Below are 142,600 nucleotides of genomic sequence, written 5' to 3' on the forward strand. Positions count from 1 at the left end.
ACCTGCGGAGTGTAACAGGTGAAATAAGAGTTGAGATGGAGTTAGTTGGTCAGTGTTTGAACACAGAGTGGTTGTCACTGTGTAGCTCCACTTACTGATGACTGAAGGCAGCTTCTCCTGCCTGAATGAGCCTGTGGAGGAGGCCGAGACGAGCCGCCGCTCTCCCGCTGTCTGACGCACTAAACGCGGCTGCAGAGCAGCTGTTGGTGTCGGTGAATAATCTGTGGTTGTATTTACAGTCCAGGACTGATGAGGAGGCAGTAAGAGGACATCCAGGAGTCTGAAGCTTTATTTCATTAATACAAATAGAACTTCATCACTGAGCAGCAGTCAGCAGGAACACGTCGGCTCTCAGTGTTAGTACTTAAAGTAGGCCCGTTACGTCACTCGAGTATTTCTGCTCCTGATCACTTCTCAGAGGAAGAGATTCTAATTTTTACTTTGCAGATAAATGTTTTAAATAAACAACAGATGACCAGATTGACTCTTTTAGATTAAAAGATATCAGAGAAACGTGTGTTGACTCCGCCACAGCGTCATGACGTCATCTAGTGGACTGATCCAAGTCCAGCAGCTGATGTTCTGACAGGAGACGTGACGTCAGTGAGAGACGTCATAGCCTCTACAGACAAAACCCACCTGAACACACCTGAGACTTTCATATTTTACAATAACACAACAGGTTATTAGAACAATTTCTGCCTCTTGGTTAAATCAACTTGTCAGTATTTGTTTTTAATCAGTTATTTAACACTCCAAGCTGCACAGAAAGTCTCCACAGTCATGAACAGAAGGACAGTGACTGTTTTTATACCCTTTAAAATGTCATAATGTTTATATAGAAATGACATCAATAAAATTCAAAGTAAATATTCTAAAATACATAAGAGAGATCGTGACAAAAGTATTTTATTTTGAAGTCAAACTCAGACTGATGACATCACTGTCCTTCCTGCAGGTCAGTGAAGACAGGTCCTGGATCAGTCCACTGTCTCTTTTCTGTCACAAGACATTTTCACATTTGTCTCCAGATTTCACGTCACTGCTGTGAGCGACTTTATTAGTAGAGAACAGTAAAAAACAGAATACAAATGATTTAATGACATGATTTAGTTTTGGTTTGATGTCCTGCAGCAGCCATTTAGTGAAATATGTATTAATAGAGTCAGTGAGTTGTGGAATAATGTGCTCTGAGTTTAAATGTTAGAAGAGGAAGTCGACTTTCAGACATTTTGTCCTTCAAGAGTGTTTCTGAGCCAAAGGCTGATTTCAGTTGATGTGCAGATGAATGATTTGTGTTTCCTCTCCAGATGAAAGTGTGTGTGAGATGAGCAGCATGAATCAGTGTGAGGACAGAGAGGAGGGAGGCCCTCCCTCTAAAACCACTGGACCTGGACCTGGACCTGGACCTGGACCAGGACCAGGACCTGGACCTGGACCTGGACCAGGACCAGGACCAGGACCAGGACCTGGACCAGGACCAGGACCAGGACCAGGACCAGGACCTGGACCAGGACCTGGACCTGAGCCCAGCTGTGTGTCCTTCAAGAGTGACCGGTCAAATGATCATTTCATTAATTTTAAAGGACAACCAGCTCCTGCTGTAAAGAGGTGAGCTGTTAATAACATTAATATGTGACTGATTCATGTTTTAACTGTTATTTATTCAGATAAATTAGTTTAAACTTGTAATTCTTTTCATACACACACTACCAGTCAAAAGCTTGGACACACCCTCTCATTCAGTGTTTTTTCTTTATTTGTATTATTTTCTATATTGTAGATGAATACTGAAGACATCCGAACTATGAATGAACACATATGGAATTATGTAGTAAACAAAAGTGTTGCACAAACCAGAATATGTTTTGTGTTGTATATTCTTCACAGCAGCCTCCTTCTGCTCTGATGACAGCTTTGTACACTCTGGATATTCTCTCAGTCAGATTCATGAGTCCAGCAGTCTGTCGTTAAAGACACTAAATCTGCTCAGACATCCAACAACTTTCCTTCACATGATCACACATGGAGGGCAACACCTGTGTGGTAAGATGCGACCTGCTTGACATTTCGTAGTGTGGTTCATGTTTGCTAATTAAATGCCTAAAACCAGGGTTTTCCACCAGTGAATAAGGTTGTCTGATGCTATAAATACTTCTGTAGTTCTGGTTATTGCTTTAGTGTGAGTTGAATTTTGTGGATGTTCAGCTCTAACTGAGGAAGGAACAGTCGGCTGTGTTAGTGCTGTTGTTTTCTCAGCTAAGTCTACTTCTTTATGATGACTGCAAAGATTGTGATGTCATTTTGATCGATTTCCGACTTGACACCCCGAGTCAGGACAGATAGAAGAATTAAGTCAGACTGATTTCTCTTGTTAAATCCATGAATTTCATCAGCACAATAACCGAGAGATAGTTTGGTTGATATCATCACAGTCCCACAATGATATTGTGGTATTTTTTATCCATCATCCAGAAATTTGTTATCTGTAGTGAAATTCCTGATCAATAAAAGGCAGGATATCCATGCAAAGGTGAGAATACAGGTGGACTGTGTTGGTGCTGATGCACCTGACAGTTTGTTTTCTATCACTAACAGAAAAATCTGCTCAGAAGTTAATTTTATCCTGGTTTGGTCTATTTTATTAGAAGTGATGATCCACAGGCTGAAATCATTCAGCTTCATGTTTATTGAACTCTGTTGATCCTTTTCTTGTTGACAGCTGCTAGTTTCACCAACAGCTTCTGTGTCTAATGAATAAAATGTTAATTTCTGTCCCTTGTGGTCTTATCCTCTAACAGGAGACCAGCCTCTGCTGGACCTGAAGCTGAACCTGAGCCCAGCTGTGTTTCCTTCAGGAGCAACCGGTCAAAGGATTCACCTGTTAATTTTAAACGACAGCGTTTAGCTGACAGAAGGTAAGTTCTTGTGAGCATTAAAACATTTTGGACAGTCTGATATAAAATGTTCATATTTGCTCCTCATGATGTCGCTGCAGATTCTGGTTGGCATAATAATCTGATAATGTTAATGTTGTCATAGAGTGATGATGGAGGTTAGAACAGGATCAGTATTAAAGGACAGGTTCACATTATTTCTAGTCTGTCCCCAAACAACACTGCCGACCATATGTTCACTGAAACAATCACTGGTCCCTCCTGTGCACACGTGTCCTGAAACATCTCTTCTTATGTGTTATCAGTGGAAGTGATGGAGGAAAAAGTCCACAGTCTGTGTCCACTGTGTGAAAGTACACTGTGAAGTTCAGTGGACAGTTTAGCTCAACAGATGCAGAAGCAATTTGCTGGCAAAGGGAGTCAGAGCCACTGTAAATGCATGACTGCAAAAAGAAACACAGCAGCTGGAGAAACACAGGAGCGTTTTCACTGCAAGGCCTCCAGAACCAGTGTCCCTGGACGCCACTGGAACATAGCTGTACTACTACCACAGGGATTACATTCAAGAAACGCAGGAATCATCAATATAAGGAGGCTTTCTGCTGACACACAGCAAAACTGCAACCAGTGGAGTAAATGCTGCCACTTTATTTCTTTCAAATGTGCTCTGACATCTGGTTCTGCTTCTTGCTGTAACTGTTTTAACTGATTTTCATTTGTTCGTTCTCATTTTGTTCTCCTTTTTTGTCTTTCTGTTGTTTTTGAAACGTCTTTGAAACTGGAGATCATAAAAACAAGAGCAACCTCAATGGTTCTTTCAAGTTTTAATAAAGGTCACCCAAAGTGTATTCAGTAGTCTGGTCTGAGACTTATTCAACTAACTTTCTCCAGAACCTCTTAACACTCCAGTGTGGTGCTTTAATGTTAGAGGAAACATCTGATTCAATGATGTCATCAACACTTGAACTCAAAGGACCTTCAGCTTGTGTTTGTCTCTGAGTGGACAGACACAATGTGACTGATTCTTCATGATTCCTCCACAGAGTCGACCAGGAGAGCTCAGAGGTTCCCAGAGGTCCGTCTGTCCAGCAGCGTCAGACACACCTGGACTCCATATTTATGGTCTGTACATGAACAACAACTACTTTTACATCCAGTCTGTTCACAATAATCTCCATGCTGCACTTTACAGACCAGTGGTGAATCTGTCCAACATGGATCTGATGTTAAATGTTGTCATTCCCATAATATTCTGTTTCAGCTGCTGGAGGAGAACATTGTCACTTTTGTGAAGAACGAGCTGAAGAAGGTCCAGAAGGTTCTGAGTTCAGATTACCCAGAATGCTCAGAGAGTCAGAGTGAGGATGAGGAGGTGTTGGACGGTGAGGATGAAGAGAAGAGGAGGAGCAGCAGAGAGGCATTTCTGAAGATCACACTTCACTTCCTGAGGAGAATGAAGCAGGAGGAGCTGGCTGACTGTCTGCAGAGCAGTAAGAGGATTTCTCTAAACATTTAACATGATGGATCAATGAGACGTTTACTGAAGTCTGATGATGATGAATCTGTTTATATATACAATCTTTAGAGGAAGGAAATTGTGTTATTGTCTTTATAAATAACTTAGTGATCTTTTTTGTTGTGTGTTTATTTAGAAAGTCATTCTGCAGTTTGTCAGCATGAACTTAAATCTAACCTTCAGAAGAAGTTCCAGTGTGTGTTTGAGGGGATCGCTAAAGCAGGAAACCCAACCCTTTTGAATCAGATCTACACAGAGCTCTACATCACAGAGGGAGGGACTGCAGAGGTCAATGATGAACATGAGGTCAGACAGATTGAAACAGCATCCAGGAAACCACACAGACCAGAAACAACAGTCAGACAAGAAGACATCTTTAAAGCCTCACCTGGAAGAGACGAACCAATCAGAACATTGATGACAAAGGGAGTGGCTGGCATCGGGAAAACAGTCTTAACACAGAAGTTCACTCTGGACTGGGCTGAAGACAAAGACAACCAGGACATACAGTTCACATTTCCATTCACTTTCAGAGAGCTGAATGTGCTGAAAGAGAAACAGTTCAGCTTGGTGGAACTTGTTCATCACTTCTTCACTGAAACCAAAGAAATCTGCAGCTTTGAAGAGTTCCAGGTTGTTTTCATCTTTGACGGTCTGGATGAGTGTCGACTTCCTCTGGACTTCCACAACACTAAAATCCTCTCTGATGCCACAAAATCAGCCTCCATGAATGTGCTGCTGACAAACCTCATCAGGGGAAACCTGCTTCCCTCTGCTCGCCTCTGGATAACCACACGACCTGCAGCAGCCAATCAGATCCCTCCTGGGTGTGTTGACATGGTGACAGAGGTCAGAGGGTTCACTGACCCACAGAAGGAGGAGTACTTCAGGAAGAGATTCAGAGACGAGGAGCAGGCCAGCAGAATCATCTCCCACATCAAGACATCACGAAGCCTCCACATCATGTGCCACATCCCAGTCTTCTGCTGGATCACTGCTACAGTTCTGGAGGATGTGTTGAAGACCAGAGAGGGAGGAGAGCTGCCCAAGACCCTGACTGAGATGTACATCCACTTCCTGGTGGTTCAGGCCAAAGTGAAGAACGTCAAGTATGATGGAGGAGCTGAGACAGATCCACACTGGACTCCAGAGAGCAGGAAGATGATTGAGTCTCTGGGAAAACTGGCTTTTGATCAGCTGCAGAAAGGAAACCTGATCTTCTATGAATCAGACCTGACAGAGTGTGGCATCGATATCACAGCAGCCTCAGTGTACTCAGGAGTGTTCACACAGATCTTTAAAGAGGAGAGAGGACTGTACCAGGACAAGGTGTTCTGCTTCATCCATCTGAGTGTTCAGGAGTTTCTGGCTGCTCTTCATGTCCATCTGACATTCATCAACTTTGGAGTCAATCTGCTGGTAGAAGACAAGACAATCTACCATGAATCAGCGTTGACACAATACCTCCAGAGTGCTGTGGACGAGGCCTTAAAGAGTCATAATGGACACCTGGACTTGTTCCTCCGCTTCCTCCTGGGTCTTTCACTGAAGACCAATCACACACTTCTACGAGGTCTACCGACAGAGATGGGTAGCAGCTCAAAAACTAACAATTCGATAATTCAGTACATCAAGGAGAAGATCAGTGAGACTCTGTCTCCAGAGAGAAGCATCAATCTGTTCCACTGTCTGAATGAACTGAACGATCGTTCTCTAGTGGACGAGATCCAACAGTACCTGAGTTCAGGATGTCTCTCCACAGATAAACTGTCTCCTGCTCAGTGGTCAGCTCTGGTCTTCATCTTATTGTCATCAGAAAAAGATCTGGACGTGTTTGACCTGAAGAAATACTCTGCTTCAGAGGAGGCTCTTCTGAGGCTGCTGCCAGTGGTCAAAGCTTCCAAGAAAGTTCTGTACGTGTGGACGAGTTTTTTTCAGAATGCAGTAAATGTGCTGTTATTGACCCAAATAGAATTATTATTTTCTTGTTCTGTTCATTATTCTTTATCCAGACTGAGTGGCTGTAACCTCTCAGAGAGAAGCTGTGAAGCTCTGTCCTCAGTTCTCAGCTCCCAGTCCTCTAGTCTGAGAGAGCTGGACCTGAGTAACAACAACCTGCAGGATTCAGGAGTGAAGCGACTGTCTGCTGAACTGAAGAGTCCACACTGTGTCCTTGAAACTCTCAGGTCAGGATTCATCATGTATTTCATTATTTCATCTTATAAGTGCTCATCTACAATTGGAGCTGGTCTTGACCAGACATGGTAAATAAATAGACCACCAAAATAATTACATCTTTTCCTGATGGAAGCATTAACGCATTTTATATAAAATGTGGGTCTGGATTGTCATGAGGTTTGGTTCAGTCATTCATGCTCCCCTCGGGATGAACTGTAAATACTTTGATGATCCTCTGACTTTTCTTCTCGCTCCATCATCAGGTCATCATTTTAATCTGTACAATATGTTGGTTCATGACCAAATATTTACTTAACGAATGACATTTCCATCAGCTTCAGTTATACTCTGTGTTTAGTGCATTGATTAGTACATTTGTGAAAACTAAGATGATGACTATAATAAACGTTAAACCCTTAAACACAGATGTGCACTGAGTCATCAGGACCCTCAGCTGATGTGTGTTGTTTTGTGTGTCTGCAGGCTGTCAGGCTGTCTGATCACAGAGGAGGGCTGTACTTCTCTGGTCTCAGCTCTGGACTCCAACCCCTCCCATCTGAGAGAGCTGGACCTGAGCTACAATCATCCAGGAGACTCAGGAGTGAAGCAGCTGTCTGCTCGACTAGAGGATCCAGGCTGGAGACTGGACACTCTCAGGTAAGAAGAGTCCTGCTGCAGCCACAGACAGTCAATGTGAGACTGTATCTGGATTGTAGATGGTTCAGTGTGAGGAGGTCTGCTTTGTTTACTCCACCTTGTTAGATCCTGAGTTTGCCCCAGATGTTCTGTAAAGTTCAGTAGAAAAGGCAGCATAGCTTGAAGCCAAGAGATACAAGTGAAGAGAGGAAGATGAGAACAGGAGATGAAGATCAGCGACCAGGAGTCTGGGCACAAACACTAATGTTACACCTCTTTTTTCAGACTAGTTTAGTGCCTGTTCAAAATGTGCCTGTCTGATTTCTTGGCCTCTGGTTTTGCCTCTTGATGAACCGCTCATCCTTGGTCTCATCTGTCCATAGGATGTTCTTCCAGAACTGTAATGGCTGTTTTAGGTGTTTGGCAAATTCTAATCTGGTCTTCTTGTTTTTGAGGCTCACCAATGATTTACATCTTGTGGTGAACCCTCTGTATTCACTCTGGTGAAGTCTTGTTGACTTTGAAACACATACCTACCTCCTGGAGAGTGTTGTTGATCTGGCCAGCTGTTGTGAAGGGGTTTTTTCTTCTGTCGTCCACCACAGTCGTTTTCCGTGATCTTCCAGGTCTTTTGGTGTTGTTGAGCTCACCAGTGTATTCTTTCTTTTTAGGAATGTTCCGAACAGTTGTTTTGGCCACACCTTATGTTGCTATTTCTCCAATGGGGTTGTTTTGATTTTTCAGCCTAATGATGGCTTGCATCACTGACAGTGACAGCTCCTTGGATCTCATATTGGGGATAACATATTCCAAATGCAAATGGCACACCTGGAATCAACTCCAGACCTTTTACCTCCTTAATTGATGATGACATAATGAGGAAATAGCCCACACCTGTCCATGAAATAACTTTTGAGTCAATTGTCCCAATACTTTTGGTCCCTTAAAAAGTGGGAAGCACATATAGAAACACAGAAAATGTAATTCCTACACGGTTCACCTGATTTGGATGTAAATACCCTCAAATTAAAGCTGAAAGTCTGCAGTTAAAGCACACCTTTTTGAAGAGAGAGGAGAATTGTTTTCATGTCCCAACATTTATGGACCTGACTGTAGATCACTGAGGATGACGAACACTGAGATGCTTCGAGAATCTACTGTACTAGTCTTTATACTACAGTGTTCTTCTTCTTTTCTTGCTTTGGCCACATGTTTGTGTGACATCATGCCAATAAATACATTTTTAAATTTGGATTTGTAAGTAAATAAAATGATAAATGTACGTTGTGACTGCAGCCTGAGCTATGCAGTGAGAATAAACAGGACATGTAATATATATTTTAACAGAACAGATGTGCTCAAGTTTCCATGTGAAGAAATAAAGACTTCACTTCAGACGATCTCTGACTACTACATGAAATATCCTAAAACCTCCTCTGATGTCCTCCAGTGTCTCTGACCGTACTTCAGCTAATTACCCACCAGGGGGCGACACTGATCCATCACAGACCTGAGAGCACAGACGGAAGCTGTTTCTGTCTTAAACGTTGGTTGTTAAATTGAAACCTGTAATGTAGCCGGGCCCTAATCTTGTGTTTGCAGGAACATCAGGTTTACTAATGGATGAAGAGACATTTTCTGTCATTGTTTCTGCTTTAATGGCATCAAACATGACATGAAGTTCTCCTCACAGTAACTATTACTGCTGTAATATACATCAGATATCAATTCAGCACCAAACTATAGTCACATGAACATGTCAACACATGAAACCATGAAACTGTTTCTATCACAAACAGCTTCAGTGACACTTGTGAGGTTCTGGAGGGAAACAGTCTGGGAGTCTCTGTCACTTGGTTTTGTGGCAGAGGTCGGGAACCAACGTCCAATGTTTTCTGATTGATTTATTACGTATAAATTGTATTTGTGTCTTTGCACAGTAAAACAAAGCAGCAGAAACACAGCAAGAACAAAAAGCTGACTGTGCAGCTGAGATTCAGAAAAGCCCTCCAAGCTTCAAACAGGAATCGGACCTCAAAAGTTCTGACGTCCAAATCCAAAAGTCCTATAACATAGAAACATGAGCGCAAGTTGACATTGGATCAAACAGCAAGCGTCAGGTCGCCCACAGGAAACAGCAACAACATCCAATAAAATAAAGAGGAAGTGATAAATCCAACAAGAGGTTTGTGTGTGTTCTCAGATGTTGTCGTCCTCGTTCACACACACCAACATCCTGTGGCTCACTCTCAGTGTGTGAGGAGAGTGGCAGAGGTGAAGAGGTTCAGGGAGAACAGGGAGAAGCAGCCTGATGGACAGATTGTGTTTCTGTGTATGAGAGTCATGTCATGTCCATGTTTGCATGCTGAAAGAGGATGTGCTGCTCTGACCCCCCTCCTCCTTTCAGGGTGGAGCCTGCTGGAGTCCGATGGTTGACACCAGGTCTGAGGAAGTGTGAGTGTCTTTTTACTGTCATTCATCAGAACACTGTGACATCACTCATTCACATCTGTGATGTCATCATCACACTGATGACACATTAATAACTGCAGCTGTGTTGTGTCTTTTTCTCTCCATCAGATTCCTGTGAGCTCACAGTCGACACAAACACAGTCAGCAGAAACATCAAACTGTCTGACAACAACAGGAAGATGACACGTCTGAAGGAGGATCAGTCATATCCTGATCATCCAGAGAGGTTTGACCCCTATATTCAGCTGCTGTGTAGAACTGGTCTGACTGGTCGCTGTTACTGGGAGGTCAAGTGGAGAGGAAGAGTTTCTATATCAGTGAGTTACAGAAGAATCAGAAGGAGAGGAGACAGACAAGACTGTGTGTTTGGACGGAATGATCAGTCCTGGAGTCTGAGGTGCTCTGATGATGGTCGTTACTATGTCTGTCACAGTAACAGAGAAACAGTCCTCTCCTCCTCATCCTCCTTCTCCTCCTCCTCTGGTAGAGTAGCAGTGTATGTGGACTGTCCTGCTGGCACTCTGTCCTTCTACAGAGTCTCCTCTGACTCACTGATCCTCCTCCACACCTTCAACACCACATTCACTGAACCTCTTTATCCTGGATTTGGGCTCATCTGGTCCAGTTCTGGTTCCTCCTCAGTGAGTCTGTGTGGTGTTTAGTGTGCAGAGTCTCCTCCTGTCACAGAAACATTGTCAGTGCTGAACAGTTGAGTCTGTACAGGATCACAGTCACATCAATCTTTCAGCTTCTTGTAATAAATTCATCAACTTTGTACAAAATGATTCAGACTGATTGAAAAGATTCTTCATTTACATTTGAAACTTCTTCCATTAAATTGTGGAAATTGAAGTTCTGAGGTTGTGGGTTCAAGCCTGGAGTCAGAACCAGTAAGAAAGGAAGGACGAGTATCTGATGACGTCGCTTCCACTGTTAAAGTTGTGAGTTCAAATCCTCGAGGTTTTCAGACAATTATTTAGTGGTCAAAAGAAGAGAAACGCTCAAAGAAAGTGATTCATTTAAGACTGATTCATCAGCTCAGGATGGTGAAGTGATGCTGTTAAGTCTGAAGGTTGTGGGTTCAATTCCTGGGTAGTTCAGGTGATTTTAAACCTGATGTCCACAGAAATAAAACAGGGATCAGGTCATCATCTGTTTGTTAAGAATAAAGAGTGGTAGTAAATCCACAATCCTTTGCTGCAGTAAATAAAGAGCTGCCACACAGTTAAAGTGTCAGTACAACAGCACAACTACAGCAAACCTGTTTCTTCAACACGTCTGAATGTATTGATTTGTTATTGGATCAGCACACATGAGATCAGATCAGATGAGATGATTGAAACATGACAGATGTGTCAGGAGAGATGAAGAACCACAGACCTCCCCTCCATCACACACACACACACACACACACACACACACACTCAAACTAATAATAATAATAATGATAATAATAATAATAAATAATAATAACCATAATAAACTTTATTCATACAGCAGTATTCACAGTTAAAAAGGGCTTTACGAGGTTGAAACGTGATTAAAACATGTCAGAGTTGAGGCCGATAACAGCAGACATATATAAATAATACTATAAATAAAAAGCAATGTGGATGATAATAAAACAGACGAGACATGTTGAAATAAATCAGCGTGGTGGCAGCATTAATAAAAGACTTCCTGCTGATTTAAAAGATGTCAGTGATTGTGCCGCCTCAGAACAACACTGAACATTTCCCTCATTTGATTCCAGGACGACAAACAGTGAAATGTGACAGACTGAGATATATACAGACTGAACAGTGTGATATGAGCTCATTGGATACACAACAGCTGTGGTTTCTTTTCACCAGCAGAGGGCGGCAACGTCCTCCAGCTCCAGCAGAATAATGCTGAGTAAAGAGCCAGAAAACTCAGACAGTGCTGAGAAATACTTCAAGCTGAGGCTTCACACTAATATAGGATTTTTACTATAATAAACTTTATTTAAACACAGAGTTTACAAAGTGCTCTGACAGTCAAGCAAAATCAAGAATGTTACAGAATAAACGCTGAACAGTCAAAGCAAAAACGTTCAGCATGAGTCATTACAAAAGGAATAACAGAGATTAAAAAAAAGGCAAAATCACAGAAAAAGAAAGAAAAACGTGATGCAAATAAAGAGATAAATAAAAGAATAGGACCGATAAAAGACAATAAGAAGACGACATCACATCACAGGAATCAAGAGCAGATTTATGTATATAGAGTATATATTTCAAATATAAAATAAAATGAACGATCTCTTTGTTTTTACTTGTTTTTGGCAGTAAAAGTTAAATATCCCCACTGATCCATATTGACCGACCACCCCCCTGTATCTGCATGAAATGGTTTGGTCCTGCCTTAGCTCACTTATCAGTGACGTGTTTAGTTGCAGTCAGCACACGCGCCAAAACTACAGTGATCACAATGTTGCTTAAATCAAAATGTGGTTTTCTAAAAAGGAAAGAGAGGAAAGAGAGAGAGGAAAGACAAAGGAAAGGGTTTTCAATCTGTAACCCAGTTTTTCACCAAGAAAGGTGAGTAGCCTTCAGTGTGTGAGTGGTATTAACCTGTCGGCTTCATGTCCACAGTGAAATAAGACAACTACAGACTAGTGTTGGCCTCCATTTCATCAACGTTTAATCAGTGCAGGGAAACGTTTAGCAACATATTCATATGAAATCATTGTGCCAGTTAGCATCACTGCAGGGAGTCTGTGGGGATTTCTCTGACTCTCTTGCTCTTTTTACCAGCACAAAAAAGGAAATTAAACATTTATTAATGACAGAAATTCAAACACAAATATATTTTCTCACATAATGATCAATATGAAATAAATAAAAATTAAAAAAACAAAACAAAAAAAAAAACAACCTGCTGTCTGTACTGGATGCTGGACAGTTGGAAACAGTGAGTAGCACCTCAGCCTGCATGTAAGTTACAGACAATATTAAAATAATCCAGTTTGATGCATCATTTAGATTGAATTATGGAATCTACAAGAAGGAGGACAGTTGCAAGCCTTTAATTAGTTATATAAAGCTTTTGATGGGACAGTTAGGTCCTAGAGATGTGGAGACAACAGCTGTGCAGAGGGGCCCAACTGGATTTTTTGTCACGGGGCCCAAAATCAGCAGCCAAACCTGCCTGATGGAGCACATTTGAAGTCCTTCTAAATAAGTCTGACTAGCACTTAATCAGCATTGTAATCCACACAAACACTGTTGGACACTCCAGAAATGACTCTATCATTGTAGGTGCCACTCTCTGCATCTCACCCTAACAAACTGACATCACTGACTTTCCTGTTCTCACTAACCCAGAGATTAACTGACAATCAGGTATTTAGTGAAGTCAGTGTCATAATTATAGTGTTTATCTGGATTTTCTTTTTCTTTGTGTAACTTCTGATCTTGATGTTCTGTTCACGATTCTTGCTGAGCCAAGATAGAGACTGAGCCGATGCCCAGCTGGTTACTGAACCGCCCAGATGTTACCAACATTAATGAACTGACTCATGAACTCATTAAAACTCTGGATTGTACAAGTAGATTTGTGCTCTCAGGATCACATGTGAAGCAGCATCCTGAGACCTTCAGGGGGGATTTGAGGGTTTCAAAAATGTGACTGACCAGGTGGTCAAAACTCCTCTGTGGTCTCTCTTCTCCACCTCGTTCCCTCGGAGGCGTCTGCCGTCAAGTTTTTCTTCTCCGGGATTCTTTTGAGCCCGACAGCTGCTGAGAGCTGCCAGATGTATTTCCAGCAGGCCCAGAGAACTTCTCCTCACAGCAGCGATGCAAGATCCTGCTAGTATTCCAGATCAGTCAGCGCCGGAGCTGCGACGCAGAGCTGACCAGCTAACTACACAATCCAAAGAACAAGTTAGCACCGAGCTGCTGTCCCTGCAAAGGAAAGGACGGCCAGTTTCCTCCACCTGCTGTTTTTCATCAGACTGCTGCTTTATCTTCACTGTTTCACTTCAGTTTCAGCACAAATGAACAATAAATGATAAATATTATATATATGACTCGTTGTTTCCCAAATGATGAATCAAAACAGTCATGAAAGGATTAGAAGTGTTTCTCAGTAACTTCACATGTTGACACTGCAGTTATATAAATCAGAAACACATTGAATGGACTCATTTTGTTCATTCTGTTATTGAGCAACACAAACATTTTCTTAAAACAAATGAAAACACGTAGAAGCCGTGAGATTCTGACCAGTTTAGTGTAAAATCACTTGTTTTAAAAATCTCCTCAGAATGAGTTTTTATCCTGAAAAGATGCAGGACGCTGTTTTAAATAAGAAAACAAATAAAGGCTCAATATTATTGATTCATTTGAAGATTTGTGATGAAAATAAAACTTTAGCTTGTTGACGGAATGAAACAGTTTTGGATTCATGTATCAGTGTTGGGATCAGAACATATCAGGATGTGAGAGGAGATCCTCTTCACCTGAGGTGTTAACAGGAAGGCAGAGAGGACGACAGGACCACTGGAGGACACCATCACCACAAACATCAGAGGATCATTGTTTTGGGGAAGGCTTGTGAACAACTGTCATAAAGTATGTAACCAGTGTTGTGTTGTATAGAAGTCCAGACACTCTGTGGTTCTTGTCTCTGTGCTGCAGGTCTGAAAGAGTTCTGATTCATCACAGCCGGTCTGAAACTCTCCAGAGAATCAGCAGCTCTCAAACTTCATCGAGGACAATTTCCCTCACAGACTGTTATTGATGGAGGGGGAGGAAGCACAGGGTTGAGCACTAGGACCCAGCAGGCATCAGGGCGTGTACACAGAGTGTGAGAGCTCACCTGGGCTCCGCCTCCTGTGATGAAGCTCACCTGAGAGACCATCAGCAGCTGAGGACGGACTGTGTTTCCTCTCACCTGCTGCTGTCAGTCCTTTAAAGGTAAGATATGATTTAACTTTACAATAACATTCAGCTAACCAGCTAACATTCAGCTAACCAGCTAACATTGTGAGCAGAGTGAAGGATCAACAGTGTTGACGTCCTGTCAAAGACGTCTCTGTGTGTCCGTCCTGTCTCCTAACAGCACTCTGTAGCTCAGAGGTGACAGTCTGACAGCCTGCAGCTTCAGCTGGAGATGGAAAAGCAGCCAGTTCACTACTGAGGCTAATAAGTCAACAACATAAACTCACTAAACATTCAAACTGGACCTGAAGTGAATCACAGTCACAAACACTAACATGTAACTTCACTGTGTGTTTGACGAGGAGCTCATGTGGATCAACAGCTCCATGTGTTGTTAGTTGATGAACACTGTTTACATGTGAAACACTGTAACTTCATAAGACTGGATGTAAAATGACAGATGAGCTGTTTGGACATGTTGTTAATGTGGTTTAAAGGGTCAAGTGAAGGTAAATCTGCACTCACACACAGATGTTGGACTAATTATTAAAGTTTAATGTAACAGAGCAGCCGTTCAAGTTGTGAAGTTCAACAGGATTTATGAACCTTTTTACATGTTTTCTATAAATCAGACATTCAAATTCTCTGTCCAACTTGTTTCATTTTCTCTTCAGAGGAGCTGAGCAACACTGACACCAGTTTGAATGTCTGTTCCCTCGACCGTCACTGTGAAAACAACAGAAGTCAGAACTGAAGTCGTGCCAACAAACTAAGTCGACCTGTTTGTTAACTTGTCATCAGACATGGAGGTCAGAGAACATGAAATTATTCCAGCTTCTCTCTTTTGTTTAAACACTTCCTGAAACTATCACTCAAACACAAAGTGAGAACAGGTCTCTCCAGATGAAAGTGTGTGTGAGATGAGCAGCATGAATCAGTGTGAGGACAGAGAGGAGGGAGGCCCTCCCTCTAAAACCACTGGACCTGGACCTGGACCTGAGCCCAGCTGTGTGTCCATCAAGAGTGACCAATCAAATGATCGTTTCATTGATTTTAAAGAACAACCAGCTCCTGCTGTAAAGAGGTGAGCTGTTTATAACATTAATATGTGACTGATTCATGTTTTAACTGTGGAGAAAGATGTTTTCTGAAACCTGATGTTTATTTTCAGCTTCGTTCTTCTTCACTTAAAGTTATCTTCTCACTTTAGAAAGCTGCCCAATAGAACCAGTCTTCAACTCTTCATTTCACTTTATTGAATTAGTTTGGTCCAATATTCTCTGAAGGTTTATTCCTGATGTTTTCCACTATTTTATGGACAGAAGCTTCTGTGTCTGAAGACTAGAAAGTGAATTAACATCTCTGGTGGTCTTCTTCTCTGTCCAACAGGAGACCAGCCTCTACTGGACCTGGACCTGGACCTGGACCTGGACCTGGACCTGGACCTGGACCTGGACCTGAGCCCAGCTGTGTGTCCTTCAAGAGTGACTGGTCAAAGGGCATTATTACTGATTTCAAACAAGAACCTTCCTCAGACAGCCAGTAAGTTGTTGTCCTGTTGCTCTCTGGTGATGTTTGTCCTCATTAAATCCAGTCTGACCAGTTGTCCTGATGGTCTTCATGTTCTCAGAGTGATGATGGAGGTCAGAGCAGGATTAGTATTAAAGGACCAGTTCACATTTCTTCATGTCCGTCCCTCAACAACTCTGACAGGACAGAGTTCCTCCTGTGGACAAACAGCAGTGACTCACATCCTGCTGAAATCCTGCTGAAATCCGGACCTCATGGGGCCGGTACTGAAACCCATATGAAGAGTAAAAAAACTCAGTCAATTAGATATAAAAACTATAAAAACAAATAACTTATCTTCTGATCTCTAAATATAACTCAAACACTTGAGACAAAGATATGAACTGAAGGCAGAATATTGCAATATATGCAACAAAGAATACATTTTCACAAATACATCTAAAGTTACGTGGAGCACTTTGAAACTCAGACGCTAAGTATTTTTTCTTACTACAGCTCATGTCTACATGAATATAGCTTGTATTTACAAATGATGAATTCATTATTATCTTTATATTTAGGCCATTGTGTCGTTAATCACACAAAAGCAACACATTAAAAAGTCAAATTAGATATCAAAATCAACTGTGTAGGAAACACAAACCAATAACTTAGTTTTTAGGTGTCAGATTCAGATATATTGTGCATTACTATAGATAAAAAACCAAACGACATAATGAATCATTTTTTCATTCTCCAATGTTGGAATCTCTATTGAATACAAGTTTATTGAGACTCTTCGCCAGTTTGCACTGGACAGTTAGCATCCAGCTAGCTTGTGTTAGCATCCAGCTAGCTTGTGTTAGCTGTGTGTTGCTGTCCACAGTATTAAACGGGTCAATAAGAGCTGGAGGGACTAAACCAGACAAGCTGCTGAACCAACCCAGTAAACTGATTGACTGTTGATTCACAGTGGGATCAGCAGTACGACCAACACTGTGATGTCAGAGGAAACATCTGATTCAATGATGTCATCAACACTTGAACTCAAAGGACCTTCAGCTTGTGTTTGTCTCTGAGTGGACAGACACAATGTGACTGATTCTTCATGATTCCTCCACAGAGTCGACCAGGAGAGCTCAGAGGTTCCCAGAGGTCCGTCTGTCCAGCAGCATCAGACACACCTGGACTCCATATTTATGGTCTGTACATGAACAACAACTACTTTTACATCCAGTCTGTTCACAATAATCTCCATGCTGCACTTTACAGACCAGTGGTGAATCTGTCCAACATGGATCTGATGTTAAATGTTGTCATTCACATAATATTCTGTTTCAGCTGCTGGAGGAGAACATTGTGACTTTTGTGAAGAACGAGCTGAAGAAGGTCCAGAAGGTTCTGAGTTCAGATTACCCAGAATGCTCAGAGAGTCAGAGGGAGGATGAGGAGGTGTTGGACGGTGAGGATGAAGAGCAGAGGAGGAGCAGCAGAGAGGCATTTCTGAAGATCACACTTCACTTCCTGAGGAGAATGAAGCAGGAGGAGCTGGCTGACTGTCTGCAGAGCAGTAAGAGGATTTCTCTAAAGATTTAACATGATGGATCAACGAGACGTTTACTGAAGTCTGATGATGATGAATCTGTTTATATATGCAATCTTGAGCGGAAATTGTCATATTTTCTTTTTGAATAACTTAATGATCTTGTTTGTTGTGTGTTTATTTAGAACATCTTGCTGCAGTTTGTCAGCGTGAACTTAAATCTAACCTTCAGAAGAAGTTCCAGTGTGTGTTTGAGGGGATCGCTAAAGCAGGAAACCCAACCCTTCTGAATCAGATCTACACAGAGCTCTACATCACAGAGGGAGGGACTGCAGAGGTCAATGATGAACATGAGGTCAGACAGATTGAAACAGCATCCAGGAAACCACACAGACCAGAAACAACAGTCAGACAAGAAGACATCTTTAGAGCCTCACCTGGACGAGATGAACCAATCAGAACAGTGATGACAAAGGGAGTGGCTGGCATCGGGAAAACAGTCTTAACACAGAAGTTCACTCTGGACTGGGCTGAAGACAAAGCCAACCAGGACATACAGTTCACATTTCCATTCACTTTCAGAGAGCTGAATGTGCTGAAAGAGAAAAAGTTCAGCTTGGTGGAACTTGTTCATCACTTCTTCACTGAAACCAAAGAAATCTGCAGGTTTGAAGAGTTCCAGGTTGTGTTAATCTTTGACGGTCTGGATGAGTGTCGACTTCCTCTGGACTTCCACAACACTGAGATCCTGACTGATGTTAGAGAGTCCACCTCAGTGGATGTGCTGCTGACAAACCTCATCAGGGGAAACCTGCTTCCCTCTGCTCGCCTCTGGATAACCACACGACCTGCAGTAGCCAATCAGATCCCTCCTGAGTGTGTTGACATGGTGACAGAGGTCAGAGGGTTCACTGACCCACAGAAGGAGGAGTACTTCAGGAAGAGATTCAGAGATGAGGAGCAGGCCAGCAGAATCATCTCCCACATCAAGACATCACGAAGCCTCCACATCATGTGCCACATCCCAGTCTCCTGCTGGATCACTGCTACAGTTCTGGAGGATGTGTTGAAGACCAGAGAGGGAGGAGAGCTGCCCAAGACCCTGACTGAGATGTACATCCACTTCCTGGTGGTTCAGGCCAAAGTCAAGAAGGTCAAGTATGATGGAGGAGCTGAGACAGATCCACACTGGACTCCAGAGAGCAGGAAGATGATTGAGTCTCTGGGAAAACTGGCTTTTGATCAGCTGCAGAAAGGAAACCTGATCTTCTATGAATCAGACCTGACAGAGTGTGGCATCGATATCACAGCAGCCTCAGTGTACTCAGGAGTGTTCACACAGATCTTTAAAGAGGAGAGAGGACTGTACCAGGACAAGGTGTTCTGCTTCATCCATCTGAGTGTTCAAGAGTTTCTGGCTGCTCTTCATGTCCATCTGACGTTCATCAACTCTAGAGTCAATCTGCTGGCAACAAACAAACAAACAAAAGACCGTCGATCTGCAGAGAAACGTCTCTACCAGCGTGCTGTGGACGAGGCCTTACGGAGTCCAAATGGACACCTGGACTTGTTCCTCCGCTTCCTCCTGGGTCTTTCACTGCAGACCAATCAGACTCTCCTTAAAGGTCTGCTGACACGGACAGGAAGTATCTCACAGACAAATCAGAAAACAGTCGAGTACATGAAGAAGAAGATCAGTGAGAATCTGTCTCCAGAGAGAAGCATCAATCTGTTCCACTGTCTGAATGAACTGAACGATCGTTCTCTAGTGGAGGAGATCCAACAGTACCTGAGATCAGGACGTCTCTCCATAGATAAACTGTCTCCTGCTCAGTGGTCAGCTCTGGTCTTCATCTTACTGTCATCAGAAAAAGATCTGGACGTGTTTGACCTGAAGAAATACTCTGCTTCAGAGGAGGCTCTTCTGAGGCTGCTGCCAGTGGTCAAAGCCTCCAACAAAGTTCTGTAAGTGTGGAGAAGTTTCTACAGGATGCAGGAAATGTGCTGTTATTGACCGAAGAAGAAATTAATTTCTTGTTCTGCCGATTATTCTTTATCCAGGCTGAGTGGCTGTAACCTCTCAGAGAGAAGCTGTGAAGCTCTGTCCTCAGTTCTCAGCTCCCAGTCCTCTAGTCTGAGAGAGCTGGACCTGAGTAACAACAACCTGCAGGATTCAGGAGTGAAGCGGCTTTCTGCTGAACTGAAGAGTCCACACTGTGTCCTTGAAACTCTCAGGTCAGGATTCATTATTTTATTTCATCATTTCATATGACTGTACAATTGGAGCAGACCTAGACCAGGCATAGTAAAACACACATTAAAAAAATATATATATCATATGTCAGAGGATCACCAAAATAATTGCATTTCATCCTGATGGAAGCATGAATGCATTTTATATAAAATGTGGGTCCGTCAGTCTATTCTGCACTCTGGTCCTGATTTACTAATCTCAACAACCACTGGATGGATTATTATGAGTTTTGGTTCAGACATTCATGCTCCCCTCAGGATGAACTGTACATACTTTGGTGATCCTCTGACTTTTCTTCTAGCTCCATCATCAGGTCATCATTTTAATCTGTACAATATGTTGGTTTATGAACAAATATTTGCAAAACGAATGGCATTTACACCAGCTTCAGTTATACTCTGTTTTTAGCGCTGATTAATTAATTAGTGAAAAAGAAGAAGATGAATATAAAAAACGTTAAACCCTTTAACACAGATGTGCACTGAGTCATCAGGACCCTCAGCTGATGTGTGTTGTTTTGTGTGTCTGCAGGCTGTCAGGCTGTCTGATCACAGAGGAAGGCTGTACTTCTCTGGCCTCAGCTCTGGACTCCAACCCCTCCCATCTGAGAGAGCTGGACCTGAGTAACAACAACCTGCAGGATTCAGGAGTGAAGCAGCTTTCTGCTGAACTGAAGAGTCCACACTGTGTCCTTGAAACTCTCAGGTCAGGATTCATTACTTTATTTCATTATTTCATCTAACTGTACAATTGGAGCAGGTCTAAACCAGACAGGGTAAAAAGAAATAGTGAAAAAACTGATTTTATTTGTCAGAAGATCACCAAAATAATCACATCTCATCCTGATGGAAGCATGAATGCATTTTATAGAAAATGTGGGTCCGTCGGTCTATTCTGCACTTTGGTCCCGATTTACTAATCTCAACAACCACTGGATGGATTGTCATGAGGTTTGGTTCAGACATTCATGCTCCCCTCAGGATGAACTGTCATTACTTTGGTGATCCTCTGACTTTTCTTCTAGCTCCATCATCAGGTCATCATTTTAATCTGTACAATATGTCAGTTCATGAACAAATATCTGTAAAACTAATGGCATTTCCATCAGCTTCAGTTATATTCTGTGTTTAGTGCTGATTAATTAATTAGTGAAAAATAAGATGTTGACTAAAGTAAATGTTAAACCCTTAAACACAGATGTGCACTGAGTCATCAGGACCCTCAGCTGATGTGTGTTGTTTTGTGTGTCTGCAGGCTGTCAGGCTGTCTGATCACAGAGGAAGGCTGTACTTCTCTGGCCTCAGCTCTGGACTCCAACCCCTCCCATCTGAGAGAGCTGGACCTGAGTAACAACAACCTGCAGGATTCAGGAGTGAAGCGACTGTCTGCTGAACTGAAGAGTCCACACTGTGTCCTTGAAACTCTCAGGTCAGGATTCATTATTTTAATTCGTTATTTCTTGTACCTGTACAATTGGAGCAGGTCTAAACCAGACAGGGTAAAAAAATTAATGAAAAAATAAATTTCATATGTCAGAAGATCACCAAAATAATTACATCTCCACCTGATGGAAGCATGAATGCATTTTATATAAAATATGGATCCATCAGTCTATTCTGCACTTTGGTTCCGTGTTACTAATCTCAACAACCACTGGATGGATTGTCATGAGGTTTGGTTCAGACATTCATGCTCCCCTCAGGATGAACTGTCATTACTTTGGTGATCCTCTGACTTTTCTTCTTGCTCCATCATCAGATCATCATTTTAATCTGTACAATATGTTGGTTCATGACCAAATATTTGCAAAACTAATGACATTTCAATCAGCTTCAGTTATACTCTGTATTTCGTGCTAATTAATATAGTAGTGAAAACTAAGACGATGAATATAATAAACGTTAAACACAGATGTGCACTGAATGATTGAAAAGATGCAGCTTTTATTTTGTGGATTGCTGCAGTCTGATTATTGGAAGGACTTTCTGAATAAAAGGGGAATTTAAATGATGAAAAGTAGGTGACAGACACAATATTATATAATATCAGTTTTCATAGTAGCACAATTCACACAAAGCTCAGTGAACTCAGTACACACCTTGTTGTTTTAGTTCATATCTGCTGATGTAAAGAGCAAATACAGATCAGGCCTGTACAATAAAACACAACAACAACAGAGCAGCACTTCCTCACAACATGTGAAAAGTAGAAACATATCAGAGAAACACATGTTCAACATGTAATAGATTACATGTTCAACATGTAATAGATTACATGTTAAACATGTAATAGATTACATGTTCAACATGTAATAGATTGCACGTTAAACATGTAATAGATTACATGTTAAACATGTAATAGATTACAGAGGGTTTGTTGAGCCAGTAGATGGAGAAACATGAACAGTCCTACTAGTGGAGAACCCAAAGAGCTGTGATCCAGCAGCAGTCTATGTTCTGCTGCCACAAACTGAGGGACAGTGAGTGACAGTCAGCTGACAGTTGTTCATGTTATATGTGATGACACTTATTATTTAGTGTTGTGCTGTTATTGTCAGCTTTGGTTCAGCTTCTAGCTCCATCATCAGGTCATCATTTTAATCTGTACAATATGTTGATTCATGGCCAAATATTTGCAAAACAAATGGAGTTTCCATTTTCGGTTATACTCTGTGTTTAGATGTGCACTGAGTCATCAGGGCCCTCAGCTGATCTGTGATGTGTGTTGTTTTGTGTGTCTGCAGGCTGTCAGGCTGTCTGATCACAGAGGAAGGCTGTACTTCTCTGGCCTCAGCTCTGGACTCCAACCCCTCCCATCTGAGAGAGCTGGACCTGAGCTACAATCATCCAGGAGACTCAGGAGTGAAGCGGCTGTCTGCTCGACTGGAGGATCCAGGCTGGAGACTGGACACTCTCAGGTATGATGAGTTTTGCTGCAGCCACAGACAGTCAGTGTGAGACACTGTATCTTGATTGTAGATGGTTCAGTGTCCGGAGGTCTGTTGCATTTACTCCACCTCCGATTGTTCAGTTCAGTTCAGAAGAAAAGGCAGCATAGCTTGAAGCCAAGTGAGAAGAAGAGATGAAGCTCAGCGACCAGGAGGGTTTTAGCACAAACACTGAAGTTACACCTCTTTTTTCAGACTCGTTTAGTGCCTGTTCAAAATGTGCCTGTCTGAATTGTTGGCCTCTGGTTTCGCTGCTTGATGAACCGCTCATCCAAACTACTTAACACTCCACACTGATTGCAGAGAGTTATCAAAACATTAATATTAAATCTAATTTCCACCACGTCACCACTGTGTTAGGATATCAATAATAACAATAGAACCTCTGTTTAAGATGTCTGATCAGAAAATACTGAACCTCAAATTCAAAAGTTTTCTGTGACACAAATGAATTTTATCACTGAATGTCATAGAAACTCTTCCCCTGAACTGGAGAATCAGTGTTTTTGCCAAAGTGCTTGACTTTGAGCATGAAATGGTTCTGACATGGATCTTTATCTACACTGGAGTAATTACATTCTAAATCATCACTGACAGTGTGTTTGTGCCTCAGTGTGAAACGATTTACAGACTGTCTGTGGCATCAATTTAAAGTGAACAGAAAGTATAAAACAGTCCAATAACAACGTTAGATGACACAAGGTGGAACATTCCCATCATATCACCATAACAGCAGCAGTGCATAAATTAATTTAAGATGGTCTCAGTGTTGACCATTAACCAGTGTTGGTTACACTTATATCTATGTTGTGTTTTCATCTACTGTACTAGTCTTTACACTACAGTGTTCTTCTTCTTTTCTTGCTTTGGCCACATGTTTGTGTGACATCGTGCCAATAAAGACATTTTGAATTTAGAAATGTAAATAAAAAGATAAATGTACATTGTGAATGCAGCCTGAGCCATGCAGTGAGAATAAACAGGACATGTAATATATGTTTTAACAGAACAGATGTGCTCAAGTTTCTATGTGAAGAAATAAAGACTTCACTTCAGACGATCTCTGACTACGACATGAAATATTCTAAAACCTCCTCTGATGTCCTCCAGTGTCTCTGACCGTACTTCAGCTAATTACCCACCAGGGGGCGACACTGATCCATCACAGACCTGAGAGCACAGACGGAAGCTGTTTCTGTCTTAAACGTTGGTTGTTAAATTGAAACCTGTAATGGAGCCGGGCCCTAATCTTGTGTTTGCAGGAACATCAGGTTTACTAATGGATGAAGAGACATTTTCTGTCTTTGTTTCTGCTTTAATGGCATCAAACATGACATGAAGTTCTCCTCACAGTAACTATTACTGCTGTAATATACATCAGATGTGAATCCAGCACCAAACTATAGTCACATGAACATGTCAGCACATGAAACCATGAAACTGTTTCTATCACAAACAGCTTCAGTGACACTTGTGAGGTTCAGGAGGGAAACAGTCATTTGTGTCTTTGCACAGTAAAACAAAGCAGCAGAAACACAGCAAGAACAAAAAACAGACTGTGCAGCTGAGATTCAGAAAAGCCCTCCAAGCTTCAAACAGGAATCGGACCTCAAAAGTTCTGACATCCAAATCCAAAAGTCCTATAATATAGAAACATGAGCACAAGTTGACATTGGATCAAACAGCAAGCGTCAGGTCGCCCACAGGAAACAGCAACAACATCCAATAAAATAAAGAGGAAGTGATAAATCCAACGAGAGGTTTGTGTGTGTTCTCAGATGTTGTCGTCCTCTTTCACACACACCAACATCCTGTGGCTCACTCTCAGTGTGTGAGGAGAGTGGCAGAGGTGAAGAGGTTCAGGGAGAACAGGGAGAAGCAGCCTGATGGACAGATTGTGTTTCTGTGTATGAGAGTCATGTCATGTCCATGTTTGCATGCTGAAAGAGGATGTGCTGCTCTGACCCCCCTCCTCCTTTCAGGGTGGAGCCTGCTGGAGTCCGATGGTTGACACCAGGTCTGAGGAAGTGTGAGTGTCTTTTTACTGTCATTCATCAAAACACTGTGACATCACTCATTCACATCTGTGATGTCATCATCACACTGATGACACATTAATAACTGCAGCTGTGTTGTGTCTTTTTCTCTCCATCAGATTCCTGTGAGCTCACAGTCGACACAAACACAGTCAGCAAATACATCAAACTGTCTGACAACAACAGGAAGATGACACGTGTGAAGGAGGATCAGTCATATCCTGATCATCCAGAGAGGTTTGAGTCCTCTTACCCTCAGCTGCTGTGTAGAACTGGTCTGACTGGTCGCTGTTACTGGGAGGTCGAGTGGAGAGGAAGAGTTTCTATATCAGTGAGTTACAGAAGAATCAGAAGGAAAGGAGACAGTGAAGACTGTTTGTTTGGATGTAATGATCACTCCTGGAGTCTGTGGTGCTTTGCTGATGATTGTTACTCTGTCTGGCACAATAACAGAAGGACACTCCTCTCCTCCTCCTCCTCCTCCTCCTCCTCCTCCTCCTCCTCCTCCTCCTCCTCTGGTAGAGTAGCAGTGTATGTGAACTGTCCTGCTGGCACTCTGTCCTTCTACAGAGTCTCCTCTGACTCACTGATCCACCTCCACACCTTCAACACCACATTCACTCAACCTCTTTATCCTGGATTTGGACTCTACTGGTCCAGTTCTGGTTCCTCAGTGAGTCTGTGTGGTGTTTAGTGTGCAGAGTCTCCTCCTGTCACAGAAACATTGTCAGTGCTGAACACTTGAGTCTGTACAGGATCACAGTCACATCAATCTTTCAGCTTCTTGTAATAAATTCATCATCAACTTTGTACAAAATGATTCAAACTGATTGAAAAGATTCTTCATTTACATTTGAAACTTCTTCCATTAAATTGTGGGAATTGCGTTGACTTGTACTTTCTGTCATGTGTTGTTTTGAATTCTGGCTCTTGTTCCAATAAAATCCACAACTATCAGTGAAATGTAAGAAACAGAAAACATTGTTGAAGTCCGGCTGTATTTTCAGGATGTTTGTTGGATTTGAATCTCTTCTGTGAAAATAAACGGCTGTGAGAAAAGTCTGAGGTCATGGTTTTGAGTTTTGATTGAGTTTTGTGTTTGATTCTTATGAAACTTCCAGTTCTCGGGGGTTTGGTAGTGCGGTGTGTCTGTTCTTGGCTTGTAGCTCAGGTTACAGGTTCAACCTCTCCCTCCTCCAGAAGGACCTAGGATGGAAGCAGGGGATTATGGGATAGTGAGACCATCAGCAACTAAACTTCCATTGAAGTGTGAGGATCTGACAAAGTTTTAAATCAACTTTTAAGTGCTTAAGTGCATCAGAAGTGACAGTCGACCATAACGATCATTAAATAGAGACCCAGTGGACCAACAGCCCAACATATGTGATCCACAAGCCAACAGCAGCTCCCAGAATGTGTCCAAACCTAAAGTAGCATCACGTCCACCAACACCAAGTCATGACATCACTCACCTGAGCAGGTACGCACACCAGACTGAGGGATCAATAAGCAGTAATTATTAATGAAGCAGATTGGTTCAGCAGATTGAGCAGCACCTGGTGACAGAGGAGAGTAAAAACAACAGGCTGGAGTTGAAAAGAGCCTGAATCTTTATAAAGTTACTGTTAAGAAGGAATGAAAACCTCTGAGAGACTCTTTGGTTGTTGCGTCCTGTTAGCTCAGCAGGTGAAACCAGGGCTGGAAGTTTTGAGGTTGTGGGTTCAAGTCTTGATTGATCTTTTTTGAGTGTTGAGGTTCAAAAGAGTTAAATCTGACAGAAACAAAGAGCAGCAGTCAGATCTGTTAGCTCAGGCTGATAGAGGCCTGGTCAGTAGTCCTGAGGTTGTGGGTTTGAGTCTTGTTTGGGTTCAATTATTATAATCGTAAGACTGAAAAGCTGAAACTCAAAAACGTCCAGAGAAAAGGTTCCAACATGAAATACACTTTGTAGTATGGTGGGTTAAGTCACTGTCTGGCAGCAGGATAAATTAGGCTTTGAAGTTCTGGGTTCAATTCTTGATATTCAAAAGGTTGAAATGTGAGAGAAACAAAAGTCATCAGTCAGATCCAGTAATTCAGGCTTTGGGTCAGTCTGAGTTTTGAAAACCGCCCTTCAAATAAAAGAGTCTAAAGCTCCTGATTCTTTAAAATGTTGCTGCTCAGAAGAACGAGTGAAAACCTCTGAGAGACTCTGAAGTCTACAGCTAAACAGAGAATATGAAGGAGAAGGTTTCCACCTTTTAGAAACAGGTGAGCATCATCAAAGATTGTATAGTCTTGGGGTCTTAAGGAATCAGATTTGTGCCAAAAGAAACAAACACAACTTCTTAAATGTCAAACAAACAAAAGGAATTTAAGAGAACATACAACTAATTTTAAAAATAAAATGTATAGCTTGCAATCAAATATTTAGTCAGACAGTGTAAAGTATTGTTCTCCGACTCTTCTAATAAAGCATTATTTAGTTTAGGTTCCCTCTGCTTCTCTCTCTGCAGCTCTGTCTCATTTCCACTTTCTGACTTCGTGTTTGCCGTTTTGGGCGGGGCTTTATCAGCAGAGCGTTCTCATTGGCGGATTGGATTTTGACTGACACAGCTCAGTACCTATGCGCAGGCAGCAGGCGCGCTGAACGACTCTGGCTTTAAAACGGAGAGAAGAAGAAGAAGAAGACGACAATGAAGAACAACATATGTGTGTAAACTTACATTTCATTAGTTTTTGTGGTTCTTCATTGTCGTCATCATCTTTTTCTGCTTGTTCGTCGTTCAGTGCGCCAGCTGCCTGCACATAGGTACTGAGCTGTGTCAGTCAAAAACTAATCAGCCAATGGGGACGCTCTGCTGATAAAGCCTGCCCAAAACGGCAAACACGAAGTCAGAGACCGGAAACTAGGGCGGGTAAAATCGGTTCTTTTACGGATTCGAATCACTGTGAGTCACTCACTAAACTGAACCGGGTTGTGTGAGTCACTTGAGTCAGTGCTGCCTAATCACCATGGAAACGCAGTCCGAGCCCATCGTCTCTTTACCACTAACGTAGTAAAGAACACCATGCAATAAAACACTGTACAATCTTTGATGATGCTCACCTGTATCTAAAAGTTGGAAACCTTTTAGATACAGGTGATTTAAAACTTTGTCACATTGTCACACTTTAGTAACAGTTTAGTGGCTGATGGTTCATTGTCCCATAATGCCCTGCTTCCATCTGTGAGAAACCCTGGGAGGGGACTCGACCCCCTCCCACCCTGGTTTCACCTGCTGAGCTCACAGGAAGCAACAACCAAAGTTGGAGTTTTCATTTATAAGTGTTGGACTTCAGAAGTCAGTGAGTGTCATGAGATCAAACTGTGAGCTGTAGAGTGTCCACCTGAGCTGCTGATCAGACAGGTGGACACCTTCAACACTGACTGTGTGTTTATTGTGTTTGTGTTGTTGATCCCGGAGAAACATGATCTCATTTGTGTTGTACTACTTTTGTTGGTACAACTAATGACAATAAAGCTTTGATTTCTTGATTGATTGATTAATTGGTTGATTGATTGATTGAAGCAGTGTCCAGAATGAGGCGCTAGATTATAAGGAGCAAATCACCCACCTCCCCTCCCCCCCCATCATCTTGAATTCCCCCCCATCACCACCGATTCCCACTACCCCCCCACATGAATGGTTCATTCTGGGGGATGTGCAGCCAATCAAGCCACCTGGAGGCTATAAAGGTGAGCTGCTGCCATGCTATCAGTCTTTCATTCCTCAGTCTGGTGTGCGCACCTTCTCAGGTAAGTCGTGTCGTGACTTGGTGTTGGTTGACGTGATGCTACTTTAGGTTATTTTAAACATTTTGGGATTTGCTGTTGGTTTGTGGATCACATGTGTTGCTTTATTTAATTATAATTATGATGCTGCTAAAGAGAAACATTGGTTAAATCAAAGTATAATTTACATCATGCATTTCCTTTGTAAAGTCACCAGTCTGTTACTAATTATCTTGGTTTGTTTCTTTTATAGGAAACCACAACTAATGAACAGTTTCCAAATCATCATGCTCAATCTTCAATAAAAGAACTGAACAGAATCTGAAATCCTGAACTTTTCATTCTAACAGATCATCTATGGTGGTTAGTTTATCTGCACAGACAAGTTTTTCAGGAGCGCTGAAGTCAGCCGATCCTCCTCTACAAGATTTCTCAAAAGAATCTTTTTTTAATAAAGCAGTTTCCTGACTGTCTGACCTTACATCAAATCAATTCCTTCACAGGTGAGCTACTTGTCGACTTTGCATCTTCCTGATGCCTAACTCACCTCCAGATTATATATTCATCATGATTCTTTTGATACCAGACCATGTGAGACTGCAGGTGACCTTTATTTCAAACTAATCCATGCCTCACAGGCGACAGACAATGCAGTCTTATTTAAATGTATTTTTAATGTTAACACAACTTCCATGTTACAACTTATGAATGATGAAAAGGTCAGAAGGATTAAACTACAGATGGCTGGCAGCAGTCCAGGGACAGTTCCAATATAAATATAGAAGGTGACAATAGTTTTGTTCTGGAGTCGCTCCTCTTTGTTCACAGAACCTCAGATGAGTTTATTTCTTGTCCTGTGTGCTGGTGAACTTCTGGTCCAGCAGCTTCTTGCTGTAGATCTGCCAGAAGTGCACCTGCACAGCGTTAACTATCAGCAGGCACATGACCGAAACAGCCGAGAAGCCGCAGATAAGCAGTGTGACGCAGACGAGCCAGCTCCAAGAAGCAGAAGACTGTCGGGATGATGCTGCCACCTTGTGGGACACCAGGCTCAGCAGGCTTACTGTCACCTGAGAATGAAAAGACGAGTAAAATGTTTAAGATCTGTGTCACTTTCTAAAGCCTGTAATGTCTAATTCTGTCTGCATTTTGTTTCAGACGTTCAGCAGAAACGCAGCCCTGCACGATGAGAAGAGGGTCAGACCCCGGGACCAGCAACTTTAAAAACAGCGGCCGTCCAGCTGACGAGGCCTGAAGGACTCATGCTAATTTGTGTTGCTAACAGTGAACTATAACTTTGTTTCTTCTTCTTCCAGGTGCATCAGATCCAGAGAGGGAATTCACCGTTATGCCTTTTACACAAATAACTTCCATACACATTAAGCAAAAATAACATTTAAACATGCTTAAAATGTAGAATATGTCTAGAAGATAACGCAGCAGCTTTTCACAATAAAATGTAGTTCAGCTGTTTGAACCCCTCGTCTTCTACAGGAACTGAGATGACTACAAATCTGAAAAAAGCCTGTTTTTTTTTTTTTCTTAGAATAATTTTTAAAATAACTTTCAATATGTCAACTATGAATGCATTTCCAAGTTTAATATACTTGGAAATGCATTCATAGTCGACAGCTGAACTACATTTTATTGTGAAAAGCTGCTGCGTTATCTTCTAGACATATTCTACATTTTAAGCATGTTCAAATGTTAATTTTGTTTAATGGGTATGGAAGTTTTTTGGTACTTATAACATATTTCACTACTTTGATTTACTTATGCTGTGTTTGAAATTATATTCATGAGATTTCACTACAATAAACTTTTTGACTTTGAAGTGCTTTGTAACCTTTTTTGTCATACATACCTCACCATAAGGAGTTTTTACTCCATTCTTCAATAAAAACTGAATCAATATCATGGTTTATATTTCATGGATATAAAACAGCAAGCAATGAATGCTGAATAAAAGCTAAGGACACACTATTCATCTGCATTTCACTTTCATTAAACATTTCTACAAAGGTAGCAACAACTAGTTGACAAGAAAACGAGAAGTTTTTCCTCAGGATACAAAATTAGCAGTGTGAAAATAAAGCGTTAGTTGCTGTGGGATGAGACTGGAACAGCAAAAAGAACGGACCTCATCTGGTCGGGTGAAGCGACCCGGTGCTGGAAGTCGCTGCCGGCTGTGCCCGTCGCTCTCGGACCCGCTCCAGAAGCCATAGAGGGAATCTGAAAGAAAAAACACGACAAGGTTAACACAAATGTTACATGTTCAGTCATAAAGCAGTAGCTCAGACTGATAGAAGCCTGGTCAGCAGCCCTGAGGTTGCAGGTTCAATCCCTGGGTAGTTCAGAAGAGCAAAAAAGAGACAAACTTTTTCAGGCCCACATCTGTTTGTTGAGAATAAACAGATAGAAATACCCACAATCCTTTGCTGCAGCAATTAAAGAGCTGCCACACCAGGTGTGAATGTGTTGATTTCTTATTGGATCAGCACACATGAGATCAGATGAGTGAAATGTTTCTCCTCTGCTAACGTAGCTGAATATAAAATTCTACTTGTAAAAGTAACTGAGTACTTTTACTACAATTAGTCATCAAATGAATTTCTGCACTTGTAAAAATATTCTAATATGTGTCCAGGTGAAATTGCAAACAGTTAATATTGTTTTCATGCTGTATTAAAAGGAACCAGAACACGTGAACTGACATGTAGTGTGTTGATTTGACATGTGGACCTCCAGAACCTCGTTAGATTGTCCCCACACATTTTAGATGCTTCCTGTGGTCGTTAACGATCATTTACAACAATCAGAGAAGGTTTTTTTTACGACAGCAGAGGACAAACACGAACACCAACATATTGCAAGTCACATCAACAGCCAGGAGGCGGAGAGAGAGAGACAACTCCCAGACTCCCTTATGAAATCTCTCCATTTAGCGAGTTTTTGAGTTAGGAGACACTTTATAAACTCTGTGAAACGCTGTTTGTGACTGATTCTTCATTATTTGGGCCTTCTTATAAATTCGGCATGTGTTAGCTGGTTGTGGGTCGTGCTGCAGCGCCCTCAGTCTAACAGGAAGACTCCCAGTCTGAACTCGCCTTTCTGGCTGATTCCTCCTCACAGTTTAGTTTCACTTTCTCTTACAGGTGTGTCGCAGATAGTTTTCTCCGTCTGAACCTCCAGCTGAAGGTAATGTAATGAATCTGACATGTTGGACTCGCTAACACAAGCTCAACTTTTCACTGTTACACCGGAAACAGAACAAAAAGTGAAGCTCGGTTGTTTATTTCTCGACGAACTCGTTTAAGTTTAAACTCGAGACGACGGAGGAGAAACAACTGCTGTTAAGAATATCCGCCATTTACAGTCCAGGACTGATGAGGAGGCAGTAAGAGGACATCCAGGAGTCTGAAGCTTTATTTCATTAATACAAATAGAACTTCATCACTGAGCAGCAGTCAGCAGGAACACGTCGGCTCTCAGTGTTAGTACTTAAAGTAGGCCCGTTACGTCACTTGAGTATTTCTGCTCCTGATCACTTCTCAGAGGAAGAGATTCTAATTTTTACTTTGCAGATAAATGTTTTAAATAAACAACAGATGACTTTAGATTAAAAGATATCAGAGAAACCACAGCGTCATGACGTCATCTAGTGGACTGATCCAAGTCCAGCAGCTGATGTTCTGACCGGAGACGTGACGTCAGTGAGAGACGTCATAGCCTCTACAGACAAAACCCACCTGAACACACCTGAGACTTTCATATTTTATAATAACACAACAGGTTATTAGAACAATTTCTGCCTCTTGGTTTAATCAACTTGTCAGTATTTGTTTTTAATCAGTTATTTAACACTCCAAGCTGCACAGAAAGTCTCCACAGTCATGAACAGAAGGACAGTGACTGTTTTTATACCCTTTAAAATGTCATAATGTTTATAAAAAAATGACATCAATAAAATTCAATGTCAATATTCTAGAATATATAATGAGAGATTGTGACAAAAGTCTTTTATTTTGAAATGAAACATGATGACATCACTGTCCTTCCTGCAGATCAGTGAAGACAGGTCCTGGATCAGTCCACTGTCTCTTTTCTGTCACAAGACATTTTCACATTTGTCTCCAGATTTCACGTCACTGCTGTGAGCGACTTTATTAGTAGAGAACAGTAAAAAACAGAATACAAATGATTTAATGACATGATTTAGTTTTGGCTTGATGTCCTGCAGCAGCCATTTAGTGAAATATGCATTAATAGAGTCAGTGAGTTGTGGAATAATGTGCTCTGAGTTTAAATGTTAGAAGAGGAAGTCGACTTTCAGACATTTTGTCCTTCAAGAGTGTTTCTGAGCCAAAGGCTGATTTCAGTTGATGTGCAGATGAATGATTTGTGTTTCCTCTCCAGATGAAAGTGTGTGTGAGATGAGCAGCATGAATCAGTGTGAGGACAGAGAGGAGGGAGGCCCTCCCTCTAAAACCACTGGACCTGGACCTGGACCAGGACCTGGACCTGGACCTGAACCAGGACCAGGACCTGGACCTGAGCCCAGCTGTGTGTCCTTCAAGAGTGACTGGTCAAAGAATGAGATCCTTAACTTCAAACCAGAACCTTCCTCAGACAGCCAGTAAGTTGTTGTCCTGTTGCTCTCTGGTGATGTCTGTCCTCATTAAATCCAGTCTGACCAGTTGTCCTGATGGTCTTCATGTTCTCAGAGTGATGATGGAGGTCAGAGCAGGATTAGTATTAAAGGACAGGTTCACATTTCTTCATGTCCGTCCCTCAACAACTCTGACAGGACAGAGTTCCTCCTATGGACAAACAGCAGTGACTCACCTCCTGCTGAACTCTGACCTGCTGCTGAGGAGAGGAAGGGCTGTGTGTTATATCTGATGTTACAAGGGCCCGACCCAACTGGACTGAGACAAAGATAGGAACTGAAGGCAGAACATTTTACTGTTTTACAATATTTTTTATAAATGCAACAAATAATAAAGTGTTACAAATACGTCTAAAATTACGTGGAGCATTTTGAAACTCAGACTTTAAGTATTTTTTTTTACTGCAATTCGTGTCTACATGAGCTACATAGCTTATATTTACAAATGATTAATCCATTGTTATCTTTATGTTTAGGCCGTTGTGTCATTAATCACCCAAAAGCAACACACAAAAAAGTTAATAAATCACTTTTAGGTCACAAATCAGACTAGTTAAATATCAAAATCAAGTTTGTGCCAAAAGCAAACCTGTATTTTAGTTTTTTGGTATCAGATTAAAATTAATTGCAGAAACAATATAAACAAAACAAAAAGACACAATGAATCATTTTTTCATTCTCCAATGTTGGAATCTCAATTGAACACAAGTTTAATCAGACTCTTGACCAGTTTGCACTGGCATCCAGCTAGCTTGTGTTAGCATCCAGCTAGCTTGTGTTAGCATCCAGCTAGCTTGTGTTAGCTGTGTGTTGCTGTCCACAGTATTAAACGGGTCAATAAGAGCTGGAGGGACTAAACCAGACAAGCTGCTGAACCAACCCAGTAAACTGACTGACTGTTGATTAACAGTGGAATCAGCAGTACGACCAACACTGTGATGTCAGAGGAAACATCTGATTCAATGATGTCATCAACACTTGAACTCAAAGACCTTCAGCTTGTGTTTGTCTCTGAGTGGACAGACACAATGTGACTGATTCTTCATGATTCCTCCACAGAGTCGACCAGGAGAGCTCAGAGGTTCCCAGAGGTCCGTCTGTCCAGCAGCATCAGACACACCTGGACTCCATATTTATGGTCTGTACATGAACAACAACTACTTTTACATCCAGCCTGTTCACAATAATCTCCATGCTGCACTTTACAGACCAGTGGTGAATCTGTCCAACATGGATCGGATGTTAAATGTTGTCATTCACATAATATTCTGTTTCAGCTGCTGGAGGAGAACATTGTCACTTTTGTGAAGAACGAGCTGAAGAAGATCCAGAAGGTTCTGAGTTCAGATTACCCAGAATGCTCAGAGAGTCAGAGGGAGGATGAGGAGGTGTTGGACGGTGAGGATGAAGAGCAGAGGAGGAGCAGCAGAGAGGCATTTCTGAAGATCACACTTCACTTCCTGAGGAGAATGAAGCAGGAGGAGCTGGCTGACTGTCTGCAGAGCAGTAAGAGGATTTCTCTAAAGATTTAACATGATGGATCAATGAGACGATCACTGAAGTATGATGATGATAAACCTGTTTAAATATACAATCTTTAGGGGAAGGAAATTGTGTTATTGGCTTTATAAACAACTTCATGAACTTGTTTGTTGTGTGTTTATTCAGGGAGTTATTCGGGAGTTTGTCAGCGTGAACTTAAATCTAACCTTCAGAAGAAGTTCCAGTGTGTGTTTGAGGGGATCGCTAAAGCAGGAAACCCAACCTTTCTGAATCAGATCTACACAGAGCTCTACATCACAGAGGGAGGGACTGCAGAGGTCAATGATGAACATGAGGTCAGACAGATTGAAACAGCATCCAGGAAACCACACAGACCAGAAACAACAGTCAGACAAGAAGACATCTTTAAAGCCTCACCTGGAAGAGACGAACCAATCAGAACAGTGATGACAAAGGGAGTGGCTGGCATCGGGAAAACAGTCTTAACACAGAAGTTCACTCTGGACTGGGCTGAAGACAAAGACAACCAGGACATACAGTTCACATTTCCATTCACTTTCAGAGAGCTGAATGTGCTGAAAGAGAAAAAGTTCAGCTTGGTGGAACTTGTTCATCACTTCTTCACTGAAACCAAAGAAATCTGCAGGTTTGAAGAGTTCCAGGTTGTGTTCATCTTTGACGGTCTGGACGAGTGTCGACTTCCTCTGGACTTCCACAACACTGAGATCCTGACTGATGTTAGAGAGTCCACCTCAGTGGATGTGGTGCTGACAAACCTCATCAGGGGAAACCTGCTTCCCTCTGCTCGCCTCTGGATAACCACACGACCTGCAGCAGCCAATCAGATCCCTCCTGGGTGTGTTGACATGGTGACAGAGGTCAGAGGGTTCACTGACCCACAGAAGGAGGAGTACTTCAGGAAGAGATTCAGAGACGAGGAGCAGGCCAGCAGAATCATCTCCCACATCAAGACATCACGAAGCCTCCACATCATGTGCCACATCCCAGTCTTCTGCTGGATCACTGCTACAGTTCTGGAGGATGTGTTGAAGACCAGAGAGGGAGGAGAGCTGCCCAAGACCCTGACTGAGATGTACATCCACTTCCTGGTGGTTCAGGCCAAAGTGAAGAAGGTCAAGTATGATGGAGGAGCTGAGACAGATCCACACTGGACTCCAGAGAGCAGGAAGATGATTGAGTCTCTGGGAAAACTGGCTTTTGATCAGCTGCAGAAAGGAAACCTGATCTTCTATGAATCAGACCTGACAGAGTGTGGCATCGATATCAGAGCAGCCTCAGTGTACTCAGGAGTGTTCACACAGATCTTTAAAGAGGAGAGAGGACTGTACCAGGATAAGGTGTTCTGCTTCGTCCATCTGAGTGTTCAGGAGTTTCTGGCTGCTCTTCATGTCCACCTGACATTCATCAACTCTGGAGTCAGTCTGCTGGCAGAGGAACAAAAAGCAGACCGTCAATCTGAAGAGACATGTCTCTACCAGAATGCTGTGGACGAGGCCTTACAGAGTGCAAATGGACACCTGGACTTGTTCCTCCGCTTCCTTCTGGGTCTTTCACTGCAGACCAGTCAGACTCTCCTGCGAGGTCTGCAGACACAGACAGGAAGTAGCTCACAGACCAATCAGGAATCAGTCTGTTACATCAAGACTAAGTTTGAAGAGAATCTGTCTCCAGAGAGAAGCATCAATCTTTTCCACTGTCTGAATGAAATGAACGATCATTCTCTAGTGGAAGAGATCCAACAGTACCTGAGATCAGGACGTCTCTCCACAGATAAACTGTCTCCTGCTCAGTGGTCAGCTCTGGTCTTCATCTTACTGTCATCAGAAAAAGATCTGGACGTGTTTGACCTGAAGAAATACTCTGCTTCAGAGGAGGCTCTTCTGAGGCTGCTGCCAGTGGTCAAAGCCTCCAACAAAGCTCTGTAAGTGTGGAGAAGTTTCTTCAGCATCAGAATCAGAATCAAAAATCCTTTAATGTCCCGCAGACGGGGAAATTTGTTTGTCACAGCAACGACACAATATTACAAAAACAGAAACATATTACAAGAACAGGAACAATTTTAGAAATAAGCAATACAATTAGAAAGGGAAGAAATAGACATATATACGTATTTACATGAATGCAGTTAATGTGCTATTATTGACCCAAATAGAAATAATTGTCTCTTTCTGCTCATTATTCTTTATCCAGACTGAGTGGCTGTGACCTTTCAGAGAGAAGCTGTGAAGCTCTGTCCTCAATTCTCAGCTCCCAGTCCAGTAGTCTGAGAGAGCTGGACCTGAGTAACAACAACCTGCAGGATTCAGGAGTGAAGCTGCTGCTACCTGGACTGCTGAGTCCACACTGCAATCTGGGAAGTTTAAGGTCAGATGACTGTTTATTGTAAATCATTTATACATTTCTATAAACTCAGTCATCCATATGCTTTAATCAGCTTCTCTGAGTTCATGAATTCCAGGGGGGGTTTTTTGCTATCAAACTTGTTTTCTTTCAGTGTACCTTTCATTAATTCTGCTCCTGCACAATATAAACAATGAGTAAGGAGAACCCCAGGGTTCCCCCCAGTGTATTACAAGCCTGGCAGCCGGCCAGGCTTAAATTTCCCACCGCAAGGCTAAGCATTGTTTATTTTATTTCGTTATTTATTCAAAATACGTTTGTATACATCAGTTATAAAGTTGAGCCCTCTGGTTCACCTCTTGACCAGGTGTGCAGCGGCGTGACGTTGGCCACGGCTCGATTAGTCAGCTAGCATGGATTTAGCATGGATGTTTGTCCGTCGTCTGCTGCAGTGGCAGAGCAGCCTTCTCCATGCCAGCGGATTTAATCAAAATTAGTTAGTACAGCGGATAGCTGTACCTGACCAATTATGGTAAGTTTTGTGTTGCTTGTTTTGCAATATGTGAAAATATTAACAATATGCGCGCTAATTTCACAGTGGTTTAGTAGTAAAATGCTGCTGTTAAATTCAGTGTTAGATAAGCTCTGGCATAGCTATTTTGATAAAGTCAAAGGTTAAGTTTTAGGAATGTTATGACATGTCTGTTGCAGCCAGCGGGCAATGCAGGGATCCTCGGCCAGAGCTTTTCTTCTTCTTCTTCTTCTTCTGGGTTTTATGGCAGCCAGCATCCAAAAGTTGCATTACTGCCATCTATGGGACTAGCACCTTAGTCCACTATATCCTTCTATATAGACCAGTGTCTTTTAAGAATTTGAAAAAACACAGCTTTCCCCTTCTGCTTGACCCTACTTCTAAAATACTTTTCAGAGATACTTCTTCCAAGCCAATTTCTTGCAATTCTCTGAGTAGATCATGTCTTTGGAGGTCAAGAAATCAAAGCATGTTGCACTATCTGAGGTTCCTGACATGAACACAAGCCATAGAGCTTTTATTGAATCCCCTTGCACTACTTATAGCCACGATGTACTAAACGCTCATGTTGGGTCCACCATCACACCAGCATCAATATGGCAAGCAGAAGCAAATGTAAACAATTCCACATTGTTTCAAATGTAAATATATGTCACTGATTCTCATGAAATACAGTAGTTGGGTTGCACTGTTTTCATGTTTTAGGCTTGTTAATCGCTGCAGCATTCCAGCCAGTGATTAATATGGAGCATGAAGCCATAAATGCCTTCACTGGCCCCTAAAGCACATAATTGCCAACCAGTTAACTTTTAACACTGATTTAATGCAAGACAGTATGGAACCACTCTAAATTCATCATGAATCTGTTACCTATAGGGCACTGCCATCAGTCAGTTGCTGGCCTGTGTCAGGCCCCTGTCACCAAAAAAATGATTCACATGTTTCGCCGCTGGTAGGCCACCCTCCCAACCTACCACCGGGCTTAGCAAGTTTTTTTGGGGAAATCCTGCATCCCCATTTCCTGTCATATCTGTCAGCTGCCTTTTATGAAAAAATCCTCATACAATAAAGCAATGAAAAGGCAAACAAATACTAACAACTAACTAAACTAACTACTTTTTTAAATGGGTCCCCAGAAGAGAAGTTTGGGATACCCTTATACTGCATCACCACAATTCAACATTTTAAAATGCCATTTGTCTTTTATTTTTCTCTAGTATGATTAGCTGTGAACTGTCAAAGACAAGCTGTGAAGCTCTGTCCTCAGTTCTCAGCTCCCAGTCCTCAAGCCTGAGAGACCTGGACCTGAGTAACAACAAACTGCAGGATTCAGGAGTGAAGCATCTGTCTGTTGGACTGGAGAGTCCACAATGTCGACTTGAAACTCTCAGGTCAGATAGTTCACAGTTTGTCTCAAATTATTTCTGTTATTTCGTCAATGTTTGAATTCAGCCAGCTCTCTCTCTCTCTCTCTCTCTCTCTCTCTCTCTCTCTCTCTCTTTCTCATGTCAGAAACCATGCTAATTATTGTTGTTTAATGTCTGTTTAGTCCAGATATTAGTTTTGCCTTTTCATATCTCCCACACATTAGAGTAAAATAGAAAGTAAGTTCACATGTTCTACAATGATATTATAAATACGGTGTCACCTAATGTTTTTTTTTAATTGTGCACGCTCCAGACTTGGTGTCTGTAACATCTCAGAGAGGAGCTGTGAAGCTCTGTCTTCAGTTCTCAGCTCCCAGTCCTCTAGTCTGAGAGAACTGGACCTGAGTAACAACAACCTGCAGGATTCGGGAGTGGACCATCTGTCTGTTGGTCTGGAGAGTCCACAATGTCGACTTAAAACTCTCAGGTCAGATAGTTCATAGTTTGTATAAAAATATCTTTGTTACATCTTAAACATTTGAATTAAATTCTCTCTCTCATGTCAGAACACTTATGTTTTGAAACCCTACTACTTATTATTGTTTCATGTCTTTTTATTCCAGATTTAGTGGTGTTGATTTCTTATATCTCAGACATATCTGAATGAAACAGAAAGCAAGTGCTACAATGATGTTATAAATACTGTATCACCGCATGTCGTTTTTCACTGTTCACGCTCCAGGTTGAGTGTCTGTGACCTCTCAGAGAGAAGCTGTGACACTCTGTCCACAGTTCTCAGCTCCCAGTCCTTTAGTTTGACAGAGCTGGACCTGAGTAACAACAACCTGCAGGATTCAGGAGTGAAGCAACTTTCTGCTCAACTGAAGAGTCCACACTGTGTCCTTGAAACTCTCAGGTCAGGAATCATTATTTTATTTCGTTGTTACATGTAACTTTACAGTAGGAGCAGGTCTTGATCATGGTCCTAATATAGTTAAATTTTTTTAAGAGACCCAACATTTTAATTTGTACAAGATGTTGTATCAAACTAAATATTTGCAAAACTAATGGCACTTCCATCAGCATCAGTTAAACTCCATGTTTAGTGCTGATTAGTGAACTGGTGAAAACTACGAAGATGAATTTAATAAACGTTAAACCCTTAGATGTGCACTTAATATCAGGACCCTCAGCTGATCTGTGATGTGTGTTGTTTTGTGCGTCTGCAGGCTGTCAGGCTGTCTGATCACAGAGGAAGGCTGTACTTCTCTGGCATCAGCTCTGGACTCCAACCTCTCCCATCTGAGAGAGCTGGACCTGAGCTACAATTACCCAGGAGACTCAGGAGTGAAGCAGCTGTCTGCTCGACTGGAGGATCTAGGCTGGAGACTGGACACTCTCAGGTATGAAGAGTCCTGCTGCTTTGTTTACTTCACCTCCAGTTGTACAGTTCAGTTCAGGAGAAAAAGCTTCATAGCTTGAAGCCAAGAGTTACAAGTGAAGAGAGGAAGATGAGAAGAAGAGAAGAGAAAGAGAAGAAGAGAAAAGTGTCGCTGTTCGATTTCTTGGCCTCTGGTTTTGCTGCTTGATGAACCGCTCATCCAAACTACTTCACACTCCACACTGATTGCAGAGGGTTATCAAAACATTAACATTAAATCTAATTTCCACCACGGCACTGCAGTGTTATGATGTTAATTATAACAAAAGACACCCTGTTTCATATGTCTGACCAGAAAACACTAAACCACAAATTCAGCTACAACCTCAAAGATTTCTGTGACACATAAATTGATTTAATCACTGAATTTCATAGTTAATCTTTCTCTGAACTGTAGAATCAGTGTTTTTGTCAAAGTGTTTGACTTAAAATGGTTCTGACATGATCTTTATCAGCACTGGAGTAATTACATTCTAGATCATCATGTCATGTCATTATCCGTAACCGCTTATCCCTCTCCATGGGGTCACGGGGTGTTGCTGCTGGAGCCAATCCCAGCCTTGTCTCAGGGCGAGGGCAGGGTACTCCCTGGACAAGTCGCCAGCTCATCGCAGGGCCCTCACTGACGAGCAATGTGGGGTTCAATATCTTGCTCAAAGACACTTCGACATGCAGCCCAGCCTTGCCCTGAGCTGGGATTTGAACTAGCGACCTTTCGATCACTAGTCGACCTGCTCTACCCGCTGAGCTACATATTTTTCAAATATTCATTTGCTTGCCATTATAGATGCCGATACCGATAGTCTGGAAATTGCCTGATATTGGCCGATAATATTGGCTCACAACGTAGTCACCATATTGACCTGTTTCTTTGTGAAGCGAGAGACACAATGTTATATAATCAGTTTGCATAGTAGCACAATTCACATGAAGCTCGAACGAGCCCCGACATGAAATATTCTAAAACCTCCTCTGATGTCCTCCAGTGTCTCTGACCGTACTTCAGCTAATTACCCACCAGGTGGCGACACTGATCCATCACAGACCTGAGAGCACAGACGGAAGCTGTTTCTGTCTTAAATGTTGGTTGTTAAATTGAAACCTGTAAAGTAGCCGGGCCCTATCTTGTGTTTGCAGGAACATCAGGTTTACTAATGGATGAAGTGGATCAAGCACAAAAGTTCATCCTGTCCAAACTTTTGTCAGTCAGCCTGTCCAACAAACAAATCCTGCTGCTCATTAACACACTGAACAATAAGTGACTAAAGGGACAGACACTACGGATCAGTGGAGACAGGTTCTGGGTTTGAAACCTTCACTAAGTCACCGTGCCGAGTCTCCTTCACCCGTAGTGGCTCCGACCTGCTTTCTCTTCAGGTCTCAGTAATGTGGTGCTACCGGGCCATGTGAGATCAGCTCTGCACATCTTGGAGCTGTTTTCTTTCAACACTTTAATATGAAGTTTTGCCAAGGAAAAGTGCTCACTAACACAGATTTAGACAGATTTGTGAACAGTATTTGAGAGAAATGGTTGTGTATATAGAAAATGTTTTCGATCTTTGAGTTCAGCTTGTGAAAAATGGCAGCAAAAAGTAAAGTGTTGCATTTAGTTTATATCTTTGTTCAGTGTATATAGAAACATGAGCACAAGTTGACATTGGATCAAACAGCAAGCGTCAGGTCGCCCACAGGAAACAGCAACAACATCCAATAAAATAAAGAGGAAGTGATAAATCCAACAAGAGGCTTGTGTGTGTTCTCAGATGTTGTCGTCCTCTTTCACACACACCAACATCCTGTGGCTCACTCTCAGTGTGTGAGGAGAGTGGCAGAGGTGAAGAGGTTCAGGGAGAACAGGGAGAAGCAGCTTGATGGACAGATTGTGTTTCTGTGTATGAGAGTCATGTCATGTCCATGTTTGCATGCTGAAAGAGGATGTGCTGCTCTGACCCCCCTCCTCCTTTCAGGGTGGAGCCTGCTGGAGTCCGATGGTTGACACCAGGTCTGAGGAAGTGTGAGTGTCTTTTTACTGTCATTCATCAAAACACTGTGACATCACTCATTCACATCTGTGATGTCATTGTCACACTGATGACACATTAATAACTGTAGCTGTGTTGTGTCTTTTTCTCTCCGTCAGATTCCTGTGAGCTCACAGTCGACACAAACACAGTCAGCAGATACATCAAACTGTCTGACAACAACAGGAAGATGACATATGTGGAGGAGGATCACTCATATCCTGATCATCCAGAGAGGTTTGAGTCCAGGTGTCCTCAGCTGCTGTGTAGAACTGGTCTGACTGGTCGCTGTTACTGGGAGGTCGAGTGGAGAGGAAGTGTTTCTCTATCAGTGAGTTACGGAAGAATCAGAAGGAAAGGAGACAGTAAAGACTGTGTGTTTGGATGGAATGATCAGTCCTGGAGTCTGGAGTGCAATGAAGATAATGGTCGTTACTATGTCTGGCACAGTAAGAGAAAAACAGTCATCTCCTCCTCCTCCTCCTCCTCCTCCTCCTCCTCTGGTAGAGTAGCAGTGTATGTGGACTGTCATGCTGGCACTCTGTCCTTCTACAGAGTCTCCTCTGACTCACTGATCCACCTCCACACCTTCAACACCACATTCACTGAACCTCTTTATCCTGGATTTGGGTTCTTCGGGTCCAGTTGTGGTTCCTCAGTGAGTCTGTGTGGTGTTTAGTGTGCAGAGTCTCCTCCTGTCACAGAAACATTGTCAGTGCTGAACACTTGAGTCTGTACAGGATCACAGTCACATCAATCTTTCAGCTTCTTGTAATAAATTCATCATCAACTTTGTACAAAATGCTTCAAACTGATTGAAAAGATTTTTCATTTACATTTGAAACTTCTTCCATTAAATTGTGGAAATTGTGTTGACTTGTACTTTCTGTCATGTGTTGTTTTGAATTCTGGCTCTTGTTCCAGTAAAATCCACAACTATCAGTGAAATGTAAGAAACAGAAAACATCGACTCGTCTGCAGCTTTAATTGTAAAGAATCATTGTGAACAAAGTTGTAAATGGACAGTAAAATCTGATCAAATGTACTCGACACTCCACCTGAAACACTCTGACTTGTTTCATGTGTTTCTAATGATGAAACTAAAAGTTTGATGGTGTTGGTTAACACATGTAATTATGTCCGTAGTGACAGAGTCATAAACTGCACAACATCTCTTCATTTCTGTCTGATTATTATATGAGAAGAAAACACATTTGAATGACAATCATTGTGTTTCTCTCAGTGTTTTGTGGCTGTTGAAGTCCGGCTGTATTTTCAGGACATTTGTTGGATTTGAATCTGGTCCGTCAAACTAAACAGCTGTGAGAAAAGTCTTTCTCTGTCTGAGCCGGTTGGCTGAAGATGTTTGGAAGTCTGAGAGCCGGATGAAATACTGAAACACTTTCAGAGATCGCAAACTAAACTGTCCTGATGAAGTTTTTAAACAAGCGCTGAAGAGATTTGAGCTCATGTTTGATGCTTCTGAATGTTGATGTTCAGAGCAAAGAGTCCAAAACTTGTACAAATTGTTCCTTTTTGTTTAAATGTGACTTTGTTTGTGAAACGATCAGCTGACGAGTTTATAATCAGACTGAAAGATGTCGCACAGCGTCACTGAAATGTTTCTCCTCTGCTGAAGTAGCTGAATATAAAAGTCTACTTGTGTCCTCATCATGTTGTCTGTCAGTGTGGAAACTGTAAATAATTCATATTGTTTTCATGCTATATTAAAGGAACCAGAACACATGAAGTGACATGTAGTGTGTTGATTTGACATGTGGACCTCCAGAACCTCGTCAGATTGTCCCGACACATTTTAGATGCTTCCTGTGGTCGTTAACAATCATTTACAACAGTCTGACGACGTGTTGCAGAGACAGTGAGGTTTATACTGAACCAGTCTGTAAGAGGATGATGTCATTATTCTACAGACGCCACACTGTGACATCACTGTGACACCAGGACTTACTGCACAATGAGAAGTTAAAGTCCTCAGTGTTTCTGTTGTAAAATGAATGTGAACTTTTGAACACTCAGACAAAACACGACATCTGAAGACCAACAAGTAATCGATTACTTTAGAAAGTAACTGTGAGTGAATGTAAACTTCTTCAACAGGAATTCACAGGAAGCAGCTCGACTGACAAACACAGAAGATCAGCTGAAGATTTCATTCAGCGTGTTACTGATCTGACTTCTGTCACCAGACTCCCTTTAAAAAACACTAGATTTAGTGAGTTTTTGAGGTAAAACAATCTTTTAAACATTATGAAACTCTTTTGCTGACAGATTCTGATTCATTGTGTCCTTGTTGTAAATTCAGCATCAAATCAGAAGCTGAAGTTGTTTGTCTCCTTGTAAAAAGTGTCAGTTTGTGGCAGCATGTCTGTACCAGCCTGTCTGCTTCTGTGTCTAAAGTGCTAAAGTCTTACCTGCCAACATTGATCAGATGTTTGAACACACTGTTTACACTGATTTCACCATTTACACTCCATTTATGAAAGAAGAAACATGTCATTGATCTAAACATGTCACATGTTACAAAGACGCTAAACAGGAAAAATATAGGCGACTTCTCTGTCACCAGACTCCCTTAACAAATGTGTCAGTTTAGTACAGTGTCGCCAGGTGATCGATAATTATCTTATTTGTACGATAATTTTGCCCTCTGTACGATGTACGATCAATAATCCCAAAAAAGGCCAAATATCCGATAATTTGACCATTCCGTGAATGTGTGGTTGTCTGTCGGAGTTTTTTTGTGAACCCTGAAGGCATCTGTTTCCATGTGACAAGTTTCCAGCCAATCGTGCTTTTCTAAATGTGAGCTACGAGTGACGTGCATGCGTTTGCCTCAGAACAACGGTCATGATTGGCTGAATAGTCCGCTATGCCCGCCCCCCATGAGCGAGGGAAAGAAGAAAAACAAAGAAGAGAAGAAGAAGCAGAGCCGGTCTGGAAGAAGCGCGGAAAAGAAACTGAGAGAACCTGGAGAAGGAGGAGGAGGAGGAGAGGCTGAGAAGACGGCGGGGCAGAGTCGAAGTGAGCAGCATCGCCTACAAACTATAGAAAAGAGCGGGAGAGCCAGTTCGCCGGCTGGTTGAGACCTGCTGCAGGCTCGGAAAGCAAAGCTGTCTGCCGGTGCTGAAGACAGAGCTGGTGGCCCAATGAACTGTATTAAATAACACAGAGAGTGTGAAGATGGCAGGTGGATATGCCGGTTTGAAGCCAACAACCACAATGCTGCGGTCCATGACAACATGAGATGTAAACAGTAAGAGGACTGCCCCCACCCAGCAGGGTGCAGCAGACTCAGACAGGGACTCACAGCTGGAGACTGAACCTGAAGGTGAGCAGCATTCATTATTTAATGAGCCAGCTGATGGCCTGAACTGTTTCATGCACATGATGAACAGGGTTCTAGTCATCTGCCATGTAATGTAATATGTCATTAATCTAAACAGTAGTCTGCTCTCCGCTCTTCTTCATTTGATTCAGAAAACTGCCAAAGGCGGAGACGTGACGTGACGCAGCCCGGACAGCTGATGGAGACCGAGGCGATCAGGGCTACACACCACTTAGTGTTTGTCCACATTAGATGTTGGACTTTTGCTTCACTCGGAACAAACACCTGTAGCCCTTGGCCTGTTGTCTGCTGTGCTTCCCTCTTTTCCAGGTTATTATACAGCAGGTTATATATGCACTTTATTTGAAGTTATAAGCTGTTAAATGCTGTTTTTGTTGATTTTATGAGTTGTTGTCATTTTTGAGGACAGAGACATGTTGTAGCTCTGAAAATAAAATGTAATATGTGAAGCCAGATCTTTATTTTCTTGTCAGTTATCATGAATACTGTTTCTCTTTGTCTCTCTGCCTGTTAGACGCTATTCAACACTAGAGTGACTATAGCGCATCAATAAACTTGTTATTTTGGTTATGACGGCTGTCCGATCATTTCCCTCCAAATACGATCATTTGATGTCTGTGGTATGATAATCCTACATTTCCCAGCTGGCAACGCGGGTTCAGTGAGTTGTTGAGTTGGAGCCACTTTATAAACTGTGTGAAACTCTGTCTCTGACTCATTCTGCATTATTTGGCCCTTGTTGATAATTCAGCAGCTGTTCTACATGAAGAATGTTTTCCTGTGTGTCCGAGTGATGTTGGTGTTCAGCAGGAGGTGACAGATGTTGACACCGGGTCTGAGCCTCCTCTCGCTCCTTTCATTACAAACCAAGCCGCCATTTCTACTAATTCTCCACTTTGATTGACATCTTCATTTAATTCAACTCAATACTGATATTCAATACTTCACTTTCTCACAAGATCCCAGAAAAACACACCAACATTTTTCTCCTTGATGCAGTTTTTAAAAATCTTTTTTATATGTCTGTCACTCAGCGCCTGTTCTGTCTGAATGTCTGTACTTTTTGCAAATGTTAAATAAAAACTTTAATTGAAAAAAAACAAAACACATTCCAGTGTGTCCTCCTCCTCCTCCAGCTTCTTCTTCGTTGGTTTGGGCAGCTCCTCCTGCTCCATGCTGTCTCTCTGCAGAGCACCAACAGACCCAACACATATCTGCAGGGGCAGAGCGCCCTCTGGTGGCTGCACACACACACTGCACTCTTTGCTCTCGTCCTCCTGTGAGCTCAGCAGGTGAAACCAGGGCTGCAGGTTTTCAGGTCGTGGGTGGAAACAGTGAAATGTGACAGAAACAAAGAGCGTCAGTCAGATCTGTTAGCTCAGTGTGATAGAAGCCTGGTTAGTAGTCCGGAGGTTGCGGGTTCGAGTCTTCTTTGGTTTCAATTATTATAATAGTCCGATTAAAAAGCTGAAAGTCACCAGCGTCCAGAGAAGAGGACTCTGTAGTACGGTGGGTTCAGTATCTGACTGGCAATCGGAGACATTAGGATGTTGGATTTGTTCTATTTGACTCTGTGAAGAGACGCAGACGTGGAAAATTCAACCTTTGGTCTGACAGACAGGAGGAGCCATGCCGGGACTCGAACCCGCAGCCTCTGTACATGAGCCGCCTGCTCTACCAACTGAGCTAAACGGCACACCGCTCTGAAAAGCCTTGAAAACAAAGTCTAGACCTCTAAGAGTTCATCCCACTGAGTTGTATTGGGGCTCTGCTGGAGAAGCTCTGAACTTGTGCAGGTCACAGTGTTCACATCTCAGTCATCTGAAGAATGAATGAAGGTGCATTTATTCACTTTTTCTATTGTTGGTCTGTGTTCCAACAAGCCTCTGTGTGATTGGCTGCAGGTGTGTTTGAGGGACTTCAGGTTGTCCAGGGAGCTGATTGGAAGTCAGAGTTTCAGGGCGGCTCCTCCCAGTTCCTGTAGTCGTCCCTGACCGCAAAGCTGTCGGGCGTTTTCAACACTTTGCCACTTTATTATTGAGCCTTTGTTATTTTTGCTGGTAATCCTGAGATTCCTGGTCTTCCTGCTGAGTTGTTGTCAGTAGTTTTAACGGGGGGTTTGTTACGACCCTCATACATGTTTCTGTTTCAGTGACCCTCTGTGTGATTGGCTGCAGGTGTGTTTCCTGAGTCCAGGTTGTCCAGGGAGCTGATCCTGTTCCAGACTGCCAGCATGTTTGCTCGTGTTGCAACGTGTGTTTTTGAATAAAACCATTTCAGGATAAATTATGAAGCCTTACGACATTCACATGTATAAAATGTTTGTAGCGTGCGGTCCAGGGTCACAGCATTGTTCAGGTGGCAGGAGACTCGACCCCCTCCAGCCCTGGTTTCACCTGCTGAGCTCACAGGAAGCAACAAGCAAAGAGTCTCTCAGAGGTTTCCACTCCTTCTTCTGAGCAGCAGCTTCAGAAAGAGTCCGGCTCTTCACACACTTTTACTGGACACGTCTCTTCTCTGAGCGCTTTCAAGGTTTCATTTCTAAGCGCTGGACTTCAAAAGCCAGCGAGCGTCCTGAGATCAAACTGTGAGCTGTAGAGTGTCCACCTGAGCTGCTGATCAGACAGGTGGACAGCAGCATTCAGCTCTGACTGTGTGTTTGTGTTTGTCTTGTTGATCCTGGAGAAACTGCATGACAATAAAGCTTTGACTGACTGATTGTTTGAATCAGTGAATTGAGGCGTTGGAACTCGACTTGTTCAAAGAGAATCAGACTCCCCCACAGAAATGGAACGTTCCGGGGGCCGGCCGCTGCAGCAGCCAATCAAGCCGCCTGCAGCCTATAAAGCTGAGCTGCTGCCACACAGTCAGTCTTTGGTTCCTCAGTGTGGCGTGCCTACCTGCTCAGGTGAGTGATGTCATGACTTGGTGTTGGTGGACGTGATGCTACTTTAGGTTTGGACACATTCTGGGAGCTGCTGTTGGCTTGTGGATCACATCTGTTGGGCTGTTGGTCCACTGGGTCTCTATTTAATGATCATTATGGTCGACTGTCATGTCTGATGCACTTCCAGTGTTGCTAAAGAGCACGTTGGTTAAATCAAACTAGAATTTACAGTCATGAATTTCCTTTGTAAAGTCACCAGTCTGAGTTAGTTACTAATTATTTCTGTTCTTTTACAGGAAACCTAATGAACCGTTTCCAAATCATCACGCTCAATCTTCAATAAAATAACTGAACAGAACCTGAAATCCTGAACTTTTGACTCTAACAGATCATCTATGGTGGGTTAGTTTATCTGCACATTCAACAGTTTGCTCCACATTATATATTCATGAGTTGCTGTTCACAGCAGACGTCACCTGGACAGTCGACTCTAGTTGTAAACCACGTTTGACTGCACATGAGCTTTATTCCACAATAATACTGCCTCACCGTATAGGGAGAGTTTTTACTCCACAACAGGAGTTGCTCCTCTTTGTCCTCACAGAAGCTGAGATGAGCTGATTTCTTCTTCTGGTCCTGTGTGCAGGTGAATCTCTGGTCCAGCAGCTTCTTGCTGTAGTAGATCTGCCAGGCGAGCAGCTGCACAGCGATAACCATCAGCAGGTACGTGGGACACCAGGCTCAGCTGGCTCGTGTCACTTTCTACAGCCTGTAGTGTTTCTGTCTGATTCTGTCTGCATTTGATTTGTTTCAGACGTTCAGAGGAAACGCAGCCCTGCACCATGAGAAGAGGGGCCGACCCCGGGACCAGGAACTTTAAAACCAGCTGCCGTCCAGCTGACGAGGCCTGAAGGACTCGCTGGTGAAAAGGTAGCAGTTGTGAAAAAAGGTGAAAAAACTTTGTTATCTGTCAGATTCTTGTTGCTAACAGTCGACTTTAACTTTGTTTCTTCTTCTTCCAGGTGCGTCAGATCCTGAGAGGGAACTCACCGTTATGTCTTTTACACCAAATAACTTCTATAAACATTAAACACATTAACAATTACACATGCTTAAAATGTAGAATGTGTAGAAGATAACACAGCAGCCTTTCACAATAAAAAGTAGTTCAGCTGTTTGAACTCCTCGTCTTCTACAGGAACTGAGACCAAGATGGAAAAAGTCTGTTTTCTTTGTTCACTTTCAATATGTCGACTATTAATGCATTTCCAAGTATAACAGTGTTGTACTTGGAAATGCATTAATGGTTGACATATTGAAAGTTACTTTAAAATCATTCTAACAAAGAAAACAGACTTTTTCCATCTTGGTCTCAGTTCCTGTAGAAGACGAGGAGTTCAAACAGCTGAACTACATTTTATTGTGAAAGGCTGCTGTTTTATCTTCTACACATATTCTACATTTTTCAAGCATGTTTAATGTGTATGGAAGTTATTTGGTACTTGTAACATATTTCAATAAATTCACTAAAAGTCTGAATTTGTTTCCTGTGTTTGTCTCCAATTCTGTATTCATGAGTTGTTTTCACTGCAGACGACAGTAAACTTCATTTGACTGCATGTTCTTTGTCAGCTGTGACCTTTATTTCACTTTGTCATTAAACAATTAACACATCAACTCTTAAATGCTACAATATTTTGGATCAAATAAAAAGCTAATTTGTCACATTTCCATGAAATGCATCAGACAAAAGGATCAAACTGCACATTTCAACATTGTGGCTCAATAAAAACAACTGAATCAAATATGGTGTTTTTTTATTTCATGATATCAGACAGGTACTAGCACTGGATGCTAAAGCTAAGCACAAAACACTTCACTTCTAAAAAGTCGCCAAAATGAGCATCTCCATACAAACTGACAGTGACTAAAAGTGTTGGCTGCAGGTGGATCTGATGTTTCTCACAGTCTCACTTCCCTCTGAGGGATGAGACTGGAACAGCAAAAAGAACGGACCTCATCTGGTCGGGTGAAGCGACCCGGTGCTGGAAGTCGCTGCCGGCTGTGCCCGTCGCTCTCGGACCCGCTCCAGAAGCCATAGAGGGAATCTGAAAGAAAAAACACGACAAATTTAACACAAATGTTACATGTTCAGTCATAAAGCAGCAGGAAAACTAGTACAGACAAAAGGCTGGTTGACTCAACTGTTTCAATAATAAACTTTCAGTCCAACTCTTGCCTACCTATGTGTGTTTAAATCAAATGTACAAGCAGAGTGGAACTATAAAGTAGCAGAATATGGTACCTGAGGAACTCAAACCTGGTTAATTTCGTCGCTGACTGTTTGAGATTTAGACACAAACGAGTTTAATTTGTACCTGATTAAATGCAGACTTGCTGCACAGCTGCACTCAGTTACTTTCAATCAACGCTCATTAGCTAGCGTTGCTAAGCTAACATGGAAAACGCTCATCAGATACCTTCATTTGAAGCGTTCTTGACCCTCAATTTAACATTATGTGAGTCCAAATGTGCAGTAAAGGCTTCATTTCACTCCGAGTGCCATCATTCTTCACTGAAACGGTTTGTTCACGCCACAACACAGCGGAGCTAACAAGCTAATGGCAGCTAGCTGTTAGTTAGCTACACGGACAGCAGTGTTAGCTCGGTTACTGTCGCTGGAGCGACATGCAAAGTATCCAGACAGCCGGTGAAAACATGGAACAGATGAATGAAACACTTACTTTAGTTATCTGCTGCTCACACGAAGCGTCCGACCGTCAGCATGTCGGTGGACAAACAGAGAGCTGCTGGCTGACTGGGGCCATAGGAGACAGACCGGAAGTGTGACGTCTCAACCTCTGATTGGGCAAACGGCCTCAACTCGATTCAAACTAGCTTTATTGACAAAACGGCCATTGACACACAAGCAGCGTGTTGTTAAAATGCAGCAGAGCAGGTTGTTTTCACACAAAGCGTTTTAATCTGAGGAAAGTCTCAGTAACTGCAGGTTTATAAAGATTCAGGAACTTTTCACTCTTTGATTTGAACGTTTCAAAACTCAACAACAATCAAGGGTCGAACTCTGAATCTCAGAACTCCACAACATCCCTCCAACCCGCTGAGCTACCTGGACATCTACCATTGGACTCTTCCGGAGCTTTTATTGGACACATCTCTTCTCTGAGCGCTGTCAAGTTTTCATTTATCAGTGCTGGACCTCAAAAGTCAGTGAGTGTCCTGAGATCAAACAATCAGAGACCAGCCTTCAACACTCAGGCAGGGTTTGAACCCACAACCTGCAGACTTCACTGCATCACTTTATCCTCCTGAGCTAATGAGCTGGAGATAAACTTCTGATTCTGACATGATTTCACTCTTTGTTCTGGACATCAGGTTTAAAAATCACCTCACCTACTCGGGGATTGAACCCACAACCTGCAGACTTCACTGCAACACTTTATCCTCCTGAGCTAATCAGCTGGACATACAATTCTGATTCTGACACGATTTCACTCTTTGTTCTGGACATCAGGTTTAAAAATCACCTCACCTGCCCAGGGATTGAACCCACAACCTGCAGACTTCTCTGCATCACTTTATCCTCCTGAGCTAATGAGCTGGAGATAAACTTCTGATTCTGACATAATTTCACTCTTTGTTCTGGACATCAGGTTTAAAAATCACCTCACCTGCCCAGGGATTGAACCCACAACCTCAGACCTGCTGACCAGACCTCTATCAGCCTGAGCTCCTGGATCTGACTGACGCGCTTTGTTTCTGTCACATTTCACTCTTTTGAACGTCGACCCTCAAATTTCAATCAAGAATCGAACCCACGACCTCAAAATTTCCAGCCCTGGTTTCTCCTGCTGAGCCAACAGGAGGACGAGAGCAAAGCTTCAAACTGAAACCATCAATATCGGATCATTGTCACACAACTACACACAAAACAATGACAGTCCGTTCAACATCAATCCTGTCGTCCATTATTGATCTCTATCATATGATCAGACACTTCTACATATTCCTGCATGGATCGGCTTTAACATAGTGTTCAAATCATCATGTTTGGTTTGACCTCATCTCTACTTCACAGTCTGACTGTGTTTCTATGAGCTGCAGTGATTGGTCAGGATTTTCTATCCGTTCAGTTCATATTTCACCTTCTGGACTTTGCTGCCATCTGGTGGAGATTTGCAGGAACTGCAGCCTGAACTCTGTCAGACTGAGATAAACACTCTTTATGTCACAAAGTGATATTAATGAGCATCAGACACACGTTTGTTTCCTTGAAAAGATGTGATTTTAGCAGGTTAACACTTTAAACAGGACGTCAACAACTGGTCACATCAGTTTGGGATATCGGGGCTTCCACGGCCTCGGACAGAACCGCTGCGGTCACATGTTCAGGAGGAGATCCAGAAACGTTTGGTGGGCTGCCGACACTTCACCTGACTGGATCTGACTTCTGGGTGAACTGTTCCTTTAATGTGGCGGGTGTCGTACTTCAGATACTCTGAGTCAGTGTGGCTGACAGCTGAAACACTGAGCACTTTATTCTAATGTCCACTTGTGGCTGCAGGGAGTTAAAGGTGCACAGTGTCACCTGCCAACATGTGGTTCTGTTAAACTTGATGGATCCATGAAGCGGACGAGTGGATTCTGTTGGATCAGCTGATGATTCACGTGTTTTCTTCACAACATGTGGAACTTCACACTCTCCCTTTACATTGTCACAATAAAAAGAAACTATGAGAATTGAGGAAGTCTCTCTGTTCTGCCTGCAGCACAGAACCACAGATCAGGGATCAGCTGACTGACTGATCCTCTCTGCCTGCTAGAAAAACCAGCACAGACCAGCATGATTTCCAGGAGACACGCTGCAATATGTGTCTCCTTTACAATATATGTTTATATTGCCACTGCAAGCAGAGCTGCAAAACTCAAAGTACTGACAGTCCAGAATACAGAAGTAAAGAAGACCTCTGCATGTGTGTGTTGGTTAACACACTCGTGTTTCTGTCGTTGGTGTGTGTTTGTACCATCTAACACTGTGATTGTTTCTGTGTGGGACTTTTTTAACCCTGTGATATAATCATGCACCTCAGCACAGCTGTCATCACAATAATTAATACCTGTTGTAATTGGATTGTATTGTTATTAGGCCATACTTACTATTTTGTACCAGACAGACAAAGATCAGATGTATTTCATGGCGACACCACAAGGAAAACAGATGATGAGCATTTACAGTCAGAAACATTCAGTCTGTTCATGGACTCTGATGAAGCAGTTGGAACATTAATGTGCGTCTGTGAGACCGTTTGAAGGAAAACAATTAGAAAATATCCACATTGGAAGTTGTTACTGTGACACAGCTGTCACATTCTGTGGTCTCTGAATATGAACTGTCCATATGCACGAGTCAGAGAGACGCACATCACTGATCCTGCAGCAGGAAGGTTTCCTATTGGATCAGGCAGGCCGACCCTTAAACGGTCAAACTCACAGTATAGAAATATAGATATTAAAACATCAGCTGACTGAGTGCTGATCTCTGGTGAGGACTGCAGGCTGGATTACATGTGAAGAGTTCAGATGAAGCTGCAGCTGCAGAAGTAAGATGAGAATCAAACAATATTTCCTGAATTTCACTCACATTAAACGTATTTTAGCAGCCCAGCTCTCCATCTGTACAGATAAGTACACTTCAAACCAACAGGCAGCTCATCAGATGAATACACCGTCTGTAAAACACACACCTGAGCAGGTGTTGATCCCCGGCTGTCTGCATGCAGCCCTGCAGCAGCTCCACTGCTCTGTTCCCTCAGCTGCCACTTCCTGCTTCAGTATTATTCTCAACATCTCACACTGAATCATTTCCAGCAGAGATTAATATGAGGAAAAGCTCAGCAAAGTTCCCAGAGCATCAGGTAAGAAAACTCATCACCTTCTTGATGATTTTCCTCAAACATTGATGGAATTTAAACGAGCTCAGCCGTGTTTCGTCACGTCTACGGGTCGTACAGAGGGTCAAACTTCACAGCAGCGTTTGTCTCTCCGCCCTGCAGGCCAGCAGAGCTCAGCTGGATTCAACCTGAAGCCTCCTGGCTGCAGCACGCAGGTCGGGGAGTGGCTCGATGTGGGCGGGGCCACATGTTTGACTCCGCCCACACCGACTACACCCACTGCGCAGGCGCCCTCTGGTGGCGGACACCAGGCAGCACATGGTCAGACGTCACTGCAGCGCCCTCAGCTGTTAGCTGGAGCTCATCACAGCAGGCAGAGAGCTGATGATCAGTGAAATGTTTCAGCTGTTATTGTTCCATCATCTGTGTGCTGATATGTTCCGTCTCTGGTTCAGCTTATAATGAAATAAACAGCTTCTGCATGGAGCTCCTGTCATCATCATTTATATCAGGATCAGTTCTGCTGCAACATGTTTCTGTTCCCATCTTCAGTGGAAACACCAGCCGACATCACAACAGTCAGAATACATCATGTGGAAATACATTCTGGTCTCATCCTGTCAAGAAAATACTGATGATGTGTTTACATGTTGATGAGGCCTCACAGCTGCACACACACACACACACACACACACACACACACACACACACACACACACACACACACACACACACACACACCTTCTGTCTGAGGTTCAGTGTGTAACTGGAACAGTGACGTGAGCCCCAGACTTCATACTGGACTTCTAACTGTATTCAAACACACACAGCCATGAAAAAGCTTCATGCATCTGATAGACTTTCCTGTTTTTATCTCATTTTTACTGTAAGTCCATTATTGTATCATGCTGCCACACACACACACACACACACAGCAGAAAACAGCTTGACGTATCTGACGTGTTTATTTTAATTAAACTCTGTCTCTTGTTTGACTTTCTGTCATTAATAAATATTTCATTTTCTTTTGTGTGATGATAAAAAAGAGAAGGAGAGACAGAGAACTCTCACAGACTGGGACAGACTGGGATGGACAGACTGGGACAGACTGGGACAGTGATGGACAGACTGGGACAGAAATGGACAGACTGGGACAGACAGTGATGGACAGACTGGGACAGACTGGGCTGCTGCTGACTCGGCTGTTGTTCAGTCTGCTGAAAGCAGCAGTGACGGTGATTTAATATGAATGTTGCCGAATGTTTCCCTGCACTGATGAAATGTTGATGAAATGTAGGCTAACACTAGCCTGTAGCTAGCTAGCTGATGTGACTGTGGACATGAAGCTAACAGGCTAACAGCCTCAGACTGAAGGCTCCCCACCTGTCCAGGTGAGTCACTGGGTCACACACTGACACTCTGTCCTCTGTCTTTCCTCTCTTTCCTTCTCTGAACACCAGATTGTGATTTCGGCAACATTGTGATGACTGAAGTTCAGCGACTGAAAGCAGCGGAACACGTCACTGACCGGAAGTGACGGACAGGACCAAACCATTTCCTGCAGAAACAGGGGGGTGGTCGCTCAGTGTGGATGTTTACCATTTTTGTGTCGGTGGACACACAGAGCTGCTGGGGCCGTACGAGACAGACCGGAAGTGTGACGTCTCAGCCTCTGATTGGGCAAACGGCCTCAACTCGATTCAAACGACTCTTCACTGCGTGTTGTTGAAGTGCAAACGCACTTTTCACTCATTTTTGTGTGAAATCCGAACTGATAAGAACATCTGATAAGAAGAATGACTAGAAGAAAAATACTTCAGATATTTTACTAACTAAACTAAAGATGAAATAAAACAAAAACGCACCATGTTTTATTCATTTTAGTTTTTATTGAGCCAAAATGTTGAAGAAATGTGTCTTTCATGTGAGATAAAAATTATTGTCATCATTTCTACTTTGATCCCAAAATATTGTTCCAGTTAATTGTTTAATTGGCCAATCATCGTGCTCACTCAGCCTCCCGATACAGTCGGGCATGTGTGACAAAGGAAATTAAGATGTCTGGCGTGAAAACACAACTCATGACCTCAAACACATCTACACATACAGGAAAAGTAAACAATCAAAAAACAAATCAAAACTACTAGTTAAAAGTTAGACACCCTCAATACACAGTGACCTTAGCAGAATATATCACAATATGTCAACTATTAATGCATTTCCAAGAATAGTAATATACACCATGTCCATACCTACATTTATCTAAATCAGTGGAAAATATACAAAAGACATAACAGTGAAATCTCTCAATTACAAAACAACATGACTGAATCCATAAATCGAAAGGAATTTATCAGAAATCACAAAACATCACCTGATAAATAAAAAAAAACCTCTCTTTTCTTTGGACGTTACACGGTAACGAACAATTTGACATGTTTCACTGAAACAACCAACATCTGCCTTGTTTTGGCAAATTCTACATCGACAGACCGGACTGTCTGACTGACAGTGTTTTTGAGCTTCACCTGAATGTGACAATACTTCCCTTTCAGGATCAGACGCACCTGGAAGAAGAAGAAACAAAACAAACATTTCAAGTTCTGTAGATAATGCGACATAATAGTTTGCCGTTATGCAACAAGAATCTGGCAGATAACAAAGTCAGTTCCTCGTTACAGGATGATCTGCTGACACGCCGTACCTTTTCACCACTGAGTCCTTCAGGTGTCAGATGGGACGGCAGGTCGTCCCGGGCTCCGCCCCTTTTCTCATCAGCAGCGTCACCGCTTCTTCTTCTTCTGTTGTCCAAATCAAATCTCTGTGGACAAACAGAGAGAGCTGCTGGCTGACTGGGGAGACAGACTGGAAGTGTGACGTCTCAACCTCTGATTGGGCCCCAACTCGATTCAAATGAGCTTTATTGACAAAATAAGCATTGACAAACAGCGTGTTGTTAAAATGTAAATGCTGCAAAGCAGATTATTATCACACAATATTACACAGGATACACAAAGTGTTTTAATCTGAGGAAAGTCTGAGTAACTGCAGGTTTGACTTTTAAGTTGAAGTATTGTATTGGCCTTTATTGACAGTTTAATTCAAGATGTGACAGGATGGGTCATTTATCACCAAAACAGGTAATTTTGGTTCTTACAGTGCATCAAAACATTAATGAGAAACTGTGATGTTGTTTAATTGGATAAGCATCCACAGTTTGAAGAAATAAATCGCTAAATTCTGAGACTGTGAGTTTGATTATCATGTCCGTATGTAAAAAAAAAAAAATAATAAAAATAAAACATGTAGAATGTGTGGATTATTTCCTGATGCATCCTTTTTAAAAATTCTTTTAAAACTTCTTTTTAAAAAAAAAGAAAAGTGACTTTAAGTTCTTACTTCAGATGGATGGTTCCTCTGTAGTAGTACAGTATGGGCCTGGGCAGGTGATACAGTAGGTGACAGGTTTTGTTTGGCTGAGGATCAAGTCCACATACTTCCAACATGAAAACAGAGAGAGGTTTGCTTTCATATGACAACGCCCTTCACGCCACCCACCCCATTTCCTGATGCCACGGGACAAGAATACAAACAGATCTTATTAGTAATCATTCAGCGTCGATCCGCTCACAGGAGCTACTCGTCTCGACTGCGACCTGACTCAGGTAAGTACACCCTGTGTGAAGTACAGGTTTGAGGGGTAGTTGAATTAATTTGCATGTAGAGTCCTGTAGAGTGAGAGGCATCTTTTCTCTGTTTGTTGACGTCTTGTTGAAGAGAAAACAGCTGCACAGGTGTGATCAGCTCGACTCAACAGAAAACCAAATTCTACTTTCTTTTTAAATTAATTCAATGTCAGAATCCAGAAGAAAGTTTTGATTTTTCTCAGGAAAGTAGCACAGCACTAAGAAAAGAGGCAGAGCCGTGTTGTATTAAATAATAAGATGGAAGGTTGCGTATTGTTGAAAACTGAAAGAATTGAACTGAAAATGCGAAGGTAAAAGTTAAGGTTTGTTTTTGTTTTCTCAGAAGGTGATTCTTGGCAGATAATGTCTCACTTGCAGAAACTGTATCTGCTTTTCTGTTTTTTACTGAGGTGTCGTGCCTGCAATGTTCAAGTCAAACTGGTTTAACTGAACTGTTAACAGGCTCCTCCCTGTTTTCATTCATTTAGAGCTATAATTACAGATTCATCTGCCCTCCAGACAAACGCCAACGCCAAGAAATGTTTGGCAGCGGTTCAGGTATGAAACTCTTCTCGTGTATCAATTCAGTGAAGAAACTACCTTCTCTCTTTGTCCAATCGAAACGATTGTTTATCCAAGTGATAGTAATCAATTGTTTTATTGGTGCTGCAACAGACAAACCTGCCCACGGCTACAACCTGGGGCCTGATCCCCGCGTAGACCCCAAATCTCAGGGTGGTCACGATGGGGGCCATGGAGGAGACAGTCGCCATGGAGGAGACAGTCGCCATGGAGGAGACAGTCGCCATGGAGGAGACAGTCGCCAAGGAGGAGACACCAGGGGCCATGATCGCCATGAAGATGATCAACATAGGGATGATCGCCATGGGGATGATCGCCATAGAGATGATCGCCATGGGGATGATCGCCATGGGGATGATCGCCATGGGGATGATCGCCATGGGGACGATCGTCATGGGAAAGATCGTCATGGGGACGATCGCCCTGGGGACGATCGCCATGGGGATGATCGTCGTAGGGATGATCGCCATGGGGATGATCGCCATGGGGATGATCGCCATGGGGATGATCACCAGAGGAGACGCAGCCCTGACTGTGAAGACCGCGAACATAGACGCGACCACAGCCCTCGTCGCCCTCGTCGTCGCAGTGGAAGTCGCGGGAGCAGCAGCGGGAGCGAGTCTGACGGGCAAGGTGGCCGACGCAAAAAGCATGGTCACAAGCATGGTGGAGGTCATGGACATGGACGTGGTCGTGGTCGTGGTCATAGTCATGGTCACTGGTAGACAGGTGAATACAGGTGAGACACAGTTAATGAGAGGCCCTGAACACCTCTTCTGTCAGAGTGTTCCACTGTATATTTACCTGATTGTCTTTGTTGTGTCTCTCTGTCTTGCAGGCACAAGACACCTCCTCCTAACTCGTCCTGCCACGTTCTCTCTGAAACCAGGCTTTAGTTGTTTTGTTTTATTTAGTGAAGGGAACCTGCATGTAAACCTGTCTGCAGACACTGGACGTCAGCCAAACTGACTGACAAGATGGCTGCTGGGAAACTGCATAAACAAAATAGTTAACATGCTGTTCTGCGTCAGCATGGCTGGAGGTTCACACATCAACGCTGTAGTTCTACGAAATAAAACAATTTGAAAACAACTGAAAATAGTCGCGTCGTTAATACATTATCATTGTTTAATGTAATGAGTATTTTATGTTAATGATACAAACTGAAAGAATACTTTATTACACTTTATTACTTTATTTTACTTTATTTTGAATGTGTTTGCTAACCTTCCATAAATCAAACGACCGTCTGTCGTCCTTTTTCTGCCCTGAGAAGTGTTTTGTCTTCGACTGGCCTCGAGGTGTCACACGACACTGGAAACATCACGAGGCTGTAACCCTGCACAGCAGCTGAGTCGATGAATCTTTGAGCAGCGCTGCCAGTTTTCAGCCACATTTGACGGGCGGTGGGAGATGATTTCCCTCCTTAAGTACAGCCTGCGTGGGCCAAGTGACGAAACTACCACTTTCATTTTACTGTCTGTGCAATTAAAAGACTCAGAACAGGAAATGGAAAAAAAGTTTTGGATTTGACGCGAGGCGAACACTGTTATAAATATTCAAACATGCTGCATTTAAATACTTTTTTTTATGTCTGTGTTATGTTTAAAAGCGCCTTATTTATCAGTTCATCGCAGTATTTTTCCAATAGAGAGCCAGAGTGGATTCGTCCTGCGTCTCTTCATTTCTTCCCTAAACTGACGTCCATGTTGTTTCCAACTTGTCTGAAGATAATCTGAGAACAGTTGACAGACAGATGACAGTCTGAGGTGGAGACGGCCTCTTCCTGGTCTGTTCCCATCAACTCCCAGCATCCTCTGGGAGAGTCCCGCCCTCTGGATTACAGAGGTGAGCTTTGTAATTTAACATGTTAATGACACGCTCCAACACACAGCCGTCATTAAAGCTGTAAATCTGACGCGCCTGAGCTGTTTGAAAGAATTCCACCCGTCCTCCCTGTAACGTCTTGTCTCCTGCTTCTCTTCAGATCTTCTTTATTTATCATTTTATTTATATTTAAAACATTTTGCATCTTTTTGTTTTAGCATTTAGCTGATCTGAAAGATGGCGTATGATCAGATGAAAGCGATAAAAGAAAAGACTGAGAAACTCTCTGCTGGCTGCTTTCACTGGTTTTACACTGACCTGCAGATTTCACCACAAAAAAAGAAAAAAGAAAAATTAGAATTCTTCAGAAAATGTGATTCATCCCGTCTGTCACAATCCGATTCGTCTCAGCATCTGTGAAATCCCATCTGTGGCTCCCCGTCTGAGAGCCACAGATGAAATAATTGGCGCCGACAGTCGGAGCTTTGCTGCCTCCTACACACCAAACACATCGAGCAGATTCTCTCGTTCCAGAGGAGGTCGAGCGGCAGCAGCTGCTCGTCTCAGATCACAGCAGAATTCAGCTTTCATGACACAACATGTCCAGTTTCTCTTTAACTTCCCTCCTCCTCCACTGTCTTCTTCCTGCTCTATCATGGTGCCAGTTTTTCTGATGGTTCAGGGTTTTAGCTGAAGTGTTATTTTGTAGGTTTCATCCTCATGTGTGTTTAAACTTCTGATTTAATCTACGCTGAATTACCCAAGCTGGGGAATTTACATGAATACCCTCTTTTGCTTTAAAAGTCTCCTGAGATGGAAAACAATCTCCTGAGAAAAATGTAAATTCTCCTTAAAATCTTAAAAAAAAAAAAAAAAAAAAAAAAATCATCCTGAGAATTTTTGTATTTATTATTTTAAATATAATATATATATTTTAAATATTTTTTCCTAAAAATTGAGAAAAAAAAATGGGGGAAAAAAATCTTCTGAGACAAAACAAATTCTGGAATAGGAAAAAATGAGGGAACAATTTAATTCTTCTGAAAACTAAAATCTGTTTAAATAAAAAAAAAAATTAAGAAAAAAAATCTTTGAAAAAAAAAATCTGGGAAAAAATATGTTTTCTTTTATTTTCCAGAAATTGGCAAAATGTCTAAATATTTGGCCAATTTTGAATGATCTTTTTGTAATCTTGTGGTCTTTGGCATCAATTTAGTGCCCTATATGTATTATATATAAACTATGTGACACGTTTCAGACAGTTTTGAAGTAAATAATAAACATTATGTCATTTTAACGTCCCGTATTACGTTACAACTCTCCTTAAAGGACTCAAGACTTGATTGTGGCATTAAAGCAGCGGCATGAAAATGAGTTTTTCTCTAGTTTCTCTCCGACTCTCCCAGCCTGTAATTAAAATGATAATGGGCCACGTTTCAAGCGAAGCCTCGACCGTGACGTCAGCAGTGACTCACCGTTCACCCCGACGCTCAGCGGGCGCGAGGAAACACAGCCGGATTAGCCTCCGCCTGAACCGACAACCCCCAACACACTCCGCAGTGTGTGTGTGAGGGATGATTCAACACACAACTGCAGCTGCACATATACGTGGAATTTGCATTTTAATAAGAAGAGTTAATTTCGCACAGACATAATGAAGTTCTCAGAGCTGAGTGAAGGAGATTCTCTCAACAGTAACACACGACATCGACTCATTTCTACCTGCTCAAATCACTTTTAACAGAATCAAAGCAGAGACGAGATCTGACCAAGACCTAAGACACGATCTGAGGGTTTGGAAAATCTGAGACTAGAACTTGGCCTAGGCGTCAAAACCACAAACCAAGACAAGACCGGACAAAGACTGGAACAGGAGTGGAGACTGAAGCAGCAGCGTTGTTGTCATCAGACTGAGTTCAGACCTTAAAGCCTCTGTTGACTCAACACAAGCTGCCTTCACTGACACTGAACAGCAAACTGAGGCTATGAACAACAGATTCTGTCTGCAGGAGACGGACCGAACACGACCTTCAGCCAAACACTGGACCACAAATCTCACACAAAAAGAAATCTCCTGGAAAATGACAAATAAAACTCAGGAACTTTTCTCCCATCAGAAGAGGAAACTGTTCTGATCAGTCTTTCAAAGATGGATCACCAGAACTCCCTCCGGGCTTCCATACAGCCCGGTGAAATACGAGTAACTTCAACTGCAAACACAGCAGAATCATCGACACATTTTCAGCCTCCTTTAAAGAAATAAAACCATCTCCCCGCTGCACATCCAGACACACGAGTGGATTTGAAAGCATGTTAACGTTCTTGTTCTCAGGCGCTCAAAGCTTCTGCACGCTCAGCGGAGAAAAACAACAACAAAACAAAAAAAACGCAGCGGCCTCTCCGTTTTCAGATGGCGAGGGCGGAGGAGTGAGGGATTATCACCATCCAGGAGAAGACGCAGATGAAACAGAAAATCCTGTTTACGGCCTCCCACAGAAACACGGAGAGGACGGTGGAGAAGCAGGAAACGTCTGGAGACACATGAAGGATCGTCTTCCTCTGAGGACGACAAACTCTGAGATTATTATTCCCTGCTGAATCATTTCAGTCTTTCTTATCGTCCGACTTATTCAAATCAATGATTTCTCTATTACAGTGAGAGGAAACAGTGTGAAAGTTGGAGACTATTGTTAGTGGCGATCAGATCTTAAAGACTTGAAATATGTCTTTATGTAACGAGTGAATAACATCTTCCTCCTCTGTGATTACACTTCGACACGAGAGCAGCTCAAACCAGGATAATAAGATGTTGTGACCGCAGAAAAGGTAAATCTGGCGCGAGACAGAGGAGGCCAGCAAACAAACGGCAGGAAAACATGTACTTTACTTTACGTGTACTCGGTATTTTTAACCAGCTTTATTCACAGCGCTCAGAAGTCACGCTTGAGGAGGATATAAAGAGAAGTCTGCTGTTACGATGACGTCAGTTGGTTAGCTCACATCATTCTGGGAGAGTGGCAACATTTAAACTTTGCCGAATTATCCGTTAGCGCTTCCTGTTTGCAGCGTACTAATGAGTGTACAGAAAACTATCACCAGATGACTTTGAGCCTGGAGAAAACTTAAAAATGTGAAACTTCTGAGGCAAGTTCTGCACATGTGAGGAGCGTCTTCTTGTCACTTTTCTTTTGATTTCTTACATATTGCACCTTTAATATAACCTCTCGTTAGTATCGGAAAGTGAGATCAAACTTTCTTGAAGTAAGCAGCAACTTTCAAATATTAGTAATTTACTTTATATTATGAGTTATAAAGTAAATCATTTTTAGTTGTTTTTTATCTGACAGCTGCAGCGAATCACTCGACTCTGATTAAAGCTTTACAAACCAGACGACACACACGTTCAATTACAAAGAGTTTAATCCCAAAAATACTTCTTCTTGTCTTTCTTTTTTTAAACATTTTGGCATGTAATACATTGTTTGGTCTCGCTGTATCTTGGCTGTAACACTACTACTGTATAATTGTATCTGGAGTCGTGGCTGTCATGCAACGTTGGACACAGCTCGACTGAACACTGCGGAGACAGGATGCCACGTTCACGTCGGACTGATGTCGGAAATATTGTATTTAGATCGAAAACAAAAAACCCCAAACATCTGCGTCTGCCCCCTGGTGGTTATTACAAGTGTGACGTTGCTGCATTCCAACATATTAAAACACAATCAGCTCTACGTGAGGATGCGGAACATGCTGCAGTTTGATTTAAAGTCTTTAACGTTGATGCAGCAAACTTCGTTTAGTCCCGTTTCTTCTTCTCCTGTTTAGACGTGAACGCGGCATTACGCAACAGTCCGTGTGAGACATTCAACCGTCCTGTCATTAAGACAAAATGCTTATTTCAGTCATTTTTCTATGAACTATTCTGCAAGCTGTCAATCATGTGGGTGGCTCATTGTGTTGGGTTACTGAATTGGTGCGTAGGGGTGTTTCTAATTCGATTTAAAAAAAAAAAAAAAGAAACCTCCCCACGCAGCATGTTTTAGTTTGTCATTCATCAGGATTAAATATGCTTCTGTAAGAGGAAAAACAGCTGAACGGGTTCCAGCCCGTCAGGTTGTTTCACAGGAAGACACTCGTAACATTTTCTCAACAACTCTGAGGAACAGCAGCTTCCAAAAAACTACTGAAACCAAACCACCAAAATCACTCTATGTCGACGACTGCGTACTGTTTTGTTGTAAGTCGCCTGGAAAAACACTGCAAGTTCAGGGAGTACAGAGTTACGTGTAATAAGTTAATTAAATGATTAAAGTTACTGTAATCAGTTACTGAGAGGAAATATCCAGAAAAAGGAAGTAATGTAGTACAAATACTTTGTTTCTGTACTTCAGTAGATTTACAGGTTTCCTTACGTGAGACAGCTTTTGACTTTTCCTTTCTGCATCTGAACACAAATCTCTGAACTTTCTCCTCGTTACATTTTCAAAAACAGGGTCGTATATTAGTCTGAATGTATTATGACGCTTTACCAACTATCAGCTATCTTTGTGGTGCGTTCAGGAACTGCTGGGACAAATCCTACTGACTACCTTTAACTTTTATAGTTGTTGAATTATATTAACGTGATGTGAGCTTCAGTTAACTTTGTCGTTACTGTACTCCACCTGTGATTATTTATTTTTTTTTACTTTACGTAGAAGAAAGCTGGGAACGCTACATGTGACGTTGATACTCTGGTCGAGACCTGAAATATGGCTTCTGGGTGATCGAAGGTGAACTCATGGATGAGGATGAAAAGATCTACTTTCATTTTTTCACACTAAAATCCTGGGATGTCGGGATACGGGTGTGTTTTTTGTGCCCAACATTATATTTGTAAAAGTATTAAACTCATATTTTTGCTAAAAAGAACTTACTGACCTGGTAAACACTTTATAATAATCATCATTAATCAATGTTAATGTATTGTTTCTTAGATTTCACTATTCAGAAACAATGAAACGCTTCATAAATCAGCTGTTCAGGTTTTAAACATCAGCTGCAACTTTCCAAAGAACAATAGCTATTAAATAGATCATAAAGCTTTTCATTGCTAGTTAACAGTTTGATTAACCATAAATTTGCATTTTTTTATGGTATACAATCGTTTTAATGATGTGACAGACATTATAAAGTGCTCCCAGATGTGAATATATAGAGTACATGACCTCAGTTGTGGCTACAGGGCTATAAAAACTAGAACACCCCTCACTTTTTTATCTGTAAGTGAAATAATGACCTCAACTGAACCCTCCAGAAGCTCCAGAACCAAAAGTACTGATTATTTTGAACTGTGGGGATACAAATCTTATTTTTTTTTTCCGAGGCTCCTGTTAAAAATCACTGTGTCAACGACTACGTGGTGTTTTGCTGTGATTTGTCTGGATAATCCTCCTGTTCTGTGGCACATGATGTAATGAACTTTAATGTAGTTAAATTATATGAAAAATGACTGTTGAAAAAAAATATATGCAATTAAATTACACAGTTAACAAGCTGTTCTTCCACAATCCCAACTAAATTCAGCTCATTATCTTGTAACACAGATCTTTTTATCCCTCAGATTTATTTTTTTTCTGCCACAGCGCTGCTACAGCTGAGAAATGACCTTAACTGAACCATCCAGAACCGAAGGATGAGAGGAAGGATGAGAGTTTGTTTCTCGGGGGAATCATCTTTGGTGTAACACCGTCTGTGTGCGTCAGTCATCACATTTACACCAGTGTGTGCGCAGCAGGGAGCCGTGCCAGGAGAATCCGTCCTGTTCACACTGCTGCCAGCAACACGATCTGTCACCTTCATCATCACCATCATCATCATCATCATGGCATCACATCACTCTTATTCATATTACAGCTGTTTGTCAAATGAGCGTGTTGTTAAATGGAGTTTCTGCAGCTTCACCTTCATCACCGTGAATATAATCTGCTCACATCCGCAGACTTCACTCCCTCCTCTTCTTCTTCTGCTTCAGAGACTTCCTCCTCTTCACTATCATCTCGTACAGCTTGTCCATGCCCTCGTCCAGACCCTCTCCTATGATGGCGCAGGCCGGCTGGACGTGATACGGGGTGGACGGGCTCAGCTCGGCCAGAGCCAGCTGCCTCTCGATCTCCCCGACATCCAGCGCCCGCGGCAGGTCCTGCTTGTTGGCGATGACCAGCAGCGGGGTCCCCTGGTTCTCGGAGAAGCGGGTGATCTTGTGCAGCTCGGTGCGGGCCTCCTCCAGCCGCTCCGCGTCCACCGAGTCCACCACGTACACGATGCCGTCCGTGCAGCGGCTGTAGGGCTTCCACAGCGGCCGCAGCTTCTCCTGGCCCCCGACGTCCCAGAAGTGGCAGCTGATGCCCCTGGAGGCCCCCGCGCCGCCCAGACGGATCCTCTCCGTGTTGAAGCCGATGGTGGGCACCGTGTTGACGAACTCGTTGAATTTCAGCCGGTACAGGACGGTGGTTTTCCCCGCAGAGTCCAAACCGAGCATGACGATGTGCAGGGACGTGAAGGCGGCCAGGTTGGAGAAGCTGTTCCCCATGATGCAGCGGGGAGGAGGGTCAGTGCGCACCGCAGGAGACGCTCACACGTCCCGGGAGTGATCCATGCAGTCGAATCAAACGTCTGGTCCGCTCAGCAGAGGCGCAGGGCGCAGCCCCTCGTTGCGCGGAGGCACTCCGGCAGCATCCCTGGACTCGCTCCAACAGCAGCAGCCGAACCAGCGCGCGCACAGCGGAACATCTCCAAATGCGCAAATTACGCGCTGCCGAGTGTCACATCATGTCTCCATGTAGCAACACACAACACAAAGTGGTGGTGTGTGACGCGTGGACCTGCCTCATGAGAAGATGCGTCAAGGCCAGGCAGACGACTACAAAATAAGACTTCCGGTGAAGACAAAATAAAAGCCTCCTCTATGCGGGAGGGACTTATTTTGAAAGGTGTGTGCTGCAGTGTTTCCTCTGCGCACAGAGCTGCTCAAACTCTGACACCTAGTGGTCACATGTGACCCCTGCACTGCCTTCCAACTTCATGTTCTTCATCTTTTAGATTTGATCGAGACCAACTGTAGCTTTGTTTTCTCTGTTGTTGTACGTGTGGCCCATAACTAAGTATTTCATTTAAAGACTTTGAGATTAAAAACATTAAAAACATCTGGTGCTGTGAGCTGACGAGCCTTTAAAGACGTTTGGACCATCTGCAGGCCCTGTAGAGAGTCTATAATGTAGAAGAATCAATATTACATGTGATGTTGTTAAACTCAACACACACAGTCGGTCTACGTGAGTGTTAATAACTGTGATTTATGAAAAAGTTATTTTTTTTGTGTGCAGAAGCTGTTAAAGAAAATCAAACCACGCTGGTGTAAATGAGGGTAAATGTGAATTCTACATTATTTGGACATAAACGGTAGAATTGTCCTTCAGTTTATCACATATAGACCCATATATGTCTCCTCTATTTAACCAGTTAGACGCTTAATTTGATTAATCATGAGACAAAATGTAACACAAGAATCAGGGATGAGAAAAACTCACTGAAAGTCGATTATTCTGGGAGGAAAAAGCAGCGAACTGAAGATAAAACACGTCTGAACTGTGAGGAACATCTGGAGAGAAGGAACCTTCAACATGAGCTCCACTAGAGGGCAGCAGAGGATTTCACAGCAGTGAGAGATTCTCTGCAGACACAAAACTGAACATGAACTGTTCACAGGCAACATTCACACTGAGGACACAACTTTCTCCCTGTCACTGTATGTTTAAGCATGATATGTCAGTGTTGTATGTGGAATATTAATTATTTTAAATAAAGTTTTTTATGGCTTTATTATAATTGGAATGTGGATCTGCAGCCTGTCGAGAACATGAACAAAAACCTCCAGTTACAGTTCGATCAATCTGTCACACAATCGATCAGGTTTGAACTGAATTTAGTTGAATTTGTGTTTGCATCAGTCACGCTGAACACTGAACTCAGATCAGCTGTGTGCAGGTGGAGCAGACTGACTGGGGGTGTTTCCCTCTCAGCCAATCAGAATGTGACCACGCCCCCCTTTGAGAAGGTGACACCCAGCTGGTTCTGTCCCCTGATTCACTGCCCTGGTTAGACCCTGATGTGAAACACTTTCTGTTTAACGTTTTCAGTTTGGTTCTGTTGGATGTTCTGACCTGTGAGAGTTCTGCTGCCGGTACCACCACATGTTCAGACGCCTCCGGTTCTGAACAGAAGACGGTTTTTATAACTGAACCTTTTTGAATAATCCAGCTGTTGTAGTTGAGCGTGAGGCTGCAGCTCCTCCACACATTAACAGCGTCTAATCAACCAGACTGAGTGAAAACAGCGGCGCGGAATGAACCTTTAACAGGTCCCATCAGTAAAGGGACGACAAACACACACAACAACTACACAACCTGAGTCATCAGGACTTCACTAATTGTTCTCTCTGACCTCCTCCTGCATCGATCCCCGACCTGATGAGTGTGTGTGATCAATAAAACAAATTAAAACCAGCACACACACACACACACACACACACACACACACACACTCCTCTCTCTCTAACGAGGCTGAGTCACTGAGTGTCTCTCGCCCACACACCTGCGTCTCCTCTCGGTTCCTCAGGTAACAGGAACCAACATGTTTCTGTAGAAACACTGAGCTGAACGTCTTCAGTCCAAATTAGCTTCAAATTACGTTTTAATGAGAAACTAAAGTTTTAGTTCCAACTCTAAAGTGCAAATTAAAAAAAAACTTTCTTGTTCTCTGCCTTTGATTAAATCTCCGTCCTTCATTACGTTTTAGGGGGAAATGAACTTCAAATGTTTTTTTTGTTGTTGAAATGTTCTAATGATGATTTTCTCTGATTCATGTAAAAAGATTTCTGTTGTTTAAACTCTCGGATGAGTTCACAGCTGTGGAGGCTTCTACATGATCTGATCAATATCATCTGATCAATATCATCTGATCAATATCATCTGATCAATATGTCACTTAAAGCAACTGTTCACATTTTTTCTCTCCAAATTTTTTTATTATTATTCTATAGAAAGAATTTTTTTCAATACAATTAATTTCAGTTAAAAGAAAAACAAAATTAAAAAAAAATTGTTTCCAATGAAAAAATTCTCTAAATTTTTATTTTTTTTTCTAAGAATAATTCTATTAAAGAAAAAATAAATAAATAAATACATTTTTTTTTATAAAGAATATTTTTTCAATAAAAAAGTTTCCATTAAATTTTTTTTTTCTTTCAATGAAACATTTTACTCCCTCAATTTGTTTCCTCCTCAAATTTTTTCATCTCTGAATTTTTTTTTTTTCCATGCTTGACATTTTCAGAACTCATTTTCGAGGAATGTGGAAAGACATTTTTACTGAGCAAACAAACAAAACATCGACCTGGATGTTTTGCCGTCTCTCCTCCACTGTGCAACGATCAGATGATATCTGCAGGCGGTGAACTGATGAGGAGGAGCAGATTCTTCAGCCTGTGAGTGAAACAGATAATCCTTCAGCTGGAGTCGTGATGACCGACAGGACCGGAGGCTCCACATGACAACAGCCGACTCCCCTGTGACGCCGGAGGAGCTGCTGGAGGAGCGAGGCGTGACAAGAAGCAGATAAAGGAGTTTTATTTCTGTGCGTCCTTTATCTTTCGAGGGCTCTTCACATCCTCCGGACTCCACGAGGTGAATCCGGCCTGGCCCGTCTCCACACATCCAGCAGCAGATGAAACAGGCCGACGGCTCGCTGCAGCGTTTCATCTCGCCGCCTGCTTTGCATTTTCAAAAAGCGTCTCCACGCCTGCCAATTTGTGTGAATGAGCTGTGTGGAAAATGAGTGTTTTGCTCATCACACACGGTTCTGATTCTGTGGTTTTGATGGGCAGAATAACGCCTGCAGTCCCTGTGATGACGGGACAGAACCTCTCCACTGGAACGTTGGTCTCATGGAAACGGAACACTGAGCCGGGACTCGTCTCCAGGAGACGGGCGGGAATGTTGAGGGTTCGTCATCGAGAGGCAAAGGACGAGTCTGTCAAGGTGGCCTGTCCTCGCAGGGTGAATAATTATCTGCTTTAATTAAAGCACATTAAACCCTCTCTCTCAGTGTGTGTGTGTGTGTGTGTGTGTGTGTGTGTGTTTGGCAGTGAAACAGAGCACACACACACACACACACACACACACACACACACAGCGACGACGACGAGGGATCGGTGTGCACTCATGTGGGCTGTTTGTGCAGCATTAGCACATGAGATCGTTTGTGCGTTCATGCGAGATATCTGGACGTGTTTACATGAAGGAATCTGCTGTACACACACACACACACACACACACACACACACACACACACACACACACACACACACACACACACACACAGATGATTCACAGTCAAGGCATGATTCGCAAAGTCATGGAGGTGGAAAGAGTTGATCAACCTTTTGTCTCTGAGGAATCCGTCCAGAGCTGCTTCTCCACGTGATTTATCTCGTTTATCATCCTCACATTTTATTTTACTCGGTCACATGTTGTAAAACCAGAAAAAAAAAAAACATTTCAGTAGATTATTTCTTTCATGCATCAGTGTTTCTTCTGAGAAACATAAAACGGCTCCACATGGTCTCCAGGAGCCAAAATGAACCACTCACATCGTTCCAGGTTGTTTTCAATGTTCAGTTTTATTGAAACCTTCTGAACACAAACACTGAAACAGACCTCAGATCTGCCGCCCGGCACATACGATCACATAAGAAAGCGTCAATACTCGATCGGTACAAATATATAAACTCCTCGCACGTTTCCTGCTCACGTGGAACAGACCGGGAACACTGCAGCCGCCACAGAACGCCTCGAAGAGAAAACAGCGAATCAGAGACGGAAATGTAGAAATGAACAATAAAAAGCTGATCGATTAAAGCTGCTGAGATCAAACAATCAGAGACGAAGGCGTCAACAGAAACTAGATACTTCTCACAGTATTTAATGAGTTCGAGCAGTAAACTGAGGTGAACTGGAGCCGAATGTAACACAAGAAAACAATCGTAGTTCTGCTGCAAGTCGTCAGGAGGTCAACAAGATTCTGACCTTTAATGGAAAATCAGATTCAACGGAACATTAACATGGAATATTAAAGTAAATATTAAGTTTACTGATCTGAAAATCATTTTAGTTCCATTTTCATCACAGAATCTTTAATGAATCAAAACGTCTTTGTGTGCAAATCTGGAAATGTTCGATTAAAATGTCTATTAATCATAAGAAGAACAACAAATCACGTTAACTCGCTAATAGCTAGCTAATGTTACCAAATTTAAATATATATAGCTAATAAGCATTAGCTTTTGATAGCTAGTTGTCTTGCTAACTAGCGAGCTAATTCTGTCGACTGAAGTTCTCAGTGTTTCCTCGCTTTTTAAAGTACAAAAATGTCTTTATTTGACTGACGGCAGCTGAAACGTGAGGACATGAACAAAATCTAAACGCTGTCGATAATCATCATCCGTGTTCTGCGAATATAAAAAATAGAAGCACAGACTCTGGACTGCATTCAGTCACATGTACGGTTAGCTTATCGGCTAACAGTGTTTGGCAAGCTAATTACTGATAAATGATGTTCGTGTTTCCATGTATGAAACTTGGAACATTTTTATAAAGAAACACCAGCGAGAGGCCGGAAAAGAATAAAGTTCACAGTCACGTGTGGTTCTGGACGCAGCGGTCGAGGTCTCTGAAGTCGTCCTGAGGGTGAAGAAGAAGAATCGGACACAGGAAACATGAGAAAGACAAAGAAACAGACAGTGATAAAGAGGAAGGGTGAGGTAGAAAAGCGACAGAGGAAGAGTGAAAGGAAAAAGAAAGCGGGACAAACAGGAGCCATAAAAACAGTCAGGTCAGTTTTATATCCAGCGCTCGAAGTCGTCCATCGAGAACCAATCGACCGTAACGATCCAAGACTCCAAACGAAGTCTGACCTGAAGATGGAAGGCCAAAGAAAGCCTCAGGAGTCGGATCCATAACCAACTTTGAGTCCAGTCCACTCTGCACCAGTGGACCAACATCTTCCTCCACGTGGTTGAAAGCGTTCACACGGCGAAGTCTCCGTACCCCGTGGGACAGAAGGCGGCACTGCGGAGGGTGTCGAGGCAGTTGACGAGGATGAGCGTGCCGGTCAGGTGCTTCCACCTCTTGGTGATCGGGTTCCTCATCTTGTCCAGGCCGAGGTGGAGCTCCTGGATCACGTCTCGGTAGCTGTCCCCCACGTGGGCGGCCCAGGTCAGGAGGAAGTCGTACGCCGGCTTCCACATGCACTGAAGGGCCGAGACAGAGACAACATGGAGTCAAGCTAACAGCTAACTCACGCTAACAGCTAACAGCCAGACAGTGCAGATGTCTGTTCAGGCGTCTCACCTCGTTGTCCAACAGGCCGTTCTTGTCGCGGTGCGGCGCCTCGTACGCTTCCATCTGCTGTCTGGACACTCGAGCCAGTTTCTCGGCCAGCTCCCTCCACCGCGACGCCACCTCCACCGCCGTGGTCAACAGGACGAAATCCAGCACCAGCCTGGCAACCAGACCCTGGCAGTCCATCTTCAGCAGCGCCTAACGGGGGACAAGAGACGCAGGTTGTTGTTTTTACCATCATCAGCTTCCACACAATAAGGTTTAAAGCACTTTTACAGTCACTATTAGAGACTTAATGGAGTTCAGTATCCGGAGTTCCTGAAGAGAAAAAAAACCGAGCGCCTCTGAGCTTTAACCCGTCCTGCGAGCAGCACCGGGCCTCGGGCTGCAGATGACCCGGTTAAACCAGGGTTGGAAAATACTGAGCATTAACAAAAGCAGCTGACTGGAAACAGCACTGGGATCACATCTGCAGCGGCGTCTGAACACACACCTCAGGCCGCGACACGAGTTTACACAAGAAATGTCAACGCAGGCTCAAAAAGCACAAGGTTGAGAATAAATATGAGGCACGAGGCCGCGATCACACGTGAGCTGCGTTAATGAGCTTTACGAGATCGAGCTGGTGACTGACAGCCGAGACAGCTGGACGCCTGAAAACACACTGACGTGGACTGAAACTACGATTTCACTGCTGATTAAATTCTTTCATGAATTAGTTGACGTCTCTTAATGTCCACAACTTAAAGATCTTCAGTTCACCGTCACAGAGGAAACCAGAGGATATTCACACGGAACAAACTGGAACCAGACTTTGTTTTTCTTACAGCGACACGCGAACAGATTAATTAAGAATCAAAACAGTCGGAAATTAATCTAAAATCTGACGACTAATCAATTAGCTTCTGCGGCTGTAAACTGATTTGTTGTTTTGTGTATAAAAACGTCGATCAGAGGTTCAAAAATTTACATTTTAGAAGCTGAGGTCAAAGATTTTACTGAAACTACTGAAAATGATCAATGAGAGATATCTGATCGATTAATTGTTCTGTTCTTCATAAAATGTCCAAAACTCAAAAAACTTTCGTCCTCAAATGTCTCGTTTTGTCCACAACACAAACTGTCACAGAGGAGAGAAACCAGAAAATATTCAAAATCTTCACATTTAACAAGATTTTCCTGAACTTGACATAAAACCACATCGAACTCTGTACGTGTAACTTTTTCCCAAAACCAGTTAAACATGTTAAACAAACAGAAATATAAACTTACAGAATAGTTTTTTTTGTTCATACGATAAAATTTTCAGTCAATCATATAATTGATTTGTGGTTTCACAGTTTCGGCTGAACTCGTTTTGTGTTTAACTGCTAACAAACATAAAATTTATCAACTCTTCTCTTGTAAAGTCGCTTTACATTAATGTAAAGAAGTAAAAACTACAACATTTCCCTGTGAGAGGAATGAAAGTGTACATGTAGCTCCGATCTGTACTTGAGTAGATGTGACTTCCACACTGAATAAGTTTAATATCGTCTCTGTAAGATCTGACCTGAGGTCAGCGTTGTGTTCAGTGTCGCGTGAAACTGGAGACAGATTCCTTTTAATGGCCGTCAGCCCGAACGTGACGCGCCATGATTCATCTGGTCCGACTGCTGACGACTCACATCCAACGAGGAAGTTAATGTACTTCTGTTTCTCTGCTTTTTTTATGCAAATCACGTCTCAAGATTTCCCCCCAAAACGCTGCAGAGACGAACGAGACCAAGAAAATAAAAAAAATAAATTAAAGACATTTCAGAACCTTCGACTGCGAAGCTTCGGCTTAATTTAATGCAGCTCGAGTGATTTACAGCGAATCGGCCTCGCTGTCAGTCAGAGGCAGCTTCAAAGACACACACACACACACACACACACACACACACACACACACACACACACACACACACACACACACACTCCAGCTACCAAAACATTGTCATCTCAATCAAAAAGTCCAAATTTCACTCTGTTTTCTCTTCACTCAGTCAATCAGCTTCCAATAAACGATCAGTGACAGTATATCGACACGATGACACGATTCTGATCACACAGCTGTGAAACAGTTTATATGAAACAGTGACGGAAACACAAGGAACAAAAACCTCTTCTTCTTCTGTCGGACGCCACTTTAATCTCATTGATTATTGATTATTGTTAACCTTCAAATCTACATCTGTACAAACAGACGACACACAGCCACTGAGTAAGTCAAGTAGAATTATAATTAGCGATATCAAATGTAGGATTTCCTGCGTCATCGTTCAACAAATGGCCATAAATCAAAATATTCAACACAATTATTGGACGAAACATGTAAAAGACTTCAACATGAAGTCTACTGAGGGCTCAAAAGATCATATCTGCAGATTGTTTTCATGAATGAGTGATTTGTTTATGAAATGTGATTAAAAAAAGAAGTTTCCATCTAAACTTCCCCACAGACGAGACAGATTATTACCTCCTGAAGTCCACAAACCAAAGACGGTGAGTTAACGGTCACATATGAGGAAGTAAACACATCGTATCGTGATATTTAGGGAAGCAGGAATGAGAAAAATATCAAAAACATCTTCTCTTAATCAACTGATCATTATCGCTCGTATGTTTACTGCACTCAGGATAAACTGCAGAAGACGAGAGCGTACGTAAGCAAATACTCTACAAACCCGTGTGCACGAACATTTATTAATATTCACCAGTTGGGAAACATTTTTTTTCTAAGATCGTCTTGCAGCGAGAGGACAGAAGAGGAAACAGCTGGATCAGATGAAACCAAACATCCCACATGGAATCAAGGTGAATTAAACCTTCTGCGACTCTGCTGCTGTCAAGTGTCTCTGATCCAAACACCTGCACTAATGGAATCAACTCCGCTAAGTGCTGATGTATTATTCATCCATTTTATACCCGTAACGATTAATTATTAACATCTCTGTGCACAAGACTGAAGATCTGCCTCACCGTTCTGCTTAATTTGGTGATTTGGAAAATAGAGTGATGGAAGGTGACGGACGTACGTAGAACTCAAGTACAATTCAAACATACCTCACATGAGACATCACATTAGTTGTTCTGTGTCTCTTTGTAGTTGTTCTATGTGTCTTCTTAGTTGATTTGTGTCTCTCTGTAGGTGTTTTGTGTCTCTGTAGTTGTGTTGTGTCTCTTTGTAGTTGTTTGTGTCTGTAATTGTTCTGTCTCTCTGTAGTTGTTTTGTGTCTCTCTGTAGTTGTTTGTGTCTCTCTGTAGTTGTTTGTGTCTCTCTATAGTTGTTTTGTGCCTCTCTGTAGTTGTTATGTGTGTCTCTGTAGTGGTTTTGTGTCTCTTTGTAGTTGTTTGTGTCTCTCTGTAGTTGTTTTGTGTCTCTCTGTAGTTGTTATGTGTCTCTTTGTAGTTGTTTTCTGTGTCTTTGTAGTTGTTTTCCATCTTTTTGTGGTCCATTTGTGTCTCCTTGTGGTAGTTTAAAGCCTCTTTGTCAGACTTCTCCACGTCTCTCTTGTTTTCTGTCTCTTTGTAGTCGTATAACAAACTGTTAGCAGTCACTTCAGTGGCCTGTGACGACGACACCTGTTCAGTAATCCACTCACTGTCACAGTGTGGTTTTCTGTGTGCATGTGTATAAATCCTGTTCATCAATGTGTCGGCTGGCGTTTAAAACAGGAAGAACCTTTTAATCTGAAGGTCACGCCATTTCCATTTATTAGAATAATCTATTTTTAACAGCCTATTCCACTTCCTTTATCTCGCATCTCTTTTATCTGCGGCTCTGTTATGACGTTAATTAACCTGAATGACCTACGACGAAGTTAAGAGACAGACATGATGAATTATTTGGTTTTGAAACAGGCACCACACAACAGCCCAGTGGATCTGTATTCAGCCCCTCTCTCTCCATGTCTGCCTCCATGTCTCTCCACCACCTGGCCCACGAGCACTCTGGCCTCCTCCTGTGATGTCGCCCGTCTGCTGATTCAGGCTTCACACAGGTTCAGCTCTAAATATAGACCCACACTTGAGCCTGCTGTCTGGAAATGAGCATGATGTGTTCAAATGCAAATCAGGAGCTCCCAAAGCCGGAAGGGCTTAAAAGCAGAGAGGCACGACAGGAAGGAGCTTCAAAATAAAGGTTCAGGAGGTCGGAGGGGTGGAGACGTTTACCTTCAACGTGCACGTTTTAGTCCGGTTCTGGTGGGAAAAGTTCTCCACATCAGAATTTTGTTAAGTCATCTCACCGTGAGACACATCTCGTGAGCTCAAAGAGAAACAGATGGAGGTTAAAGGTCGGCGTCTTGCTCAGAGACACTTCGTCAGCTGTTCAGTCGTCTTCTTCATTTTGACTTCATTCCTGACAGTTTTATCTAATCGCGCTCGTACAACTGCTGAAATAATCCTGTTCTCTCTGCAGCTGCACAATGACATGTATTATTTATGGATTTCTCTGTTTTCACTGTCTGCTTCCACATTATTAAATAACAAGGCGCTTCTGGTCTAAATATAGAAAACAGTCGGCTCTGTGACGGGCTTAAATGTCTGAAAAATATGAGTTAGCGTCGACCTGCAGGAAGCCCCGGAGCAGCCGGACAGACGGAGCTGACAGCTGACCGGGCGGCTGTCAACTAAATGAGCTTCTCTTACAAAAGCTTCAACAGGACGAGGGAGGAGGAGGAGGAGGAGATGACAGGACGACAGGTAGAGAAGAGAAGGACAGAGAGAAAAGTCACACAGGACAAATAAAGGACAAAGAAGAAAGAGAGAAAGAATAAAAGGCTTTTTTTTATGTTAAACTTTGTTGTAATTTGTTTGAAAAGGGAACTGAAATATCAGTTTTTCATATCTTTTCTTTGAAACTACAAACTTTCAGCCTTCAGACTGAATTCAAAAGCAGTTTTTTCCCCAGCGAGTAGTCTTTATATATGATTGCATGTGCTCCACTCTTGTGGGGAGCTGAGACACTATATTTAAATCAGCGCTGGAATCAGAAAACCTGATGTTTGTCTGAACAGAACGAGCGGGTGATTGATTCTGAGACGTGCACACAGATCTGAGGGATAATAATCTCTGGCTTCATGCAAATCTTGTTCAGATTTGCTGGCTCTCCTTTGCCGGCCAGTCAGGAGAGGCTGGAACCACTGAAGAGGGCGGAGTGTTTACTGGGGAGAATACAGTCACACCGGTCCTTCTCCCTCACCACAAGAATATTTCTGAGCTTGAACTGTATTTCAACCCACAAAACTACAGGGGTTTGTTTCCAAAAATCTACAAAGGATGAACTCCCCGCAGCAAAAAAAAAAAGAAAAAAACATCACTGACGCCACCAGAAGCAACATTAGACTTCAGGCTGGGATTCACATTTGATGTTCTTCATGTTTAAACTACAATGACTCGTCCAAAAAATGAGTTGGACAAAGAGAAACCACGCACAAGACAAATGAGAGCAGAACTCACAGGCATGAAGCTTAAATTTCACATTTCTTCAGTGGAGTTTGGTAGAAACAATTCCACCAGATGAGGTTCTTGTCCTTAAACACTCGTCTCTCTTTTAACAGGTTGTTTTCTGTCTTTCTGCTCAGTTTAATATGCCAAATCCTCAAGCTCCATCACGAGTGGCACAAACACAAACACACGACTTCTACAGAAACATTCAGCCTCTAATTGGTTGCGTTTGGTTGAGATGTCCCGTTAGATGAAGTCTGGCAGCGATCCACGCGTCCTCGCCTGCTGCTCTCCAGTAAACACTTTTGCTTTTGACTCTGCAGTTTCAGATCAATCGTTTCCTCTGTGGAGCGAGTTACTCAGCAGGAACTGACAGGAGGATTTAATGTGAGAACCCCTCAGAGTCTCTGTGCAGTTTGGTCTTTCTGCTGCGTTGATTTCACCTGACAAAAAGACGTTATTCTGAAACTATTTCAGCCGCAGAGGAGCTTGTGTTTCTCTGACACGTCTCTAGTTTGTGGTACTGTTGCAGCGTCCATTTATCTTTAAGTAAAATTCCCTCAGTGTTGTGTCAGGTTTTCCCCTCGGTATGGAGTGTGGTGCTGAATATTAATATTTTTCAGGGTATTGAAGTTAGAAATTCTGGTATTATGACAACTCGAGTTTCTGGTCCAATGAATCTGCAACAGTCAGGTCCTGATAAAAGGTTTGATGTTCAAAATGAATTGTTTAATTACCATTTTTATCGGCACAGTGGATTGAGGCGTCTGTTCATTTATTAAAATGTCTCATTTTCTGAGCCATTTTATGACTTTTAGACGGGAGTCTACAAGCCGGGGATTGATTACGTCCCCCGCAGAATTGATTCGCCCCGCCTCTCTGCATGGATCTATTATTAAACGACACTCTGCTCCACTGAAGGGACTCTCTCATTTGTCCTCTGCCGTCGTAACTGGAGCCGCGGCGTTAAAAGATCTGCCGGGGCGGTGTCGGATGCCCCCGGGGCCTCCAGATCCGTCCTCATCAATGCCTGCTCACATTTCACATAAGAACACCTGTCGGCTGGTGTGGAAACGAGAAGGGAAGAGCTGAACCCCGAGGAGAAACCATAAGAGCTGCTTCTGCTGCAGCACTTTCATTTTTCATGTTTCAGACACTCCAGAGCGGCAATTAAAGCCAGCGGGGTTACAGCAGAAATATCTCTCTGCTTTACAGAAATCCCCACAACTTCTCTTTGCTTTGCACTTTTGCAGAAGCCAGAGTTTAGATTCAGACACATTCTCGAACCTACACCAGAAAACACGTCTTAGTTTGCCTCAGAAATCAACAGGAAGTCCTTGTTGTGAGAGGATGTTTAGGGTTAACAGTGCTGACCAGTGTTACTGTGGTCCAGCTGCTAAACTGATTAGCTCAACACGTGAGACTCTTAAGATTAGCCGACGTTTGTTTGTGCGACTGTTCAATAAAAACTGGTTTACACAAAAAGAGATGGATGTATTTTCGGCGGTGTTATGTAAGCAGATCAGCTTCAGATACATCAAAGTAAAAGACACAAAGAGCAGAACACAACAAGCTTTCGACTCCCCAAACCACGATGAAATATTTAACGTGAATCTCAAATCCCACAAATACCTCCTCAACTAGAATGAGTACAAAAACACAAATAACTTCATTCCCTTTAATGTCCTCCAGAGTTTCCCGATGAAGGGACAACTTTACTCTGCAGAACTCTGCATGTTTGACGACATGGAATCCAGTACAGAGGCGATTTACGGAGTTTAGCGAATTCAGCCATGCAGCTAACGTAAGCAGTCCACTTAGCTGACAAGGCCCCGGGTTTCCTGCAAATAAATACCCCACCTTAGTATTGTATTCCCTGTCGTCAAATTGGCAGCCACCGGCCACAGGTTCTGACCTCATGGTGCATTCAAGTGCACTGAGTAACGTCAGAAATCTATACGCCAATAGCGAAAGGTCATTTGAACTGTTTCCACTTCACACATCGCTTTAACCAAACCCATTTTTTCCGCCTCCTCGCCTCCCCTCTCATTGCAGAAACCTCAGGGGGGACAATGAAGCAAAAGTGTCTCCAGTTGTTGCTTATCACCGACTCCCACTCAACCCTCAGTTCGTCCCCTTGAGATCAGATAACTCCGTCCCATCCTCTCCTGGCACATCTGTCCAATTAGTTCATCTGCATACGCAAGAGCAGCTCAAAGAAAATGCACATTAAACTGCATCTTGGACCCGTTGGGGTTGAATTCGACACTTTTATTCAGAACATTGTCCAGATTAGCACAGATTTGGTTATCTCTTCCAGAAAAAGAGCCGCTCCGACTGGATAAAAGCCTCATTGTTGAAGAAAAGCACCAAGCTCCTTGTTTCCTAATCAAGGATTTTGAAGCCAGAGGTTCTGTGCATGTTTTATTGAGCAACACTCGTATAAGACGAGCTATTTTCTTCCTCGAGGAGAGGGTTTAGTAATTCAAGCCTGTGTGACTCACTGGACCTTGTTCCTTCAGCCTGATGACAATTTACTGCTCTCCGGGGAAAATGTCGCAGGGAACACACACACAACTACACAAACCACAGACTGTTTACAGCAGAAAACTGAGCTGTGACTTTCTGCAGCAGGAACAAATAGTTTGAGATAAAATACAGGAGAAATTCAGCCTCGAGACAACCTGTTCTTTTGAGAAAAATACATCTACTTTCAGTGGAAACTGATAGGGAGGCAAACAAAAACAGACTGAGAGAGATAAGAAGAGATAAACTGCAGATTCTTCAGATTCCAGCTTCTTAAAATGTGATGATTTGCTGCTTTTTTTGTCATTTATCACAATAAATGAAGAGTCTTTGCGTTTTGGTCTGTTGGTTGAATAAAAGAAGCAATCTGGAGACGTCAGTTTGAGCTCTGGGAAACTGTGACGAGCATTTTCCGTGTTTACACTACAAAAAGAAAATTGACAAATTCATCTTGTGTGAAAACAATCGTTAGCGGCAACCAGAGAATAATCTCATATCCAAACTGAAGCCAAACATCCACAGAAGACACTTCTAAACCCATAAATCCAGAGCAGAAATCAATGTTTGGTTCCATGTCTTGAAAACAATATTCTGTTGTTATTTTCCAGTAAGCAGTTAATAATCAGCTGACAATTTCTTTGATATCTTTCCAGGAAACTTGTAACTTGTTTCTGCTTAACTTCATTTTTATTTCCCACTCGTTTCTGTCTAACTTCCTCTCAGCAGGCCGCTGAACTGAAGTCGGTCGTTGCAGCTTAATTTCCAGCTGGTTTCTGTCTGACTTCCCTTTACCTCACTTTATCGTGTCAAAGCATTTCCAGTAAGTTTTGAGCTAATTACCACCTACTCCCAATAAAATTTACAGACCTGTAAACTTAAGTGTTACCAAATGTTTCTGTCATCGTCAGACGTGGCCACGAAGGCTGTGAAAGAAAATTTCTTGTCCTAAAAACGAAAAACAAAATGAAAAGCGTCTGAATCCCCCAAATATTCAGTTCAACAAAAGTGTAAATAAAATCTTCCAGCTCTTTAAGTTTCTAAAAACATCAAATATGTCGAGTGAGTTTAGGGAGGATGTGCATCTCAAACATTTCGTATTTGATGTGGTGCTGCAGCTGAAGAAACCGCCGTCCTGATTTTGTTGGATTTTGCTGGAAGAAAACATCAAGGATGTGGATAAAGATGAAGAAGACTGTGCTGAATCAAACTTCACAGAAACATGAAGAGAAAATGCACAAGTTTAAGAGGTTAGTGTGTTTAACTGATCTCCTCTGCAGTCTTGTGTGTTTGGGCTATAAATAATTCTTAAATTAGTTATTAATTCATCTGTTTCCTTTAATAATAGATCAGTCGTTCAGAGCCAGTCAGAGAAAATGCTTGTTTTTTCTGACCAACAGTCGAAAGTTGTTGAGAGTTTAATTTTCTGTTAATCAATATTTTACTGAACTGACTAATTGTTTCAGCTTTAATGCGCTTTTCTACTTCAATATGGGCATTTTAACCTCAGATCATTGGTGCAGAAACAGAGAGAAAGTCACCGTCACCTGCTGGTTTTGTCAATAAACTGTAACTTTAAATTGAATTTGGTGCGAACAGCTGGCCGAGCATCATGACATTATGAAATCATGTTTTGGCAACTGTCCCTCTAACTCGGAGTGAAACGTATGTTTAGGTTTATAATCTGACGGACGACCATACAGCGGTCGAACACTTCTGGAAAAATCTCTCCATCAAGGTCAACAGGACGAATTTCTACTTCGTCCTTGGAGATTAAAGCTTTTCTGACTTCAGAAGAAAACTGCTGGATGAAATCTGTGTGTTCTCCTTTCATAAAAAAAGAAAATGGAGCTCAGCAGAGTCAAGGATGGAGCCCGGTTCAAAGATAAGAAAACCAAGGTGCTCTTTGTGCACACACATAGTTTAAAGCCTCAGCAGGAGCTGAAGGTAGCCGGCAGAGTAAAATCCTTTCATAAAACATAAAAGCGTCCCTCCCTTGCTTTAGACTCAGCGAGATTATGTGGAGGTCGCACGACTCGCAGCCAAACAGGGCGAGGTGAGTCCAGGTGAGGAGGCACGAACAGGAAATGAGTAACACTCTTCTTCACCTCAACATTTAGCGAGGCTCTTTACCTCCAGCTGCTCCGGTGGCCGCCATCTGAGCGCGTTTCATCAACTCTGCCCGGATAAACAGCGGTTGGAAAATGTACTTTGCTAAAGTACTTCTTGAATAATGGTGTCTGGCGCTGGAAATATCTCGGGCCAATTTTTGCTTCCCCGCAGGACGCCGGCGCTGTCGGAGAGGAAAAACACATCGAAGCCTGCGTGCGTTTACTTGACAGAGTTGTTTTTCGCTCAAACTGCAGATGTTAACTTTTATTTCTGCGCCTCCCTTTGGAGGATTTTATCCTCCAACACACCCCCGTTCCTTTCATTTTTCATGGGATGGCTGTTCCCGCTGTGAGCCACCTCAGGCTGCAAGACACGTTGTTTACCATTCATGTGACTGAGCATAAGGACTCAAATCCAGCGCACACTCTGATTGTGCCACATCGTCCAGGCGGAGGCGTGAAGAAATCATGTCGAGGGCCGACGCAGCAGAGAGGCATTAATCAATCAGACGGCGGGTGACTGACTGTTTAGGAAATTAGATTTTTGTTCTTTTCAGCTTCAACAAAGCTGAACTAATGATGCAGCCACCATCTGAGGGACACTGATAAAAGTGCTCCTCTTGTAAATAAAATCTGCTGCAGTGTTATGGAAATTTTCTTTTACACTTATCTGTGCAGTAAATGCTTTTGCTGAGCATGAATGTTTTCTGAATAATGCAACATTCGGAGGATACAGGGAGAGCAGCTCCAACCGCAGGACTTTATGTACCTTATTCTTCTGTTCAAGGACAAATCAGTGATTGTGAACTCGCTCTATTCTCTCCTAGAACAGAACGAGACGACACTTTCAGCAGCGCTGACTGACTTTGTGAAAGACGATGAGGAAACAAAGTGTCATTAAATATAAAAGAAATCTGTTTTTCACACATAAGTTGTTGTTGTTTTCTAGATTACTCTTTTGTTTTTTGGTCATTAAAATGTCAGATAATGTTTTGTCGATCAGCGTTTTCTAAAGCCCAAGTTGACGTCCTCAAAACTGTTTTGTCCACAACCTGATAAACACTTTAAAGCTCAGTTTTTTTAGTTTCTTCCTTTGGGAAAAAGAATTGCAGCTTCACAGTTTCTGACTGACAAAGGCTCAATTCCATGTGAGCTTTTCATAATCAAAACACAAACCTTAGATGTGATTCCACACTAATTCCTGCTCAAAATCAAACAGGACTGGTTTATTTGTCAAGAAAACACAAAATGGGAGCGACTAAAAAGAGAATCAAGTCAACTTAATGTCACACAAGCACGTTTTCTTAACTTTAAGGCTTCTGCCAGGTCTGTAAAAACAAAATAAACAGTTTTCAATGTCTTACCATCATGAGTTCCCTCTGGAACGACTTCCTCTCCTTGTTGTCCATGTTCGTAGACTCCTCTTTGAGTTTCTCCAGAACCGACGCCACCTTCTCGGGCTCATTGTCCAGCTCGGTCCGGCAAAAATAATTCAGAGGCAAATTCCCGTACCCGAGAGCATCTGCAAACGCCCTCCAGTTGCCCACATTTTCCATTAAAACCGTGCGCACGGTTGCGTAAATGTATGTAAGAAATTTGCAAGGCTTCAGGATCTGCTCCAGCAGCATCGTGGTTGTTAGGTCCGGCCCACACCAATAAATGGGCTTGACTTTACCCAGAACTAAAACGTTCTTGGCATGGACGAGGCCGACCTTTCCCTGATAGTATCCAATGTACCACTCTTTGGTCCGCAGTTGCCCTCGAAGTTTGATTTTCTCCTCGCTCAGCAAAGCAATAACATCCCCCTTTTTGTACTCCAAAAGATAAGTGCTCTTGTGCTGCCTGATCACCGTTTTGATCAACTTGCCAAATTTAAGGTTGGTAATGCACCGGTCCTGAAACTTTGGGTATTTGGATGTGACAGCGAGCGGCGAGAGGACAATCTTATCCACCTCTTTCTTTTTCAGAAACCTCCTCTGACCTGTTATCCTCGCTCCACTTTTAGGTGGCGGCGGTGGAGTTTGGACACAGAACTGTGTGAGGATACAGTCCAGAGCATCCTTGACCTGAACCCTGAGAGTGAAGTCTGAGATGTTGTTGGGGTCGTGTGACGAGATCATGTACAGCAGCCTGCTGACTTTACCCAGTTTCACCTGAAATCCCCGAATCATCCCAGCACCCTCGTTTGCCTTCACCTGGTAGTTGGACATGTTGGAGTATAATCCCACCTGGAGGTCCTGAGGGAACCCCAGGATGAACTGGTGCTTCCCCCACAGCTGGAGGGCCACCGGCGGGGTGGAGCTTGCCTGCCGGCCCACCTCGCTTACCAACAAGGTCTTGGGGGCACAATCATGCCCAAACATGGCCACGACTGTCTTGAAGGACGGGTGGATGTGCTTGGGTCCGTAGACGCCCAGAGTTACTTTCCTCTGCATGTGATCCCAAACTGTTGTATTGTGGGTGATGTACTGCGACTGAACCACAACAGCTACATACATACAAGGCTCCAGGCTGTCCAGCTGCACCTGGACTGTGTCCTTGTAAATGTAAGCATTTGGGATTGGCGTGTAAGGTCCGTCTTTGCAGTCGCTTCGAACACAAAGCACCTCCGCAGTGTGACAGCTCTCCTTCTTCACAGTTACCAACACCTTCATCTCCAGCGTGATGAAAGACTTGGTCTCCATGTTGCTGAGCTTGATCTCCACCACAGGGCTGACGGTGGAGCAGCGATCGTTGTTGAGCTCCAGAGGAGGGTCTAGTAATGCTTTCATGGAGATCTGCTGGTGGTCTCCATGACTGACATGACCTTCGGGGATGTGAGCACTGATATGGGTGTCCGGCAGCTGAACAACTCCTCCATTACTGTCCAACCTGCACACGATGTTGGTCTCCACCGGCTGTGTCTGACCCCATCCAGGACTCTGGCCAAGGGAGTCAAGGTCATGGCAAGACCTGGCTAGCTTTCTGTGGTTTAACCAAGCAGTCCTGAAGTCCTCCCTGCTCTGGAACTGCTCCGGTACAGGAGCCTTAAGGCCTGTGAAGAATCCCGAAGAGGGTAAGGTTGGGTTTGACTGCGCCTGCAGGACTGAGAGTTCTGAGAGACTGTGGGAACGTTTACTCCTGAAAAATGGGTTATCCCTGTGGAGGTTTGGTAAAACCTCTTGGTTTGGGCTGGTGGGGGTGGTACTGTTAATGTGGCAGGTGCTGAACCCATTGCTCATGACTGCACCGGTGTTAAAGTTGGAGCAAGACGACGGAGATGCCAACGCATCAAACAGAATAAGATCTGCTGAGTTCCTCCCCCCTACATCTTTGCAGTTTTGATCTAACGGACAGATGAAGGGGTTCACAGAAAAAGGACTGTTGTTGTAAAGTGTGGAGGGCCTGAGGCTCATCCCCGTCCACTCCCCCAAACCTCCAAACTCCTTCGACCCATCCTCGTACCCTTCCCCAAGACTGTCAATCATCCCACTGTCGCTAAGCGAGGAGTTCCTGAAGTTGACCGGCTGGACGTAAGCGGCCGGGATGTAGCCCATTTCAGTGTTGTTGTGGGCGTACCACCACTCACCACCTGATGTGTCCAGCACGTAGAGGTGATCACCTTTGGAGAACTTCAGCGTGGTGAAGCTGCTCGGGCAATAATCCTTTATGGCGACCACTTCCTGTGCAGCTTCATAGGAGGCTGAAGTGTCCAGCCTTAAGGCACTTGGAGAAGGCACTGGAAAGGAAAAAGAAATCAAAACTTTAACAGTTAATGATGCTGAAGTCAAAGTCCAGATGCTAAAAAAAAATTTTTTTCAAGTAAAATTATTTTTTAAATAATTCCCCTCAAATGCATTCAAATTAAATGTAAGCAGGAGAAAGTTCAGATATTTGTGTTAAGATGTAGGAAGGAGACAAAGTATTTGAATCACCTCTGGTCTGTTTGTCTGGATTGCAAGTAATGATTATAAAGCTTGGCCCTTTTTGGCTGACACCGACATAATGGACCAGTTGCACTAATGAGATGAGGGTAGGTCAGATCAGACAAACAGGTTTCAAAGCCATCCAGAATACACCCAAAATAACATGAAACCTTATCTTTAATCAGTCTGAGTACAACTACAACATTCTCAGAGCACTAGGTAAGTGTACAAGCAGATGAGCTGCATAATTTACTGCATAATCTACTATTTTTAGTCCTGCTCATTAGCGTATATGGAGCATGTAAGCAAAGCTGTAATGAAGTGCAACCAGTGAGGCGAAAGAGCCGGAGAAGTAATAAAAGCACTTTCAACAACACGACTGAGTAATTTCACTGTGAGCGATGAATTATTAAAACTCCAGAGCTTGTTGGTGGTCTGACCTTTGACATCGTTGAGACTGGCCCCTGTGACGCCTTCGCTGAGGTCGATGAGCGTCCCCTCAGACTTACAGCGAGGGAGGATGTGGTTGTTGTTGGTCACTCTGATGATTCGATGGGCTGCCATGGCCGGTACTTATCGTAGCATTCGCTCATTGGCAGCTCTTCATCTGGAAGGGAAACAAACAAAGGATTTAAGGGCGGGAGAGCCACCAGCCAGTTATAAACACATCTACATTCAGTCACATCCAGAGAGACTTCCCAAGGCAGCACTGGATGAGGAAGATTAATTCTCTAGATCGCTAACACAGTAGGAGCCTGCAAAGGTCAACGCAGCTGCAGCAGAATATAAAGCTTAGAAATATCACTGCATTTTTGAAGGAAGTGAAGGATGTGTTGGAGAAATAATGACTGCCTGCCGAACAGTGAGAGCTTTTTTTTTCTAAATCAACACAAAGACCGTGAGCGTTGAACTGCAGGAGAAGGGGAGAGAGTGTGACTTAGAGGGAGAACCATCAAAAAGCAATAAATGAATGAAACCAGAGGAGATTCAAGTTCTGTGTGAAAGTGGGCAAGGTCAGAAAGCAGAAACATAACGTCAAGCATGAGGTGGACGCACAAAACAACAATATGTGGACAAAAACCTTTGGGATCAGTCTGAAGCTGTAACAGCAAACACTCCTCTGGTTTCCAACAGAATTTATAAGCCTGTCTGAGAGGATTTACTTAGTGAGGTCGAACATTCACAGTTGTTGCTAATGTTAAGTTTCAAAACCATTCAAATATGTTTTAAAATTAGCGTTAAATAAATCAATTTAAATGGAATTTCCAATAATCTGCTCTAATTTTTCCAAGGAGTGAAAAGGCACAAAAAGCAAAAGTAAGTAAAAAGTAATTAGCTGCTTTGCACCATAAACGTCTATTCGTGATCTACGAAATGAGAAATGGTTTGCAAACAGTTATCAGACAGAAGTATAAGGTCATAAATTATATTCTGAAATGGTGTGCAGAAGATGCCAGGAGCAGGCAAACAGCTACCTTGACTGACTTAAGGATGCTCCTGGATTGCTAGCATGTTAGCGGCTAGTCGCTAGCTACAGAAGTTCACAAACTAGCCATAGGATAGAAGCTTTTTGAGGATCTGTAATCAGGACATCTCTGCAGCTCTACAGCACACCATTTAATGCTGTAGTTATAATAAAATACATAAAAAGGTTAGATACCCGACATAAGAAGCTAGTCTGTCTGCAGTCACACTAGTAGGAATCTTTTCCTACAGGGAGTTCAAACCAGACATCTCATCCTTCTCTGGCTTTATTAGCTCCACTGCTCGGTCTGTTATGAGTATTTACATCTGTGATCGTATCAACCAAGTTACCAATTTCCTTGACAGAATTGAGCTGTGATTCAATTTGTGTATGAAAATACACAGTCAGCAGAGGACTGTAATCTGATTAGAGCGGCAGCGAGAAATAGTTTTGCTGCAAAACGTTGTTCCCTTCAGTCACGAGGGACCTGATTATTCCTGCAGGATGAGGCGAGCGGCGGGAACATTTGCATTTGCACACTAATGATGCCATTTTAATCTGATTAAAGCAACACAGGCTATAGAGGCTGCCATGTTAATGCCTCTCACTGATTATCTTCATTAGAGCTTCAGTGTTGGGGCTGAATTTTCACATTTTGATTCTGATGCAGGAGTTTGTCTATATAAAAAAGATCTGACGTGTAAAGCTGATCTGGATCTAATCAGCTGGTCAGAACTCCCTTTGAAAAAGCATTGATTTAACTCTCTCTACACACATCAGAGCAAAATATCACAAAAATAGCAGAAAAATTCTCATTTTTGTGGCAGATGTAACTGTTTTTCTTGTGTACTTCACACAGTAACAAGGCTGTTATGTGTAAACTCGTGCCGACACATGACTAAAACCACAGCCCAGAGTCAAAGAAAACTACTGCTGCGATAAGGCAAATAACTGTAGGTTAGGGGTCTATTTTCAACATAATTTCTTAAACTGCGATATGCAAAATTTTACCATTCATCATCGTCTTGACAGGCGAGTGTCTGTCCCTGAGGACAAATTTTATCTGATGAGATAAAACTTTCAATTTGGCTTCTTTCACTTCCTCATTTTTTCAGCTGCAACCATAAAAATGGTCTAAATTCAGCTGCATGTGAACACAAAACCAAAGATAGTCATGATATCTATAGATATAGCACCTGGTTGGTTTCTCTGTTCACTTAAAGTTCTCCACTACTTCCAGATCATATTTTGGAACCACTCACTTTCTAGTGTTTTCTGCTTTTTGCTGGTGATAAATCCTAGAGGGGCTGATCATAATTAAATTTTGAACATCCTCAGTTCTTTTGTTTTATTCAAAAGCAAAATCTAAAAATAAAAACTCCAGAGGGAGAAAACAAAAAACGACAAACTGGTGTTTGCTTGGCAGTGAGAGGAGGGCAGCGTACGACAGCGACTTTATTATGCAACAGAGCAAGACAGAAAAAAAGAAGCAGCAACAGAAATATTAAGAATTCATATCCGGTTTCTAATATCTTCAATGACTCCCATCTCTTGAACGACTCGAAAGACAGTCAGGAGTGTTGGTTCGCCAATTTGACGACAGGGAATTCAGTACCGAGGTTTGGTTCTTGGCAAGCGGAGCTCTCACGTGAGTCAGCTAACAGGAGCGCTAACGTTAGCTGCATGGCTAAATGAGCAAGCGGTAACTGTCTCGAAAACTTCCATCTCCTCTGACTTTCCACCACATTCCCGGTTCAAAACATTGCTCCCCTGTGAACGTGCAGCACAGAAGTTTAGCCTTTCTTTAAACCTCTGCTGCTTTAATCTGCTCTTTTTTAAAGGAAGTCTGGCAGAACTGAGCAGACGTATGAATTCGTGTCTCAAAATGACAGGAGAAAAAGTGAGACAGTGGGAAGTTTCAGAGCGCTTCCTCTCCGGAGGTTGAGTGAAGCTGCAGCAGAGGTGCACTCTGGGATGCAGAGCATGCAGCGAGGAGAAAGTGGAGCTTGTTTAATGGCGGCATCTGTTCACCTGGGAGCCCGAGCTGAAAGCCCGTCAAACTCCTCCGAGGTGACATTTCATTTTCCTGCACACTCGCTGCTGGTTGGGGATCGTGTCGCCCCGTCGATAAAACCCCTCCTCCCGCTCGAAAATGAGCACTCAGCGGGCAGCGAGAGTGAGGCTGCGATCAATAACAAGCTGCCAGACAAAAGACACTGTCACAGGCTTTGATATAAGACTGAGGCGAACCCCGCTGAATGCAGCAGGCGGTGAGGGTGGCCCTGACAGCTACACAGGAAAAGTAAAAAGAGCAATTGGAAGATGGCAAACGCAGCAGGAGCTTCAGTTCAGAATCCACACTGAACCTCCTGGAAGCTGATGGAAAACTGACACAGGCAATTATAGAAACAGTTCAACAAGACTGCGATGCCCTGCACGTAACCTCTACAAGCAGGACTCTTTACATTTTACATAACAACACAAAGCATGTGCAGCATCTGGGGAACATGAACTCCATTTTACTTTTGTTTCACTTCACGTTGGCAGAGAAATTTCAACTACAGAGAAAGACGAAACACAAGGGGATCCTTGCAAACTGCCGGAGGGTTTGTGGGTTAGCCTTCCTCAAAACTGGAACATCTTTCCCCCCACTGGTGCGTTAATATCCGAGTCGGTGAAATACTCTGCGTTATTAACTCATTTGAGTCGGGCTGACAGAGCGGAGGAGCGGCGAGGACGCCGGGGAGTCGAAAGTTTAATTAGCCGAGAGTCGGCCGGGCCTAATCCCTGGATGAATGTTGTTATAATAACCGTTTCCAGAAGCCATATGCTCACAGACACTTTATCGTTTTTCCATCAGAGCTGTTTAAAATGAGACAGAGAATGAGACACAGCAGCAGAGGCCTGCAAACAAAACAGATCCTATCAGAAGCATGTAATATTTAAGTTTAATCTACTGCTGAATTTCCTGTGTTAGTATGCAAACAGGCTGTAATCCGCAGATCAAAGACGGAGGCTGAAGGGCTAAAGTCTTTTAAATCAAGATCAAACGAACCAAAGACTCGACTGAGTCACGATTCTTCACCATCAATTTAACAAAATTAAATGAAAAAAAAAAAATGTGTTCGTAGCTGCGTCATTAGACGTTCATCAATAAAAATCTAAATGTTTCTTCAGCGCCTCCTGTACATTGATAACATGGGCTCTTTTCCTTTCTTGGTAAAGTCTGTTAAGACAAAACAAGCCACAGAGTCATTATTTCTGCCATAAATAGAGTAAAAAAACATCCAAACTCAGCTTCCTTTGACTTTAAACTCCATTAAAGGTCAGCTCTTTCATCCATTTTTCAGGAAACTGAGTGCAGGCTTAATTCAGTCCTGACCTCAGGGACAGAAACACATTAGGTCTACTTGAATCAGGTACAGGACTGGCCGTCCTGTTGTGGCCCGAGGCAACGCAGCTCTGCTCCCAGCATGCATTTGGACATTTGTTTACACCTGCGATCAGCCAGCGGGAGAAAACAGACAGGAGCTCAAGGAAAGTACGTCCTTGGATGGAATAAAACTGATGGTGGGAGATCTTTAATGAGCGGTTTCACCTTATATTTCAATTGATCATGCATGAGTTTATTATTATTTTGATTAAACTGCTGACATAGTCATTATTTGGTCTGCTCAAGTAATTGGCAAACTCTAAATTTGTTTAAAAACCTATTAGATTTTGTGTGGCTTTTTATTAAGTTGTCAGGAAATTATTTCCAAAGTAGATGAGAGCAGTACGTCACTTTCTGTCGACATAAGAGCCACGCCCATTTTGGGGGGAAACCAAAAGGGGGAGTGGTCAAAAAGTACAAAGGTAGGCGATTGCTGTGTTTCCATGGTTACATAGAAGTTCAGTGTGTAAACATGGTGTAAACTGCTTTTAGATTATGTTAAACACACACACATCTTTCATCGGAATAACTAATTTCTTCTGGCATAAATTTCTCGTTTATTAAAGTTCAAGCTGTTACTAATTTATGATGAATCATGAAAAATTGATGGTGTGTTTTTCCTCTGATGCAAAACATTTCCTCTACATTATGATGTCAGAAGATTGCACTAATAGAGGCTTGAAGTGGGTTTCAAAGTCCAATATCAGGCAGTGGCATCAGGGGATTGAGGAGATGAGAAGATAACTGATAAACAGATAAACATCATGTCCCTCAGGCTGAGTTGGTAATTCCTCTCTTTCCAAATGTCCTGCTGCAGCTTTGTTTCATGTTTGGGCTTTTATGTTTTACCTGCAGAAATAAAGAAATTAATGACTAAAAAGCCTCAACCTGGCACTCGGTCAACTACATTAGTTTGCAGCACTGCTCTGCTCCCGCCTGCCACCCTTCATCAGTTGAGATATTCATCCGTAAAATATTACAATCGCTCCCAACTCCCCTCAGGAAGGTCTTCCAGGTAAATGAGTGTGTTAAGTGCCGAGTTTTAGTGCCGCTGGAGGAGATTCTTCAACCGCTGGCGGTTTAAGAAGAGAGCTTCACACTCAGGAAGAGGAAGCAGCATTTTTCATGTGTCGGTAGTTCAACTTCAGGGCAGCAGATAGTGTAATTTTTAACATTAAGCGTGTTGAATGCAATAACTTTCCTAAAATGTCTCCTTTTATGGCAGCCAAGTAGCAACGCATAAATCAGCAGATGGATGATGAAATAAAACTCTGTAATGGTCTGAAAATGTGTTCATGTAATCAATTCAGGGGAGAAGCAGAGCAGCTAATTACCAAATTATCCAGCATTTATAATTCCATGAAAAGGGTTTAGCATATTTTTAATGGATTAAGTCATAATGTTGATGAACAAAGCCTTGTGTTGCCAAGTAATAATAAAAGAGTTATGAGATAATTAGGGTATTTTGTTACATCATCAGGTCTTGTTTGTGGTGACAAAAATAGATGTTTTTGATACCTGAGATTTATATCAGGAGTTGTAGGAGACGGTGGAGTTTGCAGGCCTCAAGTTCTGCCAGTCACCACAGTTACAGTCTCCATTTCAAAATTTAAAAAAAAAATGTCACACCACTGGATATCTTAAAGAAAACCTCAGGACTATTTCTAGGAGTGTTTATGGGGACAAAAAGGAGACAAGCTGTAGCTGTAAGACAAAACTGGGCGTTACTAATGAGATCACAATAGCAATGGATGATATTAGCATGGACAGCAATGCCTTAAGATGTGACTAACATGCCTTATTGTTGCATTTCATTTCTAAGTTTTAGCACAATATTGTAGGATAAAAAACTATTTGGCAAACAGTGTAGCTCATCAACATTGTCAGTTAGTGATTCCGAAATACATAAAATATCCTGACAAAACACCCAAATACACTGGAGTGGGGCTTTAATGAGTTTTTGAGGATTTGCATGACAGTGCAGTTGTCAGAAAAGTAAAGTGTAATAACTCATCAGCAGAAATCACAGCAGGAGTTCTGGATGACAACTGTAATCAGGATGTTCTATTTGTTGAGTCGGAATAATTACTGTACATCAACACAGCCAGCACTAAGTAAAAGCTAAACACTGCATGAGAACATCTGGTAACTTCTTTTGCATATTAAGATTTATGATACAAAACAAAATATCTACTCCAAGAATATAAAATATATTCATTTCAAATGGGCAAGACTGCAAGATGAGCAGTACTTTAATTTAGTTTGATGTTTTTATTTTCATACTTTAAGTACAGGATAACTTCTTTCATGGAAGACTTATTTGTAAAACAGTATTTAAAGACTGCAGTGGACCACAGTGTGTGCATGTGTGTGTGTGTGTGTGTGTGTGTGTGTGTGTGTGTGTGTGTGTGTGTGTGTGTGTGTGTGTGTGTGTGTGTGTGTGTGTGTGTGTGTTGTGCCAAGCGGCCACTAATTACAAAATGGAGTGCGCCTTCACACGGAGCTGGAAAACGATGACATGAGAGTTTTAAGGCTTAGCCTCATGGGAGGGGGATGGGAAAGTGTAGTAAATGTGTGTGTGTGTGTGTGTTCAGCATCACTTTCAGATCAGTTTGTATGTTTGTATGTTTAACAGGGGGAGATGTGGTGAAGAGAAGGAGGAGAGTGTCGACTGAAGGAGGCTGCAGGATGGGTGAGGAGGGAAAAGACTGGAGAAAATGAAAGTGCATGGATATTGACATGGACAGCAACTCCATGGATATCAGCTGGGAATGCAATAGCATGGATATTAGCACAGATCACAGTAGCATGAATGTTATTAGCATGGACAGCGAGAACAAAGATATTAACATGGATATGAACAGCAATAGCACAGATATTAGCATGGATATGAATAGAAGGAGGAAGAGGGACAAGATGAAGAAGACACAAAGAAAACATGGAGGAAAAGGAAAAGTGGGGAGGAAGGTGAGGAGGAGGAAAGTAGGAGGAACCAGAAGAGGGAGGATGTGTTAGAAATATTTTACCAAAACATCCAGGACACACACACACACAAACACACACACACACACATACACACACACACACACACAAGGATGAGCAGAAAATCGGCCTCCATCTAATCAAATACAGTCGTGAATGACTGCAGGCTATAAGACAATCAGTGTGTGTGTGTGTGTGTGTGTGTGTGTGTGTGTGTGTGTGTGTGTGTGTGTGTGTGTGTGTGTGTTTCAGACCTTGAGGCTGCCTGATAGAGGGACGCTGGGAGGATTTTCAGCTTATCAGATGACCTTATTGGCCGGGCTGAGGAGGTGCAGGAGATGTGAGAACGCTCCACAACACACACGCTAATTGTCAATTTGTCATTTCCATTAATTTATCCTCCATCTGCTGCTGAGATTTCCTCTGAAATTGCATGTTTTAATGCCAATTCATGAATATGTATGTGTATCATCAGCAGTATATCAACAATATCACGGAAATTAAGCCACATAAAATGCTAGAAAGAACAGCAAGGCTCAATAAAAGGCAACAAAACTCATAAAAAGTCATTTGATCACTTTGTAAAGCCATTAAATATCAAAAAACACAATCGAAAAGCCTTAATTCACAATTATAAACTCACTGTAAAGCAGCATTAACACCATAAAGAATCATTACAGAGCACCACGGACAGGTAAATACAGGAATATTAAAAGAAATGTTTAACTGGAATGAAGAGGAATTCATCTCTGGATAGAGTTTTGCTAATATAAGGGAGAAAATGAGAGAATGATTGGTTTAAAAGCTAATTAGAAGTACTTGAGTATACATTTCTTAGTGTCTAAAATGAAATCTGGTTGGCTGATGGATCATTAAGCTATGGAGCACCAGAGATAGATAACTTTAGAAATATCACACATATGTTTATTGGATTGAAGCCGAATTGCTCTCCAGACAGTGTACTGCAAAAGTAAGCAAATAAAATTTGATAATTATCTTCTAAAAAATAGTTACAAGTACTTGAAGGTAGATTTGTTTGTAAAGTGAATGGACCCCCTACTGGCTGACAGATAACTAGAGAAATATCATAGGAATAGTACAGAGATTTTCTATTTAAGTGAAGCCGAATTCATATCTGTACATTGCTCTGCTAAAATCAGCACAAAAAGTAGCAAGTTACTAGTTAGAAACATGATGAAAATGTACTTAAATGTAAATGCATCTTTTGCTGGCTAGAGAACCATTAAAGAGCACCAAACACAGGTAAATATATGAATATCGTAGAAATATTAAAGAGATTTTTTTCACTGAAATTCAGCCGAATTACTCTCTCTATATTGTTTTGCTAAAATTGGCGACCAAAACGAGAAACTGACTTTTTCAAAGCTAATTCGAAGTACTTCAATGTAAATTCGGTTGTATTGTGAACCGACCTCTTACTGGCTGTGGAATCATTTGGCTATAGAGCACCAGGGAGAGATATCTCCAGGCATATCATTTAAATACTTGAGAGACTTTTCATTAGAGTGAAGCCGATTTTCTCTCTGCTATTGTTAATGCTAAAATCAGTAAACAAAATATACAAAAGATTGAGTAAAATAAAGTTAGAGGTACTTGAATGTAAATTTGAATGAATTCTGAACCGAACTCCTGCTAGCTGACGCCTCAGAGCGCCAGTTAACGGTAACAACAGGAATATCACAGGAATGCAATCGAGATTTTTCATGAGAGTGAAGCCGAATTCCTCTCCGCACATTTTCTGCTATAATTAGCTAACAAAATTAGCAAACGATGGGTTTAAAACATATATTTAGACGAACTTCACTGTAAATTTGATGGTATGGTGATTTGAGCTCATGAAGAAAAATCAACAGAGCATCAGATACAGGAATAACATAGACGGAGATTTTTCATTAAAGTTAAGCCGAATTCGTCGCCGCACATTTTCATGCTGAGATCGGTGAACAAAATAGAAAATGTTCGGTTAACAATCTAGTTAGAGGTACTTTAATGTTAATTTGACTGAATTCTGAACCCACCTCCTGCTGGTGGTACCAGTACCAGAAAAAAAAGATAACAGGAATATCACAGGAATGCAATCGACATTTTTCATGACAGAGAAGCCGAATTCCTCTCCGCCCATAGTTATGCTAAAAATAACGCGAACAAATAAGGAAATCCATCGTTAAAAAGATAATTAGACATAATTACGTGTAAAGTACGATGTAATGTAAACTGACCTCTTGCTGGCTGGAAGCCCGAACGGTCAGAGTAGGTGCGAAGTGAGCAGAAAGGTGAAGAATGGGAGCTGACGGTCACTTCTTCTTCCTCTTCCTCGTTGTTTCTCGCGTCATTTGTGTTGAGGATGAAGAACTGAACGGTGAAAAGTGTCAAAATGGTCGAATGGCAGCTCGTCCCCGGTCCAACAAGTGTTTAACGGTAAATCACACGCCGTCGGTCCGCTCTCCGTGCGTCCCTGCTCCGGTCTGAGGAGGAGGAGGAGGAGGAGGAGGAGCCGCTGTGGTGGAGGAGAGCGGGTGACGTCACGACAAGGAGGCGGGGCCATATACTGTATCTGCTGTACAGCATCAATATGATCAATTATCAGTTATTCAATATACATTAACATATGCGGTGCTATTACTTCATTTTATTACGTTTTACACTTTAATTTAAGCAAAAGTATCTGAATATTTCCTCCACTGCACACTCAACAATCCAGTAATCCATCCCTCATTTCTCTCCTGTGTGCTCTGGTTTGTTGTTGTTCTGTTTTGATCGTATTCCCCCCAGAATGAGGCAGAGAAGTGGCTCAAACTGGATAGGCAGATGGATGAAAACAGATGGATGTCAGCTCATTACTTCAACAAAGTGCCACTCCGTGATCAGACTGCATGATGTCAGCCGGTTAATGAAGCACAGACGCTCGCTGAGAAAACTGAGCTCGGTTATTTTTTCTTTTGTTATATTTGTAGAAAAATGTTTTAACATCCCGACAACAATCGATAGATATAAAAACCTGCAACATGCTAGCTCGGCAGCGATGCATTCTAACAATGGCAATGTTTGATTTTTATGTTTGTTTATTCATAATAATATTTGGTGTTTTCTTGCATGTGAGTGAGAAAAAAAGTACACAGCCACTGAGTCTGTCTTTCAGCAGGTAAATTGGCAACACAAAGCACACAGCCCCTGAACCAAACACAGCTACAGAGGCAGAAACAGCCTCCTGTGGTGGCTAACGTTAGCACAAAGCATACAGCACAAGAGCTGAAGAACAGAGCGGCAGCAGCAACAGCCTCCTTTAACTGCTAACAGATTCCTATAGCAGCTAACATTAGCACAAAGCACACAGCCCCTGAACCAAACACAGCTACAGAGGCAGAAACAGCCTCCTGTGGTGGCTAACGTTAGCACAAAGCATACAGCACAAGAGCTGAAGAACAGAGTGGCAGTAGCAACAGCCTCCTTTAACTGCTAACAGATTCCTATAGCAGCTAACATTAGCACAAAGCACACAACCCCTGAACCATATTTTGGTAGCAACAGCCTTCTAAGGGGGCTAACACATTCAGGTAACATTAGCACAAAGCACACAGCCTCGGAACTAAAGAAAAGAGTCACAGCAGCAGCAACAATCATCTTTAAGATGCATCTTAGATTTAATATTTATTTTATACTTTTTAAAATGATTTTGCTGTTGATTACAACTATTAATGGATTTGTTATTTTATCGAAGGACCCTTATTTGAATCATATTGTATCGTAGCAGAGTTTGTGATATCAGCAAATAGCATAACAATGTCCACTGGCAGGCTAATGATTCATGGACTGATTAAATTCAGCTCTCCTCTTTTAATGGACAGAAACAGCAGACAACAGTCGCTCTGAATGTCCATAACACTTCCAGAAAACAGAGCTAATAACCAAAATGAAATCAAATTTAACAGCTCCGGTTGCTGCTTACATTTTTAACAAACGGCGTCATGAAAAAAACTGCAAATAAAGGCACTAAAACTGCCTTTGGAGCCAGTAATGATCAACAAATTGTGTGAGTTTAAGTGGCTCTATAAATAAAGCCGAGTGGAGCTGAGGGGTAAACGGTCCTCTGCTAATGAGGCGCGGTTCATTGAGAGTTTGGTGAATAAACGCTGTCGGCGAGCTGGAGTCCCTCTGAGAGCGCTGTGGTCTGCGTGGAGCCATTAAGAATAACAACAGCAGCAGGAGCCGCTTCCACAATGTGGCCGCTGCATGCGAAACAGATGAGCTTTTCATAATGAAATATTAAAACAACGAACTTTCCATTTATAAAACACACGGACAAATTTTTATTTCAAGAAATATGTCATCGCATAGTTCATGAGTCTGAGGAAAGATGGAGATTGAGGAAAAAAAAACTTAAAAGAGCGTAAAAAGGCTGCGGGGGAGAGAAAAAGCAGCAGCGTGGGGAAAAACAGCAGCTTTCATCCGTCTAATGACCTTCCTCTTTCATCTCATTGACAAAACCACTCAGACGATTTGTGCTCGCTGCTGCACAAAGCTGCTGTCAGAGCAGAGGGATGTTGCTCTGGAGCCGGCTGGAAAAGACGACGCGAGGGAGAAAAAGTGTCTGGAAATCAGCAGAAGTTCAGAAATGAAGACGCTCTGCATGTGAGGATTTATTCATGGCTGCTGAACGGAAGCGTCTGATCGCCCGCTGAGACTCTGTCCTCTGATTTTAGTGATTCCTAAAAGATAATTCACTGCTCATTTGATTCCGTCTGATGCTGCGGTGACGTTTGTGTGCCATGTTTTTCTCACCACAACCAAATCCTTCGTTTGCCTGAACCTGACCGGAGCATGAACACAGAGTTGTTCAAATTCAACCTAGACAGACGTAAATGTTGTAACTTCTCTGTGGTTCTGCAGAGACGTACTCAGCGACATTTAATCTGCTGATTGGGTCGATATTTCAGACCTTTATAGATCTACTGGCAGCGAGAGAAGAGCAACCACATAAAACTGGAAACTGATCATAAAGAAACGTTTAACATTTCCATGATTTGCAGAATCGCCGACGTTATTCTGGCAACGCTTCAGCAGGACGGTTGGAGTTTCTGACTTTATAAGACTGAAACTCACAATAACAGTGACTCTGGACCTGAACTATCGCTTTTAAAACCCTCCTCCTGGCTGCATCGCCCCAATCTCTCTCCAACAACTGCTTCTTTTGTGAGTCTTTGATTGTACGAGTCGCAGCCGATCACCTGTTGTTGTATCTTTTCTACCCTCTGAACAAAAGGTAACACCTCGTCTCCTTTTCTCTGTTTTCTCAGGTCATGAAGCATCGATTTCAAGCACATTTGTGCCTCTCTGCTGCAGCGGCAGCAGCCTTATTTATGCAAAGGGCCATCTCTCCAGCACTGAAATACTTCTGTAACTGCAACCCACAAAATCGAGCATCAAATGCAGAATATCAAACACTTTAAGACGCCTGAGCGCAGCGAGCTCAAAGACAGCAGAGAAAAAACTTGACTTTGATCTGCTCCAGCGTGGAAACTTGTAAAATCAGCCCTCTGCAGCGTGTTGGCTGTCTGTTCCCCCTCAGCCGGGCCTCGGGGAGCTTTTAAAGGTGGCACCAAAAGTTTTCCAACAAGATGGTTAATTAGACCAACAGCTGGAGACCAACAACAGCAGAGGAGCGTCTTCTGTTACGGCCGACTTAATCAGGTGGAAATCAGGCGTCGGAGCAGCAGCCACTCCTGCTTTTTATTTATATTCCAATAAGTGTTTATCAAGCAAAGTCTCAGAGATCAAGGGTGAAGAAGTCTTGACGCTCAGAGTTCTTAACTTATTCAGCTCGTGTTTTCGTGACTCAATCGCCTCCCAAAAGCTGCAGGATTTCAGGAAAACATCCGGCCTTTCTTTCTGTCCACAGGGTACATGATGAATGCTGCAGCAGCTTCAGAGAAGTGGAAGCGTGTGTGATTTATCCCACCGCCCTCCGCATGCTCCTTCATTCTGCACTGTCAGCGGCCGGCAGGGATGTGATGGATATCTGTGGGACGACGTCTGAACTGACTGGAGACCAGCGCAGGTCCAGGTCACCTCTGGACGTGTTTCCACCGTCTCAGGCCGACGAGACGGCCCGCTAAATCAAAGAGGCTGAAGTTTTATTACTCACAATGCACTGATGCACAGCACATTCTTCACTCACGTCTTTATTTATGTTATTATTGTACATTTCCTCCAAAACAATAAGAAGACCTGGGGACATTTCCAGCTGTTTTTGTGGAGACAAAGGCAGATATTATTCAGGAGACCTCCCACATTTTGGGCCATGCAACTAAAACCTGAGATCATTCACAGCTAAGTGACTCATCCTCTGAGAATCATGAACATTTGTACCAAACATCATCCAGTAATTGATGAGAAAAGGTTTGGACTCAAGTTCACAGAGCTTCACCACAAACTCTGTCTACATCCAGCATCCTGACTTTGTCATACTGATTATCGTAATCATCAACATTTCTCTCTAAAAAACTTTGCATGCATGTTAACCAGAATGACAGAACAGCAGTTTGCATTCTAATACTTGTAAATTAAGCAGATTTAAAGATGTTAAAGACAAAGACGAAAGCCTGAAATCTTTCTGAGAGTCAGAAACACAAAGAACTGTCGGCACAAAGAGGTAAATGTTTTTCCGTTGAGCACGACTCACTCAGGAGAGGCCGTTGCTGCCCCGAAGTTCAGCTCTTATTAGAGGCTCAGACTGGATTTGACGCGTCTATTCAGCCGGGCTGAATGGGAACTGTGGGACCTGAAAAGGAGCCTTTTCCATTCACTGCTTTATCACGAAGCCTCGCTATCGGCCCGGCTCGCTTTGCATCAGAATAAAGCCGAGCGTTTCCTTGTCAGCCAGGTTGGTTCTGGGAAGAGACGCCAGGAATTTGGTTTATCTCAGATTCTGTCTGAATGGAAATACGAGGAATTCCTTAAAATGCGGCGGCCAAGAATTTCTTCCAAATACTTAAAATACCAGCAGAGAAAGTGGAAACTGTGGCAGATCCTGTGCAGACATAGAGGAAGTCGTACCGCAGCGCGATTCAAAATTTAACTTAAAGAGAGAATCTGTAGGAAGTTGGATCTGACAGGCGTCGTAGTTTTCATTCCCACCAGAAGTCACAAACATTATTTTTAGTTTTATTGGCAGCTCACTCTGGTTATTTTTCGTGGGAAGTCTCCTGGACCATCTCAGCTCAAAACCCAGCTACGCTTCACATCAGGGACGATACAAAAACTACCTTAAAGTACAATAAAGTCGCAGTAATCTGTACTTCTGGTGCAGAGTTCTGCTTAAAGTCACGCTCAGTGTAAAAACGCAGGGAATCTGTATTTTCTGCTGAGAGAACCGGAGCTTTTATCTCCAGCAGTATTCTTCTATCTCTTCTGCTCCCCAGCCATTTCTCTCTCGCTCTCGCCTCCATCTGTCCATTTACTACATCTCCACACTTGAGGATCCTCGACCTGTTCACGCAGAATTACAGATTCATCACTTCCTTCAGTTGCAGCAGCGGGGAGAGAGGCCGCGGATTAACCGGCTGTATCTTCAGGCAAACACACACACCTGAAACCTGCAGCCTCTTCTGACCTGAGGCTGCACTTTCTTTAAGGATTTGCTGTGAATACCTGATGAAGAAAATCGTCACATTTGCATTTAAGCAAAGTGTAAATCACTAATCCTCTGGTCAGTTTGTATATTCACGGCTTTTAATTCATCGTTTCTTGTGTTTTCAAATTGTCCTTGTTGGCATTTTATTCATAATCCTCAGAACTTCCCTCTGATAACATGATGCAACCAAATGATGCTACTCGATGAAGGGCAGCCTTTAAATCCTTAAATCCTCAAATCCCTGGTTACTAAATTATTACCATTTTATTCCCTGGATGCTGTCGACACCAGAGCATCCACACAGCATTCGACTCCGGCTGCTATTATCCGGAGAAACTCGCAAAGAGTGCGAGCAGGATTTAGAGTTTGGCTCAAGGACACCGGAGCAGATACAGGACGACCAGCCGAGGGTAACGATGTCAGAAACGGCAGCAGCTTCAAATGATAAACATTCATCTCGTAAGATGAAAATGAAGGATGTCTGTTATGGATGGGGTCAAATATTTAACAGCTCCCTCGATTCAAACTGCAGACCTCCCGAAAACGATTAGAATAACCTTGTAATTGCCATTTAACACAGAGCCGTTGTAATATATTTGACAGATATACGTTCTGCATTTATAAAAAGTGCTCTTAATAACTCGTCAAAGTCAAGCTCCTTTCTGCTCGTCTCATATTTAAACTGAATAACATAATATATTCAATTCAAACAGTCCCCTGCTGCTGGACGTATAATCCTTCTGGAATAAAGACAGAAAAAGAAAAAGATCCTTTGAATAATAAAACTTCCAGCGTCTGACAAAAGAAGTCACAAAGTCACTCATTGACTTTATAGTTTCAGAGGGAAACTCAACCGGGATTAAAGTCTCGCAACCTTTTGCTCTATTTGTTGGACGTCTGGCTTGATCTGCTGCGATCTTTGAGTCCCAACATCTCGATACATCAGCTGTGCAGCTGAGCACACGCTCTTTAGTCCCAAGGTGAAACAGCCATTTAACCTTTTTATGGAGCTTTAATTCTCATTTGGCCTTCAGATGGGTTCCCATGCTTCACCAACTCACCTGTGAGAGATATATACGACTCCAGGAGGCCGTCCATCTCTTCAGCCACACACACACACACACACACACTTCAGTTACATTGAAAGTGACCGGCTTCATAAAGTGGGTGTCCCGTTTCCTCTGCAGCGTCGTCAATCACAGCTGATAATTATGATGGATGGGGGAGGAGCTCGGGCAAACGAAGGCCGGAAAACATTTAGGCGAGCTCGGCGAGCAGGTGTGAGATTAATGAGGATTAGAGTGAGGAAGCTGCTTTAAACGTCTCTGAATTATTGTTACATTAAGACGTCAGTGTGAACACTTCACCAGGGGAAACCTGCCGCAAAGACAACGAGCTCCGTCTTCCTCAAGCAAAACTGAGGTTTCAAGAAGAGATTGTGAGAGTAGGAAGTCGCTCTCTGAGGCTTCTTCTTCTGTGGTCGCTGTGTGTGAGGACAGAGGGCGCCGCGTGAGTGACAGACGGGTTAATCAAATAGTTTTTAATCTTGTTGAGAAGCTCCCCGGCCTATTATCATAATGAGCTCCCTCGTCTCCGTTTCAAGTCCTCGCCATGGCAGCTGCTCACACGCTTACATCAGAATAGGACGGAGGGCACTTCCTGTCGCCGAAAGGTCAGCGCTTCGATCCGGGCGACGCAGGCGAAGGCGTCCACGCGTCCTTGAGCGAGACGCTGACATACTTCTGCTGACTTCCTGTGTTCTGGGGCTGTTTTCAGCTTCTGGCTGCTAATTGAATCTTTACTTCAGCTTCGGTTTAATGAATCTGCCGCTGTAATTATTCATTTTGTAATCAGCTCTGACACAGATTTTCTTTTCTCACTCACTTGTTTTCTATCCGGCCCCGGCTACGTACCCACACTTTTCCCTTCTTCGACATCAGTAATCCCCCCCGGCAGCTCCAGAGAAGTCGGGCCTGCGACGTGCCAGCCGCTCTGAGAGTTTGAAGCGTCGCTGTTATGACCTGACGGGAGCTTAGTGTTCACCATATGGTGTTGTGGTTGTCGGGAGCTGTTTTTGTGTGTGTGCGGGGGGAAGATTAGCTGTGTGTGGTCGCTGTCTCGCTGGGCGCTCAGTGGAAGACTGTCAAAACACAAGACGTCTGATGACTTTCTTCACTGAGGTTTAACGGATGACAGACATTACGCCGTTGATGGGAAATTAGGAAGTGAATCTTGTTTCAAGCTCCTCCTGAAACATTTAGGAAAATCTGTGACAGTTGCTGCGTTTCGTTTAGTCGTCTGTCGCTCATGTCAGGACGGTGAAGTTAGAAAAACAAACTAAAACGTTTCCTCATGTGTGAACATTTGTGCCCGAGTCACATCAGACAGATTTTCATCAGCAGCGCTGGTTTTTAATGGTGTAAACTTCAACGGTTAAGCGAGTTTGTTGGCAGAAACATCCGTGTCGAGTCGCCCTAAACAGCTGGATGACGAACTCAGTCGTCAGAATAAATGTTGCCGATAGAAGTTTCTGCAAACCACAGATTTAAACTATCCAAACACAACCTGAAGTCGAACCTTTCTTCTTCTTCTTCTTCTTCTTCTTCTTCTTCTCAGACCTACAAACGTCTCGTCGGGTCTGAGACGGATACGAACTGGTGACGGAGGAGCTTTGATATATAAACACAACACTTCCTCCTGGACCTCCTCCAGCTGCGTGATCCGTCTGAGTTCTGGTTCATTTAATTAGCCGACCAGCTAAATCGGGCTCTCATGACCCAGCAAGTGTCTGACAGACGGTGACCTGCAGGAGGTGGAGGAGTCACCACAGCTTCTTTTTAGATTATTTCTTTTTTTGAAGGATGAATTTTATAATTTGAAGGCTGGATTACAAAGCAGAGATCTGGCTGCTGCAACATGACGGCAATATGATCCTTTGGGGCAACTGTGACATCAGAGTTGCGTCACTGAGGCTGAGCTTGTTATTCTGACAACATTACAGGGAGCATCTCCTTTTTAAATAACCAGAAACATATTCCTCGTTCGAGGAGAAGTCTTGCTCTGAAATGTCTTGAGATGTGACACGTGGCAAGTGTGAAAATATGTATAATCTGACTTACAGTAAACACCCCTTTCAAAATAAGACTGAGATATTAATTCAAATTGGAAGATTTGTCAACTAACTGAAGAACTTTTTCTGTTAAAACAAGTTGATTTATGTTGGATGGAGTTGACAATATAAACTCTACAAGCTGAACCTGAATGTTTTCCGTCACCGGTGGGCAGATTTTGTTGGAATAAATCAGATTAAAGCGTCAGTATGAGACCAAACAGTTTCCGGTGGCTGTTGTTGTTTGTGACTCATCGCCAGTCTGTTTATTGTCTCGTGGTTTGTTTTCCCGTCAGCCAAATTAGCTCAAACTGGACAGTGGAAGTAGAAATGTAGGCCATCAGGTGTGTGTGTGTGTGTGTGTGTGTGTGTGTGTGTGTGTGTGTGCAGGATGGTTCGCTGTGATCCAGGAGCCTCTAATCCCATCGGGGGGGTGAGAGTGGAGGCAGGAGAGGATTATGGGATTACGGAGGGAAGATGCGACATGAGATGGCCACTCTGCAGCTGCACGGCTCGTCCTGCTGCCACGGCCGCAGTTTCCAGGGCAACGGAGACGGGCGCGGGTTCAAATCCGCAGCGGCGGCGCCAAAAAACCATGTTCGTTCAGTCGATGTGTTTCTAAAGATGAACTCTGTCACTGTCTCTTCTTAAAGTATAATTGGTTATCATCTGTATACTGGAGTATCGTAGATGTTCTGACGAATCTTACAACTATTTTCTGAAGGTCAAACCTCGACTGGACGAAAAGAAAACGCTCAGTTAAAGCAGATAAAACTATAAAATGTTGAATCTGTGTTGACAGAATTTATCCTGGACTGTAAAACATCATCGCTGTTTCTTCATATTCTGTTCATTTTTTAATATTTGAAACAAAAAAGCTGGAAAACACTTTCATCTTCCATAAAACGACAACAAATTTTAGGTTACTTTGGACAACAGTGTCAGTTTGATACGTACAAGGTGAAAGGTCGGACGCATCACCTCTTTAATATCTGAAAAATCTATAAACTCTCCGACAGACTGTCTGTTAAAATGCTGTCGTGAATATCTGCTGAGCTGATGGACAGAAACTGAGCAGCGCGGTGTTTAAATACTGAATGATGAAGTGATGAAGCTCAGCCTGTCTGAGTCGGGGACGCGTCTGTCTGATGATACCTGGAGTAAAAGTCATTTGTCTTGGCTGGAAAAGGTGGAATCATCCCGCCTCAGTTGTCAGAGCTGAAGAATCAGAGCTGAAGGACGAATCGGGGAATTGATAACTTGTGGAGATTAAAGCTTCGTGTGGTGAGAGTGTGTCTGAGAGACAGGAGGAGACAGAAAATCACCTCCTCTGAGCTCCAGGCGACCTTCACAGATCACCTGAGTGGACTTGATTGCAGCCGTAACTCAAGGCGACGATAACACTCACAGCGGGCCTGACCCTCCAGAAAACACTCTCCTCCTTCGTATTATCCGGCTTTATTGCATTTGCTCTGCCGCTGCGGTGTGAACAACCAAATGAGCCAGATGGGATTCGGGTTGGACCGACAGATTGAGGATCTGTCCAGATTACGCTGTGATCGGCAGCCAGGCAGACAGACACGGAGGTAATCCAGCGGAGGGAAACACCAGCCGGGGAGGACGCCAGCGGGACTCCAACCAACGCCAGGAAGGGATTTCTGTGAGCCGCCTCGTCCGTTCCACCAGTTTTTTAACCAACAAAGAAACTCCTGCAATGCTTCGACTCTGCAACAAACACCTCGTCCTCAGCAACATTTGGGTTTTTAACGACAAATTTACAAAGTCTTATTCATCTTCTGCTGCAAATATCCCAATCTAATGTGTATGTTTCTTGATTAAAGTGCACAGATTTGCTGTTTTTTGCTGTTACATTACACAAAAAACACTGTCCCAAATGTTCAAACCAGAGAAATCCGCATCACCTCTACAAAACAAGGAGGCGTCACTACTTCAGACTGTGGTTTCGGCCTTATTGAAGTCTATGAGAGACGCATGAAGACACACAGTCAAACTCAAACATCTGTCGTGTGACGCCTCAGAGAGCGACAACAAACCCTCGTGTTACTTCTCCTGCAAAGGTTATAATCAAACTGTTGGCGTGACTAATCGATTAGAATCTAATTAAACTTATTTATTGGAGAAATTCAGATTTTAAGAGGTGAGAAATGTGCTCTGGTTTCAGTTTAATGACACGATCACAGATCTGGGTTGAGGTTGCTGTGTGGCTGACAGACGCTGCCCTCTAATGCCGAACAATGAGAATTACAAGTCCAACGAGAGAATGAGTTCATGTTTTTTCTGGGTTTTTCCCCCCACAGTGATATTTGAATAGAGGTCAGCAGAAACTGCCAAAGACAAGGGTTGAGTAACGAGGAGGCGAAAGGTCAGAGGTCACAGAAAATCAGAGAAATCAAACACATCACGCTCTAAAAATAACCGAGAAGCTCAAAGAAAGAGTCCAAACATCAGTAACCTCAGCATGTGTGAACGCCGGCTGCCATGAGCGACTCAGCGGCCCGGCTGGACCTTTCACAGCCCGGCGGGAGGCGCTGGCTCCGAGGACGACTGAGGACGCCGTCGCCCGGGAGACGAAATGCAAAGAGAGACACAACAGAGGAGAAAGAAAGAAAGAAAGAAAGAAAGAAAGAAAGAAAGAAGGCTCGATTGTGAAATGTTGAAGTGTAATCTGTCGGTTGTGACTTCCAGTAAAAAATGGGGAAAACAAGATTGTAAAGTTCACAAGTTGCAAGTTTAAAAGCAGTTTTCACAAATTTCTCAACATGTAAACGTCACAAATGTTTGTTTTTCTTGTGTTCGGTGTGATTTTGATGCAGTGAAAGTGGGTCAGACACACTCTTACATGACAGAACTGACTAAAAGTGCATTAAAACACTCGTCTTGGACACTTTTTTGACTCAGAACGTCTTCAGCTGCTGATGACTTCACTAACAGACTGATGTTAACATGAGCAGGTGTATCTTATCTACAGTTTCTTCATGATGTCCGCAGTGTGCTGAATTCCCCGGATGACTCCGTCTCCGCCCTCCGTGACCTCCGACCTCCCTCGGCTCTGTGTGTTTCCAGCCGGAGAACAGAGCCGATTATTACTCGATAAACTGTGTCTTTGTCTGGCGATACATTCACTCCTCACGCGGACGAGCACAGACGCCTCCATTGTTCGCTTCAAACACTGAAACTCTGTGTGGAGAAACACGCTGAAGATGCTGGAAAACGTCTTTCATCGTCCGCCTCGATGTCGGACTTCTGCTCCACGTGTCTTTGTCTTTCTCGATTACAGAGACAGACACCTTGTACTGAAACATCACCACTAAACGTTCAGATAAAACCAGTAATAATCCTTTGTGGGGACTCATACAGGACAGCTTCAGATATTCTGTGAATCCTAACTGATAATCTGAACTGTTTGTGTATTTTTCCTTCAGTAAGAGTTTGTTGACAGTGTTTTGGATTAGAGATCTGGCACCGGCACATCTCAACTCCTGCCTATTTGGCCGGAGCAGCTGTAGGGTTTGCTCTCTCTCTCTCTCGGCAGCGGAGGGGAAAACGTCTGGCCAACTTCACCAGTGAAAAGAGCGTCTTCATTAACATGCACGGCCAGACGCTTCCTCTGAAACGGGCCTTTGTCACCCAGCAGATGCCCGAGTGCAAAACAGGGAAGAAGCAGATTCCCGATGACAGAGAGGACGCAGATCGATGTATACGATCCACAGATGCAGACGGAGGCGTTTGAGCTCGTTGTTTTACAGACGAGCTTCAGCCTCATTAGTGCACAAGCGTCTGGCGAGGTTTTGTAAATGAGGCTGTGTTGTTCCAAACATGTCAGGTTACATGAATGACCAGTCCTCTGTGTGAGATAACTGTGGAGCAAAGGAGGAAGTCAGGTGAAGCAGTACAACGAGGTCGACAGTTAGAAAGCTTCCACCACTTGTTTTTTCACTATTTCATCACACAAAGTTTGTGGAAATCAGGAAATAAAGATCTATAATGACTTTTGGCTCCTGTTGCTCTCAGGCAGGGAGATCACAAAAATAGGTCATTTTTATCAAGGTGCCTGAATATTTCCTCAGTAAAAACACGATTTAACTCATAGAAGCTTCAGGATACATTTTCTAGACTTCTGACTTTTCTTGAGTCCAGTTTGATACTAAAATCAACGATTTTTTTTGGCTCATCAGCACAGTGAAGTTACGTCCTGTTCATTCGTTACTGAACTTAAAAAAGCCAAATCCTTTCTTAAAGTCAAACCATGATGTTTTCTTCAACCTAACTAAGTAGATTTCTTACTTAAACCTGTTGGATTTACGTCTCTTGTTCGGTGGCGACCTCTACTGGCCGCAGCTGTTATTACAGCAGCAAAGGAGGAAGTCGAAATTGTTGTTATTTTCATCTGAAACACAAAGTTTTCCTGAACGGAATCGAACTACGAGCGTATACGATGACTGTCAGGCTCAACTGTCGCTGGTGCATCACAACAGTTGCGTTGTTGTGCGTACAGCGACGTGCGCTAACTGGGTTGTGTTTTCTATATTTACATCCGAGATGAATCTCAGTCAGTAACTTCAAAATGTCCAAATGTTTCAGAGTTGATACTAAATGAGCTCGTCTTGTTTCTGCCCTCGACACTCGGAGTCAGACAGTCCCATCAGTGGAGTGAGGGGAGGTGGACGCACGGGATTGGTCAGCAGTTTGAGTGACAGGCTGGATGACCTCAGCGCTGCACCCTCCTCCTCCACCACCACCCACCAGCCTGCCGCAGTATAAAGCCTGCTGTCCATCCTCAGCCTGCACTCGCTCCGGACGACTGCTGCCTGAACCGACGCTGAGGTGAGTTCACGACTCCACTTCACTGTTAAATATGGACAGAAAGATGTAAGAACTCGTATTGATTATTGTCTGTGAGAGCTGATCGATTCTGCACAGGACAAGCAACGACTGCAAAGTATGGAAGCTTTTTAATGCCAAGAATAAGGAAAATGTTAGAAAGTGTACAGTGACACAGATATGATGTATCAGCCTGTTTTCTTTAACACTGACTCATATTCAATATATTTTTTTAATTATTATGTCTAATCATCTAATCCATCATCCAACAAAGGGTCAGTTCACTGTTAAACATTAGTTAATAGTTATTTAACTGCTGACAAACAATGACGTTCCTTTTTATTACACAATTGTTTTTTGTGCACAATTTACCATTTTCTGAATGTCGGTTATTATAAAGTGTTACCAGAGAGAGAGACACAAACAAAAAATTTAAATAGATAAAAATGTATTTGGACAAACGAGGAGAATCCAAACTTCAGATCTGAGATTGTTTGACATCCAAATTTAAAATCCATTTTCAAGTTTAAAGGCAGATCAAGTATTTTTAATCGTATATTTTATCTAAAAAAGTATTTTTTTTGCACTGTCATGCTGGTAAAACATTCATTTAATGAGCAGCAAACAATCAAGAATGTTAAAAATATTAACTAAGATATAAAATGAATATTATTTTTAGCTTCTTTTAAATCTTTCCTTGATTTTTTTCTTGATTAAAGCTTTTAAAAATGTTGGAAGTTTGATTGATTGAACAGTTTGTAAAAAAGACTTTAAAATATCAACGATAAAGACAAAATTTTAAAAAAAGTATTTTCTGTTTGAGTTCGTGTTCTTATTTATCAGCCTCTCCGGGTTTTATTTTGAAAAGCACTTTGTTACAGTGAGGAAAGTGTTCAATTAATTAATTGTATTATTATTATCATAGATATTACACATATAATAATTTAATATAATATAATATTTTGAATTGGACGACTGGATCAAAACTCTGTTTTACTTTAAATGTGTATTTCATTATTTTAGACTGATTTTTTGTATAAATGTTTTTCTGATTATGATTACAACAAAAGTGAACTTAAAATACTGGATTACTTAAAATAATATTTAACAGTGATTTACACTTTGTCCTTCTGTGTCTGGCTTTCAGTGCAAGTGGAATATTTTTCCTCATCTGTTGTTTCTTTAATGAAAAGGTGACGAGTCGCAGATGACAATGACAGACCTGGAGACCTCGATGGCGACCATCATCGCCGTGTTCCAGAAGTATTCAGAGCGAGAAGGAGACAAACACAAGCTGAAGAAGAGCGAGCTGAAGGATCTGCTGCACGACGAGCTGCCGGACCTGATGACGGTGAGACGCAAAACACAAACCAAGAGACAAGAAACACAAAACTTCAGTTACTGCGCAGATTTCTTGCTGCGTCAGAGCGGATTTGAAAATGTTTTTATTTCATCAGCAGCTGTTGAATATTGGATGTGATGACTGTTTGACTCACAGGTGACAGTTTGATTCAAATCTTTATGTTGTCGACTTCGTGGTGTTGCGTCGTGTCCCGGCCTGAACTCTCCGTCCTCCTCCTGCAGCATGTGAAAGACCAGGCCACTCTTGACAACCTGATGGAGAGCCTGGACACCGACGGCGACGCCGAGTGTGACTTCCAGGAGTTCATGACATTCATCTCCGTGGTTACCGTCTGTTGCCACGAGTTCTTCGAGCACGAGGACGAGTAAGGAGGAGGCGAGACGGGGGGAGCTACAGTAAATTATAAAGGAGAAGAAGAAGAAGAAGAAGCCTAGCAACGCACAACCTGTTGGCACCTTCCGAGCAGTGCATTGTGGGAAAATACAACAGCTGCAGCCACTCCAACAGTTCAGTCCAGTAGTTACGTTAGCACCAATCAGATCTGAATCTAAACTCCTCTGTTTGATCAGTATTTTCTGTTATATTTTAATAAAACACGTCTTGTTTTCTCTTCGCAGAAAGATTCAGTGACCTTCACTCTCACGTTAAACGTAGCTGCTGCCATCTCGTGACATGATACAGTTTCGCTCAGACATTCGCAAGAAAACACCCCAGAGATCGAAACAGGATCATAATAATAATACTTCAGATTAATAATCTAGAAAAACAAAGTGGCTTTTATTTGACTTCTGGCTTCCTACCAACTTCTTCGAGTCACCTGTGTTTGATAAATCTTGTTGACCATCAAATATTGAACGTGTCTCGTAAGTTGACCATCGTTTAATAAAAAACAGACATTAGCTCGGCTGAAGTTTTCAAAACTTCAGAGATTTCAATGTCGACCAGTTGACTCAAAAAAAAAACACAATCCTGGAAATCAAAAAACATAAAACAGTTTACTAGATATTGAGTTTGGCTGCCAAGTAAAAATAAAAGTAGGCAATCATTTATCTAAGAATGAATTAACAGCCACTAAAGTTGTACTTTTTTGAAACTGTTGTTAATATTTCAGTAGCCACGTGTTATTTTAGAGGCACCTTGGTTGAAAAATATTGAAAGTGCCTCAAAGTTTCTCTGTCCTCATTTACAAAATATTTTATTGGCTCAGAAAAGTTTCAAAACGCTTGAGTTTTACTTAATCTAGAATCAAGAAGCTACTTTGGTCGTGAAAATTTAGTCGACTGTGTGAAAATGGAAATGACGTGTAGTTGATAATCATTTATTAAACATTTTGTCTAGTAAAAATCTCGATGGCTTGTTGAGCTTCAGCTAATCTAGAAAACACTTTGATGTGACAATTTAGGAGTTGACCAACTTTTCAGACAACATTTTTATTAAAAATCTAGTTGACGATCAAATTCTGAAAGTGACTTGTAAGTTGGTCGTCGTTTAAACAAACATTTGATCGGCTGGAAAAAAGTTTAAAAATGACTCGTGAGTTTAACATGAACTAGAAGCCACTCTGGAGGCAACAGTTGAGGAGCTGGAAACAAAATTTAACGATCAATCAAATGTTGAACGTCACTCGAAAGTTGGTCGTCGCTTAAACAAACATTTGATTGGCTGGTAAAATGTTCCAAGCTAGCAGCCACTTAGCTTAGCATAAACCTAGCTTACGATAACATAGTTTTCACGTTTGTTGTTGTTTTTGTCGCCAGCTGATTAAAACATATAATGACGTCGTAACACTGGGCTCGTTAATTAAAGTGGCTGACGAGTTGTTTAGCCGGTTTCTTGTTTAGAAACTTCCCAGTGAGCTCGTTGGATAGAAGTAATCTTCAGTTATCTGCTGTCTTCTCTAGCTGGCTCCTAAAAATAATCGTATTAGGATTTAGTGGCTGATCAGATTCAAGCTGCTAGAATAAAATCGTTATTTCATTATGTGTAACGAAGAAAACACACGATAGGTTTGAGTCAGTTGGAGCTCTGAGGTTTGTTGGATGACGTGTATTGTGAAATGTGGAGCACTGGTTCGTTTGGATGTCGATGATACGAAACAAATTAAATTATCAATGTGTGAACTCTTGAGTCTGGGTTTTTTTATTGTGCGACCAGAAAAAAAGGAAACAGCCAACACGGTTTCACAGCATCGATTATCTTGATTTTGCAGATGTTAATCAATTGAACTGATTTATTTCTTCTTTGTTTGTGAAGTTCCTGGACCGTGAAGCACCTGTTGTTTACTGCTAACTGACACCAGAGATAACAGATCTGCAGACTGAACATTTAGACAGAAGTAGAAGAAGTTAAATGATTTAAAAATGCTTCTTTTGTTTTGCGTTAAGTGTCAGAGCTGTGGATGTGAGCCGGTGAGGTTAATTATTCCTCCTCCCTGCTGACCTCATTAACACGACGATTAGAGTCACCTGTATCAGTCCTGAGGGACAGGTGAGCCTGAACGCACCACACGCCGTTAGAAAAGCTCAGATCCTCCTGATTCTATCATGCAAACCACTTGATGCAAAATTTATGTTGTTTTTTCCACCTCAGCTCTTGTTTCTGACCGTTTTATCAGCACAAAATCAATCTGAGCAGTAAATAAAGAACTTTAATGAGTTTCTGCTCGTGTTACTCTCAGACGGGGAGATTTTTAGGTCACAAACTTGCATTTTTTCTGGCGAGGAACCTGAATGTTCTTGAACTTTCTTGAACTTGGACCATGTGAGACTGAATGAAGTGGACCTGATGTGTTTTCCAGCTAACAGAGGACGTTACAGCTCATCTGCAGGATGAGTTTTACAGTAAAAATGAAAGCGAGAACAGTTTCAAGAGCCCAAAACAATGCTTGTGCTCATTTCCCAGTGTCTGTCATGAAGATAAAAAGATGTTTTGGGATCATTATCGCTGTTTAAAGGACTTCCTGAGCTTCATTTTGGCCTCAGAAGTGTTTCTCTTCCATCGTCGGAGCTCGAAGGAGGAAAAACAGCAACATTAAAACCATTTTCTGACACTTCTCTGGTTGTTCTGAGGCATTCTGGGAAACGTAGGACACCACGAGCACAGTAAAACAACTCCTGTAGATCTGCGGTTATAATCATTAAACAGCATGAACACACACACAATCCTGTGAGAGTGTGTGTGTGTGTGTGTGTGTGTGTGTGTGTGTGTGTGTGTGTGTTAGCAGATGATGTAAGAGGCGTTGTCACACTTTCAGACATCTGCAGGCTGTTTAGCATCAGAGAGGTGGAGTCGTCCTCGTGATTGGCCGGTGGGGAACAGATCTCGACCCTGGGGACTGACACCACACCCATCTGTGAGTGTGTGTGTGTGTGTGTGTGTGTGTGTGTGTGTGTCGTCCAGCATATGCTCTGTTGTGTTTCTTCGTCTTGTTCTCAGTGGATGGTGAGTTGGTGCCTGCAGGTTCTCAGAGCTGGTGAGTTTTTGCTTCGTCTCATTTTGTAACTGTTGTTTGATATTCTGACAGTTTAATCTGTAATCAGTCGATCGTCTGTATTTTATACATGTGCGAGCTTCAGTTTGCTTGATAATCTGCTGCAGAACGTTGAGTTTGTGATATGGAGGTTTGAGCAGGAGAGATTAAAACGACTCTGCAGCTCTGAGATAGTTTTGAAAAGTGCAGACATGTGGAAGAACTGGCGTCCTTTAATCATTTTCTTAACGTTTTGCAAGAAAAATCGTCACTCTGATGCTTCACAGACAAACTGAACCAACTTAATCTTGGAGCTGCTTCTTCATGTTGGTGTTTAAAGGATGAAATATGGAAGACCACAACTGCCAAAATGAAAAAGAGAGACAGAAAGAAAAATAAATAAGTCAATATGTCATTTCTTCTGTATTTATCTTTATTTTAACTTTATATTAATCCCCTTTACTTTCTCATTTCTTTTGAATTCTATTTATCTTTCTATGTATCATTATGAATGTCAAAAGGGCAAAGAACACAGAAATACATGTATGAATGAAGAAATGTGTTTAAAAAATGAGAAAACATTTATTTTTACATCACATTTGATGCATTTAATGGTATTTTAATTTATTATAATGCAAATTTGATTATTTCCTGTCTTTGTCTTTTATTTTGGCACCTTAAGTCCTCCTTATGAACAGATGACTACATATAGTTTTTTATATGTTTTTGGTCCTTTTACTTCAAATCTTACAACTTTACATCACTTAAAGCCACCGATTGATTTCACAAGTTAATATTTATAACACTATTGTTTGATTATCAACGTTAGAGAAGCAAGTTAAAACAAAAATTCATAAATTGATTAATGCCTTCATTTACCTAAATGTCATTATAGGTGCATTTAATGGCATTATGATTAGTTTATTATCTCTCTTTATATATTTATTCATGTATATTTGATTTTGTCATCTTTATTTTCCATTGTAATGATGATTATGTTTGTTTTTGCTCCATTTACCTCAAATATTACAATATTTCTTAAAGGAAACAATGACAGATAGTGATTTATTTCATTTTTAGGAATATTTGATAAACATTCTGACATTAATAATTCGGTTTATTCATTTTTTTCTGCTCAGGTTGACGTCATCATGGAGTTTTCTGAAACTCCTGCTCCTGGAACTCCTTCTAGTGCAACTGAGGCCATGACGAAGGGTACGTACGCGAGCGTGATCATGGAAATATGAAGATGATATATAGATGTGGAATATTTAAATGGATAGTTAATAAATAGAGGGAGAAATACACAAGAGTGAAGCAGAATAAAACAGAAATGTCAATATTTCCTTTCTTGTTCTTTTACAGTTTTGTGTATCATTTTTAGTTTAATTTATTTATATTTCATTTGCAAGTTGCAAAGAGACCAAAATACAGAAATAAATACATTTCAAACTGGTCAATTTCCTGAATCAAACAGTAAATAAGGGAATTAATACACACGGGAATAAATGAAAAAGCAAGAAAATTAGAACATAAATATCCATTCAGCATTTTCATAGTAATTAATTTTTTGAGCCCTTTATGTATTTATGATCTTGGCAGCTTCAGTCTTCCATACAGAGAAGCTGGACTACTTTATATTCTGTCAGCTTGTAACATGGCAGCTTTAATATTTAAGACATTTAATCATGTTTCTGTTCAAAAGTGTTAATAAATGTTTGATATTCTGATACATAACTGCAGTAAAGCGTCTGCGTAGCTGGTGTTGAGCAGGGAGTGTCTTATCAGCCTGATGCCAGAGAGGATCATGGGAAGGAGCGAGTGTGACGCCTCCAGGGTCTGTCGCCGTGGAGATAAGAGCTCGTCTCCACCGCGGGGCCAACGAGGGCCGAGCTGCTGATCTGAGTTTTATTTATCGCTGAATCACATTTGCTGTTTGCCGTTCAGAAGGAAACCAAAGTAAAAGTTTGAATTCAACCCTCAGAAATCACAGAACCAACACGTGCGACAACAGAGTCGGTGCCTGTTCAGGGCTGAAGTGTGACAGCAGCCGTCGTCTCTGCACATTTTAAAATAGACGCGGGGTGTTTGAATACCACGCGTGGTTGGATTCTGAGCCAAGACAAAAAAATACCAATCAGCTGCCGAGTGCCGAGCTGTGTGGCGGCTCAGGAGGGGAAACACTAGAAGAACTTCCTGTTACACACTCTATGTTCCATTATTAATAAAGTGCATGAAGAGTTTTGTACTTTATATCTTCAGTCAAAGATGTGGCTGTGTTTTATGAAGCAGGCTGACAGACATCTTGTTTTGTTCCAGGTCCAGTCACAGACGATGGAGATTTCGCAGCCTTGATTGGAGGTGAGAACGCAGCTTTTGACCTGCTAACAGAGACAAACAAGTAAAATCAGACTGATAACTTGATTTAAAGGGAGCAGCTTCAGGCCCGAACATCAGTTTTGTAGCAAATCTTGTTTGTTTTGAGGTCAAATTCTGGAAAAGTAGTGTTTGTTTGGCTGCAACATCCCAATTTTTCAAAATAAAATGCACTGATTTCTGCTGAGAGCTTCAACCAGAACAACTCGGATCACTGCTGCAGTCGGGTCGATTAACAGGAGTGAAGATAAATCAGCTTTTTTTAAATCCCAGAAGTTGAAAAAGTGACTCTCTTGGCTCTCCTCCCTTCGGTGAGCGGCTCCGGATCACATCAGAATCTGATGAGACTCCAGGTGTTTATTCCTCCAGATGTTCTGGCTCTGGTCCAGAATCCAGACAGTTCCGAGCAGCAGAAGTTAAATGAGGCGTAGAAATTCAATATTTGGCTAAAACACACAGAAACAGAGGAACGATCCTTAAACTTCAACTGTTGTACTGTTTGACTCATGAATCTGAACTTGAGCTCTCTGATCTAAAATTTATTGATTATGTGTTTGAGAAATTAGGTTTTGAAACTGTTTCTCCGGTCTTCTCTGTAGGAATGGTCGGCGGCGTGCTGCTGCTGCTGATCTGTGTGATAACGGTGCTGCTGTGGTGTTTGTCCCGGCAGAAAGGCTCGTACGTCACCAACGAGACGGACGACGACATCGACGACGACGACGACGACGAGTCTGTGGGCTCTGACACGGCGCTCCAGAGCAAAGAGCCTCTGAAGGCCAAAGACGAGGAATAAAAGACCGACCAGAGAAACTGTGGAGGACTCAAGAGTCTGTAGATCTGAGGAGACTGTTTTAATCTGAACGAAGCAAATTTGCACATCGATGCCGCCAAATATCAGAAAGACAAAAGCATTTTTTTATTTCAGTGACATTTGATTAAAAAAAAACAAGAGTCAGCCTGTTTAACGTTAATCAGGAGAATCTGCAGCACTAAAACAAACCTCGAGCAGCTTTTTGAATATCGTCACACTTTATTCTTTGCAGAATAACCTTTAAATCCAGAACCACTTCCTCCCGATCCACAGAGAAATGTCTGGACTCGTTGTTTAAAACCAACAAATCAGAGAGGCTGCTGGGAAAAAAAACCCCACACCTGAGCTCTCGGCTGCAGGTGATTTTCCAGCCTGGCAGATTCTTTTTCTTTGTTTGTTTGTTTTTTGTAGTTTTTCAGTAAATAGACAGAAAAGAAGTTACAACAGAATGTGAGAGGAAATAAAAAAGTGAATAATTAGCTGCAATAATGAATGTTGTTGTTTTCTACTTCTACTTTTCTACTTGTTGAGTAGTTTTTACTAACTAAAACAGTGCATAATAATAAAGTTGACACTTTTTAACACAGTGTGTGTTGCTGTTTGTTCACCTGAGTGGTTTGACTGGAAGGTCTTCATCATTTAAACAGCTCCATCTAGTGGTGAAGAAGAGTCACTGCTCCCATCAGAAGATCACACATTCAAAACATTTAACACATATTTATTAAACTGAATAAGTGGTGCAATGTGACTAAATATATCTGCTCAAGTACTTTACTTCAGGACCAGTCTGAGGTACTTAGTCTCCATATTTTTGCAGTTTTTCCTCCATTTTTACTTTTATCTTCCAGCTTTACTCATGAACGTGAAACATGAAACTCTCTGTTATAAATTCAGACTTTAATCTCTTTAATTCTTCAGCTTCTCAAACACTGACAGCCAGAGAACAGCCAGTGTGTGACAGCCTGTCTGGGTCCAGCAGCACCGCTGACCTACAGGTGGTGCTGTTGGACCAGAACTTCACTACAGACAGCAGAAGTGTTCAACAATCAATACACTCATGATCGATAACTCAGAACAGGGAAGGAAGCTGAAGAGGAGGAAACAAAGAGGAAGAATTCAGCTTTTTATCTCATAATTATGACTTTCTGTGTAAAAAATAATGACTTTCCTTATCATTAGATGACTTGTATCCCATAATTATGACTTTTTATATAATTATTATGACGTATAGTTTATCAATAAAGCTAATTTGACCTTTATTCTTCTTCGAACTGTCAGAAACTGGCGTCCACACACGAAGAGAGACGAGAGAATAAATACACAAATTACAAGTAATTAGATCCCAGATAGTTTCATGTAATCATGTTTATTGTAGGAACATCAACCTGCTCGTGTTACTTCATTCAGTACACACACACACACACACACACACACACACACACACACACACACACACACACAGACAGACACACACACACACACACACACTGCCCGAGTGGCAGGGCAGATATAATGTGTCTGTGTGTTTATCAGGGTAATAAAAAAAAACAAACTACAAATTAAAACAGTGTGACGCTCGTTAATGAACTGACTTTAAACCAAACACACACACACACACACACACACACACACACACACAGCTGAGTGTGCAGAAAAAGAACAAGAGACAAAACAAAGACAAGAAACTTTTCAAACAGCTGTTCAATCCTTTAATTTAATGAACAACAAAGTGTTTTGTTCAGTCTAACCAGTCGACATCTTCACTTCCTTCTTGATTTACAGATGATCTGCCCTCGTTAATCGCTGATTGGACCTGATGTGTTTCCAGTTTAGCTCGAGGTGTTTCTCCTGAAACCTCCCCACATCTCTTTGTTCAGCCAAAGCAAACAGAGAGGCGTCTGCGGTGGCTCAGGTGTCGGCGGATGAACCCGATGTGGCGTTCTGGTGGTTCTGAGAGTTAGTCTGCTCGTAAAAACTGCAGATGAACCAACACACATGAAACAGAGAGGGAGATTTACAACCTCCAGCCTGGTGCTGTGCGTTCAGTCTGACAGCGAGAGTTACTAAACATGTAAACTAATCTGTCTGAAAGCCTAAAGAGGACTTTCTGCATCAACATTTAGAATTTTTTAACTCATAACTGACTTTTAACTAAGAATTCTGACATTTAAACTCATTATTTTGACTTTTAATTAATAATTCTGACATTTAAACCAATATTTTTGGCTTTACACTCATAACTTTGACATTTTAACTCACAATTTTGACTTTATCTCATGATTTTGACTTTAAACTCATAATTTAGACGTTTTAACTTATAATTTTGACATTTAAACTCATATTTTTTACTTTAAACTCATAATTTTGACATTTTAACTAATAATTTTGACTTTTTATCCCATAATTTCAATGTATAACTCCGTAATTCTGACCTTTACCTCATTATTTTTTACATTTGAGATCATAATTAGCACATTTAAAGTCATAATATGATCTTCATCCAGTATTGTTGAAGCCTTCTCCTTGGATCTAATGTAACTCCTCTGACAGCTGTATTAACTTGTACCACCTCTCCTCTCCACCAGGGGGCTGCTGAACACGCCTCAGCCGGACAACACGCAGTGATCGCGGCCGTGCACCTGGCGCTGCTCCGCCGCCTCAGTCCGCAGGTGAGTCCGCAGGTGAGTCCGCAGGTGAGTCCGCAGGTTGGCCGTCAGTGGAGAGTTTAACCGCCTCGTCTGTCTTTGTGACTTTCACCTGCAACGATGTGACGTCAGGGAAGCCGGTACGTCAACGTCGCCGCCATGTTGGTCCGGGGAAGACTCGCCTGTAAACAGTAGAAGCACATGGAGGAGCTGCGGGTTGTCCGGATAAAAAAGCACCATAATGCGAATTAACTTAAGGTATCAAATGAATGTAGTGAAGTAAAAAGTACAATATTTACCTCCAAATGTAGTGAAGTGGAAGAATAAAGCAGCAGAAGTACCTCAAAGTAAATATACAGATGTGTAGATAAAATGGATTTCAGGTGTCATGAACTGAAAGTAAAGTAACGTAATTTAGTCACAAATGTAGTAAAACGTATATTTGTCTTGAGAACGTTGGATAAAATGGAAATACTGGCGTATTTGTCACCGAGCAGCTGCTGAAGTGCTGATGTTTGTTTTCACCAGAACCTCTGGGCGCTGACTCACAACTGTGGTGGTTGGTCAACTCTCGGCTTTACGAGGCCGCGTGTGAGACTCAACATCCCCGTTAAGTAAATCAGCTGCAAACCGAGCAGGTGAGGACATAAAACAGAGGAGTTCAAAGGTTTGGACCTCGTCGGGTTTTTTCCCCTCTTCCTCCGGGTCCATTAAGGCTCAGACCGTCGAGGAACGATGGGCCTCGGAGCGCCGCCAGGGTGGGAAATTTCATTTGTGACTCACACAATCAATTTGAACGCTGAGCTGAGTTAACGGTATTCTCAACAACAACAGCGCTGCGGCGGCCAAGGAAAGAATGAGACAAAAAGAAAATCAAAGAGATAAAATACACTGTGAATTTCCCAGAGGAGCGAGGAGTAATTTCTCGACATTAACGCCGTCTTTTCCAGAGTACCGGGGGTTTGGCAGGGTCCAGTTTCCCACCGGGCAGTCCCTCAAGGTCGTTACCGGAATGTGAAATTATATCTATTTTAACAAGTAATTTATTTAAGCTGAGTCCAGAGGGAACGTCGGCCGGCTCTCTCTCTGTTTTCAATCATTTCTCAGCTTTTTGTCATGCTTGTAGAAATGTGCCGTTTCTCTTGTTCCTCCAGAATAAATATGACAAAGTCTGTCAAGGAAAGAAACTTAGTGTTGATTAATGTGATTAACCAACATCCAGGTTAACACAAATATTATGATATCATCAATTTTGCTCTTTTTTTCACGAATGTTGGGGACCTCGGAGTAACTCAGATTTTACATGTTAAATCAGGGTCCTGGAAAGTCCTGGAAAAGTATCGACTAGCAAAAAGAAGAAAAAAAAACGAGCAGATTATTTGAAAGCGAAGAGAGATGTCGTCCCAAACCTCCGATTTTATTCTGAAGGGGTGATTAAGTTCATGGGAAGCTGACGTCACACCGCTCATGTGTGTGTGTGTGTGTGTGTGTGTGTGTGTGTGTGTGTGTGTGTGTGTGTGTGTGTGTGGAGAAGCGGTGATGTTAATCAACCCCAGATGAGCGAAGAGGCCAGACGAGCCGAGTCACTGTGTGTGTGTGTGTGTGTGTGCAGTAATAACAGTCTGGGCTGGTTGAGTTCGACCCAAGAGCCGGCCCCCCAAAAACCCAAGCCCAGGACACACACACACACACACACACAAAGACACACACTCGCTCTGAAGTCACCACCTGAGAATGTGGGGACACGGAGGCCGAGGCGGCACCTTTGCGTGCGAATGGATCTCGTGTGTTTGTGGTGGAAAGTAACTCAGAATATTTAAGTTCTGTCCTGAAGCACAAACTTCAGTGTGTACTCTCCGTTTTTTGTTACCATCTACGTTTACTCCATTACAATTATCGGACAAGGAAAAAGTTTTAATACTGGACAAAACGAATATCGTGAGGTTGCAGGTTCCCTTAGAAATTAACAAAAATGTTGGTGAAAGAGAGAAAAAATATCATCTGGATCAGCACCAAAGGTTAATCGGGTCTACACTCAAAGAAAAACTAATTATTCAACCAATCTACCAACAACTATTGTACTTTTTACTTCACTTTACTTCATTTGATAACATTAGTTTATGTTAACCAACCAGTCTACCAACAAATCAAACCAACCTACAGACCAACAAAAATAAAACAAAACGTACCAATCAACCAACCAACAAACACATAAATGCACACAGGTGAGAACACAACCTCCTCCTGAAGGTAACACACCTTTAGCTGCAGCTCTTCGGTCCTATAATGGTAAGAAAGCCCGGCTAGTTCTTCTGGTGTCAGGTTTGCTAAACGGTGACATTGTGTGGAAATAAACACAAAGAGTCGATATCGAGATCATTAAAAATAATCGAGGTCACGTCCGTACCTGTTTAACAAGCCGCTAACACAATTATTGTGACTGACGTAGTTAGAATTAATGTTTATTCGTAACATAGCTTTGTTTAAAACCTGTGTAATCATTTGACCATCTGTGTTTTCCAACCCCAGTCAGTGAACCTGGTGAGTCATAAATTATCAAAACCAAAAGGAATGACGACCAAAACTACCAAAATAATGGAGATTTCCATGTTGGATGAGTCACAATTTCCCACAACCGAAAACCACGAAGTTCACCAGCTCAAATAAAACATTTTTATGGACCTCGTACCTGCTGGTTGGTCACCACGCCAACATTAATTGTGCGCTGACAGCAGCAAAACTGTAAAAACTGATGTCGGTTTGTTGTGTCTCACTTAATTATGTCCAACTCTGACAGAGACAAAAGAGCAAAGGTTGGTTCAAATTGAATTTCTGGTCGCTTTTGGATTGGATTAAAAGATTTTTCGTGCCCTGAAGGCTGAACAGCACCTCGCTCTGTTTTCTTCCCTCTGGAGTCATGAAACACTTTCATTTCATCGCTTACCAAAAACACCAGTTTCATTTTCCAGACGGTTTTATGTTGGCCGGGAATGAGTCATCAAAACTTCAGGGTCTGGAAAGGATCGCCGCTGACGAAAACATTTCCCAGCATGCTCGGTTAGTCACATAGCAGGATGATGGATTGAAGGCTCTTCCAAATAAATACATGAAAACAAATCTCCACTTCCCAGGTCGGCAATGAGGTTTTTATTCAACCCCTATTTATCCAGAGGAGGCTCGCTCTTTCTCAACAATGCCGTGATTTAGCTCCATGAAGCTGCTCACATTATCGTTTAGCAGCTGCCCAGTTTGACCACAGCCTTCTGCTGTCAGCTACTGGGAGCTGCCCAGTGAGCGACCGCAGCCGGCTGCTGCACCGAGCTAATTGGAAGTTAAGTGTCTTTTTCAAGGACTCAACTGAGATTCAGTTCAGCCATCAAAATGTGTTTCCTGTCTCACCATCCGTGGTTTGGAGATTGATTGATTGAGTGAAGAGGTTTCAAGGTATCTGCCTCAGATTTTCACACAAATCCCCATCTGAAACCAGTATCCTGCACACATAATGTACTTTTAAGTGTCACCTGGAAGCCCGTTCTCACTCCCACACTCAGCAGCCTGGTCCAGTTGGAAGTCTGACGGTTGATGCACCAGACTTTCCCTCAGAAAACCAGAGTTCACGTCCCGTTTATGACCAAGAAGCAAGACTGAGTTGATCTCTGTCATCTTACTGTACATGAATAACTAACGTGACATGACTTATGTAAGTTGAGTTACGAGACTGAACGTAGTTATTTTCTCCCAAAGAATAAGATGTTCCTAAACTTAACCAAACCGCGACCATTTGACAACATTTTAAAATGGCACAAAAGTCATAATATGTCAAAAAATGTGAAAAGTTTGTCAGCAAGCTTTATTACCTCTGCAAACGAGGTTATGTTTTCACACATGTCTAGTTGTTGGTTGGTTGGTTGGTCAGCAGGATTATACAAACAAAAATCTGGATCTAGCAGATTGAAATATGTTTCTGGTTTGGGCTTGATTGAGTTAAAGGGGACTGTCGGCCCTGGTGAAGGTATACGCTCTGCGGACTGTCATTCTAGTTTTCAAAGTCTAACTGGATGTTACATATTTCACATCATTGCTAACTTGAGTCATTGCAGAACTTCTTCTGGCATTTTTATTCTGTGTTTGTGAACAAAACATTTTTGTCCACCGGTGAAACAAAGCGAACTTTGTTTTAGCGCCTTGAGACGACCTTAGATTTGTAGTTGAGTAGATTTACTTAGTTACATTCCACCACCGCAGCAGACGAACCTCTAAAGCGACTCCCAGCTGTGATATTGATGAGCAGTGAAGTGCGTGGGACGTCTGATATCCGAGGAATGAAGTGGGAGGAGAAAATATGCAGCTCTCCATCATATTCCTCATAAATTAGCTTAGCTTTTTTGGCTGGAGAACAGAAGGCAGAGTTAATCTGTCAGACGTCAGTGTGTGAACACTTGTCTTTAAGCAAACAGCGCTGAGATAACCTCTGGACGTTTGATGTTCAGTGTTTACATGATATGGTAAGTGATGGGTTTCTCTTTAGGTTTCCAAGTTGTGATTTTTCTCTTTTTAAGGTATCTGCAGGATCTCAAACATGGCATCATGAATTCCAGATGTGCATCAAGTGCTGCGATCGCCTTCAGGTCAAAGTAAGCAGCAGTTTTCTCACACACGCTGCAACACTGTTTTGCTGTGAAGCTCTTGAAATATTTTGTGGACTACAAAACGTCTTTAATCTTCATCAGGCCCTGCTGATGTGCTTTATTACCAGCACAAATCACAATTAGTCAGAAGTAAAATTCGAGGAAGATCAAGCTGAAGTTGCTCAAGGTTTTACTATTAGTTTTATAAGCGCTCACAGTTACATTTCTCGCTTTGTGTAACAAATTAAGCGATAAAAACTCAAATTCTTGCGTGTTAAAAGTGGAAAAAGTCCTGGTCTCATTTCCATTTTAGTCCTCAAACCCAAACTGGAGCTATGACAGGCATCAAGCACGAGGCAGCATCTCAACCACAGTGGATGTTTTTGCGACCATGTCGACAATTCTGTTTAAACGCATCTTTAACAAACACTAGAAATGTTGTAAAGCAGGAAACAGATGTGTTTCATGAGCCGAGCGCATGATCTCTGTGTTCAATTCCAACATCAGTACTTTCTGGGTATTTTTAATGATAAATAACAGTTTACTCAGCTGCATATTTGTGTTGCTGTAGTTACTGAAACCTCAGTGTTTGTACTTCATCATGTCTTGTGGACAAGCTCAGCGAGGATTCATGTGGGCCGTAATGAGCCGAGGCCTTTTGTTTTCCTTCCTGCTGGTGTTGTGGAGAATAAATTAAAATATAGTCAACAACATGGTTCTATTTTTCCCATCAGTTACTATCATTTCATATACATATTGGATTTATTTATACTTCAGAGTTGCAGATTTTTGTGTGTTTGGTGTTGATTCTCAGTGGGATTAGCACTAACTGGACCCCGTGGACTTTGGTGAGTCACATTTAACTTTGTGTAAATATCCTCTGACCACCATTATAGAAGACACGTTGGTAAAACTGTTGACAGTGCACCTCCGAGGTCAGTTATTTGTTCCATGAATTTGACTTTGGTGCAACAAACTCCTCCAAATTAAACACTGAATGACACACATATATAAGCATTTTCTTACAATCTCTGATCTTAAACCACTATGGTTAAAGTTTGGTCAGATTTAGGCACAAAACAACGTGGTTAGGTCCACGGAGCCGCTGGTTTGAGTTATAAATTACTACTTTGTTCAGGTTTTTTGGACCTTCGTCATCATGGTTACAATAATAAGCATGTGGTTAAGGTGGCTGTCATTGGAAACAGGAAACAAATAGCAGCCACATGATGAAGTCCAACATTTTGAAGAGGGAGAGTGATAGAAACTGTTGATCCCTATGGTCATTCCCGGCTGCTAGCATTAGCTCTGTTGCTACCACTAGCTAACGTTATCACCCAGAAGACAAATAAAATATCCAGATCTAAATCTCTGAGATCCATCCTACCCCTCCTCTGATCAGTCGCTTGTGTTGGTTGCATTCTCTACACTTTGCTAACTCATAGTGTAGCGTTGTTATTGCAGTTAAATGCAGTTTTGATGAAGTGGTTTCTGGGCTGTAGTTTCCCCGGTAAACACACCGACCCGTCCGGCCTCTTTCTGAGTCGGCTGCTGCTCCTCTTGGGGTCCCTCATTCAGAAAATAGGTTGCTGTGTTTACCAGGGAAACTATAGCTCACAGTCCGCTGGATCAGCTCAGACATTTTGTGGATTAGTAAGGAAAAGATCAAACTCATTAGGTGAAAATAACTTTCTCGCTCTTTATTCTACTGTGCTAGAGAGGTAATTACAATATCAAACTTTGAAGGTGGTGTATGGGCTGACATTAGCGTTAGCCAGCTACATATACAAGTACATATTTGCAAAATATCCCATCACTGACAAAGACTTCATCTTCAGATTCCTCTAACGAAACAAATGGACTCTCCGGAGCAGCTGAGGATCGTAGGAGGAGGGAGCTTTATTTATTTAAACTTCTGATTTGTGATCTCGCTGCACGTTGCCGCTGACAGGACGGCAGAAAAATGCTCCCACTTCAAACAGAGCTGGAGGAAAGCTGCGTGGGCCGCTGAGCTGCCGGCAAATCGTTTGTCTTCTGGAGCGCTTTAACCTCGACGTGTAGAGTCAAACCGAGCGATGTCGAGGATCAAGACGAGGCTGCGGACAAACGAGGAGTGTTAGTCCGACCTGAGACGTCCACCAGCTGAAGAATGCAACACCTGCTTCAACCAAAGACAGTAAAACTGAGACGATAGTGAAGCATCTCTGCTGAAGCTCACCTAACAGCTGTGACGTTGTGAGATATTTCCTCAAACACATGTGCCTTTAATTTTCAATGACTTCAGCTCAATTCTTAACTCATGAAAACAAGTTTGTTACTTTTAACCAAATATCTTCAACTTCCAACCTGTAAGCAACACTTCTTAAAACCATGGTCAACCTCAAATCTCTTTTTTTAGCATTTCAAGTCTCTTTTTTTCCACAAAATCTCTGATTGAGTGGTAAATTTTTCTTCTTTTAAGTCTTGTTAACTACTAATAACTCACTGTTCACAGTTTGTGATGAATATACTTCAATTTATGAATGTGATTTGAGTTTTTATGAGCGAAACAGTCGATTAAAAATGGCAAGATTTTCAATGAAGTCTGCAATGATACGTAAAATACAACATGCGGCTAGATTTTCAAAATAAACCGGCTCACATATTCTGACTTTTGGTCTAATATTAGGTTTGGGGAAAGATCATGATTTGAGTTAAAATAACTACGTTAAGTGTCGTAAAGTGAAAAACACAAGTCATGTGTCTGATGTCACGTAACTTCAGTGAGTTGTCTGGACACGCACCTCTTGTTCTACGAGTGTAAGAGGAAGTATTTTTTTTGATCATCAGGATTTCAACTTCTAGGAAACATACAGCAGATTTACATGAAATCAGGCCTGTATTCACGAGAATAATGTGCCTTTAACCAGCTATTAATAAACAGAGGACATTTCCATACCTTCAACACAGGACATGCTTTATTTAAAGATATTGCACAATGATTTGAATATCCTATGAAGATGCTTTGCATGTAACACACATCAAAGGTACATCCAAATTCATGTGCAGCTGACTGCCTGATAACTCTTCCCCCCCCCCACACCAAAAAACAAATTGCTAACAAGCTCGCTGCGCTCCACAAGAGCCGGTTTTTAACGAGCGGTAATGTTCAGCTGCGAGAGAGAGTGTGCGGTATAAATAGGAGCAGAGGTTTCCAGAGGCTGTCGGGTTAAAGTACAGGCTGCGATGTTCAGGTCAGAGGTCCAGACGGTTTCATGACAGGGAGACGGCTGGCAGGACTACAGTCGATGTGTCGTCGTCGTCGTGGGAGGGCGAACACACAACGCGCATCTCTGTTCAGTCCCAGACAAGCAGAGGACTGAAACTGACAAAATCAGAAACTAATGAATAAATAAATGGCTCAATTTATAGATGAATGTGTCACAAAGTGCACCGCAAATTATATTATGAAGAAACGTAAATAAAAATAGAAAATGCAAAGAGGAAATGATCTCCAGCTGCTGCAGCTCTGCTTCTTACTGTGAAGCTCCACCTGACCTCCCACCATCATGGAGGGAGGAGAGGATGACTGGACTCTCACTTTTGGGTGAACTTTTCCTCGTGCTGTTTAAACAAAGACGTTCTTTCAGAGAGCATTTACACAAGGAGGTCTTGAAATTAATGAAGCACGCTTTGTATGTAGATTAAAAAGAAAGTGACTAATACATTTGGATGAAACTTTGTTCCTGTCAGCAGAGTCCGGCTCCGATAACAAAAACCTTACGTCTATTTTAATACCAGATCTTTTTAGATGTTATTAACATGCCCAGTTATTTAATCCCGCTGCTATTCTTTATGGATTAAGGAGCCTTTTCGTGCAGCTGTCAACTTCTGCAGCTTAATCCTGCAAACAATGACTAACAGAAAGGTCATGAAAACCTCTCAGAGTGACTCATCGGCTCGCAGGTATCGGACACAAGCCGGCAAAAGGAGCAATCAGCCGTCAGAGAACGTTCTCCACGTGTGTTGGATAATCTCATTTTGCTGGAGGAACAATTAGGTTTAGTTCAGACGGACCATTATCATCATCATTACCAACCACCCAGGAAGAAAATGTACAAGAACACTGACTTGAAATCCAAACTGTAATCTGTTAGAAATTCAGTAAAGTTCTGTTCAGTCCCTCTCGCTTCGCTCACTGTTTCCCACCAGTGAACCTCCAGGAGTTTCCAGTGGTAAACACATGGTGAAGGCATCTTATAAAGAACAATAAAACCACAGTAAATAATCTATAAAGACGCAAATAAAACGTGCCACAAACTGCCGGAAGATACGGACACAACTTCCACACTGCAGCTGATAAGAATGCACAGAAGCCTCATAAAGGTGGAGAAGTTACATCGTTTACTATGTGAATTAATCCGACTAACTGCAGTAAATACAGTAAATAAGAGTGTGTTTCTTTAATTCCTCTGTTTAAAGGTCAAACCGGGACAGGAGAGAGTTGGTTTCCTCATCTGGGTCACTGATTAACCCTAAAACTAAGAGAAAACAGGAAGAACAACATTTCTGTGTTGCAACTGTTCACAGCCGTTTGCTGCTAAATCACGTTATTTGTTGATCGCTTCAGTTGAAACTCCGTGTGGAGGTAAAAGATCAATCGCTCCTGTGAAGGTTTAGAGAGTTTTTCAGCTCTCGTTAGAGAAACAAACACGATCATCGAGCCAAAACCACCCGAGGAATTCTCTTAATTCCTGGATGTTTTAACGATGGAAGAAAGCGTTAATTAACAACCAACGTTCTGCAAGAACCTTGTCGGTTCAGATTCGACTGCCCGGGAGTTTAATGGACTGACATTTTTAACGTACTATTGACGACACGTGGTTCTGGAAAGAACAGTTTGTTTGTGAGCTTATTGGAAAGCTCACAAACAAACTGTTCTTTGTGGTGTTGAAGCATTTAAAATGACGTTTAAAAAAAAAAAAAATACTAATTGGATTTAGGTGCCTTGTCCAATTGCATCTATTGAGATTAGAGGCTTAAAGGATCAGTTCACCCAAATCACACACAAGAAAAAAGGAGATTTTTCTTTGAACAGACAGAAGATGTCATATCCACCGCTGTCCACTCCAGTAAGTGTTTCTTTCCTTAATTCCTTATTTTAAAAGTCAAATAAGGGCAACAAAAAGAAACTTACTGGTGTTTAGTTGCTTTGTTTAATGCCGCAACAGCATCCACTGAAGTTACAAGTTATCAGGCCTTTACATGGATCCAGATATGTCAGGTGGTCTCAGAAAACAGGGACAAGAAGACAACCCAGGCACAAAAATGGTGTAAAGATTAAAAACCCTTCATTAGAGTGACTAAATCATCAAGCTTTGGTTATTTTATGTTGATTTGAGCAAACTTATCCTTTAAATAACATCCTACAGAATACATGAGGCCTCAGTCAGGTCACCAGGACGAACAGTAAAGATATAACATGAAGAATAAACGTTTCAATGACTCGATTTATGTAAAACTGATAACTTTAATGCTGCACCAAATGTTGGAATGATGCGTTTTTACTTTTCAAAAGAAAACGAGGGATCAAAAACACCGAAATACTTTCAAGTCCAAAGAGAAAAGCTCCTGAATTCAAGTCATGAAAAGCATTTTTATTCCTCGCGCCCACAGTTTGATATAAACCGACCTCTAACCCTCTAACTCGCAATCCAAACTCACCAACATCTGCCACCAATTTACCAGAACCGCCTGTCCCGGATACGACTATTAACCAGAGCTGCAGCCTGCCATGTCTCCTCCGGCTGCCCTCACCACTAACCAGGGCTGAAGGATGAGCCGCAGGTCCGAGCGCTTCCAGACCGGCCTGACATGGAAAATAACATGACTGCAGCAGGCCTGTAATTTCCAGTGGCTGCGACCTTTAATCATATCTTGATCTACATCCTTTGCCCCTGCGTCTGTCGGTGGCCCGATGCTAATTTGAGACCTTTTATGTCTGAAAGTTTCGACCCGATCGCTGCCCCATGTTTGGTGCTGGATCATATTTTGGAGACGTGTCAAAGCGACAAGAACGTCCAGACGGAAGGTTGTCAACCATCTGTGAAACCAGAAAACAGTTGAATATTTTTACATCAGCAGCTTGGACGCATGAGGTTTGATACATAAGAGTTGAACATTTAATTCAAAGCGTTTATCGGCTGCCAGTATTCTTCTGTTTTCTGGCTGACCATCAGTTGTTTGAGCCGTCTGAAGGCTCATATTCAGATCCAGGAGCATCAGTGCTGAAGTTCAGTGATTTATTTATTTATTCACCACCGTTTATGAAACCTGCTTTAAACACAAGGACATGAAGTGCAGGAGGAAGAAGAAGTCAGACTGGTTTCACAGACGATGTCAAATCCACTGCAGAAAACACATATTTCTCTACAAATGATGTGACGTCGTCTGTGTCCAGTGGGAAAGGATTTTTTTTTTATCATTGGTGGTGACAGTGAGCGAGTTCTTTTGGAAAATATTAAACTTGGGTTTCATTTCGTTAAGTGTGCAGCTAATACCGTGAAATCTAATAATGCACATTTCATTTATTAGATTTATTCGTGGAAACTGAACGGCGGGGGAGGATATGAGCAAGAAAATAAGAGCTTGACAGCTTTTTTTTTTACCGTAGCATGAAAGTGGACGAAGCCGGGAGCTGTTGAGCAAGGCACTACCGTCACACTGCCCTGCTTTAAATCAAGCTTAAAGACCACGAGGGAACAGAGAGTTCACAAGTTGTAGTCGGAGTTTGGGAGCGCGTTTACTGCTGTGTAAATGCCACCTCTGCATGTCGCAATAAAACGCTGCAGCCGCCTGCGGTGGCACAGTGGAAAGTTACCGCAGCTCTTCAGCCTGTTTTGGTGCTGCCAGATATATAAACTGGTGGAGTTTAGTCATGGAGCATGCTAATGATGAGGAACAATGGCTGCTGGCTGACGAACCTCCTCTGTCTTCTGTACAGCTAATCCCATCCGCAGAGAGAACAGGCTGCGGCTGAAAACTTCTGATCAGAGAGAAAAAGACTCCAGTTGCAGATTATCTCCTGAAGAAGTACCATCATTTGTTTTAATCGCCTTCTATAAATCACTTTGTGGATGTCTCAATTAAGAGTAATAACTGCGCAGCTCCACTGGATCATAAAAATAAACATTAAAATCAAAGTTTGCAGACACAAATCAAGCTGTCATCCTCCTCAGATTCGTATAGCTTAAAGACAGAAAAGAAAAAGAAATCAGAGCTGCAGAAACAGAAAAGGCTGTGGCTCTTTAAAAGCGTCTCATAAAGGAGGGTGAGCGACGAGGCTGCCAGGCGCTGCAGGTCCGAGCCAAGCTGTATTAAAACAGGGTGTATTTTAAACAAAGGTTGCATTTTAACGGGGCCAGAGGGTGGCATATCGCAGATAGCTGTTGACTTGTTACTGCGGTGTTTAGCGTTAAAAACAATGTCCTGCCATGGCAACACGGACGCCAAGACTTCCCCCTCAGTGCCGCCGGCCAACCTGCAACTGTTTCATATGTAAAGCAGTCGCAAATGAGAAGTGAGTTTTAATTAGTGGGAAGAAAAGGAGAATAAAGTAGATTTCCATGAGACGGTTTATGTAACAGATACAGATCAGCTACTGCGCAGGTGTCGTCGCCATCGTCATCACAAGGTTAGAGGAACAAATGAGCCTGTAAACAGAAAGTTTCATAACACGCGCCGTAACTCCAGAGCTGTAACTGGCATCTTGCTGTTGTTCTTGTTTTTACAAGGTCAGAAATTTACTTTCACGCTCACTTATCAGTTGCATTTCCCATGTGAGGCTGGACCGTTCATCACAAGCTTCCTGAAGAGATGATAAACTCAGTGTAACCGCCTCCAGACGGCTGAATAACACAACTTTAGTCTTTTCTTTTGTAAGCAGATCTTTTGCTGTCTTGGTTACAAAAATAAACATGTGGGGAACATTGTGAAACTTAGTAAATATGATTTTGGTTAAAAACCCCGGGGCTGAAAATTAAGCCAACGTGGAAATCATAAACACTGCACTTCCTCGGATTTAACATGGGCTCTTATGTGACTGACTCACTGTCAGTCCACATAAGAGCCCATATTTAACTCACCTGATTTAAATTAGGTCTTCTCTGCTCGTCCTAGAGCCTAAAACAGCCAACGAATGTAAACTAGTGATCCACTCTCTCTTCTTTCTCCTTTTCCCTGAGCTGCTTTGACACCGTGAAGACTTTGAGTGATCGTGAGCTGTCTGCTCGACTCCAGCTCAGCTAATTCCTTCAGTACATGTATTATATTAAAGAGACGTCTACTGAAGTTATCATGCTTAACCAGTAATCCCCAACCCATCCCGGTCCAAAGCTAACATGCTAGCTACAGACCCAGAGCGGGTCATGTTCTGTCCTCACTTGGTTTTGTTTATGTCCAGTTCTTACTTATTAAAGGCATCTGAATGTGTCGCAGTGTCACTGTTTGTCCTCCGTAGCTCTGGCGGAGGTTGGAGGATCCGCCTGGCCTCCACATCCTGCAACAAACATTTGGATGATAATTACAAAAGCGTTAAACTAAACCAGAGAGGGCGCTACAGCCTCGGCTCGTGCTTTATGTTCGTTTGTTTATAAGTTGAAAAGTTGTGACTGTATGTTTCAGTTTCTGCTCATGTTTTTGCTGTTCTTGCTCAAAATAAACAACCCGTTTTGAAAAGAGGAACAGCCTGAAACTGATTATCTCTTGATTCTGCTGCTGCTGCAGCAGCGAGCCGCTCTGAACCGTCTGAACTTCAAATAACAGCCCGGCTTGTGTTTCACTCCTCTCCTCGTCATTATTTCCGTCCAGAAGAATCCTGATTCGTGACAGTTCATATTTACAACTGTGATCTTGGAAGTCGGCGGCGTGTTACACAACCTGAGCCGTCATGACGAGCAGTCACAAATGAAAAACAACCAAAAGGTTCCAGTTTACTTCATAACCGACAGATGTTGGAGAGGGAATATTGCGGCCGAGCTGATGAAGCCGTCGACCTCTCTCTGAGTCTGGAGAAGTGTGCCTTTTGGTTGTGTGGATTTGGTTCCTGGCGTGCTGGAGCAAGTCCCTCACCAAGAACAAAAACACATTGATAGATCACGCTGACACTGGCAGCATTGAAGACAGTAAATCCTTCAATGTCATGACCCTGTAAAACCTGGTTCACCTCAGTGTGGAGGAGCGTAGGAGGACGCAGGACTGACTGCCAGATGACCCAAACACAAGATAAACATGCACCTCGTGGCGTCATTTGCAAACGTTCTGTCGGCTGAACCTTCACCCGTAGATAACCACCCAGCAAGAGTGACAAATCTACACTTTGTGCTGCCAGATCATGTGTTTCTATAAAAATATGATTGATTGTTTTCAACAGATGTGACAGTGTTTTCCCTGGGACTCCACGATTCATCAAATGTTCCTGATTCTGGATCAAGATCCCCCGAAGGACTGAAAGGACTTAATTTATAGAGTTTGACTTCAATTTGATTGATCTTAAAGGACAGAGATCAATAAATAAAAGTGGCAAAGCAGCATCAAGGGAAGATTGAAGCACTAAAAGTACCTTATATTACCTATATATAAAATTTATATATATATATATATATATATATATATATATATATATATATATATTTATATTTTTTATATATTTTTTTACAGATATGTATTATTATGTTCATTTGTTGTGATATTTGTAAATGTAAATAGAATTATTAAAACTATGGTAAATATATTAATTTATTAATTTGAATTAATTGTAGAATATTTGTACATTTCTTAAGACTTATATACAGTATGGTTTATTAGCATTATTTGGAAAATTATTTTTTAAATTATATTTCTTAATTTAATTGGATTAATGAATGAATTTATTACTACTACAATAAATGTTTTAATTTATTTGAATTTATAGTAATATTTCTGGAGGTACATAAACTTTTACAAATACATAATAATAGTTTAACATTATTATCATTATGGAATTGGATGAATTAATGGAAATAATTAATACTACACTGAATTTATTAATTCTTCTTTAATATATTGTAATATTTACATGATAGTTACATTTATTAACATAGTCATAAATATTATTATTATTATTATTATTATTAATAATAATAATAATAATAATAATAATAATAATAATAATAATAATAATAATACAACAGTGTCATTATTATGACACTATAATACATATTTTTATATTTACACATGTTACAATACATATAAATATTTCCACATATTCATATAATAACAGTAAAACTGTTCTTGTTATTAATATTTACATTATTATACAATTAAGATTTGGAATGAAAGTAGATTTATTAATTTCATGTACATAATAATAATAATAATAATAATAATAATAATAATAATAAATATGTGTATCATTATTTTTAATATTATTATACACTTAAGATATGTACAACAGGAATTATGATAATAATGATAATAATGATAAAAAAGAAACAATAACAGTGTCATTATTATTAAATTATTATAATTATTAATTAAAATTAAATTATTAATATATTTGTTAACATTTCTGTATGGCAGGAAATATATATAATTCCACATATTCATATAATAATAATAATAATTAATAATAGTTGTAATTTTCTGTGTCATCAATAAAGTTATAGAATCATAATAAAGCGCGACGAGCCCGTCTTAAGGTCGTCCCGGTTGGAATGCAGTGTTCCAGTCGCCGCCGCGCTGCGGTCTCAGTCTCACTTGGCCCACATTTGGACGACCTTAAATATTTCTGCTCTCGCGTTACAGTCACACACACACGCGCGCGCACACGTCCACACACACACACACACACACACACGGCGGCAGCAGCCCTGTCGGATCAGACCGGGCTGACGCTCAGACGGAGGACTTATATAAAAGTCCTCCTGGACTCGTTTTAACGTCTAAAAGTGTCTGTAATGTCGTTAAACCGCCGTGGAACTACTCGAACATCAGGATTATGACACGCTGTGTCGTCTGGAGTCTGAAAACGATTTAAAAACGACGGAAAGTGACTTTTTTTTTTTTTTTACCTTCGGCTCACAGTCGCGCGACACCAGCGGAGGACGAACGTTGAGGGGATTTTACGGACATTTTTCTACTTTTTTCATATAATCTTAGTTTTCTCGTTTTTTCGAGGGATTTTAGTCTCTTAAACACGCTCGGACCCGTTGACGTGAAGTTAAAAAAGCCACTTTTTGTCACTCCGTGTGCTCTGAAGTCAACATGCTGGCCAACACGGCGCTGTACGCGGCGAAGAAACGGAAGAAGCCGGTCCAGAAAATGTAAGTTGGCACCAAACTACACTCAAAAAACCGTCGAGTTTCATCAGTATCCGCACAGTGTCCTCATGGTGTGCAAGAGGCGCGTATACAATGAGTTTCTTGTACTTCATGACCTTATGATCTCTTCGGCATCTCTATAATATTCATATGATACTCCCGAAGGCACTCTGAGCGTGTCTGCTGACTCCTTATGTGCTTTTACTGTAACACGTAAGTGGTACAACCATTACAAAAATGAGCATGACACATGTGACCTTTAATATGTCCACAGAGCATCATGCATTCGTGACTTTTATATGATTTTATTGCACTAAAATGACACATTGCAGGTTATAGACTGCATATAGCTCGTTTGAAGGTGGTTCCAGCTGTGCAAACATCTCCACAGCAGTCAGTCACCATGCATTACAGCCTATGTTACACGCTTATAAGACTGCACTGCGTTATACGTTTGCAATAGTAGCGACATTGTCCTCCCACTTGAATCCATAAGGCCATAAAGTCTATTTTCCCTGCTTGTGGTTATGCAATGTTGGCTTGCCAGACCGAGGTAATGTGAAGTGCTGAAGTCCAACAGCACTGCAGGCCGATCCAGCATGGAAAATAAAGAAAACTGTTGCTTCAGTATTATTTTAAATCTAATTATACCATCAGAGACAGCTGGGCTCTCCAGACTGAGGCGTGCAAACGATCTCTGAGCTCCAACGCTGGAGAAAGTAGTCAACATTGAATTTAAATGTATTATTTATAGTGAGTTTTTGTCTGAGTGTGGCGTGTAGGTGGACTGAATACCCACATAAGTAAACTCATCAAACCACCTTCCTGTGAATCTAAGTGTGAGTAAAACAAAGTGTATGTGTGAACTACATTTAGTTTCCTCTCCTGGAGTCCCCTCAAGAACCTGGTACGGCCCCAGACCACAAACTGAAAACCACTTCTGCATACCATAGCACCAGAAGATCATTCGGCAGGCTTTTAAAGCACAATAGAAATGTGATTTTTGCACCGCAAAGGAACTTTTTTGAACTGGGAACCTTTAATAGTTCTGTAAGGAACGCTTAATTACTGTTTTCTCTCTCATTCTGTGTAGATTTCTCTTTAAGGGTCTTTTTCGTCTCTTTTTTTAGTTTATCAAGACCTTTTAGAGCCCCTTCAAGGAACTCTGAGGGTCTCTAGAACCTGATTTTGGAACCAGTGCTTCATACTGGAGCAAAACAATGGTTATTTAGAGTTGTTAGGACTGTAACAGAAGCATTTTTGCTCATTATGAAACCGTGAATGCCCACATCCTTTTTACATGGGAACTTAAAGGTGCTTGAGAAAGCCTACAGATGCAGTTGACCCCATAACTATTCTGTTTAGAACCCTTCATTAAGGTTAATGTTCTTAACTGTAAGAGAGAACCTTCTAGAGCACGGTCTCTAACCTATATCCAAACAATTGCTAAATAAACATCGCCCAAAATGTCACTTAGAGAACCCTCAATGTGCTTTTTGAGAGTGATTCTGTCAGGCTCTATGCTCTGATGGTACCGCTTAGACCCCTATTGGTGCTGTAAGGAACCCTTTGGAGTCCTCTGCCAGTGATCTTTGTCTCTGCTGGAAAAATTTCCCCATGGCATTATATTTTTGTGGTTTCGTTGAAACCATCTTGGGAAGTTCTCAAAAGCACCATGCCAGTTACTTAAGGTGCTGTAAAGAACCCTTTTTTACAGAAGTCCTCCAAAGCAGTTAATCAAATATTCATTATAGGCCCTTAATGATGCTGTAAAGAACCTTTAGAGGAGGTTCTTTAATGCACCATGGAAACATAGTTAATTACAAAACCCTTAGTGGTGCAGTAAAGAACCTTTTTTTGTGAGGTTCCTTAATGCACCATGCTGGAACAGTTTATTAAAGATTTTTTGGTGCTGTAAAGTTTTTTAGAGTGTTTTTTGGAGATGTTGCCTCGTGCATCATGCTTGAAAGGTTAATTGTAGACACATCACTGCGCCGTAAGGAACCGTTTTAAGAGTTTCTCCAATGCATCATGATAAAATAGTTTATTATAGACCCTTTATGGTGCAGTAAAGAAACGTTTTTGGAGTTAGTGTCTGGGGCAACATGACTGAATAGTTAATTTTAGACCCGTCATTGCACTATAAAGAACTGTTTAGAGATGTTCTCTAAAGCACCATGCTCGAATACTAAATCTCAGCCCCACAATGGTTCTGTAAAGAACATTTTTGAGGGGTTCTGTAATGCACCATGCTCAAATAATTGATTCAAGATCATTTAGGGTGCTGTAAAGAACCATTTTGGAAATGTTCTTGAGGACAACATTTCAGACACGTGACTCTACTGTGAAGAACCTTTTTGAGATGTTCTCTACAGCACCACGCTTTAATAATCTGACATAGATCTCTCCCGGTGCCGTGAAGAACCCTTTGAGAACTGCAGAGCTGCTCTCAGCCACACCGTCTTCCTCCTTGCTGTGATTTTACCAGTTTGTGATTTTTAAACTTTAACAAGCCAGACGGGAGTGTTAACTGCTCCATACAGAACCACAGGCCCGAGCAGAGAACCACGGCAGAACCCTGCCAGAACCGTGGTTTGAGTGTGTGTGTGTGTGTGTGTGGTACTACCTGCATTAATCATAATCAGGACGTGGAGAGAGAGCGCTCTCACGCGATGTTTCCACGAGGGAGGAGGGAGGGAGGGAGGATGGCGTAATCTGAGACTCTGTGTTTTTTCTCTCCTCCTCCTCGACTGCCACAACATACTTTTTTTCCTGTCTTTCCCTCTGTCTCTCTGTGTGTTTTTTCGGAGGGTTGTTTCTTTCCTCCCTCCCTCAACACAAATTAACATAGTTCTGTGTCACGCAAACCGTTACATAAGTCTGCCATGTTCTCTCGACATGGGTTTTTTGGGAAAAGTTCTCTCTCGGGCAGTTTGTCTTCCTTTTTCAATGCAGTCAATGAGTTATGGGTGTGTGTGCATGTACGTGTGCATGTGTGTGTGTGTGTGTGTGTGAGTGAGTGTGTATTTACCCACAGACGAGTCTGGAGGCGAGGCGGCGTTTCAGCGATCTACCCCGAGGCAGTTCACCTTCATGTTTACACTGCCATGAAACTAGAACATTTAAATGTATGGTAATGTCTGTCTGCGTGCGAAAGGAAGGGAAGAAACAAACACCCGAAACATTATATAGGATAAAGATACGTGGACACAGGATGTTCTGGTTTCACTCTTCCCACCAGTTGCTGGAGTCTGCAGGGATTTGATCCCTTCCAGCCACAGGAGTGTTAGCGAGGTCCAGCACTGATGTTGGCCGATAAGGCCCGGCTCACAGTCGGCGGTCCAGCTCATGTCCGTGCTCCAGTATCTGGTTCCAAGTTTGTAAAATACCCGGATTGCTTTTAGCAATCGAACTCAGTCATGCAGAGCCCGGGCCAGTATTATTGTGTGATAATGTCGTCTGACATGCACCAATACCTTTTGCTTTTTCCTCACACAACAGGGCTCCAGACTAGTTTTTCACACCGGTAGCTCTGGTGCGCCTCACGTTTTCATTTAGGTGCACCAGCACATTATTTATGTGCGTTGTGATTTAATTTCTCTACTTTAGAAGTGATTGTTGGGAGAAATATTTGGCCCAAAATACATGTTTTTCTTTATTTAAATGACATGCAACAAAAAGCTACGACAACCTGATCAGTTTAGAAAATGAAATGCTTAATTTTGGGCTTGTATCTCTGATATCTACCCAACAGCCACATCTCACATGCGTTTTGGTTAAATAATGTCATGCATACACTTTAAAATAACAGAACTAAAACGAAAATGTAGTTGTATTTAGGCTACTTGACCTGTCAGATTTTGCGACCTGCGGCAGCATATCTGCTGAATGATAAAATACAGTTTATATAATTTCCACTGTGTTAGTTTTTTTTTTTTTTTACCTTAGCTTGCCATGTTTTTGGCAGCTGTGAGGAACAAAGGCTGTTTTCCCTCCCAGCTACAGAAAAAAACAATGAGTCAGGACACAGTTAACAGCTATCACCAAGCAGTGACTAAAGCTGCGGTGAAAACCTTTCAGCACAGTAGAACCTCTGTGGTTTACATACGAGACTGAGTGAAGTTAAAACATGCATTACATATTTTTTAACTGTCTTTATTCCCAACTAAACACAGGAAAGGATCCAGATTTTAATAAGTGGATTCGGAACTGGATTCTGTATTTGGATTCAATTAATACTCTTGGAAAACCAGTTCCCAGTTGAGGTCAGGAGTCTTACAAAGCGTCTCTGCTACGGTGTCTTTAAAGATCTGAAATTTGGGGAAAGAACAAGAACAAATCGCTCCAGAAAACATGAAAAATATTCAGAGTTGGCCTGCAGACGAGCAGAAGTCGGATCAGATGCTGCTGGTTAGATGTTTGTTTTGCTGCGTAGGTCATGCTGATGTCTAAATGATGTGCTGCTGACCTCCTACTGCAGCGGACGCACTGTTTCTCTTATGACCGACATGTGACGGACATCAGTCTCCCAGATTTCACTTCCTAGACGTTCAGACACCAGGAAGTGGAGAAACACAATGATGTAACTGCAAATGAAAGGGCACAAATCTCAGAATCTAGCTTGTTAAATGTGAATATTTTCCGGTTTACTTCCTCCTCTATGACAGTAAACTGGATGTGTTTGGGCTGAAGACAAAACAAGACATTTATACTTCATTTATAGAGATAGTTTACTGATAGACACCATGAATATTCGGCTGCCGTTGCTTAATTTAAGGTTTAATTTAGAGGATTTTTGCATCAGAGTGATCAAGTGCAAAGATTGTCAGTTTAATGTAAATGAGGGTATTTTTTTTGCTGTGAATTTCTAGTTTTCTCGTCCTACTTAGTAGAAAAGAACTTTCCTTCTTGTGGCACTGATGAATACGTTGTTCCTATCAAAAATAGGATGTATATTAAATTTGATACCAGAAAAGACACGTTTGTCTGACAAATATCTCGTCTGAATGACCCCCAGCTTCCTTACAGACATGGCAATAAATTAATAGTTAATTAAACATGAATTAACAGTTGTGTTTCTGTAGGATTCAGACAGACTGCAAGTCTTGATTTACTGTTTTCCTTGTTTATAAATCTGTTGATCATATCCTCCTTTAATCCATAAGTCGTTTACTGTCATGAGACGAGAGGAGAAACTGGAAAACGTTCACATTTAACCAGCTGGAATCAGAATTTTGA

At 42.1% G+C, this 142,600-nt stretch overlaps 8 protein-coding genes and 3 long non-coding RNA genes across 19 annotated transcripts in view; 7 read left to right on the plus strand and 4 right to left on the minus strand.

Moving 5' to 3' along the window:
• Nucleotides 1–1,504: 1,504 nt before the first annotated feature.
• LOC119015212 (protein NLRC3-like) lies at nt 1,505–25,872 on the plus strand. 4 transcript variants are annotated; one of them, XM_037091015.1, is made up of 10 exons: nt 1,505–1,611; nt 3,941–4,019; nt 17,454–17,682; nt 17,841–19,620; nt 19,717–19,890; nt 20,441–20,614; nt 21,164–21,337; nt 22,653–22,826; nt 24,839–24,885; nt 25,012–25,872. In XM_037091015.1, exons 2-10 carry the CDS (start codon nt 4,017–4,019, stop codon nt 25,584–25,586), a joined length of 3,330 nt encoding a protein of 1,109 aa, XP_036946910.1. In that variant the 5' UTR covers nt 1,505–1,611; nt 3,941–4,016; the 3' UTR covers nt 25,587–25,872. The 4 variants fall into 4 exon arrangements, with proteins under 4 accessions (XP_036946910.1, XP_036946913.1, XP_036946911.1 ...); XM_037091018.1 differs by lacking the exons at nt 17,454–17,682; nt 17,841–19,620; nt 19,717–19,890; ... (3 more) ...; nt 24,839–24,885; nt 25,012–25,872 and adding exons at nt 4,159–4,387; nt 4,550–6,326; nt 6,426–6,599; ... (1 more) ...; nt 9,635–9,681; nt 9,808–10,837; XM_037091017.1 differs by lacking the exons at nt 1,505–1,611; nt 17,454–17,682; nt 17,841–19,620; ... (4 more) ...; nt 24,839–24,885; nt 25,012–25,872 and adding exons at nt 1,726–2,046; nt 2,802–2,918; nt 4,159–4,387; ... (2 more) ...; nt 9,635–9,681; nt 9,808–10,837.
• Nucleotides 25,873–32,899: 7,027 nt separating this feature from the next.
• On the plus strand, nt 32,900–44,290 carry LOC119015203 (NACHT, LRR and PYD domains-containing protein 12-like). The gene is made up of 11 exons (XM_037090995.1): nt 32,900–33,282; nt 34,375–34,453; nt 34,593–34,821; nt 34,984–36,760; nt 37,030–37,203; nt 38,929–39,102; nt 39,392–39,565; nt 39,821–39,994; nt 40,308–40,481; nt 42,487–42,533; nt 42,660–44,290. Exons 1-11 carry the CDS (start codon nt 33,041–33,043, stop codon nt 43,217–43,219), a joined length of 3,804 nt encoding a protein of 1,267 aa, XP_036946890.1. The 5' UTR covers nt 32,900–33,040; the 3' UTR covers nt 43,220–44,290.
• Nucleotides 44,291–45,432: 1,142 nt separating this feature from the next.
• On the plus strand, nt 45,433–46,362 carry LOC119015314. The gene is made up of 2 exons (XR_005073285.1): nt 45,433–45,889; nt 46,039–46,362. It is a non-coding gene; the product is annotated as an uncharacterized LOC119015314 (long non-coding RNA).
• Nucleotides 46,363–50,415: 4,053 nt separating this feature from the next.
• LOC119015307 lies at nt 50,416–51,692 on the minus strand. The gene is made up of 2 exons (XR_005073275.1): nt 51,539–51,692; nt 50,416–50,902 (listed from the first exon to the last, which is right to left on the minus strand). It is a non-coding gene; the product is annotated as an uncharacterized LOC119015307 (long non-coding RNA).
• Nucleotides 51,693–57,699: 6,007 nt separating this feature from the next.
• LOC119015269 lies at nt 57,700–60,087 on the plus strand. Of its 3 annotated transcripts, XM_037091117.1 has the most exons (5): nt 57,703–57,846; nt 58,111–58,371; nt 58,881–58,950; nt 59,068–59,713; nt 59,813–60,087. In XM_037091117.1, exons 4-5 carry the CDS (start codon nt 59,137–59,139, stop codon nt 59,941–59,943), a joined length of 708 nt encoding a protein of 235 aa, XP_036947012.1. In that variant the 5' UTR covers nt 57,703–57,846; nt 58,111–58,371; nt 58,881–58,950; nt 59,068–59,136; the 3' UTR covers nt 59,944–60,087. The 3 variants fall into 3 exon arrangements, with proteins under 3 accessions (XP_036947011.1, XP_036947013.1, XP_036947012.1); XM_037091116.1 differs by having other exon boundaries at nt 57,700–58,371; XM_037091118.1 differs by having other exon boundaries at nt 57,700–58,371; nt 58,895–58,950.
• A 6,303-nt stretch (nt 60,088–66,390) lies between these two features.
• On the minus strand, nt 66,391–68,565 carry LOC119015276 (ADP-ribosylation factor-like protein 4C). Its single transcript, XM_037091126.1, has one exon. It carries the CDS (start codon nt 67,373–67,375, stop codon nt 66,788–66,790), a length of 588 nt encoding a protein of 195 aa, XP_036947021.1. The 5' UTR covers nt 67,376–68,565; the 3' UTR covers nt 66,391–66,787.
• Nucleotides 68,566–72,780: 4,215 nt separating this feature from the next.
• On the minus strand, nt 72,781–97,632 carry LOC119015216 (SH3 domain-binding protein 4-A-like). 3 transcript variants are annotated; one of them, XM_037091024.1, is made up of 5 exons: nt 97,344–97,632; nt 87,693–87,859; nt 84,712–87,065; nt 73,251–73,439; nt 72,781–73,150 (listed from the first exon to the last, which is right to left on the minus strand). In XM_037091024.1, the coding sequence occupies exons 2-5, from the start codon at nt 87,814–87,816 to the stop codon at nt 72,926–72,928; spliced, it is 2,892 nt and encodes a 963-aa protein (XP_036946919.1). In that variant the 5' UTR covers nt 87,817–87,859; nt 97,344–97,632; the 3' UTR covers nt 72,781–72,925. The 3 variants fall into 3 exon arrangements, with proteins under 3 accessions (XP_036946919.1, XP_036946918.1, XP_036946920.1); XM_037091023.1 differs by having other exon boundaries at nt 97,373–97,631; XM_037091025.1 differs by lacking the exon at nt 97,344–97,632 and adding an exon at nt 95,387–95,430.
• A 12,995-nt stretch (nt 97,633–110,627) lies between these two features.
• Nucleotides 110,628–114,217, plus strand: s100b (S100 calcium binding protein, beta (neural)). The gene is made up of 3 exons (XM_037091141.1): nt 110,628–110,737; nt 111,928–112,085; nt 112,319–114,217. Exons 2-3 carry the CDS (start codon nt 111,942–111,944, stop codon nt 112,463–112,465), a joined length of 291 nt encoding a protein of 96 aa, XP_036947036.1. The 5' UTR covers nt 110,628–110,737; nt 111,928–111,941; the 3' UTR covers nt 112,466–114,217.
• Nucleotides 114,218–115,421: 1,204 nt separating this feature from the next.
• On the plus strand, nt 115,422–119,340 carry LOC119015286 (small cell adhesion glycoprotein homolog). The gene is made up of 4 exons (XM_037091140.1): nt 115,422–115,569; nt 116,706–116,781; nt 117,886–117,927; nt 118,542–119,340. Exons 2-4 carry the CDS (start codon nt 116,718–116,720, stop codon nt 118,733–118,735), a joined length of 300 nt encoding a protein of 99 aa, XP_036947035.1. The 5' UTR covers nt 115,422–115,569; nt 116,706–116,717; the 3' UTR covers nt 118,736–119,340.
• A 1,155-nt stretch (nt 119,341–120,495) lies between these two features.
• Nucleotides 120,496–122,576, minus strand: LOC119015330. Of its 2 annotated transcripts, XR_005073303.1 has the most exons (4): nt 121,889–122,576; nt 121,698–121,791; nt 121,323–121,580; nt 120,496–120,728 (listed from the first exon to the last, which is right to left on the minus strand). It is a non-coding gene; the product is annotated as an uncharacterized LOC119015330 (long non-coding RNA). The 2 variants fall into 2 exon arrangements; XR_005073302.1 differs by having other exon boundaries at nt 121,698–121,917.
• A 14,304-nt stretch (nt 122,577–136,880) lies between these two features.
• The window catches only part of LOC119015215 (aryl hydrocarbon receptor-like), a 59,089-nt gene continuing 53,369 nt past the window's right edge, over nt 136,881–142,600 (plus strand). The window contains exon 1 of the mRNA XM_037091022.1: nt 136,881–137,365. Within this exon, the coding sequence (XP_036946917.1) occupies nt 137,307–137,365 (59 nt within the window). The 5' untranslated portion in view covers nt 136,881–137,306. The remainder of the gene's footprint in view (nt 137,366–142,600) is intronic.

The sequence above is a fragment of the Acanthopagrus latus genome, chromosome 24 (assembly GCF_904848185.1).
Source record: "Acanthopagrus latus isolate v.2019 chromosome 24, fAcaLat1.1, whole genome shotgun sequence".
NCBI lineage: Eukaryota > Metazoa > Chordata > Actinopteri > Spariformes > Sparidae > Acanthopagrus > Acanthopagrus latus.

What these genes read in the sequence shown, in the direction of transcription:
- LOC119015212 (XM_037091015.1), top strand. An exon ending in GGCTGACTGTCTGCAGAGCA is followed by an intron (nt 17,683 to 17,840) that starts GTAAGAGGATTT and finishes GTGTTTATTTAG; the next exon opens with AACATCTTGCTGCAGTTTGT. An exon ending in GACACCAGGTCTGAGGAAGT is followed by an intron (nt 24,886 to 25,011) that starts GTGAGTGTCTTT and finishes TCTCTCCATCAG; the next exon opens with ATTCCTGTGAGCTCACAGTC.
- LOC119015203 (XM_037090995.1), top strand. Translation starts at nt 33,041, where the DNA reads ATGATTTGTGTTTCCTCTCCAGATGAAAGTGTGTGTGAGATGAGCAGC. An exon ending in TGTCGACTTAAAACTCTCAG is followed by an intron (nt 39,566 to 39,820) that starts GTCAGATAGTTC and finishes TTCACGCTCCAG; the next exon opens with GTTGAGTGTCTGTGACCTCT. An exon ending in TGTGTCCTTGAAACTCTCAG is followed by an intron (nt 39,995 to 40,307) that starts GTCAGGAATCAT and finishes GTGCGTCTGCAG; the next exon opens with GCTGTCAGGCTGTCTGATCA.
- LOC119015269 (XM_037091116.1), top strand. Translation starts at nt 59,137, where the DNA reads ATGGGGGCCATGGAGGAGACAGTCGCCATGGAGGAGACAGTCGCCATG. An exon ending in TGGTAGACAGGTGAATACAG is followed by an intron (nt 59,714 to 59,812) that starts GTGAGACACAGT and finishes TCTGTCTTGCAG; the next exon opens with GCACAAGACACCTCCTCCTA.
- LOC119015276 (XM_037091126.1), bottom strand. Translation starts at nt 67,375, where the DNA reads ATGGGGAACAGCTTCTCCAACCTGGCCGCCTTCACGTCCCTGCACATC.
- LOC119015216 (XM_037091024.1), bottom strand. Translation starts at nt 87,816, where the DNA reads ATGGCAGCCCATCGAATCATCAGAGTGACCAACAACAACCACATCCTC. An exon ending in CAGTCTCAACGATGTCAAAG is followed by an intron (nt 87,066 to 87,692) that starts GTCAGACCACCA and finishes TTTCCTTTCCAG; the next exon opens with TGCCTTCTCCAAGTGCCTTA. An exon ending in ACGGCCTGTTGGACAACGAG is followed by an intron (nt 73,151 to 73,250) that starts GTGAGACGCCTG and finishes TCGGCCCTTCAG; the next exon opens with TGCATGTGGAAGCCGGCGTA.
- s100b (XM_037091141.1), top strand. Translation starts at nt 111,942, where the DNA reads ATGACAATGACAGACCTGGAGACCTCGATGGCGACCATCATCGCCGTG. An exon ending in AGCTGCCGGACCTGATGACG is followed by an intron (nt 112,086 to 112,318) that starts GTGAGACGCAAA and finishes CTCCTCCTGCAG; the next exon opens with CATGTGAAAGACCAGGCCAC.
- LOC119015286 (XM_037091140.1), top strand. Translation starts at nt 116,718, where the DNA reads ATGGAGTTTTCTGAAACTCCTGCTCCTGGAACTCCTTCTAGTGCAACT. An exon ending in AACTGAGGCCATGACGAAGG is followed by an intron (nt 116,782 to 117,885) that starts GTACGTACGCGA and finishes GTTTTGTTCCAG; the next exon opens with GTCCAGTCACAGACGATGGA. An exon ending in TTTCGCAGCCTTGATTGGAG is followed by an intron (nt 117,928 to 118,541) that starts GTGAGAACGCAG and finishes TCTTCTCTGTAG; the next exon opens with GAATGGTCGGCGGCGTGCTG.